This window comes from Eupeodes corollae, chromosome 1 (assembly GCF_945859685.1).
Source record: "Eupeodes corollae chromosome 1, idEupCoro1.1, whole genome shotgun sequence".
NCBI classification, from domain to species: domain Eukaryota; kingdom Metazoa; phylum Arthropoda; class Insecta; order Diptera; family Syrphidae; genus Eupeodes; species Eupeodes corollae.
Window position 1 is genome coordinate 305896436 of NC_079147.1, and position 144179 is coordinate 306040614.

Here is a 144179-nt window from a genome sequence, read left to right on the forward strand (position 1 = left end):
GCGCATCTTCGGCTGTTATCCGCTTGTCGGGATTTAGCTCAAGCATTTTATCGAGTAAATCTAACGCAGGTGTTGGCATAAATTCGAATTCTTCGCGTAACCGCCGGCGATGGAGTTTCTTTTGTTTGATCGCATGGAACAGAGGTAATTTGATTACGTTCGGCCAAACGGCGGGTGTTGGAGAGCCACATAGTCGTGCTATTGTCTCTAGTTGGGGCATTTCCGAACTCGCCTGGAACAGCGGCCGTTTCATAAAAAGTTCACCCAATATACAGCCACAACTCCAGACGTCAATCGATGGACCGTAACGTTCTTCGCCGAGTAGCAGTTCCGGCGATCGATACCATAATGTTATCACTTTATTGGTATACGGACGCTCTCGATCTTCGGCATTGTAAAGACGAGCTAGACCAAAGTCCGCCAACTTGACTTCACCCCTGAGAAGTGAATAATAATTTTATTGTTATGATCACTCATAATCTAATCTTATTTTCTTTAAGAAGCATTTTTAGAAAAGGAATCGCTGAAACAAAGAATGCAAAGATATAATCTGTAAGTCTATCTAAATAAACTGAGGAAGGGAATCTTTTGTCATTAGTACGTGTCTCTTATCTTGATTAGTTTGGTTTCGACGGATAAGTCTAGCTTTATGACTGTACGGTAAAGGCATAGTATGTTTGACGTTTCAAAGGGTTAGTATAAATGGACACCTTTTCTAGGAGAAAGTAAGAGTCAGTGGTCCCAGTATACGAATAAAAATATACGAAAAAAGAGGACATAAGCAACTTGGCGGCGTTTTTGAAAGATTTGCAAGTTAATAAGTTTTCAAAGATATTCATAAGGTAATAAGACTACATTAACATGCTAAGGAAAAAAACTGTGCTGTATAAGTTTATTTCTTTGAGAGTGAAAGTTCTGAAGGAGAGACTAGACTTGCTTAGCGTTTTTAAGATTAAAGATGGTAGTCTATAAGGATTTAGTGATAAAGAGATTCTAGAAATTTTTAGATCAATGTTTTACAAATCCAAGGGATGAGTTGGCCTTGTTAATAATATGATCAAAATAGACTCTCACTGGGTGTCGCAAATAACTTATAGATCAAGAATAAAACAGAAAAATTGAATGGCATTATCGTAGATTCTTTAAGTTCGGGAGGAAAGATGTACTGATGAATGTTATGGCATAACATTGTGTTTAATTAGAAATTTGTATCGCCCCTGAAGTCTGAAATTAGTCAAGATCAAGAGGATAGGAGTAGTAGAAATCAGTTTTATTGTCAGCAAGGTCTTGCATATACCTGAGATTTAGGCAAACTAGCAATAAGCTAGTTTCCAGTAAATACGGTGGTGGTGTTCAATCAATCAAAGGCCAAGCAGATATTCACAAAGGTACTTGGCGGTCCCCTGATGATCGAACATGCAACCAAATCGATCATGTTGCTATTGACGGAAAACACTTCCCTAGCATACTAATCGTTCGTACGTACACATCAGCCAACATTGATTCCGACCACTACATAATTGGTGCTAAAATGCTCGTACGAATATCCATGGAAGCTCTTAGGTGAACAACAACCACGAGGAGAAGATTCAACTTTGGAAGACTGTTGCAGGAGGTTACCGCCAATACCTTTGCCGACCGAGTACCCCTAGAGCTTGCGAGAAACCCTACAACGGACGAGATGTGTCCAGAGACACATCATGGGAGCCTTGCAAACAATCCATCAGGAATGCTGCAGAAGAGGTGCTAGGTTTCTCACAGCCGCCACCAACGAACTCCTGGTTTGACTTCGAATGTGCTCAGGCAAACAAAGCCAAAACGGAGACATACAGATTGTGGCATACAGAAAGCGGCCGGTGATGACGGACTGCAGGTTGAGCTTCTTAAGTACGCTGGAGCAGATCTGGTAAGGAGCATGTACCAGCTAGTTACACAAATGTGGTCGGAAGAAAGCATGCCGACGAGTGGAACTTAAACACCATCTGCCCGAGCCATAAAAAGTTGACCTCCTTCTCTGCGCTAACTACAGCTGCATTAGCCTTTTAAACATCGCGTACCAAAATCCTGTCAAGCGTATTATGTGAACGCCTGGACCCATTTACTGACGAACTAAGTGGCCCTTACCAGTCTATTATCGACCAAATTTTCACTCTACGCCAAATTCTGGAAAAGACCCAAGAACATAACATCGAAACAAATCATCTCTTCGTCGATTTTAAAGCAGCTTATGACAGTGTAGACCGAAACGAAATAACAGTGCAATGTTGAGTTTTGGTATTTCTACCAAACTGATACGACTTATCAGGATGACGTTGGAAGATGCTCGTTGCTGCTATAAAGCTGGAAGAGACTCGAACGAAACCTTTGAAACCACACAGTATCTTGGATATGCAGGTGACATCGCCATTTTGGGAAGAACTAAACGAGCAGTGACAGGTGCCTTCTCTAACATCGAGTCTGAGGCGAATAAAATAGGTATTGTCATTAACGAAGAAAAAACGAAATATTTACTGTCATCAAATAGAGTCGATTCACACCATAGACTTGGTCAAAACGTGACAATTTACAATTATAACTTCGAGGTGGTAAACGAATTTGTTTATCTGGAAAATGCTGTTAATTCTGCAAATAACATCAGAACGAAGATCAAACGTTGAATCACCCTTGCTAATCGCTGTTTCTTTGGCCAAAGCAAGCAGTTGAGAAATAAGGCTCTATCGCGAAGTACCAAAGAGTCACTGTACAAAACCTTAACCATCGCAGTCTTGCTGTATGGTGCAGAAGCATGGACCCTCTCCCAGGCGGATGAAGGATCTCTTAGTATCTTCGAGAGCAAGGTTGTGACAGGCAAAGCAACATCTGGCCGAGAAGATATAATCATGAGCTATACGAGTTGTACAGCGACTTGCCACTCTGGTCAAAAAACTGAATGAACATCGAAGCTCCAGCGCGTAAGGTATCCAACGCCAAGTCTGAGGGAACAAGAAGTGAGGCAGGCCTCATCTTCGGTGGAGTGATCAAGTTGATGCCGATGCACTCAACTTGGTATTCGAAACTGGAGGCAGCAAGCTAGAGATCGAGTAAGCTGGCGAAAGTTAGTACTTGAGGCCAACAAAACAATGCCTTGTAGCGCCAACTAAAATAAGTAAAATAAAGTGCATCACCCAAAATTGTTGCCATGGCGTAGACTTTTTGGCCACATTAACTATGCGGATTTGGAGCAGTGGAAGGAATAGCTTTTAGCAAGACATCCATTTTGTGAAAAAGTGGGAGGTATGTCTTAAAAATAAGCAAACTTGTTTACCATTCAAACACACAGGCACAAGCACTAAGACCATGTTGGATCTTATTCATTCACATCTTTGTTGTTGTATGAAAAACAAAACTATTGGTTTTTCAAACCTTTATTAAAAACAGATTTTTTTTAAAGAATTCAAATAAATCTTAAAAAACAAAATATAACTCAACATAAAGGTGATTTGACAATGGAGCTGAATATGTTGGACAAAATTTGAATCTGTTTTAAAAAGCTATGTTAAATACCAGAGCACCAACGCAAAATAGGCTCGCAAAATAGCATAATCAAACCATTGTGACGAAGATGCTGGAGCAGATGGCTTGAATATCGGGCTTTTCAAAACAGGTGTATATAATTTGGTAAGGAGCATGTACCAACTTATTTGTAAAATATGGTCGAAAGAAAGCATACCCGATGAATGGTCCCTCAATATTGTTTGGCCGATACAGAAGAAAAAAAGAGACCCTCCAAGCTTCAGCTACTTTAGAGAAATCAGTCTCCTTTACATCGCTTGCAAAATTATCTCTGCCCTAATATGTAAACGTCTTAAGCAAATCGTCAACAACCAATCAAATCCACAGTCAATCAAATATTTATTGCAGATTCTGAGAAAAACACAAGAAAATCAAATCGAAACCCACCATCTCTTCTTCAGGATGACAATGGAGAATTCGCACTGCTCCATAAAGGCTCGAAACAACTTAACAGAATCTTCCGATGTCAAAAAAGGCTTTAGACGCCTGTCATGCGATTTTTCTCATGTAAACAGTAGAGCCACTATCTTTCAAAAGTCTGTCCAACTACTAGTATATGCTGATGACATTGACATAGTCGGATGAAACACAGCGTGATGTCAATGTCGCTTTTGTGAGTATTGAGGCAGAGGCGGCAAAAATGGGTTTAACGGTTAATGAGGGCAAAAAAAAGGACATGCTGTTATCAAGAAAGGACCTACAACACCGAAATCTCGGTCAAAGCGTCACCAACGACAGTCGGGACTCTGAGATAATTGAAGACTTTGTCTACCTAGGATCTGCTATGAACGCAGAAAACAACACCAGTGCTGAGATTAAACGAAGAATTACTCTTGTTAATCGCTGTTTCTTTAGGCTAAGAAAGCAATTGAGTAGTAAAGCCCTCTCTCGAACAACCAGAGAGTCGCTATATACGACCCATATCATCCCTATCCTGATAAAAGGGAATGCAGAGACCTTGAGTCAGTTCAAGAAAAGTTCTCCCCGTGATCTTCGGTGGAGAAGATGAAAGAATGAGCTGTAGAGCAACGTAAACGTAGCCAAAAGGATATAAGCCAAACGACTGAGTCACGTAGAGCTCATGGAAATGCTCCGGCTTGGAAAGTCTTCGAACCATGCCCTCAGGATAGAGGATCAGGTGACGCGAACAAGTGGAAAGTGACCTCATCCAACTTTGTCGCTGAGCTCGATAAATCATATTGGGCAGAGTCTGTTAATGATAATAATATATGATTATAAGGTCAGTAAACTCCGCAAGAAATTTGGACAGAATTAAAAATAGAATTGGATCCACGTTTCTAAGCAAAAAGAAGAATTTGTTGTACAGAAAATGTAAAGTGTACTGAAGAAATAGCCACTAACATAGATAAAGAAATGCTTAGTGCCAAATCTGAAGAACATGAATCTTTACAGAGCAACTCGGTTCATCACTAATAATAAATTCGTAAAAAGTTTTAATACCACGCAAGTTTGTTGACTATGTTACGTCTTTATCTTTCAGAAACGATTTGTATATTGACCTAATGACAATTGAAGAGACGCCATGAATTTAAATCTTTGAAAGATAATAATACATGGGCACCTGTTGATTTAACTAGAAGAAGAAAGGCAGCTAAATACAAGTAGGTGTTTAAAACTTAACAAGATGGTGAAGGGAAAACTATAACGCGCATGGCAAGAAACGATTTCCCCAAAGAAAGGATTAATAACACGCCAAAAATGGAAAATAGTAAAACCTATTTAATGAGATGTGCAAAGAATATGAAACCGGCAAAAGGACCGATTAAAAAGTCGTTAGTAGACTTTTGTATTTGGTGCAACGAAGAAGACCTGACATCCCAATTACTATCGATGATCTAAGTCGTTTTAACTTTTTATTTATTTTTTTTAAAAACCCTAACGGTTTTCCGGATTGTGAATCGAAACACATCGAAACCTGTACCGTTTTTCTGTCCTAATTATGTTGAGGTACGATATTGGAAGCAATGGCAATCAACCGTATTGTCAACACCTGTCTTTACGTGATAGTCTGCTTCATTTCATTTCCCTTCTCTAATTCTTGATATTAGTTGTATTAGACAAAATTGATCTATAATACAAACGGAGAGTGTCATAGACAATGCTTTCGATAAGCTTGGGAAATAAAGAAAGATCTTTAAGTTATCAACAAAAATATGATATCGATTTGGCAAGACGAAAAGTTGCATTGAGCTTGCTTTTCAAATGTAATAATGAATTTTTTTGACACGAAGGGTTCTTAGATCTTTTTTTTTATACCATGGAGGGAAACACATTTTTGCATAAAGTATATAATTCGGATTGAAAGCAACCTTCATAAATAGAAATATAGAAAAAATTCATGGATTTATCAAAACAGAGGTTTGTAATTCGTCATGAATAGAGAACGAGTAAAGACTGACTTCGAAAATGCTTTCTTTTTTATGATAAAAAAAGAGCTAAAGGAAATTTTATGTGTGATACAATTCAACTTTTTTTAAGGTTAAAATACTTTCCTCCAGATTATGGGTAACCTTAAAAAAATATGAAAATCTTACTTGTTATTCATTAGGATATTGGAACACTTTATATCTCGGTGCAGGAAATTCCGTTTGTGGCAGTAGTTCAACCCATCGAGTAATTGTTTCATAATGCTAGCATTATTTTCCTCACTAAACGCCACCATTCCGGATTCCAGCAATCCCATCAAATCATGGTCCATATACTCGAAAACCAAGTAAAACGAACCCTTGTCCTTGCGGAATTCCAAAGCATCTTGCTTATCCGTAACTATCTCGTGTAGATTCACAATGTTTCTGTGATTCAGTTGTCGCAGGATTTTTATCTCGCGCACAGCCGTGATGGGGAAACCTTCTTTTTCGTGTTCCAATCGCACTTTTTTCAGAGCAACCAACTCTGATGTGTGATTATCACGGGCTTTGTAGACCTTTTTGTTATAAGGATATAAGATATAAGAAACGATTTAGAAAATGTAAATTAAATTGAGATTTTTATAAAATTTACCTCCCCATATGTACCCTCACCAATTCTTGAAATAATTTCAAAAACATCGACACACCGTTCGCCCCAGTCTCTTACATTGCTTCGGGAATCTCGACGATTTAGGATCACTGGTCGTTTTCTCTTGATCGAACCGAAACTGGAATTGTTCGAGTTCTTCGCACTGCTACTCAAGTCCATGTCGTCTGGACTACCTATAACCTCATCGTCTCCACTGAGGTCTTCACTGCCGGGCACCATTGGAGGCATTGGTAGATTTAGAAGACTCTTGTTGGCAGCAGATGCAGGTGTTTTGGTTATTTTCTTCTCGGGCGTTGGTGTTGGAGTTGGCGTTGGCGTCGGTGATTTAGGTGAAGGCATTAGATCCTCCCGTGGAGGACTTGGCGTCGGAGCATTGACTAAATCAGCTACACTAACTCCCGGCGGCATTGGTAGTGCTGTAAGGCTTTTCGGTTTACTATTGACTTTGGTTTTGTTTAAGACATCATTCTCTTTGTCCGAAATGTTTTTGTTGTTGTTGTCGTTACTGCTACTGTGGCTATTGTTGTTACTAATTGGCGCCTCATCGCCAATATTGGGATGCTTGAGGAAGCCTACAGGTGGCGCCGAGCCATCTATGGCGTCCAAATTCGCTGTTTCGTCGCCTGTCGGCATAGGAATGTTAACTATATCTAAATTGTTATTGCCTAATTTAACACCATTCGCTACGCGCTGCTGCCCGGAAGAACCATCCGCCGCTTCCCCATCCTCCACAGGTTTTGCTAACGTTGTAGAATCGTTGGAGAGACTACTGTCGTTAACGTTGATTAAAGCTCCATTACTGTTGCTTTCTTCTTGCTTTTCAATAATTTCCTGTGAACAAAAGAAACAAAAACAGAACTCAATATAAATTTTATTTCTAGTGAATAAATAACAAGCTTGTTTAACCTTTAGAGCCTTCTCCCGCTTGTGCTTGTCTTTGACCAGCTCAGCGAATAGGCTTGTCTCACTAATCTTCTTGCTGTAGTCCAATCGCTTCTGTTTCATTTCGTCAATGGGCGAAAGGGAGTTGGACCGCGATCGAGAGTAGCGTCTCCTCGGCGATGGCGAATCGTATTGATGTGAGGAGGTTCGCGGCGATCTGCTGCGAGAGTAGCGATCTCTTCTCGGAGACCTTGATCGTACTGGCGATGGACTGGACACTGTGTATTTGTGTTTATGCGAACGGGATGACGATGAATGTCGACTGTATTGCGCATACTGTGGGCTGCTTGGACTGAAAAGGTAAAGCTGACAGTTAGCAAAGGAAGCCACAAACGGAAGCTAAAAAATAATAATCGTACCTTGTATACCGCTTGTGTACGTATTTGTTCTTATTGAACCGGTTGTAGTTGTAGAAATCTTGGCGGGAAACGTGATGCCTCGACTCATAAGGACGGCCGTCATTGGCTTTTCGGCGCTTGTGGGGTGGAGTGGCGGGTTGATGGTGATATCGTTCTGTAAGAAAAACAAAACCACGTTGTTTATAAATTCGTTCATATTTTTTTGATACCCAACTCTTACCTGGAGAAATTGTGGTAATTTTTCTGCTTTCCATCGGCGCTGTCGACTGCCTATGATGATGATGATGATGACTACTCAAGCTGCCACTACTCCTGTGATGGTGGTGATGATAGTGATCCATCCCTGAAACCTTGGGACTCCCGTACATGTCGTTCTTTGTCTTGTTGCTGTTGTAGAGTGGCGGCGTGTGGGGTGAGGCAGCATACCGTGTCTTTCCACTGCTGCCGGGTATGGGACGCATCGGGGGTGTCCTGTGCTTGGGATTGGGCGTTGTGCGCCTGTGAGAAGCTGTCACATGGATGCTAGTAGTGGCGGAGTTTATTGAATTCGGCACAGCAAGATGTTGAATACTGCTGCTGCCACCGCTTGCACCGGGCAAGTTCGAGGTTGACTCCGAGTAATAGCTGTTATTGCTGTTGGGGCGTAACGGTGGCGTTTCTACGGACAGCGGGCTGACTTCCTTCATGGGAGTATATGTGGTAGAATTGTTGTGAGCGCTACCGCCGCCTCGATTCCAACGCTCTGAGGGCGAGGCGCCAGTCTTGCTCGACATAGATTTCTTTCCGACGGGCGGTGGGGTGTAGTTTGGCCGCTCCAGCAGTTCTTCCAAATCGGACAGAGTCTCTATGCTCGATATTGACTTTTGTCGCTTCTTCTTGCGCTTCTTTGACTTCTTTGATTTTTTATGTTTTTTGTCTTTTTTGCTCTTTTTGCGCTTCCGTTTGTGCTCCAATTCAGAATCATCTTCGTCGTCATCCAGTAAAGAATTATCATCTGTCGACAGGTACTCCTCTATGTCATCTTCCTCGGCTGCCAATTCCATCTCGGCCAGACGCTTCTGCTCGCTACTCGTAGTTGACTTCTGCATCGACGATGAGTTCGAGGAGGAATTTATTGGCGAACCAATGATGATTCGCCGCAATTGACTTGGTGACATTTTGGCGACTTTTTCCTCAATCTCAAGGCTCTCTTTACGTTTGAGGCTATAGCCATCGTCGCTACTAGTCGAATCTATGTTGTTCCCCTTCGTTTTTAAGTCGTTTTTGGTGGCAGGCGCTATGTTCTTTTCTTTACTTTTATCGTTGACCTCGCCGCTGACTTCAGGATCGGAGAAATCCTCCGAACTCACGTCCGAGTACTCAACCAAGGCGCTTTGGCTTTTCAATGATTTATCCGCTTTGCTCGATGAGCCGTGATGGCGATGATGATTTGATGTTGATTCATCTGAGATCGATAGGGATTCAGTTCGAGAACGTTTACGTTTCTTGTCTTTTTTTGAACTTTTCTTTGATTGATGATTCTTACTTGACTTGTGACGTAACGATTGACGATCTTTGTCCATTTTTGTTTATATATTATATTGATTTTAATTATTAGAAAAAAGGATGTATCTATTTTCTTTTGTTGTGTATTTATTTGGATGAACTATGATGTCTTATTATTTTGAAACTATTGTTTTTTTTTGGTCGTCAAATTCAATGTTTTCAATCTCAGGGCCAACATAAAAATCAGCCACCGTTTTTGTTACACATTCTTTGTCTTTTTATAATAATTTCGCAAATGAGTAAAATGCCAATGGAACGACTAGCAATGATATTGTAAAGTCTAAAAATAAAATATGGAAGAAAATTAGTTAATTAGTGGTAATTAAAAAAGATTAAGATTGAATTAAATATTTTTAAACAACGTCTCTGGGTTGCCGAAAGAATGAGTGTGTAAATGTTTTTAATTTTGAGTTGATTTTGGTGGAGCCAACACCCTTAATTTTCGGCTTACTTCCAAAATGTTTTCTAAGATGTGGTGGGGTGGGACTTACGTCCGGTCAACCAGTAATTCAAATTATAAATGCCTGACAATCAAGAAAACCATGGTCCTGTATGCAGTAAGAACTTCTCTGACTGTGACGATTGGGCTATTGGAGCCTGCAAGATTGTGATGACCTCTGAAAAGAACGATGGCCAAATCCAATCAAGGACAAAATTAATAGAATAGTTAAACAGGCAAAGCGAAGAAAGAGGCTTGTTTCACACTACTCGGTTTTGACCGTACGGCAAAAAACCGGACGGCATAAACAGGATCAATGGCTAATTATACATTATACGGTTTTAACCGTACGGCAAAACACGATATATGCAGGGTTCCTTTGCTTAGCATACTTTTTCATCGTGTCTTAAAGTGGCTTATCGAACTCTGCCGCAGGAATAAAATCGTATGATGTGAAAACATGCATTTCGTCACGTACGCCACTAAGCTTATTGCGCCGTCCAGCTGCCGTATACTGTAATGGCAGTAGACGGTTGCTACACGGCGGCGCGTCGCCGGCATTTTGCCGTGATCGTATAATGCCCTTCTTCGCGCCTCTTACAAAAATCAGGATGTTTCAGGGAAGCGCAACCCCAACCAACAACTAACGACCTACTTTCTCTCAGCCATAACCCATCTAAATCGTGATCACTTCTTAGAGAGCACAATAGATCCATAGATATCCAATTGAGATTCTTGTCTGCCAATGCTGATGCATCCATCACCTTTTATCTTACAATGAATAAACTTAATTTAACTTCCAAAATAAGTAACTTAAAGCTGGAGAAAGGTTGGTTACAGGGAAAGTTTCGAAGACAGAGTTATGAACAATTTAAAAACATTTCTTAGCATGCAAGCTACAAACATTTTTTGAAACATAAGAGAAAAGTGGGTTAAAATATATAAAAGACCAATAATTCTCAAGTAACGTTGTTTCTTGTCAATTAATAAGTTTTAAAAATTGTTTTCAGTGTCTCAAAAGGAGTTCATGGTTTTCAGATTTGAATCCATCCAATACTTCTTGTATTGAACGATCCGAAAGGTAATTACTAATCCAATGAAGCAGGGATTCATGCAAACCGATAAGAGTGCTTATCGCAGTGGTTTTGCCAGCGTTGAAGAACACGTCTTCAGAACAGTAGCGGGGATACCATCCGAACCAACGGATTTATGTGTGTTTAGATCTCTAATGACTCTTGCCACAGTACGAGTGCGAAAATAGATTGGTCCCATAGAATAGACCTAACAAAAGGAGTGTCATTGACAACGAGCGTAGGAACCGATGAAGAGGATGAATTTTTGGTCATGTACAAATTTAGTCCGTCGAATATGGGCGTTGCAGGCCTTTCTGGCTTGTTTGAACTTTCTTTGGGATGAACCGGTTTATCCCAAACTAAATTGTTGTACACTAACTTCGTACCCCTTACTTACTATTAGCTATTTTGTATCTATAACTTTAATAAGCGAGACGCATTGTAAGCATTAGGAAAAAAAGGAAAGGGGTCAGAAAGAAGGTGTCCGTTTTGCACAGTGGTATTAAGTTCTTAAACATTGCAATGACATTGAAAGACAGAGTACGGGTTAAAAACGAATCAATTCGGCTCAAGTTAGGGAAACCTGATGGGCATTACTAGAAACGGAAGTAGGTATTAAGCTTTTCTTATACAAATAACGATAAAACAATGACAAGCATGAAATCTTGCGGGGGTGTTCAAGAAAAGCAAATGTCTCCGTAAGAGAACGATCGCCAATCATTTTTAGAGCTTTTTTTTCAATTCTATCCAGAAGACTCAAGTACGTAATTAGAGCACCAGCCCCAATATGAGAGTTATACTCAAGTTTTGGACGAACAAAAGCTCTGTAAATTATTGCCAGATCAGAAGGGGTAAAAAACTTCCTACATTCTGAGAAAACCTAAACACTAAGAAGCATTTTTAGCGATGTCAAATATGCGATCACTCCACAACGAGTGGTTTTTGATGCACATACCTAAGACTGATAGTTGTGCAGTTTCCTCGACGCAAGTACTACTCATGGAAAATGGCATTGGAGGAGATTTACGCTTTTGCTTTGAAATATCAAGTGCAATAATTTTACTTTTAAGATATTTCTCAACCTGAATATTGATCAGCCTTTCGATGACCTTGGAAAGAAAGGATTTAAGTGCAATTGGACGATAGTTAGAGGGGGATGAGGACTCGCCTTTTTTCGGGACAGGCTGGACAAATGCAGTTTTTCATCCACTCGGAAAGAGACCAGTAGAACACGACAGATGGAAAAGCTTACGCAGTGTTTTTGCCAGCGTTAAAGAACACCTCTTCAAAACAAAAGCGGAGATATTATCCGGGTCAGCGGATTTGTGAATGTCAAGATCTTTGAGTACCACTGTACGAGTGCGAAAGAAGATTTGTGCCATAGAAACGTTTATGCTTTCAATTACAGGAGGAATTATGTCACTCATTAGCAGCATCGATTTAACAGCAAACTGTGCTGCAAGCAAATTGGCTTTAACAATCGAGCTTACAAAAGGAGTATCATTGGCAACTAGCGTAGGAACTGACGATGACGTAGTGTTGCGCACATTTTTTACAAATGAACAGACATTTTTACTACCTTTGGGACTTTGTAGTATTTTTTGCCGTAATTTCTGCTCATGCAAAAATTGAATGTGTCGTATCCGTTACAAGTCTCTCTAACTAGTTTAAACATGTTCCGGTTTTCCTTAGTAGGGTTGGCTTTATAAATTCTGAAACTTACATCTTTGATCCTAATAACATCTTTACAGCTGAATCTCGCTTTGACGATGCAAGACAGAATTGGGTTTCGAAGCATTAAAATGTATACGGTTTAGGTCGGAATTTAATGAGCTGGTGATCTAATGTGAGTCCCGAAGAAAAAGTATGTCTCTAAACAAATATAAAAAAAACTAAGAAACAATTATTTGGATTAAAAGTTGCAAATGATCGTGCAGGAGATCGTTTATAGAAACGAGGAAAAGGGAACCCTGGGGCATTTATATTGTGGGTTTCATACTTGATTCTTCCTAAAACAACTTGTAGTCAACAGTTGGAAAGACAATTTTTAATCCAACGAATAAGGGATTTATTGATATTATTAAGCACGCATTTTCGATAAGGGAGCAATAAAACACACTTTTTCACACAAAACGATGTAAAGATAATGTTTTACTGCTTTATATTAAGAAACGTTTAGTATTCAAGATGTTTTTAAAGCTAATGATGATGGCTGATAATCATCATTTGACGTAAGTGCTTTTAAAATTCGAAATCCTTATTTCAGTTTTGACTTCTTGGAATTTAATCTATCAATACCTGAATTTTATCTCAATTCTTAAGAATAGGAATCCGACTTATATGTTTTTTGAAATAAGGGAATCCACAAAGTAAATTAGAAATATCTTTGGCTTACCCCGGTAGACCAGAAGTTTAATGCATTGGGTTATGCGGGTTATAAAATAAACCCATTGTGGACTTATACACCAAAATATTATCATACTTAACATGCGCTGTGCATGGATCAGGGGTGACATTTTTTTTAGGTACAAAAATGAACGTTTTCGCTCGTCCGATCGATTTGCTTCATGTAACTAAAAAAAAGAAGAAAAACACAAATTCGATCGCAAGCGTTACAGAATTCATTTATTCATTTTTTTTTTATTTTTTAGGTCCCGGACTAAATTTTTGGATATTCTGGATATCCTACACTGTGTATGTACTCTACCCAATATTTCTTTCTTTATATACGTATTCATTATTTTAATTTATTTACGAGCCGAAATTAAAGTCTAAAACGATACTTGCATTACGGACTAATTAAAAAGAAGTTTTTCTTTTAAAATTTAACTAGCTTTTTTTGGACTCCAAGCATTCCCAAGACCATTAAACTTCTCATAAATGTAATGCGGGTAGATGTGCAAATCACTTTCATTTGATAAAAGTACTAAAATCACATAAGATCAACAAGATATCTTCTTTATATCAAGAATGGAGCACAAAATTTAGCATACAAACTAAGATAAGTCACTTTCTGAACGAAAAAACTTATTTAAAACATTAAAAAAACTCACTTGATTTTTCATTTACACAAAATGTTTCCATCGTTTCACTATGCAAATGTTTTCCAGCACAAATAGAAAATCTGTGCTCATCCAATTCACTCAACAAAAACATATTCGAAATTTACATTTTCACAATTTGAAAACTTTGTAATTGCTATTTGCATAAATATTCCTTCAAATAAAGAATATATTTGAAATTCATTCCAAAAAAAGAATAATTCCAAAAACTATGCCAAAAACTCAACAGAAAAAATAATCCTAAAACAACATCGATGAACTGGAACCTGACATTTTAGGGTTATGTCGAACTTTCGACAGCTGTCAAAAAAATGACATTTGCGAAGAGAGCAAGAAGGACAAATATACACTTTATTGTTCCTTGGAGGTGATTCTTCATTTTTCTTGGTTTCTTTTAACCCAAAAATAAATCAAGTTTAAATTTTATCAAAAAAAAAATAAAATTAAATAAATAACTATCTGAAGAAATAAAACTCTCGGAGAAATGCAAAAAAAACAGATAACAACTCCAACTCACCTGAATTAAGAAAGTTGCACTCTCGCAATGTCAACCTGTCATGGGATGGTTTGTCTCGATCTCGGTCTCAATTAGAGCGACGAGGTCTTGTAGTCGGTCACAGCCTTAGCCTCAGCTGTGGTGCCTGCCTCCGCCGTGGCCAAAAAAAAAAAACACAAATCTCAAGCCCAAACCACTCGCGCGACGACCGCAAAGGAAACACAATTTTTCTTATAAAACTTTTCCTGGTATCAAGGCGAGGAGATTCTATGTTTTTATCACAATATCACTTGGGTTTTCACTCAAAAAAACTATTCCCAATTTTTAGCGAAGATTTCCATTTCTCACTGTTCACAGTGTCAAAATCACTATCACTTTTTTCTTTTTTGGAAATCACTTTCCTCGCTCACCAAGTTTTCTCAGCAGCGAATTTTTCTCCACTTTTGCAATTTGTTTATCACGTTCACGGTTCACGATTTTTTAACATTTAACCAAAAAGTTTATGATTTTCAGCTTTCGGGTTCAACCCAAAGGAATGAATTGAGATTGAATTTGAAAAAACAAAAATAAAATAAACTCAAACTCGGGAATATTTTTCAATTCATTTTGCGATGGCGAACAGAATTTTTATTTTCATTCATTTACGAGAAACGACGAGTGCGAATGGGATGGAAGTACTTTTTTGATTTGCAAAAAAGTTAAATCTAGGAAATTCGGATTCGTTTTCGTATTCGGAAAATAAGTGAATTCGAACTCGATTACTGGAAGATGAAAAGTTCATGTGAATTCAGAAACAGAATTTCATTTGCTCGAGTAAGGAAATGCTTTTGTGATTTGTGATAAATCACGAAAATTGCATATTATTTCATAAGAATTTGTTCTTTTTCTTTTGGTCGGGTGGTGGAAAGGAAAATTTCTTTTCTTTTTCGATTTTTGTGTCGTTTTTCTTTTTAGCAAGAGGTCTCTGTAATGCGTGTGTGATTACGACAGAAAAGATGGAAGAAGAATGTCGTGCGGTGCGAGTGTGAGCGAGGGCGAAGGCGAATGTCGAGGCGATGAAGATGGGCGAGCTGGCTGCGAGCGAGAGTGAAATGACAAATGATGATGGAAAACTGTTGCGAACGAAGCAGTTTTATTTGTTGTTGTTTGCGAAGAATTGTAGTAGATTCTTAATGGGATTATGTTGTCTCACTTTAGTTTGGTAAGCTATTGTGTGAGTTAGAAGAAGATGGAACTCTTTATATTTTCACATAACAAGAGCTTTACATGAAGATGGATAAAGATGACTTGTAGACCGCTTACATTAGTCATTTTTTATAACCAATAAACTAAAATAAAATATTTTTTGTAAAATTGTAATAAAACAAATAACTAATTTACTTTACAAATTTAAATTAAGAGAAAAATGGAACAACTTTCTTCCTTGAAGCAAGAGTTTTCATTCTTGCCTTTTTTAGAGATAAACGCAAATAAATAATTCTTATCATAGGACTTAGTGTCTTACAAATTTCAACCATTCCTGTGCGCGAGTACTTAATTATTCATGGAGGATTTGTCAATTCCTCGCAAGATGCAGTATCCGTGAAAAAATTTAGATGGCACAGGCAGGGTTTGAACCAAAGACCTCATTTTTATTTATTTATTCTTAAAAAAATATCTTAAAGCTGGACAAACATTCATAAAACTAGCCTTATTAAACATATCTTACAACTAACTTACTGGTCCCATACGGGCACTGTGTTAAGTCCAATGCACTTACCATCACACCACGGGTACTACTTATTTATCATTGTTTTGGGGCTAACAAGTATTTATTTATGTTTTTAATTTATTTATCAAATTTTTACATTTTCTTTAAGAGTGATTCTACCTCCTTAGCTTTGCTTGCCTTCTTGTAGATTTTGCGAAAAAAACGCCAAATGCGGTTTCTTTGTATCAAAAAGGTTTGGGTTGATCAAAGAAACTAAAGACATATCTATTACTTTAAAGTTTTTAAAAACAAGCAAAATACGAACCTACAAAAGAGTTAGTAGCGTTAAGAAATAGATGAGACCAGCGTGAAGTTGGCTAGGCTACTAGCAGTCTATATCTGTTAGGTAAATGACTTTTCATTTCTTTCCGATTTTTAGTTTCAATAATGCAACCCATAATTTCTTGAAAGGTATTGATTAATTTAAGGGAGATATTAGGAAATTTAAAATTTTAAAACAAACGACAAAACAATTTAAAAGAACCTTTTGCACTTTTTCTCCAATTGCAAAAATCACACCATAGAGGAAGATCTGTACAGCGAGGAATAAAATTTCAACTGAAGATTTCATATCTGACTTTAAAGATTGTAAAGATTTTTCGTATGGTTTGCTCGGCCAAGAAGTAGGTTTATTTCCAAAAAGTGGTCAACTTTACTGTAGTTAGATCTATATTCTATATGGTTCCACTTAATCAGTTAACTTATCGTACATTCTGTTTCCGATGTTCATCAACAAATTATCAAATTTGGAATAAAAGAAGAAAGGTTATCTTGAGTTGATATTGAAATAGTTGCTGAGCAATCGTTCGCTGGGAATTAATAATGCCTTGGAATCCTATTTTCTCCTGTCTCTATAATTCTTGCCACATAATTCAAATGTAATTTGAGAGAATTCAAGAAAAGGGGAGCTGTTCCTGTTTCTAAGTGCAGCATATAGGTGGGTATCGTACTCGGCAACATTAAGGTGCTTTAGATGAAACAACGGAGGAATGTATCCACTGCATCGAACGACAGGTATACCAACACTTGCGCTCCGTAAAAAAGAATTGCAGTTGCAGCTGCAGCTGCTCGAAAAAATTAGTATTTTTTAATATGTCACTTCTCAAATAACAGTTTCTCCACACTAAACACATTGTCTGCTATTACACAATGAATCTAGATGCATGCGACATCTTCGAATTCTTTTTTGTGATCCTATCCTGTTTCTCAAGTGCTATTACACGTTGAAACTAGATTCATTAATCTATTTTGACAGTTCTCTTTCATTTTTATTTCGCCATCGACTTGTTTGTTTGTCTGTTTACTTTTATTAATCTAGAAAATTTTGTTATTCTTTAAAATCAATAAAAAACATTTTGTTTTGTAAAATTTATGAGTTTTATTATATATAGAAAGGATTTATATTGACAACAATTGTGCGTAGTAAATAAAATGTAAACAAAATGAACTGTCCGTCGAAGTTTGCTTCTCGAACAACGAAATCATATGAAAGAGAATAGAGAATATAATAAGAGAATAGAGAAACGTCAAATTGTCGCAAGAAAAATTTTACCCGTGCGACACAGGTCGTATTTCCTGCGTCTTATGTTTTCGAATTTTTTTTCTCTTTTGCACTTATGTTGTTCGAAGTGTCGCATGCATATAGATTCATCGTGTAATAGCAAACATTGTACGCTTAGCTTCCGCTACTTTTGCTCGGAGGTTTCTATCGATACTTGTACTCCTTCTATCTAGATTCATCGTGTAATAGCAGACTTAACTATTTCTACTGTATCTTCTTGAATAGCCCCTTTGTCCATTCTAGAGTATCTCCCTCCACTGCTTCCAAATATCATTATTTTGGACCATGACAAATTAACTAATAGTTTCCATACTTTGCAATAGCACTAATGTTTAATCGTCAGCTGCATTCCGTCCATAAATTCAGCCAGGAAGACTATATCGACAGCCTACATGAGACCATAAATGGATTTTCCTCTAAGCACTATACCCCCTCTCACTAAATTTGTTATATCGTTCATGTACAGACTAAACAGTAGCGCGCTTAAAACGCATTCTTGCTTAGCTCCAATTGGGGTCTAAAACTCGTCGGAAAGTTGTTTTCCATCCCACACTTACGCCAACTTGTCATAGGGGTATAAGGCAAGTTACAAAAATTAGCAATAAGACAGTAAGAGTTGAAACAAAAGGATTTATACTTTTGTAAATGATTTATCAGGCTTTCCTCGCTTTATTATTTTAAACCTGTTCTATTCAAACCAACCCCTGATTGTAAAGACAAATCAAAAAGACCTGTAATTTCTGACTTTAAAAGAAACATTTTATAATAAAAATAAATAAAATCTTGAAGGAAAAAAATTGATTCCAAATAAGAAAAGTAATAAGTTAAACACAACATAACTATTCTTACATTTTGGAAATAGTTTTTTTAGGAATAGTGATGCAAACTTCAGTGAAACAAATTATATATTTCTCGTCGCTTGATAAATCTATAATACTCATTGTCTTAGAAGGTGGATTATTTCCAGGCTACAATCATAGAACGGGTTTGTTCACTAAAATCTTAATCTATGATTTCAATAGTTAGTTGGAGATTTCGTTAATCAGCCAATTTTGCATGGCTAGTTCTATTTAGTAAAAGATAATTTGGAATACAGTTTGTTCATTCATTTACGCAATGGCATGAAAGCTAGAAAAACGTATGCTGAAAAGTCAACAAAAACTTTATTCTTGATTAAGTTTTAACAATAACATGGACAGATAGGTAGGAATCGGTGATAATCAAATTGGCCCCAATAGTGACTTCCTAATTCAAAGTCATAAAAACTTTTATAGATTCAGTTTTGTTGTGAGAATCACAAACTATGAATATTTCTTTGGGCTTATACGGAATATGATGACCCCCACATTGGCACCAGCTTCAAGCTAACAGCTGCGAATCTTTTAAAAGTATTTTCGTAACACTCTGTAGGACATCTGGGCATAGTGCATGTATTTCTGCACGAATATTTTCGTTTATCGGAATAGTGGTGGGCTTACCCATTATCCACACATTTGTCTTACTTCGGGAAGTGCTAGAAATATCAACTACAGTTCCTTGACGACGAAATCCTGCAACCATTGCTGTAAATATGTACGCAAAAGGTGGATTTCCCACATTTAAACGACACAGATAAGCTATTCGGGTTAAAATAATTGATTTTAATTTTTTGAATAAAATTTAATAAGTTTGGTTTTCTCCAAAGCGCTGCAGTGGTTTTGAGTAAACCTCACAAGTTTGTTTTAATGTCTTAAAAAAGTAAAGAAGAGAACAGTTGTGCATCGATTTTCACTAACTTTTCAAGCATTAAATTCTAGATAACCATTTTAAGTCTCTTAGTTGAGAAACAAAAAGGAGCCTGATCAGCTAAGAAGCCAAGTGAACAGATAGCTTTAAAGTACGAACAGTCCATTAACTAGTTAAGTTTCTGAACACACTCAAAATTGTACTGAATTTATTTTCAATGAACGCTACAATAAACTACCTTATCGACACGCCACTTTGACGGTTGCCATTTCTATTTGATTTGAAAATTGTTTTTATTTACATTATGATTCCAAAAATGTATTAAATTTATTTAATTAATCCAATTGATTGCATTTGAACTAAACAAATAAAAATGTCTATACATTCTGCCAGCTTGGGTGAACAAATTGAAGTGAGTTTATTCCATTAAACAACAGAATTTCCTTAACAATCTTTTTTCGTTGACCAAAGGACTACGAAGTCTTGCAATTATTGGGAAAAGGAGGCTTTGCCAGCGTCTACAAAGCGAGATGTCTAAAAACAAATACCATGGTTGCTATAAAAATGGTAAATTCAAATAAATTTCAACTCAGTTAAGATGTTTAACAAGTGTTTTGTGTGTCATGATTTTAGATCGACAAAAAGCTCATTCAAGGTGCCGGAATGACCAACCGCGTCCGTCAAGAAGTCGAAATCCACTCACGACTGAAGCACCCATCTATCCTGGAACTGTACACCTTCTTTCAAGACCAAAATTATGTCTATCTCGTCCTGGAATTGGCGCACAACGGGGAACTGCATCGCTATCTGAAGCAAAGTATGCGTCCCATGAACGAATCCGAGGCTGCCAGCATCATGAGACAGGTTATATCAGGCCTGCAGTATCTGCACTCCCACCAGATCCTCCACCGTGACATCTCGCTGTCCAATCTTCTTCTAACCAAAGAAATGCATGTGAAAATTGGCGATTTTGGTTTGGCCACACAACTTAAGACTCCCCTTGAGAAACACATGACAATGTGTGGTAAGTTTACTTCGTATTTCAAATCCAGAATAAGTCTCTAGTTGAGGATTTCTTGAATTAGGAACTCCAAACTACATTTCTCCCGAAGTTGTGTCCAGACTGTCTCATGGCCTGCCAGCGGATGTGTGGGGCTTGGGCTGCATGTTCTATACGCTGCTCGTGGGACGACCGCCTTTCGATACCGATGCAGTGCAATCCACTCTAACAAAAGTCGTCATGTCCGACTTCGACATGCCCGATCATCTTTCCTACGAAGCCAAGGATTTGATTGACAAGTTCTTGCGGAAGAATCCCAATGAACGCATCTCTCTGGAACAAGTCCTCCGACACCCATTTATGACGAAGCATGCACTTGCTGAGAACAAGAGTTACAACAGCACCGTGTCCTCCGTGGACAGTGGAATCATAACATTCGCAAGTGGTAAGGGCATAGATTTCTGTACCAATTTGATGGAGGAATTCATGAAAAACTTTTGCAGGTTCCTCTGGAAATTCGAGACAACTGATGCGTTCAAGGTCGAACGAGAAGTTCACACCGACTGCTCTGGGACAAATTAAGGAAAATCATCCCTACATTCCCTCGAACTACTCATCGTTCCAGAATCAGAAGCCACAGCAGTTCGATAGCATGGAAACCGATGGAAGTCGATGGCCACCCCTCCAACAGGAGTCCCCAACATATCCTCAACATTTCAACCAATTTTCCCAGAAACCAGTGGATCCTGGCGGTGGGTACTTTTGTAATGAAAACCAACCGCCCGCTCTGCATTACGGCCAACTCGATTGCTTGCCACCGAAATCCTTCCGAGCTCCATCGCCTACACCACCGATGCTACCCGTTGTCGTAGCTGCAAAAGTCGAAGAAAAAATAAGCGTTCCTCCGCTCAATACCGAGAGACTCCTCCCCACGAGGCACAAAACCAAGAATGCCATCATGAGCATCCTCAAAAGCGGCGAAGTTGTAATCGAATTCGTGAAGTACAAGAGTCGAGTGCAGGAAGACCGAATCACTGATATTTGCTGGGTTTCTAAGGATGGCCATAGAGTGGTTATCTTTCAACCAGATCCTGCAAGGTGAGTGGTTGTTTTTCAACTCTGCACCTTCAAACTAACTTTATCGCTCTTCCAGAGGCCTTCAAATCCGTGACGAACCGCCGGAGGCTCCCACAAGTGCTGATGGGATCTTCAGCTATGAAAATCTACCATCCAAGCACTGGAAGAAGTACATTTACGCCTCTCGGTTTGTCAGCCTCGTCAAAGGTAAGACTCCAAAAATAACTTACTACAGTTCGATGGCAAAGTGCCAGCTGATGGAGAGCATGGTCGACTTTGAGGCTTTCTTCTACAACGGCGCCAAGATCACCAAATCGTCGAATACTCTCAAGGTCGTCGATCAGAATGGACGAACACTGACCGAGTCGGTGAACATGCTCCCAGTGGCTATGCAATGTCTACATCAACACTTCGAGGAGTGTATGAAGCATTGCCATGCGATTTCAAATGCCTTGCAGTTGGTCCAAGGCAATGGGACGGTGTGCTTCCCTGCAATTATAGGAAAGCGGCCAGTGCAGCAGGTGCCAGGACAAGTTACAAGCCTGAGGGACAACACTAACTTTGCATATTCAACTCCAAAGTCGCAACAGGTAAGAAGACAAAACAGAAAGACAAACACCTTTAAACTTATATCTCCTTTTTACTACCAAAAGGGTTCCTTTAACTTCTCAATCAGTACACTGTCCTCGGTTCGAGGAGGAGAGTCGCACAGCCATGCCTCCGCTGTCCAATCGAATATTCCAATTAAGAGGGTTAATGTTCCAGGAATTGGTATCGCGACTGAGGTAAATTCATTCATTTCTGTTTAACCACTTTTCAAATCATTAATTTGCTTCAACTTCAACATCCAGTTATCCCATGGAATTGTACAAATTCAATACCACGACGGATCGAACATCTCGGTGATTCCCCAAGAGCAAGGTGGTGGCATAACCTTCACCCAATCGTGTGGAACATCCACACACTTCGCCCACCATGACGATCTGCCTCATTTGGTGAGAGAGAAACTAAACGACTTGCCTCTGGTGATGAAGCATTTAAATAATGCCTCAGACGCACGAAGACTTCAGCGGGATTTCCACCCTTCCACGCCTCAAACTGCGAAGCTACAGCAGCCTTCTCATCTTCAACAAACAAATCATCAAATGAAATATTTTAGATAAAATGTTTTTATTTTCTTTTGTTATTTCATATTTTCCTTATTTTTATTTATATAGATATATATTTTTTTCTCTCAATATTTCTGATCTTAGCTTTTATTAGTGTTATTTTTATGCGTCTTATAAGTCTGTATATTATTTAAATGCATTTTTTGAATAAAAGTTATTTTTTGTAAAAATAGTTGTGAGTGAGACTGGGTTAAAAGATAACTGTTTATTGTTTATATGGAAATTTAAATTTTAGCCTTATTTGATTTTTTAATTAAACAAGAATTATAATCGAATCATTTTTAAAAAAAATATAAAATAAAAAAATATAGGATATGAATACATGGGTCTTTTCTTTTGCAAAAAATAAAAATTTGTTTGGTTTAAAGCCCATTTGAGAGATTAGGTGTTTTTGATGTTTTATCTCTTCTAATGTCACCTGTTGGAAAAAAAATTAACACCTTATTTGCCTAATCTAAGAGGCATAAGTCTTTTATGACCGAATGAATCCATTTACCAGATCTGGAATAGTTTCATACCTGGGGCCTGATTATGAGGTTCTCTGCGGATCGTTTTGAATTCGACCTTTCAAATTCGCGGCGAAGCGAAAATAGTTTCTACATATATTCCAGTGATTTGACAGCGTTCCACAAATTTTGTTATGTTTTGATTGAAGTTGTGAAATTTGCGGCGATTTATTCAATAAACAATATTAAATTTAAACAATAGAATCGATTATGGTGTATATTTATTCTGAAAGGGAGGAATTTGAGTTATCCCAGGAATCCTCAAGATTACGGGTGTCCACTGTCCAGGAGAATGAATGAATTTTAAAATATTATATTTTACTGTGGATAAATTATAAGAAAATTAATATAAAGCAAACTCACATTTTTATATAATTACAATCAAGAAAGAATCTACGAAATCAAACAGTGAATAATAATAAACACTTTCGTCTGTGAATCCGGCAAAAAAAGCCGTCGGATTTTAACTCGCCTACAAACATTATGACATTTCAAATTCGCTCTCGACTTCGTTAATTGTTTGAATTCAAATTGAAGAAGGCGAAAGCAATAATTAAATAATGGCAAACTCGCTAGCATCGATTAAATACTGGAGAACAACCAAGAGTTCAATATCGGTACGGGGAATATCTATCCCGTGTCATGTCGAGTTTTGTTATCGCTGTTAAACTGATACGTCTGATCAGGATGACATTGGAAATTGCTCAGTACTCCGTCAAAATTTTAAGGGACTAGTCCGAAACATTCAAACCTTCCGCGAACTACTGTTATGTAGTGTCGTCAATCTTATTCTTGAGAGAGTGGCACGAAGCTCTCGGGATAACAGAAATAGCACTGTCTTTCAAAATTATAGTCACTCTTTGGATACGCAGATGAGTTTAATAGCAATGGATGAAACAAGCGAACCAGATACTGCTTTTTCCAGAATAAAATAGCTCCAGCTGCAAACGAAATGCGTCTTATCAATGAATAGAATCCGAAGCCTACGTTGTCATCGAATTGAGTCGATTCCTGATCAAAACAAGACTATTGATATTGTATAACTTGGAGTTGGTCAGTGCATTTGTCTGCTTGGGAACTGGCAATGCTGTGAATTCTGTAAATGACATCACTGCTTATATGAAGAAGCATTGATACTTTTACAGGCAAATGAAAAAAATTTAGATCGAGAGTATGATACTATATACCCACGAAATGGTCCTGTTTTTATCGATTAGGGCTGATGCATGTGGGGCGAACTAACGTCGAGTAGTGGAGTCCTTCAAATAACTGGTGGAAATACTTGCTATTCAACGGAGCCTGCTAAAGTCTGTTCAAGGTATTCAAATCAATAAACCTAACCATAAAAAAGTACTCACACATGAAACCAAAGCCTGGATGCTTAGAAAAAGACTTAGGCTGGCGTCGTCGTCGTGTTCAAAAGAAAAACATTCTATCAACTATTTGAAGAATCGGTATTATGAGTATCGACTTTTAACTTTTGAACCGATTGTGAAAAGTTTATTGTGAATTAGTATATTTGATCTGGGGTGGAATCGGGTAAGGTGATTTGTGATAGGTGACAATCACAATCAACAAATTTGGTCTGTGTAAGGTGATAGTCACCGGTGACAATCACGATTTGGTGACTTTTTCTGGTGACAGCTCTTTAGTTGTCACTTTCATTGGAAATTGAATTTTATTTTAAGTTGCTGAAATTTCAAGACAAATATGAATGTTTTTGTGCCTTTGATTTTACATTCTGAAAATGCTGAAAATGAAAATATTAATCATAATAGAAATGTCCGGCTCTTGAGGATTAACCTCCGCAATAAAATAAACATTCTTGATGTTCCAAGTCCAAAGTAAGTACGCATATGTGTTATATATGCGGTCAACACACATTCCCCCTATTCTTCGATTAGCCGTGACTTTAAATTTTCTTGAAGCTGGTGGCTACCAAAGGCAAGTTGGCGCTGACAGGTCAGCTCCAATGGGCCAAAGTACTGTACCCATACTGTGAAATTGTACCCACTTACAATTAAATTTAATCAATGGGCTTCAGAAGCAACAAAAATGTTCTCCTACGAAAAATATCAAATTCCTGAAGGTAGGATTTTGTTTCTTAGTAAAAATAAACTAATTTTGTTACTTGATTTTTATTTTATTATTTGTTTTCTATTAATCGGCTGCATTGATGGGAGTCATATTATGATACCCGCCCGTCGGGAAATGAGCATATGTATATTTCAATAGAAAAGGAAGATATAGTGTAAACGCTGTGATCGTAAGCCAATTTTTTGATTCATTAGTTTTTGTTGCCTATATCTGCAACGAGAAATCTGGCAATAAATGCAAAATATGGCGGGAGTGCTCACGACAGCTTTGTATGGAGACAGAGTGCTCAACGAGAAAAGTTAAATGCTGACTATTGTGCAGGCAGAACATCATCGTGGCTACTTGGTACATCAAAACTTATAATTACATAATAATCGGGATAGCTTCAGATCGGTTTTTAAATACAACCACTGAAATTGTAACAAACGTCAGTGAATTTCTTTTAAAGTGATACCAAAGTCTTAACAAAATTTGGTGATCACCTTACACAGACGCAAAAATTAGTTTGATCACTTTTTATGATCACAAAGGTGACAATCAAAAATCACCTTAGCCGATTCCACCCCTGGTTTCACGTTTCAATTATTGTTTTAAAATGTTGTTATGTGGCTCGAGTTAAAATTGTTTTGCGAAAATGTAAGTTGTTCTAATAAATAAGATGCCATTTTTAAAACAAATATGTTTTTATTTAGGAACAGAATATTAAGTAACAGAAAACAATTAGAAAGAATGGTGGATTTAATGGACCAAAATCCTGAAGTGGCAAGGAGAATGTTGTCCAAAGCGGACCTAGCAAAAAAGTGTGTAGCTATCGCACTGCAGTTGAATAGCTTGGGGTCTCCACAACGCGACTCAAACAAGTGGTAAAGAGTGAGTTTAATTTGCACTGCACTATCGCACTGCAGTTGAATAGCTTGGGGTCTCCACAACGCGACTCAAACAAGTGGTAAAGAGTGAGTTTAATTTGCTTAAGTACATTCAATTTGTTAATTTTTGATTTTAATAGGTATCTAGGTATGGATTAATAAAAAAATAAAAAAAATTACCTACAAAAACTAAATTAGAAACAATTGCAACTGGCGGAGGACCTTATAACACAATCCGATTAACTTATTAGAAAGGATCAGTGAATCGTCTACTACATTTTATTGCCTGTGTTGATCCCCCGCGTGTTGCATTTGAGTTGGAATTACCAAATTTGACTGATGAAGGTTGAATGAATCTGCAATGAAGTTTCATCAGCCAATGCATGAATTAATGAAAAGTATTATATAACATGTGTTTGTTCAAATCTATTGGGTTTTAAGAATCTCTGCGTATTTTGAGTTGCTGACTTGCTTTAACTTCATCATAACTCCCTTCAAAAAACAATTCCGTTGAAGTCATAATTACTTCAATTTTTGTTTTGCCTTTGAAAATTCTGAAATATAAGTTTTTTGTTTGCACGCGAAAATATACCTATAGCAACCTACATAATTTAACATCGTCAATAAAAAGTATTTTTAAAAATAAAGTGCATAAAAATCGCGGCTTCTTAATATTTTATGCTATGAAAAGAATGAAAAAACGTACCTTTTATAATTATTTTTCAAAATTAAAATGTATTTGAGAGGTATCAACCAAGAATTTGTGGTTGATATGAAAATTTATGTGTATCTATTTTTTTGTCAAGTATGTCAAAAAATCATTCACAATAATTGTTTGCCCGGTATGTAAGGAATGACGATTCCTTAGACACCACAATCATGAACTTTGTGCAATCTCATTTTAATAAAATTCTGTGGTTAGAAAAGTTGCGCAGTTAAGGATAACAAGCTCATTAGACTGTACAACTTTGATATTGAAAACTACGCTCAAAGTAGAAATGACTCAAACATTTCTGGAAAATCAAATAATCCAACCAAGTTCTTCAAGTTGTAAGCATAAGTTAAAATTTAAAAGTACATAAGAAGACATACTAAAAAAATTGAATCGAGGTCAGAGAAGTGAAAAATCAAAAATCCTTTTTTTGTTTCTTAGTTTGCGAAAAACTAAACCATGCACGTAGCATGATTATCTGTATGTTCAGTTGGTTTTGAACAACTATTCCTACCCAACTTGGTCCATTAAAATAAGGCGACAAATTAGGTTAAAGGGGGGTGTACCCATTGTGTAAAACGTCTCATAAAATCTCGCGTCTGCTTCGTAAATTATGGACAAGAATTAAGTTAGGAAGAGAATGACGATGGCGATGGTGCAATTTTATTTGAATCCCAACTTAGTCTTCTAGAGTTGTTTTGTTTTTAATAAGACAATTATAGTTAAAGAAATTTGTTTTTAATGATGAGCCTCTTTCTACATACCAATAGGTTTAAAAAAATACGTATTCGCCACAGAGTATGTTTATAGTCATGCTCATGTGTACCTTGATAATTGCTTTCAACTTAGAACAGAGAATAGATCGAAAATAAAAATTGTAGTTAAAAAATCACCGTTTTACAAATTCTCCAAAAAAAAGTAATTCAACTTCCTATAATGTCCAAAGAGAAAACGTACATGGAATATATTTAAACGGAATCAATTGTCATTGATTCTTTAAATCTTGAATTTTCAGGAACGTTTACTATCATCATTTCTCTTGTGGCACTTATATGAAATTCTTTTAACTTGATAATTTTAATACTGGTGGAGAAAGTTTGGTAAGTGACAATGAAATTTAACTTTTATTTGAAAATCACCTGATTAGATATTTCCTTTTAAGATTGGAAGAAAACCATTATATTATAGGGTTTTCCATGGTTGAATTCAGATTTGCTTCAAATATTGCTTTTTTTCGTGGCGCATTGAACAATATTGGAATTGAGCCGGTTAAGCCGACCTCAGGGACTTGAAAATAAGACAAGTTTCTAGTATTTGATTGGTCACCTGTCAAAAAATGTCCTTCCAATTAAGCCAATTTTATTGGAAAGTTCACTGGAAATTTAGTCAACAAAAATCTCCCTTACTATTAAGTCAAGTCTATTTATGTCAAAATGACAACTGATCATTTTTTTTCAACTACTTTGTGTATGTAAAAAGGTTCCTTGTCAAAATGGAAAATATATAAGTAATATTTCTTTACTACACAAAATACAAATCGTGATGGATTTGTAGCTTGCCTGAAGAGTGTTTTGTAGACAATAATGTGTTTGCTGATTTACGTACGATGAACTAAAGGTATTAGTTAATAAAGTAAAGTTCCAAGATTGAAATTTATAACACTAGAAAAACAAAATAGCTGCCTAGGTCAAAATTAACATTTAAATAACGCTGTTGAGTGCAAAAGAAATCCCTTATACTCTCTTAACCTAGCGATTGTTTCGGTTGTCATTAGTGTAACTAGAAAATAATGAGAAAAGGTACAATAAAGCTCATTGATGTTCGCGTTTTTGCCTTCCAAACCTTACCTTTGATATCTATTCACAGATTTTCTATGAGATTTAGGCCGAGAGACTGAGCAGGCCACTCCAGAAGGTAAATGTTCTTATCTTGAAACCATTACCACTTTCATAAAACTGCATCCGAGTAATTTTAAGTCTTAAATTTTATGCGGTTAGATAATTCACATAAAAAAAAATATAAAAATTAAACGTGACACATGAGGTTTTACTCCCTGAAGATTTCGGTTTGATGATTTTAGGTTTGAGATGTTGAGAGCTTCAAAGGCAGGAATGAAGTTCGAAAGTTTTATGAACAGGTGAAACGAAATTCACAAGTACATAAACCTAGAACCGAAGGCTGCAAAAAAGAAAGTGGAAACATTATAGTGGAACCTCAGTCAATGCGGAGGATATGGAAGGACCACTTTTGCAGACTGTATAACGGCGACGACGAACCGAATTTCGCTGTCAGGCAGGATGATCCATTCAACATAGACGATGAAAGCCAACAATCCCGTCCTCTAGGCTTAGACGAAGTAAAGATTGCCATATCTAAGCTGAAGTATAATGAAGCCGCTGGAGCGGATGGCTTGAATGCCGAGCTCTTTAAAGCAGCTGGAGATAAGTTGGTTAGGAGCATCCACCAACTTATCTATAAGATATGGTCGGAAGAAAGCTGTATTGTTTGCCCGATCCTGAAAAAAGGAGACCCTCTAAACTGCACCAACTACAGAGGAATCAGTCTACTTAACATCGCTTACAAAATCTTCTCTGCCGTTATATGTGAACATCTAAAGCCCATGACAGCATCTACAGGGACGAGCTGTACAGAGCCATGTCTAGTTTTGGCATCCCTGCCAAACTCGTCCGTTTGTGCAGCATGACTATGGAGAATTCACGCTGCTCCATAAAGGTTGGAAACAACTTAACAGAACCTTTCGATGTCAAAAAAGGTTTTAGTCAAGGTGATGCGCTGTTGTTAAAAAGTCTGTCCAATTATTAGCATATGCTGATGACATTGCCATAATCAGAAGAACTCCGCGTAATGTGAGTATTGAAGCAGAGTCGGCAAGAATGGGTTTAACGGTTAATGAGGGCAAAACAAAGTACATGCTGTCGTCAAGAAAGGACCTGCAACACCATCGACAGACGTAACTTTGAGGTAGTCAAAGACTTCGTCTACCTAGGCTCCGCTTTAAACGCAGAAAACAACATCAGCGCTGAGATCAAACGCAGAATAACTCTTGCTAACCGCTGTTTCTTTGGACTAAGAAAGCAATTGAGTGGTAAAGTCCTCTCTCGAGGGACCAAAGTGTCGCTATATAAGATCCTCATCATCCCCGTCTTGCTATACGGTGCAGAAGCATGGACTTTGACAAAAGCGAAAGAAAGCACCTTGGGTCGGTTCGAGAGAAAATTTCTTCGTGTACAGCGACGTAGATTTAGCCAGAAGGGTAAAAATTCAACGACTAAGAGGGCTGGGTCACGTAGAGCGCATGGAAACCAACCCCCGGTAAGTCTTCGAATTCACATCCACAGGACACCGCGGCGGTGGCCGTAGAGGAAGACCGCGGATCAGGTGGGATCTCACCCAACTTAGAGCGCGAAACTGGAGACATCTAGCTAGGGCCCGAGCTAGATGGAGAAGTTTGTTGGGTGAGGCCCTAGTTCACACAGGACTGTAGCGCTACCTTAAGTAAGTAAGTAAGATTTTAGGTTTGGAGATTTTATACTCTCATTTTTGGTTACTAAGACTCTCTACAACTGTATAATATTTTAAAATTATATTTTTATTTAAAATTAATAATTTATACAGCTTAATTGTTTAATGTATTTAAATATGTTTTCATATTTTTTGTTTTCACTTTTATAAAGAAAATTTACTTATAGTTTAGTTTTTATATTTATCTAAGAAATCCATCGTTACAACCTTTTTATTTTTACTTTCAAAATATGTATTTATGATTTTAAAATTGAATTTTTATTCTTACATGAATGTTATGCTACGATGATTATTTATTTGTTCTTTCAATTTAAATTGATATTGTAAATTTATAAAAGATACAAAAGGACGTTTTCCTTACTATTTTCTTTAAGTCTTTTATTTTGATATTATGTTTTTGTGTGTAGAATATTTCTATGTTTATACTTTTTAAAATTATGACTTTGCCAAAGGACAGATTCGATTTGATTCGTTTGTTATAAATTCTTGTTTTTTTTATTTGAGTACTTATACACTTTTACAGTAAATTTGTATTTATTTAAATAATAAAAATTGCTTTTTACTTGATTGTATATTGTTAGGGGTTTTCTATTACTTTTATTCATATACATATATATTTTGTATTGTTTAAATAGATATTTTAAATTTCAGTTTAGTATTTTGTGTATATATATTTAATATGAATATGTATATATATATAGACTTTATTTTATAGAATGGCATTTTTATGTGATGTATGTATATAAACATTTTAATGGAAATTTTCAATTAACTAAGTTTGGTGCTTTAATTGATAAAAAGTGATACATTTATTTTTAATATTTCTTACAAATATTTATAGTTAATTTTGTTTATACATAGTTTTCTAATAATAATATTGCTTATATTTTAGTAGAAAAAGTCGAAAATTTCATCAGGTGGTTGTTTCGTTGAGTGAAGTTTATAAAAAAAGATACAAATAAATAAATTGAGGAAATAAAGAATAACGAAGAATGGTTTCTGTAATCTACTTATTGATTTTCTGTTAAAAAACTCAACTCTATTGGCAGAATAAATGTTTTTCTCTTGAGCTTTTATCGATTTTATCAAAGATAAGATAAGATTCGATTCTTCTATCGAAAGGAAAAATATAATTTTAGGACAGAATGCCCTTCGAAGTTTCACTCCGAATTGGACGAAGTTCCCTGTAAAAGTGGCAAAGAGACATAACTCAAATAAATACAAAACAAAATAAAACAATATGCAATTTTTTCAAAGTAAATTTTATTACAAAAAAAATATATTAAAAAATGAAAGATTTAAAATCTTTACAAGTTTATTGCAAACATTTATTTATAACTTAAAAAATAAACAATTGAAAAAAAAACTAAAATATTTCAACTAAAAGCTCAAAAATAATAAAAATTCAAAAATTGTATTGTAAAATTACTAAAAATTCACTTACATTTACTTATATTATTTTTATAAAGCTTAACTTTAAACATTTTTATTTATGGAATATGTTATATTTCATTGTTACTTATGTATGTTTAGAAATTGTGTACAAAGTAATAAAATAATTCATCTTAAATCTAACTTATAAATAATTCAAATTCAAATAAGATTTCATCCTTACTTCAGTGCGTACATTTGTTACAAATATATTTTCAATCTTAATTTGTTGATAACATTTAAATGATTACCGTTAATTCGATGGAAGATAAGAAAGGAAGGAAGGACATATTTTTTGAATTTATTATATTTTGTTTTACACATTTTGTTTATACATAAAATAGTTTTGTACATAAAATACAAATATATTCTGCAATAAATTTTTTTATAAATAGCAAATTACAGAAGAATCATTTTGAGCAAATTGTTCTGTTATTTTTTGTTTTTAATAAAAGAATTTTTTGAAAAATTGTCTTGAAAACTAAATATTGTTTTTGAATAATACAAAACCCAAACAAATTAAATTGGACGGAATGTACGGGAATTGTGTGGTAGAAGAAGAAAAATTGTAAAATTATTATTAAATAAACTATAACATAATAAAATAAGCAAAAATTATTATAATATAAAAAAAATATAACTAAAACTAACAGCTGCCTTGCATTTGTTGCACAATCTTAAATAAAATGTGATTTTGTTTATTTTTTTTTTGCGCTGTGATGTGTCGATGTTGTGTGAATGTTTTTTTGTTTTTAAATATATTACTTTCTAGTGATATGTTGATCTCTTGGTGGCTTGGCAATTAGTTTTGATTTTCTTCTTGTTTTAAACAAATAATAAAAGATAAAAAACAAACCAACTAAACTTAAGCCAAAGAAAAAGAAAATAACTAAATTAATCTTAAAATTATTGTAATATACAAAAAGGAATTACAAACGAAAACTAAAAATGAACGTAATGGTTTTATTTTTGTGGCAGGTTGGAATTTAGTTTAAATTTATTTAAGCTCAAAATGAATCTTCTGGAATATGTCCTAGAAACGATCTTTTGATTCGGCGCTGTACTCGAGTTCGTTAAGATTTTGAATTTCTTGAAGTTCTTGGAATTTCTCATGATCTCTTATGTGAGCGTAGTTTGCCGAAAGGCACATAAGATAATGTACCAAGCTTAGGATTACCAATAGAGTTGCCAGAGTTGCGAGGATGAACATTACTTCGGCATTTTCAACTCCATCCTTGCAGAATGCTTTGATTTCGTATTTGTCGCAGATTTTCATTTCTTCGATTTTCGTACTTGCCGGGAACATGAAATCTGTAAATAGAATAAGGTTTTTATTAAAAAAAATTAAAACTTAACCACAACTAAATTAAATATTTAAAAATATTAAATACTAGCTTTTTACCCGCGGCTTCGCCCGCAGTGGAGAAATTAAATAAGTATGAGAGATAAAGGGTAAGGGTATAATAATAGAAATGAGTCAATTTAATAACTAAATTTCATTGCTTGACTGAGAACAACAATTTTTAAAAATTACTACAGACAATGAAGTTTCAACACCTTAATATATGCTTATTGAAATGCAACAACAAATGTTAAAATATATTTCACCGTAACAAAAATAAATAATTCTGAATTCTAAAGAAAGAAGAGTCCACCACTGCCGGAGTCTATTTTACGTAAAACTTGATGGAAAACATTATTTTGCTCTGGAAGTAATTGAGGGACTAATTCTGCCACTTGATGTTGCAGTGCTATGAAATCATAATCTAGCTCTCGTGCAATTTCATTATCAAAATCATCCACATTGTATCTTCGAGGGCTGGACATTTCAAAATCATCTAATTTTTTTTCCAACCATCGTAAAAACCTTGTTTTCGATTATAATTAGCGTTTTATTGTAGTAATGTCTGTGTGTACTTGCTGCAGTGGATGTAAAATATCTTCAGCCATGTATTCTTTGTACTTATTCCAAAGAGTTTGAGGGTTAGAAAGACCGCAAGAAGATAAAAGCGTAGCGTAAAGTTCCCTGATTTTATCTGGCGATCGACATTGTACAGCTTCCTCCATAGTTTCATCCCAATGATTGTCATTTTCTAACAGTCGCCGAGCTTCACATGCTTCTCGGTAGGTTTGACATTCCTGACCATTGCCGATTTTAAGTTCTGTAAAGCTAATTGGACCTCTAAAATGATGCAACAACATGCGCAGACATTCGTAACATGTACGGTAAATATAGAAAAATTAGAAACAATTGAAACTATATTCAATTGAATTAGATATTGTCGTCACCGTCGGTAATACAGTGGGTTGGTATTAGAGTATTCAGGGTTGAAACTTCATTACTATGATGCTAGATGGCGTTGAAGTAGCTAAATTTGACGATATTTTGACAAACAATTTTCTTATTTTTCGTATATTTTTTGTATTTTTTTAAATAAAAAGTATCCTATGTCACTTCTAATACCTTCAAGAGTGTATGTGCAAAGTTTCATGATGATCGGTTAAGTAGTTTTTGCGTGAAAGCGTAACAAACAAACTTACATTTGCATTTATAATATTAGTATGAAGTATGATTTTAAAACAATTTCAAAACTCACAACTTTGAATTCAAGTGTCTTTAGTTTTTATGTAACAGAATAAATCTAAAAATTAACAAATTAATTTTATTTGTAAATATGTTGTTCATTTTCAGTCAATTATTTATTTTTGTTGTCGTTTTAACACACATTCAGAGCGATTTGTTCATTTGCCAGAGACACTTTGTAAGCACTAGAAAAAAAGGAAGAGCTAAGAAAAGAGGTATCTGAGCCAAAATTTTGTCTGAGTTCTTGAACTTTGCATGACATGGCAATAAAAGTCAGAGCATGGTAAGGGCATTCCACATTTGCCTTGTATAGCTAAAAAACTAATCTAGGTACTTCATAGTAAGACCCAATTCGGGTTCAAGGATAAAACGGATTGGCATTTTTAGAATAGTGTACATTACGGTTAAACCGTTAAGAAAAACGATACAAAAAGTGTAAAGCAGGAAATTTTACGACGATTTTCCAGTGGCGTAAATGAGTCAATGATATTATTACTACCAATCACATTAAAAGCTCTTCTTTGAATGTTTTACAAAAGGCAAGTTATTGGTGCATCAGCTCAGAGATGGAAGTTATACTCAAGTTTTGGACATACAAAGTGTCCCGAAAGGATGGTCCAAATTGAATACAGTGAAAGGCCAAGTCATTTTTAGTATACATTTCAAATACTTGGTCTAATAACTTATTAGGAACGACATCAATTTTGTAAATGATCTCTCGTTTGCAGTGAGTAATTATATTTGAAAAATTTTTAATTTGTCTTTTATATTAAAAATCTCCAGTATGCAAAATAGGTAAAAACAAAAATTGAAACTTATTATTATCCAAATTAAATAATCAAAGAAGATGGTACATAATGCTTAAAAGCTTAGCATCGATATGATTAATCCAAAGTATACATATTTGGATATAATGTCAAATGTTTTGTTGAACGTCCAATCAACCAGACTCTAAATCCAAAGTATACAATCAAGAAGGGGCGAAAATGTGACGGTTTGATAAGCATTTTTCTTGTGAGGTGTGGGGCCTATTGTACAAATTAAAGATAAATGGATCAACCGCATTACGAAAATACATCTGAAAATGTAAAGGAGCCGTATGGTTTTGAAAATTAGCAACAGGACAACGATCCAAAACAAACTTGGTTTGCTCAAAGTCCAGCCCTTAATCGAATAGAAAATGTTGGGGATGGGGGTGTAAAAGGAGTTTTAAATAAGATTAAATCCAAAAATGCATTTCAGTTTTTCATGTTGTTTGGACCGAGAGCCAAGTCTTCTTAGAATTTGTGCAGCCGTCATTAAAAATGAGAGTAATCCGACCAAGTACTAACTTTTCAAGCTGATATCAATGAATTATTTTATTCCTGTGAAAGTAAGTTCGATGCTTTTATGTATCGAATTCGATTTATTTTGCATGGACAGGCACGCTTGCAGAAACCCCGACGCTAAACCCAATTTTCGACAGTTTTCAAACATAAATTGGTACTGCTTCATTTCCACGTTCGTTCATGAGACTTCAGGTAGCCCCACAGGAAATAATATAACGGCGTCAAATCCCAAAACAGAGGCAAATCAAGCGACTGGACCATTTCGTGGGATAACATGTGCTTTAAACTTGGTTTTCAATAAATTGATTGTGACATTCGCTGTGTAGCTTGTGGCGCCGTCCTATTTGAACCACATGTCTTCCAAGTCATTATCATCCAATTGGGGGCCAAAAATATTCGGTTATCATTGAACGCTAGCTATCCCCATTCACAGAAACGTACCGATTTTGATCATCACAGAAGAAATACGTCCCAATGACGTCACCGCCCGTTATTTTTTCGGGATGCAAAGATGGTTCATGCGGATTGCTGCCTGACCAATACCGTATAGTTTGTTTTTTGACGATCCATTCAGCCAGAAATGAGCCTCATCGCTGTAATGATTTTCCGATGAAAATCCGAATATGATTAGATTAGATAGATTTTTATTTACTTGCAATTTTTTGTGCAATTTCATTAAAAATCTTTAAAGCATGGTTTTGCCGCCTGACTGATTGACAAAGTTTTAACTGTATTAAAGTTATGTAATTAATTAAGTTGCATTTGTGTTACCTAAACATGTTCATCTCTAATTCTGCTTCTATAAATAAGTGCTGTTTTGCAATATATAAGCATTTTAGACACATCTTCTTCATTTAAGAGAGCTAAAGTTTCGTTTTCTGATAAAAAGTCTCTACCAAGAAAATTTCTTTTAGTTTTTCTCAGGACTGGACACCTTACGACAAAATAAAAATATCCTCTCGTTCAGCCATGTTGCAAATATCACATAGCAGTGGAAGATCTTCGCGATGTGGAACGTAATTTATGTTTAGCAGTTCACCTCTTGGCCGAAACATGTTTGAGATTTGTTCTACAGTATTTATGTCCTGGAAGTAGTTTCTTTCATTAAGATTACAATTCAGCCTGTTATAGAACATCCGATGAAGTGAGCTGGATGCCTGTTCTGTGAACACATTTCTAAAATTTTCATCCAGACGCCTAATTACCTGGTAGAGTGACGATTTCCACCTATATCTTGTGCTTGCCTAATCCATTCTTTAATCCATCCTGTTTTGCTTTGTATCGCTTGTAAAGCTGCTTATTTGGTAAGCGATTGTTGGGGATATTCAGTACTTTCAGAATGTAATCGACTTGCAGCTTCAACGTTCTTATGAAGAGTGGGGATAAGCCTGTTTATATGTAGTTTGGGGTGCATGAAGGAAGGCGGAATGTTCGTTTTCAATAAAATCTCAGGAGTTTTTTCAAATTTTTTGCTCCCCACACTTGGACTGCATAAAACAGGATTGATTTGGATACTGCTTCGAAAACTTTATATTTACTGCTATGCGCAATGTTTTTGTTGTTGAAACATTCTTTCCATGCCACGTTAATCGCGGTTTTAGCCTTAAGAAGTTTTTCGTTGAGGTGTTTTTCCATACTTAAGTTTTGGGTAAAATATACTCCTAAGTATTTATATTCTTTCACTCTTTCTATGTTCTCATTGTTGAAGTACCATTGTCACTTGAGCTTAATCTTCCTCCACCTTTCTTGATAACCATCACTTTCGACTTTTTCAGGTTCACTACCAAGCTCCATCGTCTACAGTATTCCGAAAGTCGATTTATCATAAGCTAAAAGGATTGCTGTGAGTTTGCCAGGAAGACTATATCATCTGCGAAGAGTAAGGCTTTAATGACCTCTCCAGAATATCTAACACCTCCTGGTAATGCGTCAATGATGTCATTTATAAATAGAGTGAACAAGCTAGGACTGAGAGCACAGCCCTGTCTTACTCCCGACTGTTTCCGAATTTACAAGTTATTGCCAAGCCCAATTCACAAACATACAACGCTTCTGGTGGGCAACCTTAATTTAATCATGTAAGAATGTAGGCCAGGATCTTTTTGCAAAATTCGCTACATCGCACAGTGGGACCGTAGTAGGTCATAGGGTAAAAGTTTGATGTTATTATTATTGCCTCATATTTCCCTATAGTATTTACAAATAGCCATGCCACCTGATTACACACAAAAAAAATCAGATCCACAAACAGAACTTTTCATTCTGTGCTTCCGAAGTGGGACATACCAGACAAATATCGTTGTCATAGCAAGTGCTCTTTTTGCAATAAGCTTTAAAGTCCTTTTTTGTTAAGAATAGTTTTTTTTTTTATATTTGTTAGTAATGGATATTCAAACTGAAGGTATGTGCTATGTTTATAAAGTATGTTTTATTATTTTGATTACTTCATAACCAAGAGCAAGTTCCCACAAAGAAAGCCCAAAATTTGTTTTTTGTCTCTTTTTTTCCAATTCAACAAGACTTTTAATAAAATAGTCATAAAAAGTCATGCATGAATCATATACCAAAATATTCGTATATATATGTAGTTCCAAAAACAACAATATCTAGCTGCGTCTAGCTGCGATGGGCTGCGATTGACTCTGCATTCTCCTTCTAACTGAAGCATATTTCATATATTTTTTGTTTGTTTGAAAGGTGCTTGTCTGAAGTGTTCTATTAAACGCCTGGGGGTTCTGGATATGTGGCTGTCTTTGAAAAATATTAAAAATGAGGCTGAGAGGAATCGTAAGGTGTATGAGGCTTTGACGTTGTCCTTACCTGAAAACATTGAAATTGATCACTTGCAAAATCGGATTTTTTTACTGTGCAAGCGGTTTAAAATATATTGGAAGCATGTAACTCGGTCGAAAACAAGACTGTACGAAAAATACAGCCACTGGTTAAGCGAAACCGAGGTATGGACTCTTAAAAAGCAGGCAAGTGCAGATCAACCATCTGTGAAGCGAAAGCTGTTCAGAAAGAAGTTCGAAGACTGCGGGAAGAGGTCAAAACGTCGCAGGTTATCAATATTATCTGAATTGGATGATTCCGCTGTGAGTTCGTTACTTGAGAAAGCTGATCAATCCAATTCTTCTTTGGATTTTAACACGGACGAGGTGGTATCTTTGATAAACGAGGCAAAACTAACAGAACATCAATATTTATTACTGAAAGATTTTATTCACTCAAAACTTCCCAATGTTTTGCCTTCCTATCAGAAAGTTTTGAAAGCCAAGAAGCGATGTTATCCATCAGAAATTTCTGTAACGGAATCTTCGGCGGAAATTAATTTACAATCTTTGTTAGACCACACTTCCACAAGAATTGTTGAATCTCAAAAATCTATTTTAGATAATGTTACAAAGTCTGATAGCGAGCTAGTTTTAATAGGAAAATGGGGATTCGATGGGAGTACAGGGCATAGTGAATATAAGCAGACATTTTCAGACCCAACAACTTCCGATGGAAGTTTATTTGTCACATCCTATGTTCCTCTTCAACTTATTTGTAAGTCAAGCTCTCCTGACACAGAAATGGTTATCTGGAAAAATCCTCGCCCTTCCTCCACTAGGTTTTGCAGACCAATTCGTTTTCAGTTTGCAAAAGAAACAAAAGAGCTTTCTGTGCAAGAAGAAGCTTATTTCCGTCCTTAGTTAGTGTTGATAACCAAGAAATAAAAATTGCACATTCCTTACAATTAACTATGGTTGATGGTAAAGTTTGTTCTGCCTTAAGTGACTTGTCTACGAGTAGGTGTTATATATGTGGTGCAACACCAAAAGAGATGAATGATTTAAAACAATGTTTAACGAAATTGGTGGACCCGAGTAAGTTTGAGTTTGGGTTATCACCCCTCCATGCATACATTCGATTTTTCGAATATTTTATTAAGATTTCGTACAGAACTCCATTTAATAAATGGCAATGTCGTTCGGCCGAGGATAAGGCTCAACTTTCTGAAAGAAAAGCATTTATTCAAAAGCAGCTTAGGGAACGATTAGGATTAATTGTTGACAAACCACGAAGTGGAGGAAGTGGCACATCCAACGACGGCAATACTGCACGTACATTTTTTCATAATTCTACCATTTCAGCTGAGGTCACGGGAATAAATAAAGACCTAGTTGATAGATGTAATTATCTGCTGCAGTGCCTATCGTCTGGTTACAAAATAAACTCGGAAAAATGTAAGGTATACGCATTAGACACTGCAAAAATGCTTATTGAAGCTTATCCTTGGTACAACTTGCCTCCATCAATACATAAAGTATTAATACATGGCTCTGAAGTCATTGATTATGCTTTATTATCTATTGGTGAGCTATCTGAAGAGGCTGCTGAATCTTGCAATAAGCTAGTGAAGCAATTCAGACGCGAAAACACCAGAAAACATTCTCGGCTGGTCACCAACACGGATCTTTTGAATAGACTTCTTCTTAATTCTGATCCATTTATATCAAGTCTCAGGAAGTTACCTAGAAAAAAAAATTCTGAACTGCCAAAAGACGTGAACGATTTATTAAGTTTCCAATAAACTTATCTTTTAGTTAGGTAGGTATGTTGCAGTTTCTTACAATTTATTTATTTTACTTTGAACATAAAGAACTTATCCTTTTTTAAACATAAAAGAATAATTTGCCTTATAAGTGTTAATCCTTTGAATTTATTTTTTTTTGTTTCCTTGAAATACTTTGTATGATTATTTTAATGTAAACTTAAAAAAATTGTTTTATTTAAGTATTTAAAAACAGTGTGGTCTTTTTTTTTGTTTTATTATAAAAAATATTTTGTTATGTAATATTATGAAAATAAAAATTAAGAAAACCTCTAAAAGTGGTTCTAGTAAAACTTTTTTTGTATTATTTGATCGCAAAAATGTGTATACATTTTTCAAAGATGAAAACTCAAAACAGATAAGCTCAATATTATTACCTTTAAAATAAAACAAAATAAAAAAGTCTCTAAATAAAAAGTAAAAAGAAGTGGTAATTTTAATTTTTTAGAAAACTAGTATTTATAAAAACACATAGTTTTCAGTGTTTGATAAGAATTAATGTAGACAAAGCGAATTTAGCACCTGATCCAACAATTTAAAAAAAGAATGAGTATACGCTTGTTTTTATCATTTTTTTTGTGTAAATTAGAAATATTTTGTTTTTCACTTTTCTGTAGATTTTACCGTTATATATTTATATTTTTTTTTTCATTTGAAGCAATTTAAACACGTTTATAAAAAAAATAATGTGATTTTCCTACCTACACGAATTTTTATTATTTGAAGATTTGAAAAAGTGGGCGTGTTAGTGGGCGGATATTTTCCCTGATGATTTCTTATACAATAGTTTATCGACCCTGAAAATTTCATTGAAATCGGTGCAGTAGTTCAGATTCTATCAATCTATGACCGCCTCTCCATACAACTGGAACCACTGTGCATCGACGTCACAGAGATGCCCAACATTTGAAAACGACATGTGAGAGACACATTTGGACTTTCTCCAACTGAAGCCTCAACGGCAGTGATTTTCTCGAAACTACGGGCACTTCTTTGTTTCACTGGCACGGGATTCAAATTTTTCCACTAGACGCTCAATTGTTGATCTGCTAGGACGATTATGATGACTATAAATTGGACGTAGCACTCTTAACGTTGAGGCCACTGACTCCAAATTTCGGAAGTAAATTTCGACTCGTTGTTGGCTCGTATATCTTTCCATCATGAAATAGAAACCGGTACTGAAGAGAAATGTCAAAAGATCGGCAAAAGATCGTCAAAATATTGCGTCGTTCGTGTCCCTGTCGCTCTACTTTTGTAGTTTCCCTGTTGAAAAATCCTGTATATCTTATTAACTACTTTTTAAGAAACTCATTTTCTTGGAATTATATACATGAACAATTTTTTTTTATAATAAGCGCACACTTTAGAGGATATTATGTAAAGACACAGTGTGAGTTTTTGTTTGACCGCTATTTTTATAAACAATGATCTAGCGAAATAGCCAGTTGCATTCCTCTCCTTAAACAATTCGACCGTCATACCCGTACTGCTAGGAATGCCCATCAGTTTACCCTTGCGCCAAATTTTGGAAGTACTGTTACAGCTATACTTTCTTTAGCCGCACTACACGAATGTGAAATGCTTTACCAGGTTAAATATTTCCCACTCATTACAATGTGCAGACATTCAAATGCAATGTGCATCGGTTTCTTCTTTCTCATCCAATCCTCCCTTTCTAATTGCCCGCACTCGCACTGTGTCTTTTCATTATAAGGGTATTCATAACCCCTTTAGTGCGCGCACAATACATAAAAAAAAATGTAAAGGTGCCAATACAACCTGTTTTAAAAACTTAAAAAACGGTTTATAATTAATTTTCCACAGCTGTATATTCAAAATTTCGAAAACTTGAAAGAAAAGTGTTGGGTATTTTTTATGTAAACAAAACCAAACCAAAAACATAAAATGGTTAACTTTACTAATTGCTTTTAAATCTAAAAAACAAAACATTTTGAATGATTTAAACCAATGATAGATAGCAAAAAGATCTTACATATCCATCTTGTTGGAACCAGACTAGTAAACTGATTTAAGTTTGGTTGGAGGAAGGTCTCAATCATGTGACAGTAGCGATCCGCGTTAACTGTACCTTTTTGCCCATTTTCTTCGAACAAATACGGACCTAACACACTAAATTCAACAACAGCACACGAAACAGTCACATAAGGGCTGTGAAGTGGTCGTTGATAAATTTCTTGAGGGTTTTCTGTTGCCCAGTATCGGAAGTTTTGTTTATTTAAGGTACCCGATAGATGAAAATGGGCCTCGTAAGACGAAATTGAAACAGCACCAACGGAAATGTTTTGAAGAATGTCTTCTCAAACAGCTCTGCAGAACAACCATTACGGATATATTCCTCTACAACAAATGCGCGATGCTCACCGTGCCACGCCATTATGATTACTAAAAACGGCACGTAGACCTCTATCTATCTAAATCCGGGACACCATTTTATCTATAAATAGCTTTAAATATAAACGTCTAAAAATACGGGAGGTTTTTTGCCGGACTCTGTATAACTACTGGCCTTTAAGAATCCACTTTGAAGACATTCGTTTTCAATTTTATTTCATCTTTATTTCAAGAAATCGAAATACAGAATTTTCATTTCAATCTTATGTTTACTTTAATGAGATCAATTGCAGTAAATAAAATCATTTCCTTACAAATTTTCTGATTTATAAATTAATCAGAATTTGGATTGGTAATTAATCCCAATCCCAATTCCCAACTACTCTGAGGGCCTCCTCAAAACTCCTTACCTAGATAATTTCCATGAGTGCCGAAACAAGAGAAAGAAGGCAATTGCAAATATTCAATTGCTCTCTATTATAATAGAAGGTAAGGTACATGAATCATGAATGCTATAGAGACTCCTTTGGTTCATATATAAATTTGCTTTTATTTGCACTTCAAAGCACACAAGAGAGTCCTTGAAGAATCATTACTTTTGACTTCAATATGCATTTGGAATAAACTCCTATACTTGGTTCAAATACACAAGTTTCAAAAGTACAGTACATAATGTTACAAACATATTTGCTACTTACAGAATTGTGTCAAGTCAATGCAGCTAAACGACCTCTCAACGCTGGAGCACATATTCCAGAACATGGTGTAAATGAATGTTACAATCACAAGGAAGCATAAGATCAACGTCCATACGAAATTCAACAAATATGTCAGTCCCATTAACTAAACGAGAAGAAAACATATGAAAAGAAATAAGAAGCATAAAGTCACTGAGGGAATGGGAGTAAGAGCCCTATTTTTCCAGCTCCAGCTCCATCTCCACTCAAGAAATCATATCATACCACTGCACAAGAAATCCGTCCGCCCACTCGAGACCGCCACGCTCGATACACCTTGTAGCGCGTTGCACCAGTTGCCAGAAAGCCCACAAACAGAATCATAAATCCGAGAGCAGCCATCCCTGCCGCTATTATCGTGAATATCATCTGCACGGCCTCAATCCTGGAATAATAAATAAATATAGAATAATTTATTGCGGGCATATTTTATTGATGATGATGATGGTAAATATTATTCGGTTCCCAGAAACGAGTGACAGTTAAACACTTACCATATAAGCCGCAAGTGGAAAACTTGGTCCATCATGATTATCGTGAGTGAAGCACCACGATACATGGTTCCACAGAATATTCCCACCCCCAGTAAACACATGAGGGTGGCTATTAGAGTGGCATATGGTATTCGCGCCATGCATGATTGACAGCAGTCACCTAACGGTACAGAAAAGAAAATAATTAAAATCAATGTCAATTGAGTGTGTGCAAATATTAAAACGAGAACGAAGTGGAGAAGACCAGAAATAGAAAAGGCATCTCTCTGTGGATGACGGATACGGTTAAGGGATACCCTCGACGACGACGATGACGCGACCGACTCACCGCACCGTGGCAATGGCACCCCATTGGGCACCAATTAAAACCAAATCTGACTTCCAACACAGAAGGAAGACGTTCGACTTTACGACGAACGATGAGGCGCATTGGTGATGATGGAGTTCATGATGATTACACTCGTATATTTGCCAGGTTTAATGAGCCACAAGGTGGCACTTGTGATGATTATTTATGTTTAAGCAAAAGCTATTTGGCTTTGCCTCTCCCATCATCAGTTAGCCCTGACGACGATGATGATGCTGTTCATTTAAGTGAAACGGTAAACGCACGGTTAAGTGTACACAATAGACGAGCGAGTATATTATGAACTATAATAGAGCACTAGACATTGCACATTAAGCTCATACCATACGGCAGCTTCGGCGGCGGCGTCAAGTGCAGCATTATGTAGAGAGAACGACATTTATTAGACAAGCTTAAGAAACAAACAAAAACAACAACAAAACAGAAATAAGAAAACAAAAACAACAACAAAATATAAGATATGAAGTGAGTGGTGTAGATGGATAGATGGCGTTGATTGCGTGATGAGTGCATGTTAAATGGATGGAAAAAATAAATTATCAACGAGTGATTCCATTAAATGCTGTATTTGTTCAGTTATTGTCATCGGATATGTCAATTGGAGCGCAATAAAGGAATGTATTAATTAGTTGTAAATTAATTTAACCTAAAAGAGAAAGCAATAAATAAAAAAGTCAATGTACATAATTATCACCACGCACAAATTTAATTTGGAAAATTTTTGTTTTTCTCGCTGTTTGAACTGAAGATGCATCAAATAATTGAAGTTTTTACTTCATATCGTAAAAAAGTGTATATAAGATAATTGCAGTAATTTTTATTAAATGTTGCAAAGAGGTTGAAAAGGTTAATGTTAACGTTAGGTTAAATGGAGGCATTTTAAGTTACACACGTTTTGAGACACTGTTACGGCCGTAATAAAAGCTTATACGGTACTTGTGTTAGCGAATTCTAAAAATTACTAATGAAGTTTTTGTAAAAAATATTGTGGGAGTACTCCTGGGGTTTTTTAAAGCCCTTTTAATATTAAACACAGTGCGAGCAATTAGACAATTGAGAAAGGATTAGATTAACGCCCATAATATTGAGTTTCTTGAAAAATATTTTTATTCAAATACTGTTTTAAATTGATAAAATATAAATTAAATTTTTGAAAAACTTTAAATCAACTTTTTCCGTAGTTTTTGAAACTTAATAACTTAAGCGTAACAAATAAACGACAAAGCAAGACTTGTAACCTTTGCCGTTGCTTGTTTTTCTGCTCTTCAGAGTCATTTAGAACGATTTTTTTTGCCATTTTTGTATAAAGGACTTGTTTGTCGTCTTGAGACGAATACGTTTCCTATGATAATAATCATAATCGCATATGTTTGACTTATTAAGATCGACACATACTATCTTCCTCTTTTTATATAAAAATATAGTATTTTTTATTTAGTAATCAAAAAGAATAACAACTTTGTTAAAATGGAAATTGGAGCTAAACAATTCTTAATGCAAGGTTTATTTATTGGTTTCATTATGCTTCTAAAAGTAATTGTTGTATTGTAATTTGTTAACTTGCCAGTTAGTAGATATTTTTTGTGTTCAACTTGCATTTTTTTTTGGTTTGTAGTACATGAAAAATTTTAATTTATTTTGGATACAAATATTTTAAATTGTTTTGGGATGCAAAAGTACATTCGTGTACTCTAGAATATAAATATTAACACTCCATTTGTCTATTAAATAATTGTCCGAAATCTTACCTCCTTTAAGAGCCAGGCGTAATTTAGAAACAAAATTAAAAGTGAAAAAAATAAGTATTAAAATGCTAGAGAATACTTGAAAACCAGAAGCCAGCTCTTTAATCCTAAAAAAAGTCTAACGAATATTTTACGGAAAAATTTATTTACTATACAATGCAAGTTTACAGAAAAAAGTTATATTCAAAATGGCCAGCCTAAATTTTAATGCAGGCTTTTAAACGGCTTGGCCATTGTTCTATAATGGCACGCATTGTTTCGATAGGAATCGACTACGATGCTGTTTTTAGGGCTAGCTTCATTCTATCCAAGTTTCGATGGAATGTCTTGCAAGCCATGATCTCCAACTCTGACCACAAACTGTAATCCAACGGAATTAAATCTGGACTTCCTGATGGCCAATTCGAAATAACGATAAAATCAGGAATGTTGCTTCGAAGCTAATCTTGCGTTGTTTTGGCCTTGTGTTCCTGAGCAGAATCTTGTTGGAATACCCACCTTTCTCCGTTGAACAAAGTATTCGTTTAATCTTTTACAACACCTTCGAGCAAGTTTTAATGGTAGACTTTTACTCTTATTTTAACAACTTTTTCGCAAAAATATCTTTTGCTTACGAAGAAGATTTCTGCGAATTCATTCACGAACAGCTTTAACTTTTGTAGTTGTTCGAGCGACGCGTGGAGGACCATTTCTTGGTCTGTCGTCTATTTCCGATAGTTAATTAAAACGTTTTATAGCCCGATATATTCCGAGTGGTTCTCGCGCTTATGTAAAGCGATTACCGCAACATGATTTTCTTTGGGGCCCCACCAAATGTCTTGTCTTAGACAAAAAACTAAATTGGAAACGCAACGTACAGGAAAGAGTCAAAAAAGCTACTGTAGCTCTCTTTTCTTGCAAAAAAGCTATTGGTAATAAATGGGGTTTACAACCCAGAATCACGCATTGGCAATACACATCGGTAATCAGACCGATTTTAACGTACGGTGTGGCAGTATGGTGGACTGCTTTAGAGAAAGGTATAAACAGGGATAAGTTAAATAAAGTTCAACGTTCAGCCTGCCTATGTATAAGCGGATCGCTTCGCACGACCCCGTCTGCGGCACTGGACACCTTGCTCTACCTTACACCTCTTGACATACTAAGTAAATAAATAGCTGCAAGCTCTGCTATCCGCCTCAATGCTTCGTCGCAGTGGACTAATAACAACATTGGCCACTCCGTAATTCTAAGGTACTTAGAATCAATTCCAAAGCACACAGACTACACCATCCCCCAACTACAATTCGATAGGAATTTCCAGATTTCTATACCTACTAGATCTTTTTGGGAGGATAGGACATTCTTAGAAGATGAGTCAATCCACTTTTACACAGATGGCTCAAAAACCAAAGAAGGGGTTGGTGGTGGTGTGTACTCTGAACGACTGAAATTAAGTCTCTCATTCCGCCTTCCCAATCATTGTAGCGTGTTCCAGGCGGAACATTTGGCGATTAAGGAAGTCTTGTCTTGGCTCAAAGAAAACGTGATATCAACATCTGATATCCGTATTTTCTACGACAGCCAGGCCGCTATCAAATCTCTGGACTCAGTCTCTACAAACTCTATAACAGTCCATAACTGTCGATCATCTCTAATGGAGATGGCGCAACAGTTTAATATTCACCTTTGCTGGGTGCCGGGCCATAGAGACATTCCAGGTAACTGTAAGGCAGATGAACTCGCCAGGAACGGTACAGTACAACCCATCCTACCACGTTTGGCAAGTACTGGCATATACCAATCGCTACTTGTAAACTGCTACTAATGCAAGACGCTGTGAGGAAGGCAGGCACCAGGTGGAACAACATCACCACGTGTCAAGCCACAAAAAACATCTGGCCAACACTGGATTTAAAACGTTCAAGGTGCTTGCTCTCTCTAAGCAGATCGCATATAAGCTCGATAATAGGTGTCATAACCGGACACTGTCTAATAGGAAAGCACGCCATGAGACTAGGCGTATTCTCAAATGACTTTTGCAGAAGCTGTATGGACGAGGAAGAGGAAGAAACGGTTCTTCATCTTCTCTGCACATGCCCTGCTCTAGCTCGAAAACGCAAGAATTTCCTAGGAGAATTCTTCTTTAACGATCTAAACGATCTAAATCATATCGGGATAATCAGCCTCTCACGTTTCGTAAGAGACTCTAACTGGTTCCATTGAGCTTAGGAGGAAGCCTCAAGATTCATGTGGTATCACAATGGGCCATTAAACTGGCCTAAGTGTGTCCGTTCCATCTTGGACAGCCACTATCACCTAACCTAACCTAACCCACCAAATGTTAACTGATCGAAAGATTAAACCAAAATACATTGTAAGCTCATAAGTATATGTGCTACGAAAAAATGTTTAACGGAACTATTAGCTAGGGCATCTTGAAGGTCTGTAAGAGAACTTATGGCTAGACTAGGTAAATTATTTAAGTCAATCTGTTTTAAAACATTCACATAAACCACCCTAATTTTTTGGCGCACTCTATTTTATTATTGTGGCATTATCTTTTGTTAACTGTCTCCTAACTCTATTTAGAGTTTTGATCTTTTTTGATTATAAGACATTATTCAATTTTGTGAACATTTTGCTAAGTCAATTTCGGATTCATTTAATATTTGAAATAACTGAAAACGACTTTTTCTTTAAAATTATCATTTCACCAAAACGTGGAGATATTTTTAGCTTTCTTCCTCTCTTATTCAATTAGTATTTTATATTAAAGGCTTTGGAAATTTTCTTTTTTAAGCACCTAAAGGCATAAACCTCCTCTGTTCCTCATCTAGTCTTAACTTTTTCATCAATACGACTTCAATACTGCTACTTACAATTAATATTTATAAAATATTAAGAAAAGTATGCACCTATTATTTTAAATCTAAAGACTAATAAAATTATTATTAAAATAAAAAGAGACAGTCAAGGTTTGAGTATTTTTCGAAAATTTAAATTTTAATAGCAACAAACTGCTGCATCATTTTAAACAAATTGTTTTGGTGTCAATTTTGTAGCAGTGTAACTCGTTAATTTGTTTTAGAAAAAAAAGGTTTGAAATAATAACATAAATTACGGGAAGTAACATTTTTAAGTATTTTTTAGATATTTATTATCCTGTTTTGACTTTTTGTCCCATAAATGAACAAAATTTATATATGTATGTATATTTGATTAACAGAAAGAAAAACGGCATTTATTGAATCGGAAAATTGTATAAAAAACAAGGAAAATTGAATATTTAAATAAATAAATTGGGTGGCGCAACAGTCCGTTTGCGAACTAGGGCCTAGTGACTGACAACTCTCAACCATTCCTGTGTGGGAGTAATGTTGTCAGGGATGGAAGGGACCTACAGTTTTAAGCCGAATCCGAACGGCAAATTTGAGAAAGCACTTTTCATGACAAGAATTACTATTGGAGAATTTGTCAATTCCTATCGCAAGAGGCAGTACCCGTGAAAAAAACTTCAGATTACATAGACAGGGATCGAACCCAAGACCTCTCGCATGACAGTCCATCGAACCATCATGCCACGGGTACTACCCGTATCCATCCATCCAATAACATAAAAATAGATTTTACCTCAAGTTTCATATAAGTAAATGAGTCGAATCAAATTTGTGTAAACCCGATTACTCGACACCTCACCGATTTACCTAATATCCGACTAAACGGTAATACCCTTAAACTCCAGGTTCAGAAGTATTTGTGGTTTCAGGCATTTCCCAGGCGAAACGAAGTGCTCTTAAATTCCTTTTGCACAAACAAAGTGGATAAAGTAGATTTTTTTTGGAACTTTTTATAATAAGTATGTTATATTTTTTATAAATTATTTTCTTCGGTTCTATTGGAAAACTTTATAAATAGGCTGACTACTAAAGGCTCAACTAATTCGTGTACTACTACAGCTAAGGAGGCCGACTACACAAGATAAACGCTTTTGTTTCGGTTTTTGCAAATAGTTTTTTTGTTTATGACAAAGAAATTGGAAGAAATATTTTAAAAAGTATACATTGCAAATAATAAGATCAAATAGATTTTATAACCAAAACTCAAAAATAAATTAATTTTGAGGAAGGTTAATACATCACCTTATATCGTCAGTGCAAATTTGAAGCTTACCACAGTGATGGTAAAAATAAAAGAAACTAGTCAAAATTCTTCACTATCATTTCCTTGTATTTAAGATCGAATTTAGAGTTTCTTGATCGTCTGTTTAGAAAAACGAAGACAAATTTGTAGAGATAAGATGGAAAAATCATGTAGACGGTCAAGGAATTTTAAGTTCGATCCCCAATACACGGAGATGATAGTTAAGGATTTTAGTGGAAGCACTATTAGTTTTTGCTAGTTTTGTGCAACTTTTGAAACTAGACCAATTTTTTGAATTAAATGAAACATGTGCTGTGGATTAAATTCGGTCTCTGAGCTTTTTGCCAAAGAGTATATGTAAATTATTACGGATTCACGCACGATATTAAACCGCAGCACTTATAAATGTTGTAGAAAGAATATTATCTCAATAACACAATATACAAAATGGAAGGCCCATCAAAATTATTTACTTTTAAAATATTAGAAAATACCTGGGGAGAACTTGAAAGAAGGTCCAGGTCCAAAAATAACGACACATTAAGGTTAAAAATAAAACAAGTTGATGGTATTCCACACTTTTCAAAGTAGTTAATTCTACATTGAAAGATTAGATTATGCTATTTTAATGAAATGAGCAACGACCATGTATTTAAGAATAAGCTTCTAGCTTTATTTTAACCTTTGAAAAATTCTCTTACAAAAACACAATGCCATTCTAAATTCGTTTCTATTATTTTTTCCAGGGCAAATTAGTGGTAAATATACTTCAGGGATTGTTTATAATTATTTTGTTTTCTCTAATTTTAACAATTCAATGTGATATTATTTCCTTGAGGAATGGAGAGTTATTAGATATTTTTTGAAACTTGTTTATATTCTTTCTAATATGCTTTTTATTGCAATCGAATTTACGAGCTAAAATCGTTTCTATTACTTTTTCCATCACTGTAAGTAAGTGCAGTTAAAAATCATAAAGTGTATTTTGTCAGCTAATAATTTGATCTTTATCTTTAAGTAGGTTCAAGAATATTATAGATGCACTTCAATGATAATAACAAATTAACAATTTTCCAATCAAACAAAATGTTGGTTAAACATTATTTTTCCGGAGTCATTTTTGAGCTTCAACACAGCTTATGTATGATACCGTATTTTTTGAGCCTAAAAAACAACTGACATGTAAAATGTAACAATTGCCTCAGTAGTTACGAAGTACAGATAACCTAGATACATCTCCATGTCATACCTAAATAAGTCTAATAAGACACAAGTAGCACGCTCATATTTTTATTTACAATTTATGTAATCGCAGTAACCGTTTTTCAAATTACACAATTATTGTTTATTAAATTAATTTTGCACATGCCTACGTACCTACCTCACATTTTATCTGTGTTCTACTTAAAACCTAAAGATGGAGCATAAAAACAACGTCAAAACAAGGTGACTTGACTCATAAGCTGACTTTTTGATTTTTGTTTTGTTTATTCTCTTTCGGTTGTTGAATAATACTTTGGTAATATTTTTTCAGGCTCGAATACTTGAACTGCGATGAAATAATCACTTGCTATTAAATTGTCACTTTTGTTAATGAAAATGAAATACTACATATATCTGACATTTAAATGAATAGATACAAATGTATCTATTTGTGCATATTAAAAACAAAGATATGCATTAATCTATCTGTGAATAAGAAATATGAGAGTGCATTATAAAATTAGCGATACTTCTCATTTACGAATGAAAAATTAAAACAGAACACAAATACGAATTATGAAAACTTATGACGTGGTTGGTTAACGTCTTATTGACAGGAAGACAACAAAAAGATACAAAAGTACAAAGAATACAAAAATTGCACAATTAAATAAAAAGTAAATAAATAAATAATAGAAAAAAAAAAAAAACGGTTGTATAAATAGAATAGTGCACAATAACAAAACACAAAACGAATTAAAAGAAGAACACCAGTAGTAGCTGATGAATGTACAATAAACATGGTTAAGCTTTTAATAAGCGTTACTCTAAACTATAAACACATAACATAGAAGAAGGTGTGGCTTGAAGCTGAAGCAGAGTGTTCTTTGGATCTCCTAGCTTCTACTTTAAATTTAATTGTTCACCTCTATTGTTATTCCATCCACGATCTGAGTATCGATCCAGGGAGCGATCCGATCGGTTTGAACTTCGATGCCGATTAAGTTGATGTGTATTATAGGCGTGGGTTAGTACTCCGTCGTCTTCGAAATTTGTCTCCAAGAGAATATGTTCGCGGGGGTCTCGCACCCGATCGCGATTCATCTTTGACGTCATTATTATTATAATTTCTTTTAAATTAATTTATTGAAAATGTACACATAGTACATAATTCAATATTATTTTCTTTGGTCTTTGGTGTCGTTTAAATGACTTGACTAGGCACTCGTTTTTTTTCGTTTAATCGTTTTAACGGAGTCGTTGGAAGTTTAATTCTAAAATGAAATTTAAAAAATAAATACAAAATAAAGATCCACAAAAATATAAATTCACTTTCCGGTGCAAGAGCACGACTTAGACTGGACTGGCCTGGCCTGGTCTGGCACACTGGGTGCCTGACTGGGAGAAGAGAATGAGAGAGAATGCTCGTTGTTCATAACTTATGATGGCACGATTCATTGTAATAATTGTGAATTGTGATTCACCAAAGAGCTTGAGCAATGAATGCGATAGGAACCTCAAACCTCAACCTACCTACAAGCTACAACCTATGAACGATATCGAAGTATAGTTTTATTTTAACGAACTTACATACTTAATGGGTGACACATAATTTAATCTAATCTTTTGCTTGAACTCTCTTTTTATTTTACACGCGGACTCTCCGATAAAAATGAAAACAAGTGAAGCTCTGCATAAGGTGTGGGGGAGGTTAGGAGTAGTTGAACAACTATGGAGACTGGGGAGTCATTATTATGTTGCAGGTTAGGGCACTGGCTCTGGGGTTGGGAAATACATAATTAAATGATATCAGTTTTCATTTTCAGCAGCAGATAATTGTTTTATCTCTGGAATAACCCTGAGGGTGTAATATTATAGGAATATAGGAATTGATTGCGCAGACACAGGCGACGATAAAAGTGTTGAAATACCTATTTAGAGCATAAACTGAACTTGAATAGCCTTTTGAAATGTCAGTGATATAGAAGACTGATTTGTAATTTAGACAACATAACTACAGAAATAATAACAATCAATGGTTATCGCTCAGCTCAGTGGTCATGAATTGATAAAACAGTTGTTATGTTTTGAATCTGATAAAACAGTTGTGTTATTTTCTGAAATCTGAAGCTGAACAAAACGAAAAATTTGCTGGGCTATTTTCAGGGAATAGATTTAATTGCGAGCTTTGTGAGGGCGCTCGTGTGGAGGTTGAAATCACATCAGTGAGGTGATAGAAATAGAAAATAATTGGCAGTTCAAAGAAAACACATAAATAAAGAGAAGTATTATTTTTGGCGATTTGGTCTCTGATAATTTTAAAGGTTTAAGTTAAACTAAGTAAGCTCAAGCAACATCAAACACAGGTCGAACAATTGTGGAACCATGATTAAGGCAATAGGAACATTACCAGAACTCTATAAGGCTATAAGCATTTTACTAAAAGAATACAATATTTATTCGTCCCTTAATATGGCGGAAACTTTGTAGCGGAATGAACACGTATTTAATCTCCAAAAACTGTAGCTTATTAAATCGCACAGTATTGCCCAAAGAAACAATTTGTAGCTAGCATGGTGTTTGTGATTGAATTGAATTTCCTACTAAAAAATCTGAAGTTAAAGGAGATCATTTGGTCACCATTATAACTTGAAGGTTTGTAAATATTTTTAAGTTTCGTATAGTTTATTAACTTCCTAATAGGAAGATATTGTCCAATATTGTCGGTCCGAGTTGTCGAATTGAAAATTTTGCAATTTATTGATGTTTCAAGGTCACTATAATCTAAATCAAAAACTTTAGATATATGTCTGTTACTATTTTTCGTCATCCATATTTCAAGAGTAGAGATTTTTATTTCAAAACCAAGAAAGATGCAGAAAAAACTTTCAAAAAAAATGGAGTGGGCGATCTCAAGGCAACCTAGTCTGAGATCCAATTAGCGCTGTAGTGCTCCGTTTTGATACCAAAAACTCGTTTGACCTTTGATTGAAAGGGAAAGATTTAAAGAGAAGCTTCATAGCGATTATGTTAGAGCTATTTTGTCGCATTGGGAAAAAAGATTAGGTCTCTAATCTTTGTCTCAGATAGCTCATCAAGTTCTTGAAAGAATGCTTTTCCAAAGCATTTCATTCTCGTGTTTGCCAAAGCAGGACATTTGCAGAGAAAATGGATTATCGTTTCACTTTCTCTTTGGTCACTACAACTACGGCAAAAGTTGTTGTAAGAGATAGCCAACTTCTCTGCATGAACTCTTATAGGCCAATGTCCGGTACAAACCGCAACAATCCTGGCTATGTCTTGCCATGGCCTGCATAGAAGATCGTTTGTACGGGTTTTGGTATAGGTGGGCCATATCTTCCTAGATATAATGCAGTTGGTTAAATTGCTCCACCTTCGGTTTAATTCAGTTTGGTAGATAGACAAGTTTTTACCCTTCATAGCACCAAGAGGAATGTTAACCATTTCCGCAAGTGAGCTATGAAGGGCCGATCCTTGCCTGGCTAGCTCGTCAGCCCGTTCATTTCCCACGATACCACTATGGCCCTGAATCCAGATCAGGTTGAATGACACCGAGGTTAATCGCAAGCTCATCGCGACATTGCTGGACAAATTTAGATGAGGATATGGCCGAGTTAATGGCTTTGACAGCTGCCTGACTGTCTGTAAAGATAGCCGCATTTCGGTTTTGGTTTGGGTTTTGTTTAAGTATTTTACATGCCTCCCTTATGGCCAGCAGTTCAGCCTGAAAAACGCTAGCAAAGTCAGAAAGCCTAAAGGATTTGGCTACATTTAGGGACTCAGAAAAGATCCCAGAACCAACTCCGCACTTTATCTTTGAGTCGTCAGTAAAGATGATTGTGTCGAAACCTATCGACACGATGTCATCCTCTCAATCTTCTCTCGATGGGAAAATAACCTTAAAACCCTTACTAAGGTTCAAAGTAGGAGTGCAGTAGTCAGTGTCTACAGAGATAATATCTGAGGGAATCAATTTCGTAGTGTTGCTGTGACCATAAGGTTTTGACAACCAGCTATTTGATTCCTTCAGCTCAATAGCGCTGCAGCAAACTATGTATTTAATAAAAAGGTCGATTGGTAGAAGATCGAAAATAACGTTGGGCAAGTACGCATGGCCCCTGTGGTGCGCACGCAAGCTGTTCTCTGAACCTTCTTTAGCTTATTAATATTATAGGCTTTGCTAAGAGCAGGCCACCACACAATCGAACCATATGTTAAGGTAGGGCGTACTACGGCTGTGTACGTCCATAAAATCATCTTCGACTGAAGTCCCCACTTTTTGCCGAAACTTTTGCTGCAGGCGTAGAAGGCAACACAGGCCTTCTTAACCCGTACTTCAATATTTAGTTTCCAGTTTAGTTTAGGGTCGAGTATAACTCCCAAATATTTTGCACTGGAAGACAATGATAGGATTTGACCGTTGAGTCGAGGTAGCGTGAAGGGCGGTACTTTAGTTTTGGTGGTAAAGAGCAACAGTTCAGTTTCACTTTGGTTAACTCCTAGTCCACAACTCGTGGCCCAGTTGCTAAAAGCTGACTCCGTGATTTCACTAATCACAGAGGTGTACTTTCCTGAAACCAATAGCACCAAATCATCAGCATAAGCTACCGCCTTCACTCCACATCTCTCTAATTTTACGAGAATTGTATTCATGACCAGAAGCCATAGAAGAGGAAAGCACACCACCCTGGGTTGTTCCCCTACTCACGTCTTTTGTTGCGATTGTATCCATTCTCGAATGAAGTCTTCTACACCGAACTTAACGAGCGATTCTTCTATGGATTCTGTAAGCACCTTCTATGTCTAGGAAGGTGGCAAGAATAAATTCTTTATAATGGATTGTTTGTTTTACAGTACGCACTACCTCATTAAGGGGAGTCTCCGTAGATTTGCCCTTAAGATAAGCATGCTGACAGCTTTCGAGAGGTCGTCCAACTAGGATTTCTCTAATATGGTAATCAAGACTGCGCTCCAAGGTTTTAAGCACAAAAGATGTTAAGCTTATTGGTCTGAAATCCTTCGCGGATTCGTGACCTCGCCTACCCACTTTCGGGATAAAAACTACTTTGAACTGCACTCAGAGAAATAATTTTTTTATTTTCGTTTGTTGCTAAAGAATATCGTTTGAATTGAATGAAAATCGTTTGCAGGAAAGTTAAAATGTTTGCTGCAAAAGAATTTCATTTGTCACAACTGAATTTCATTTGATCCAAATTATAATTCGATAATAGCAAACATATTGCAAAACAACCCATTCGTTTGAAGCTCAATGTTGGTGAGTTCATTGCGGCGAACGTATACATTCCCCACATCTAAACTTCTTGTTGTTTGCTATCAACTGTTTTTGTTAACAGCAAACGAATGAATAGTTTGCAAAGAACCTTTCAGATTGTTGTTTGTTGCAAAAATGTTCTCTTTTAATGTAAATGTACAGATCAATTACAACAAATGAATGAAGACTTTATGATTAAGATTTGGAAAGAGCAAGGGAAAATATTTTTTTGCAAACGAATAAATGATTGCTGGTAATTCTTTTACTATTAAAATGGGAAAAAATTTTTCAAGTTTGAGACAAACACGTTAAGCCGTTCAGACAAATGAATTATTATGGATTTGAGTTTCTGCAGAAGAAATTGCAAAAATAATTTATTTTTAATTTTGAACTTAAATTGTGTAAAAATAATTTTTGCAAAAATACTAGAAAATAAACATTGCAATTCAATGTAAAAATTCATAATTTTTTTTTCAGATAGAAATTGTCTAGTTTAAAATGATAGGTTCTTATTATAAGTAGCTAGGTACTTAATTTCATTTGAAAAGATACATAATTATATTAAATGATAAAATAGAAAAGTTGTGTTCAACAAAGGAAAAGAATGTATATAAATATATGTACATATGTAGATATCTATCTCTTGTTTATTCTATGATTACAACAAATACCCATGTATGTATGTACATATGCATATATGTTTATATTAATTAAACACTAAAGAATTACTTTCATATTCAAATTTACAAGTAATATCTGCATACCTACCAAGGTTTCCTACGGGCTCAAGAAACACCCTCCACCTCTAATGTACCCATAATGCAAAACATAACATACCATCTTACGAAAATAAACGTTCAGTATTCTTAAAAGCAGAAATCAGCCATATTATATTTTGCTTCTGCCCATCAGTTTTCTCAAAAACAAAAACAAAGTTAACTTAACTCACCCAAGTAACAGTAAATCATCATCGCCGTCGTCGGATGGGTACACACACACACGTCGTCCTTACTATTTACCGTTCAACCGCCACATTTGGTTAGCAACGAAACGAAGCTAACAAACAACGCATATGCATACATGCAATAATTGAAATTATTTTGGGAGGGAAACCTTTATGATGGCTTCTTTCATCGTATGAAAAACAGTGATGCTACATAAATATTTAAAAACAATAAACAAATCCCACTTTATTAGTCGTAGGCACATACTATATGCGCAAGCAAAATTGGTTCAACAAAAACATAGAACTGTTTTTGATAAAAAATCTATCCCCACTGATTATTACAACTGACAAAAATTGTAGAAAAAACGGGTTAAATTTTGATCATGGTAAGAGTTATTGAAGAGATTTTGCTGTAAAATGTATCAAAAACAAATTGAATCACATTGTTTCAGATCAAAAAGGTTACTGTTAGAACCATATTTTATGTTACAATTTATCAATTACATTACCTATGCTTACAAAGAAAATTAGAATTTCGTTCAACTTATTTATTTTTTTCGATATATCATCACTGTTATATCATTTCTTCCTCGTGCATCCAAATAGAATTAAGTGTTACCTACCTTAGAGCTTAGAAGCAATTTGAGCAATATAAGATTTTGCAAAAAAGTGACCTTGCTTGGTTTTTATTATTTAATTAGGTAATATATTTTTCTGATTTTACAAGTTAGGATCAGAATGTTTGTATTCATTGTCCACTAACACTTTCAATGAACTATTTCACAAGTCCAACGAAAACGGGTTTGTGTTAAAGGGTTAATGCAAATTGATAACTAGAAAAAACAAGGTTGTTACTGCATTCAAAATCTAATCCTGTTGATAGGACATGAATTATAAAAATTCCTTATAATCCTTATTAGGTATATATAAATATAACAAAAATATAACATTGTATTACTCCTTTTTTTTCGTTCAAGACTTAAAAAAAAAGACTTCAAGTAATAGTTAATTTTTTGCTTTAATCGGAAATCTACAAAATAGAACGTATATCTTCTAAGAAGAGAGACAGTTTTTTATTAAAAATTTCTTGGAATTTCTTTTTATCGATCAAGGTATTAAGTTCATTTATAATAAAAGAATTATTTAATTTGTATTTGTTTTTTTATAAACATAAAAGATTAGAGAAAGTAGATATCAAACATTTTCATTTTCGTCGTTCGTTCAAAGTTCTAAATAAACTAAGAACTGTAAAATAATAATAGTTTTGTATATAATTTTTGATCATATGCAGTGTAAAAATGCAATACTTGTTACAGAGGGTAACACTGAACCATAACTAAAAGACAGAAGTATAAGTATATCGCGCATGCATACAATGCGTTGCTTTCGCGCCAAAAAGGTAAGTCCGCACTAGGTTTCTATAGATTTCGTATATGGAATTAATCACTTTTTGAATAATTCTTTTGAGGAAGATAATGCAATAAACTTGCGTGTATAAATATAAAAATATGATGAAACATCGACTTATGATTCAGATATAGGTAAATCAAAATGACACAATGGTATAAAGCAATTATGCCAAAAGCATAAAATTGGTTTTACATTCTTGGTTTTTTTATTTCATAAATCTTAAATTTAGTCGGAAAACCATACGAGTCAGCCCAAGAAATTTGTTCTTTCTGTGTGGTTTTCTTGTCAACCAAAAATACTTTCCGACTTTAGAAATGTATTCCAATACAATCAATTAAATTCCAAATCAATTTCAAATAATTTTAAAGCACTGCCTTAAGCCTAGTACATACTTGTGAACCATCTCGTGAACCCATACAAATTTCAGTTTTTGGTTCACCCGTGCTTTGCTCGTGAAGCTGAGTGGAGAACAAAGTGGGGTTTCGTTCAAGGGCAATTTACGTGCAAAATGTACGGGAACTGTTGGTGAAGCTTTGACATTTGGTTTCCACATGTTCACAACGTGTACTCACAAGTATTTACCAGTGAACAATGTCAAAATGTCACTGGCGAACGTTCACTCCACGAAGAAGTATGTACTAGGCTTTACAATAAAAATGAATCTCGGTTTTTGTTAGAGTAGATCTCAAAATTGAAAACAACCGCCGCAAATATCTTTTTTGAATAATACTTTTTGTTAATTTTAATAAAATAAGTTCTTATGCGATAAAATAACAAACAGACTCAAAAAAACTATATCAAATTGTATGTCACATATTAATATCGTCATACAGACTTTGAAAATTTTTGAAACATAATTAAAATGTTCTACATTAACTTATAATTTAAAAAAAAAATTATCAACTACCTACTCATTTTTTATCGTCTGAAAAACTATATATTGTGTGGACGGGGTGTTATGCCAAAAAAGACCGCGTTTAATTGTATGCCTTGCGTTGCTTCTATGGTTGCACATGCATCGTCAAACGAATGTAATATTAGTGTTACCTCTGTTCAAAAATAATGTGAAGAACAAAATTATATTTATTTTATACTTTTTAGAACAGAAATTAAATTTCAATTGTCTTTTACGATAAACTATGTAGGTACGTGCGTGAACACAAGTAATTATTAAATGTGGCAAAGAATAATGTAGTATCCATTTAAGTCTGATATATGTACATGATGCCAAATGTGCTATCAAATGGTTTATAAAAAAAATTATTTCAGAAGAGTGTATTTATAAGATTGTTTGGCCAATTAGTTAAAATGCAATTGAAATCTATAAGCAAAAACACTGATTTAATACAAATTTTAAAATTTGTATAGACAAAAGCAAAATTATATGTGAAGGTAATAATTGGATTTCGTTTATGAAAGTATGTACTTTGTTATGTATTCAATTTATACTTTGAGAAAAGTTAAAATGTATTCAAATGTATTTTTAAAAAAGTTTCCAATTCAAATTTTATTATTAAGCCTATGTGTGAAAATATTGATTAAGATGAGCATTGAATTTCCACACGGCAACACTTGTTGAAGTCTGTCTATCAGTTTGGAATACTTTTAAAACGGTAAAACCTTTATGTTGAGTCGTGTGCGTCTGCGCTGAAGCAAATAAGTTTCATTTCATGTCTGGCAGTGGTATGGTAATGAAAGAGTGAATTTTTGTTTTCAGTGAAATATTATTATTTCAATTTTCATTTTATCAATAAAATAAAATTGTTTTCAGTGAAATATTATTAAGAAATTTAAGAAGGTATACTTCTTTTTATTACCACCGTGTACTAAAGATTATCCTCGGTAGTGCGTATAAAAGGATCATCAAATTCAATAACGTTCTCTGAGTTAGTCAAATATGGTGAGTATTAATTACTTAAACAAGCATTATATTAAGCATTAAAGGCTAATTTCTAATATCTTTAGTCATAGATCAATTCAACATCGTTGGAAATATAAAATTTTACGATGCAAAAGCTTCCGCTTATATCTCTGACGAAGACGTCGTTGATTACATAATGCAGTTTAAATCTTCTCCAAACTGGACCTTAGGAGTGCTGGACCATAACGTTGATGAAATACCAGGTAAAATTTAGTTTAAGAATTTATGATCGATTTTTCTCCGTACATTTTGACGCCAATCCGTGTGTTAGTAGACTTCACAACAGAGCCATCTAGGCTTTTGTTTTTTTTTTGTCAGTAATATGATTTTTTAAGTTTTGTAGGTCCTTTTTCGAATGCTTTATCTCTAAAATCTTATTTAAACTCAGGTTGTATTAACTTTTTTATAACTTTTAGGACCAGTTAATTCTTTCGTTCAGAAATTGAAAAATAGCATAAATGTTTTAGATACCTGCATAATAAGAAATTCCGTCTAGTCCGAAATTTTAAAAGTATTTTAGAATAAAACAAAGGCAAAGGCAAAAACCTGTCGTATTTCACTAAGCTCTAACCTAGGTGCATTGAAAATCGACGACATTTATGTTTTATATATGTCGTTGTTAAAAAAAAGTAATTCGAAGTTTCCATGTCGAATTCCTATGCTTTGAATTTTACATAACGCTTTTGCTCAATCAAAATTGCATGATTTGAAGTTTTTACACTTTCACATTTACACATTAGTGTATATTTTTAAATATGTGCTTATTCTATTTAGTTAATGTTTGCGACGACAACTGCGAAGCTTTTAAATTTATCTAAGAGTATAACGAACCATTCGATGAAGTTCTTGAAAATTGGAAAAGAAGTTTTGCAGTAAGATGGAAAATTTTGGAGGACAATAAAGTTGAAACTGCTGATTACCTGGCTAAATTTTCAATATTTATACTCAACAACAGTAATATTTTCAAATTAGTGAGTGCATTTAAAATTGAAAGCATAGTTCGTTTTATTTGTTATTGAATTGAATGTCTATTTACACTTTTTAGAAGACTCACAAATTTTGCACCCGTACATTGCCTTAAATATAGATTGGCGAATCTGTAAGAAGGTTTTAGAAAATGGAAGCCATTTGAAGGATCCTACCGTTAAAAAGTGGATTACTGCAAGCCTAAACTGTTCCGAAGGTACAACCAAATACTATTGTCTATTATTTATTTGTTCTGTTTATAACATAACTTCCTTTTTAGAAAATAGAAACGCTATTGGGCTTCTAGTACTACCGTACTTATTTCCCTCAACAAAAATAAAGGCCAGGCAAGGAAAACAAAGTTTTAATTCGTCAAAACTATATTTCGAAGTGAGTATTTAAATGAATGGACATTCCTTAAAAAAAAATTAATTGAAAATATTTTGCTGCTAAAATTATTGTTACAGTTTGCAATAAATAAAGCCTATTCAGCCCTATCATGAATTCCATCGTAATCGGAAATTTGTACGAATCCCGAAAAACTGTATCATGAAATCCGTTCGTAATACAAAATTGTAAGCAATTTTCCACTACGAACGGATTTCATGATACAGTTTTTCGGGATTCGTAAGAATTTCCGATTACGATGGAATCCATGATAGGGCTGATTAACTCTAACAAACATTTTAATAGTAGATTTGAACATTCAATTCATAATATAGCCTTATAAGTATCGAATACAATATAAAAGCAATGTTTTATTTTAAATTTGTAGATTTGGGGAAAAGCTGATGATTTCGAAAGACAGTTATTAAATAGCAATGTCGCACTGCTACCACGAATTATATTTGTGGGAGAATTTAATTGTTTGAAGGCGTATGTAACGCTAACGAATAAAAAATATGCCTTTGAGAATCCTCTTGATGCTGTCCAACAATGTTTCTATATGTATCAGACATTACATATAAAATATCCTGCTGAAAGCACGTCTGTGTGGACTTTCATTCAAATTTACATCTTTAATGTCAAAATCAAATTTGACCAGCAGAAAGCCGATTTGGAGAAGTTTAAAAAAGTAAATATTATATTGAGATATCGTATGCATGACTTATTAGAAGGAGTTTGTCATTATGACATTAGTATTATTTTGAAGTACCTTATCTTAAAAAAAGAATAAATATACTTAAACATCAATTCAAAATTTCAAATTTATTATTAAATGAAAACGAGCTTTTTTTTAAATTTCTACGATCATGGCCCAACTTTCAGGTAAAATCATCTGAATATTTTAAATTCAATTTCAAATCATCGGAAAATATTTTGAAAGTTTAATTGATAATTCTTTAATACATATAGCTTTATATAAATGAAATTTAAATTGTTAACTTCAAATCTATACAAGTATGTGAAGTAAAATTTGATTGTTTTAATAAAAAAGGAGTTACAAAATAAACTTTTATTTATATATTTGAATCAATAGATATGTGGAATAGAAAATGTGTTTGTATTTAATTGGACTTTTTGTAACTTGAAATTAATGATTTCGCAATACTTGTAGTTGAATCTGTATAACCTCTATTTTAGTGTCATAAAATAAACTAAAGTTCTGAATAACGAATTGTGTTGCGAAAAAAATCTAAGAACGAATTATTGAATTGATAAACACTTATGCACTTGTTAGAGCCCAAAATACATAATTAATTTAGTAATTTAATGTTGAACAAATTTTAGCAAAACTAGAATCAGTCAACAGTAATTACCTGAAATAAAAATGTATCGAGGGCAATAGCAACTGAGTCGATCGTTTATTAGATAAATAACTAATATATAATTCATTTACACACCAACGCAATTCGTTTTCTGTGAAAGTTTAGTTTGTTTAGCACAAAGAGCAGATTTGCGAGAGGAGTGTAGGACAAACGCATACAATTCAAACGGAAACGAATGATTTATTTGATTTAAACGCATTATTTGTTTGCATCAAACTAATTCTATGTTCCACTCAAAAGGTCCTGTTCTTTGCCACAATCGTAAGATACGGTTGCAACAAATGTAAGTATACAGAATATTCCTTTGAACCTACTCCTTGATTCGTTTGCCTCAACCGCGAAAATTGGTAGCATCAAACGCACAATGTCTTAACAGCAAACGTGCAATTCGTTCACAACAAACTCTTGGTCGTGAGCCACAACTTGACATTTCGTTAGTCATAAATGAATAAATCGTTTGCTTCAAACGAGTAATCCGTCTGCCACAACTTGAAACTTCTTTTGTCATAAACGAGCCAAACGATCACTCCAAACGTTTGATTCATTTGCAACAAAGTAAAAACTTGTTCGCAAAACCTAATTATTTATTTGATACAAACATTCGATTTGTTTGCGACAAAAGATGAAATGTTTACTGCAAAAGAATTTAAGAATTTGCTGCAAACTAAAATGAAAAATTCTCCAGCAAACGAAAAAGTCGATTGGGCAATTTTTTCGTTTGCCGCAATCGATTCGTTCTCTCAGTGTGTCTCCACGACATGGGCACATGTTTGAGAAGGAGATATCCTTTGAAAATTTGTTCCAGCCATGGAGCTGCCGCATCATGCAACTTTTGAAGCATAACTGGCAGTATGCCATTCATGCCTGGGGGTTTATATGGAGAAAAAGTATTGATGGCCCACAAAATATTTTCTCTGGTTATAACGGAATTGACTTGCTCCACATGAGCTACGTTTAGCTCTGTGATTTCAAGCGATTCGGGGTTATCACTCTCGCAACCCGCGACTTCATCAGTAGCTCAAGAGATTCGGCTGGAGAGGCTGCCCAGGTTCCATCAGGCTTTTTAAGAAAAGAAGGATTACAATGTTCCTTCGATAAAAATTTTGCTGAGCAAAGAAAGAATCTTTAATTTGTACAGCTACTCCGGTCAATGCGACGATCTACAATGTCCCATAGATTCTCTATGAGATTGAGATCAGGGGACTAAGCTGGCCACTTCAAAACGTTTATTTTATTTTCCAAAAAACAATTTTGCACTATCTTAGCCGTGTGTTTTGAGATGCCCTTAAAGGGGAATATCCACTTTAAGGGCATCTCTTCTTCCGCGTGTGACAGCATGATGTTTTGAAGGATGTCTTTATACATAAAGCGATCCATTATGCCTTCTATATTATGAATTGGGCCGACTTCAGCACAGAAAAATATCCCCAGACCATAATATTTTCTTCTCAGTGTTTTATTGTTCCTCTTGTGAAACGTGGGTTTAATCATTGGTCTTTAGACCTGCGGACTATCTTTTTAAAATCGGAACCCTGCAGATTAAACTTGGACTCTTCCGAGATGAACACCGTCATACACTTAGCAACCGTCCAGCTTTCGTGCCTCTTTGCAAAGTCGAGTCTTATCCGTTGGTTTTTTTTATAGAGATCAATGGTTTCCTTAGAGTTCTATACCACCGTCCACTCTTCGTTAGACAGTCCTACTGGACACAGACAAGAATAGTTCACTTCTTATAGTTGTGGCAGATATAAAAGGGTCCTTTTTAACCACCCGGGCTATAGTCTTTTAATTTCGTAGTGTTTTTTTTGTTTGGTCTGTCACCACGATGTTTGGTTTCCAAGCAACTTGAATTGGAAATCAGCTTATTATTCGCGAAATGACGGAATAGTGAATTGCGTATTTTTTTGTTATACTGGTCACCGATTGACCTGAATTAAAATCCGCAATTATCTTCTTTTTAAAATCTGTGGGATATTTGTTACAAGCCATTTTCATACATTTTACACTAACTGAAGCATATCCTCGGAACCCAAAAAAACCTTTAAATCTATTAAATTTTAATAATTTTATTCAGCTATTGTTTTGTCCAACATTGTATATAATGCTAAGTGATACCAAATTAGTATAATTTTGAAAACAAAATCAATTAACGGCCTTTTTTTAAATCAAAAAACTTTGTCTAATCGAGAGAATAATTTTATGCAACGAAAAATAACGTTTTGAAATTTGCTAATAATTTTGACAAAAATGGAAGTAAAGGTTTTTTGTTTTCCGTAAAAAATTATGTTTGATTCAAATATTTTGACAATAATTATGTAAAAGTATTGCTTTCATAATGATTTTATTCTGTGCAAACAATTATTGTTAACGTAAAATAAAATTCTTCTCTTAAGAAATAAAAACGTTCAAAAATGTTACTTAAATTAATAAAAATTGTTTTTCGACTTAAAAATTTGGGAACAAGAACAGATTTCGACATCTAATTTATTAATTAAATCACTTAAAAAAGAAAAACCAATTGACAACATTTATACAAACATTAACTTTTAAAAGTCAACATTTTTATAAATGTGGAATTTTCAATTTTTTCTTTTTAAGGGACAAAAAACCCTCGCAGTAAATCTACTAAGTAAAACCTCATCTTTTTTCAGGATTCGTGAGATCGTTTTTTTTAGTAGGTATTTTAAATATATGTTTTTTGTGTTAAAAAAATCTGTTATTATTTTTAATAAAGTGCCAAAAGTTCTTAAACGGATTCATGTCCGGACCGTTTCCTGGCCATGGAAGCGACGAGATCCTGAGAGATTCCTTACTATTTTTTACTTGAACATAACATAAAGAACTCATCAAAACTTCAAAACTTTTGAAAAAAATGTATTATATTAAGTTTAACAACACCGATTTGGCTCGCAGGCATGGGATTGAGTCATCTTGGAAAATAAAATTTCCGGAATGCTTGGAATATTGCTCCAATTTTGATAAAACATCTTCATTTATAATGTTAATTTACAGTACCTTCCAGCACAATAATGGCAAAATGACATTATTGAACGTGGAGCTTTTAGATTAATTATGGTGATAATACCATCATAGAATCATTTACGTCGCTCGCTTTAACATCGTTGTAAAGTTTTTATATTTTCGGTTTTCTTGTAGTTTCTTGTATAGCCTTCCTCCCCTTAAAAAGTTCAAGCATAATTCTCGCGCTTCCAGGAATGCTCATCAGTATACATTTGAGCCCTACTTCGGTCATACTGTCAAGTACAGAGATTTGTTCTTTAGCTTTACTACGCGAATGCGAAATGCCTTAGCACACTCTGTCTTACCCAGTCATTGCATTATTCAGGAATTCAAAACTAATGTGCACCGATACCTTCTTTCAAACACTCTCTCCTTTTCCTAGAGCTCTCACTGTGTCTTTACATAATAGGGGTAGTAATATCCCCTTGAGTGCGCTTATAAAAAAAATAACTTGTCCCCATTCATTCAGTTGCTTTTGCATGTTTATATCACTTATATTTCTTCCAGCTTGCGACTGAAAAGTTTTATTGATGTCCCCAGCATGGTGAAATCTGGGGACATCAATAAATTAAAAGTCGGCAAATAAGACCCTCTTCTTTTGATGATATGTACATTTCCCAAAGTTAAACTATTAGACTGGTAATTTTTAGGGACATTACGCACACTTCATTCATTGATACCAACCATTTTGGAACCTTGGTCTTGCGTGATGATATAATTTGACCCTTTTCTACTAAAGCAAACACCATAGCGAAATAAAAGAAACAGACAAAACTATGATAACTCAAGTTAATGCTAGTTTTTAAATAAGGGTACTTCTCGAACTACAAAAAAAATACCAGTGGTGTTTAAAAAATGTAAAAGCTTCAATTTCAAAGCTATTTTTGGAATCTGTCTAGAAGACTTGTTTTATGGGCAGCTGCCTAAATATGAGTGTTGTAGTTAAGTTTTGGACGAATGAAAGCTTTCTAAATTCCAGCTCAATCAGAAGGGGTGATTGATATCTTGCAACTTCTTGCGGAGACCTAATAACCGAGCAATACATTTTCTACAGTGTCGAATATACGATCATATTATAAGAGGTTATCTGTGATACACACACTGAGTACTGAAAGCTGATTAGTTAGTTATGGCCACTCATGGAAAGCAACATTGTGGGTGGGTTATACTTTTACGGCAAGAGACAGCATCAAAATATTACGTTCTACATAGATGATATTTTCCCATTTCTGAATAAAATGAGCTTCTAATATGCTGCCGTTCCAAATCTTCATCGGAAGGACAAGGTTGTGAATCTTGAATCGAATATGAAAATATAAAAGTACTCTCATATGCGAAACAATCGAATGCAATTAAAGTTGCAAAAAACAGATCCTTCTCATCCTGTGGTACGGAAATATATATTTTGTCAGTTTCATGCCTTCCCATCAATTTTGGAAATATTTTTAGTACTTACATTTATCGTTGCCCATAAAAATTATATTAGGTATTTGGGAACATGATAAGATCTTTAATTGACATGTCAAGGCTGAACGTTGGATATTAATGAATCAATGAAATTGTTCAAACGGATTTGCGTTACATTATAAAGAATGAGTTGACGTCTCTAATTAGTTTTAGGGTTTTCATAAAATTTTTTGGATAAATAAATGCGTTCACTTTAAGTGATTTATGATATGAAGGCCACAAGTTTAGTTATGGCAAAAAAAACATTTATTTGGAAATGTTGCAAATTCGAAGATTTAGAATTTCTTTTGTTTTGATTAAAAACCCCATAAAGTCGACTTGCATATTTCTTTTGTATAGCATCTAATGTTTCTGGCACACCAATTGATTTTAGCAACCTTTATGAAACTTGTCGATAAGCAAATGGCTTTCAAGATTGAATTTGTTACACCACGATTAAAACAGTGCTATTAAATGGGACTTCATCAAGAACTGTGAAATTAATACGCTGGTCGAAGATTTTTGCCTTGATAAACCAAATTGAAAGTCTTAAAATATCATTGAATTCATACAATTTCTTATACAGCTGCGGTCAAAATAATAGCAGTAAGAAGGGAATACTGACAAAATTGAACCTAATAAATGCCTAATGATTTTTAATCGTTATAAATATTTATATTTATTAAGCCACATTAATTTTAATCCAGGTTATGACAAGAAAAGTTTGGATTTTATCAAATAAATAAAAATAAAAAAAAAATTACCTTCAAGGTAAAGATTTGCTCCGGTCAAAAAAATAGCAGTAGTCACAAAAATTAAGGAAATTAACAAAATGCTGATACAAATTTCAAGAAAATTTATTAATATTTGGTTGTAGACCCCTTATTGCTTATAACGGCCTCACATCGTCGCTTCATAGAATCAACCAAAGCCTGACATCTCTCCAATGGGATACTTTTCCATGCAGTCTCAACTGTTATCCAAAGCTGATTATTGTTAGTCGGTTTTGATACTGCAACCATTTTTTGAACATCTGCCCAAAGGTTCTCTATTGGGTTGAGGTCAGGTGATTGGGGAGGCCAATCTAAAACAGAAATATTATTGACCCGAAACCACTCCTTAGCTTTTTTGCTGGTGTGCTTCGGGTCATTGTCTTCTTGAAAGACCCATCTGATTGGCATTTCCTCCTCTGCGTAAGGCAGCATGGTTCCCTGAAGAATGTCAACGTAAACATGCTGATCCATCACACCATTTATTCGGTATATGGGACCTACACCGTGGTATGAGAAGGAACCTCATACCATAATGCTAGAGCCACCATGTTTAACGGTTTTACGCGTATACCTAGGCACGTATTCAGCATTTGGTGGGCGTTGCCCATATTCACGAGAACCAGGGCTGCCATACAAAACGATTTTGCTTTCATCCGTCCATAAGATATTTCGCCAATCCTGGAGGGGCCTATGAACATGGGTCTTGGCAAACTGAATTCTTTTGGCAATGTGTTTTTTTGTCAAAAGTGGAACTTTTCTCGGGCTTCTGGCCTTGAGATTATTTCTTCTTAAAATTCTTCTAAATGTTTCTACACTTGGATTCAAATTTAATTCTTTTTTTTATCTCAGTAGCAGGCAAGTGGGGTAAGGCTTTCGAACATTTTACAATTCTCCTTACCGATTTCGGAGACAAAACTTTTTTCCTGCCGCGGGTTTCAGGTTTTGCTTTATAATTTTTTGCATTCGAAATCATTTTTGCAGAGATTTGAAGAGAGTTTTGGATTTCCGTATAAGTGTTTCCTTCACAAAGAAGTTTGCGAATGATTCGGCGTTTCTCCGAAGTGCAGTGTTTACTACGGCCCATACTGTAAGTGTATCTGAGTATAAATATGATAATACAATGAGGCAATGAAAGCTTACCTTGAAACTTGAGATATTTATAATTTAAATGTGCACAGGATCAAAAAACAATATACAAATACCATAAGCTTGCTAAAACTGCTATTATTTTGACCGCTAAAAAAACCGTTATGTCATGGAATTTTTTTTCCGGAAGTGGAAGACAAAATGTTCTAGTACCAAAAAAGTAGTTAAAGAATGTAATGAATTGTTCATATATTGCATTGTACTAGAATATATTAATAGGGAGGTTACACTGTTATTATTTTGACTGGCACTGTATATGCAAAATTATTAACTTGCTGTAAGCAAAATAAATCACGCTGAAATATCAAAATAATGTGAGAATAGTTATTTTCAAAAGCGACAAGCTTTTTAACAGCAATGTCACTTCATTTTACAAAAAGCCTATTCTCCGGAAATCATATATATTAACCATAAAGGCAAATTTTAAAGCTGATAAATGTCTGAGGGTAGGACCGGAAACTTTTTTAAAATATAATTTGAATATTTTAATAAAGACGTCACTATCCTCCCAAAAAATATGCATGTAACTTGAATACTAATAAACAAAAATGAACAAGTAAAAATTGCCATTAAGTCATTCTTTTAAAACAACCGACAGAATAGGAAACCCTCACCCTATTGAAAAATTACTAAAATATTAAATACACTAAACTATTTCAACTTATCACAGCCCTTACATAATGAAAACTGCATGATTCGCAAAAATTCTACCATAGACACATTTATCCCTCATCAGAAAAAAAGACACATTTTTGTTTTTGAACTTTCATGCCTATTTACCAAAATTTCCACACAAAAATTCTTCATCCGACAGTTATTAGAATATTTGGTGAAACAGTATGTTCCTCTTCGACAATTCCAAAGTCTCTACGCTATAAGTATTAAAATGTTGCAATTTAAAATAAGCTATCTATGACACTCTTAAAAGTATAACATTCACTTACACTTACACTTAAATTGTACGCAATCAAAGCAGCTGCTTTAACGTCTTTAACAACTGTGACATTTTGGAGGAATTTAACTGCAGATTAATTCAGTTTTGAGGGGTGTTTTTTTTTTGTTGGTATTTGGTGCTTCTTTCTTTTATTTCTCGAAGGGATGAATTCTTTGAGCAAAAAGATTAGGACAAGTGATTTCAAAAAGGGATACAACAAAAGAAGATGGCCGAAAGTTTTGTCATTCAATTTGGTTTGTATTTGATGAGATGAGATTTTTAGAATCAAAAGAACTCGTTAGTTTAAATTAAAAATCCTTCTAGATAGTGAAATAGAATTCCATATGAGAAGAATGGTGAGAATAAAAGTTGCAAGTTTGAACATTTTTTTCACATCAAATTATGTTAAAATTTAGGAAACAACACCCACAGAAGAAGCCTTGAAAATTTGCATGAAAACAAAATCAATATGATAAAACTCCCGAATAATTTTTCATTTCCGGTTTGCATATTTATGTGCGTCTTAATAGAATTGTAAAGGGTGTTTTTTAGAGGTAAAGAATTGAAGAATTGAAATGAAGAATAAAAACAAAGATAGATTGTTTTAAATTGACATGATTATTTTCTGGCATTGTTATTTATAATCTGGGATATGGCCACGGTTTGTTTGAACATTGTCTTATCCAGCGGTCTATATTTCGATGGCTTTTTACAACATTTGTGGCCATATATCGGCGATAACGCGTGGAATGGAAAATCCATCGATTGGGGCTAATCGGCTGCGTGGAATAACGACTTCACATATCTCCATTAAAAATAGTCAAGCAGCGTAAAATCTCACTATCTTGAAGGCCAAGGGTCTGTAACTGTAACATAAAACAATGTTGTTACAAAATGAGACATGAGCTTGTTGAAATCATGGCTGTTTATTTCTTGAACGAAGAAGTCAGTAATCATGGCTTTATAGCGTTCACCATTCCACCAAACCATAAATCACACTAAACAATCAGTCTTAGTATATGCAATGGCGGTGTGGCGTCCTAAGTACACTTGAAGATTATCATTACTCCAAATACGGCAGTATTGTGACTGACTTTTCGATTTAACCAAAAGTGCTGATGCTACATGTATACGCTCCTATTTTAAACGAGAATTCTTGTAATATTTGAGAATGTCTTCAATTGTCTGGAAGAAGATTCAAGTTCCTTATTTCCTCTAAATACAACTGGATGTTTCATAACCAAAGAGGATATATATGACTTGGTCGAACAAACAAACTCAAACCTAATCAAAAACCTAATCTCAAAAAAAATATTGAAACCAACAAATCTTTCCAAACTTTTCTCTCTCTAACCAAATTTCGTCCCTTAAACAGAAAACTTCTCCTACCTCTATAAAGCCGTCATCCAAACAATTTTCTTTTAATCCGGGTCTTGGTTTTCGCCCTCCGATGGTTGATCCTCCTGTCAAAACATCCGCGTATCCAAATTGTATCCATTCTCACACCCTGCATCTTCTTCATCAGTTTCCCAAGAACCACAAGGATTCCTTAATTTAATGATCCCTCCAAATGTCATGTTAACGAAACATTTACCTTAATTAAATAAAATTAAATTAAGTGGCGCAAGAACGAGGTAGAGAACGAGGGCCTAGTGACTTACAACTCTGAACTATTCCAGGGATGGAGGGGACCTACAGTTTATATGCCGAATCCGAGCGGCACTTTTTCAAGACAGGAAATACTCTTGGAGAATTTGTCAATTCCTCGCAAGAGGCAGGGATCGAACCCAAGACCTCTCGCATGACACTCCAACGCACTAACCATCATGCCACGGGTACTACCTAAGACCAATATTAATGATCGGTATGTTATGTCCCGTCTTAGAGACCACAAAGTTTACAATAATGTCTTTACCAACCTTTTTTGCACGACAAACCAGATTCTGTTTGCTTTGAAGGTAAAAAAAATACAAACATAAAGGGGGTTTTAATCCCCCAAGAAGGCCTCCCTACCAAACGTGATGCACTTATGGAAATATTCTTGAGATTTCATGATGGTCTTGAAATTTCTCTTAAAAAATTGGGAGAAGACCTAACCTCTTTCCTTCATCTCTTCAAAACGATTATCTCATATCCAAAAATCCCGTGCAGATATGAAGAAATACTATCGCTCCTAACCTAAAGACCATGAAACCTAAATGTCTTAGCCTATACTATCAAAATGTAAGAGGATTAAGGTGCTTCGCAACTATGAGGCTTTTACGTGGCCAGGAAGTCACACCGACGGCGCAACCCCCAAGCTGGAGAGCCAGATCCTAAGTAAAATTCCAAGGATGGGGAGCCGGATAAAAGCGCTTCTTATAGGCCTGGGCTCAGAATAAGTCGAAGAAGCCCTATAAGGTGTTCACTAAGTAGTTCAACATTACTGGAACTGTAGACGCCACCGTTGATTCCATCTCGGGAATTCCTCCGCTGCCGTCTGGATCAAGAGAGGTGCCTTAGTGGAAACACCTTTGACTGCACGACAACACTTCCGACAACGGAATCAGGCTCATAGATTTTGCTGCGGGTCGAAACGTCATGGTAGCCAGTACGCGTTTTCCACACCTCAACATCCACAAAGGAATTAGGAGTTCTCTAGATCAGTCTACCGTCAACCAGATTGACCATATTGCGATCGACGCCAGACACGCTTCCAGCATCATGGATGTACGAACTTTCCGAGGAGCTAACATCGACTCGGACCAGTACCTCGTTTAAGCCAAGGTAGCACTTCGGATTTTAAGAACCAAGGCAAAACAGGGAGGTGCTGGGAGAAGGTGCAACGTCGAACGGCTACAATCGCCAGAGATCGCACAAATTATTTTCCGACCGAGTTACAAGGAACCTCTCTCCAAGTTCTCTGCCGCTGATGAAGGCAGGCAAATGCATCCAAACAACAGGCATACAAAGCGGCGCTGCATAAAAGGATGATAGCTGCTCATGAGCTCTTGAGCAGAAGAGGCGAGAGGAACACCGACTTCTCAGAAGGAAAAGAGAGGGCATGAGAAGCGTGCGGTCGAAGATGTTGAGAGGTTTAAAAGCAGCAATGAAGTTCGAAAGTGAAACGAAATTCATAGGTACATAAATCTAGAACCGAAGGCTGCAAAGACGAAAGTGGAAACATCATAGTGGACCCGCAGTCAATGCTGAGGATATGGAAGGGCCACTTCTGCAGTCTGCATAACGGCGACGACGAACTGAAAAAAACCCAAGAACACCAAATCGACACCCACCATCTTTTCATTGATTTCAAGGCCGCATATAGAGCCATGTCTAGTTTTGGCATCCCTGCCAAACTTATTCGTTTGTGCAGGATGAATTCACGTACATGCTGTCGTCAAGAAAGGACAAACAACACCGACGTCTTGGTCAAAACGTCACAATCGACAGACGTAAGTTTGAGGTTGTCAAGGACTTCGTCTACCTAGGCTCAGCTGTAAACGCAGAAAACAACACCAGCGCTGAGATCAAACGCAGAATAACTCTTGCTAACCGCTGTTTCTTTGGACTAAGTGGTAAATTGAGTGGTAAAGTCCTCTCTCGAGGGACCAAAGTGTTGCTATATAAGACCCTTATCATCCCCGTCCTGCTATACGGTGCAGAAGCATGGACTATGACAAAAGCGGATGAAAGCACCTTGGGTCGCTTCGAGAAAGAAGTTCTTCGTGTGATCTATGGTCCCGTATGCATCGATGGAGAGTGGAGGAGAAGATGAAACGTAGATGGACGTAGACTTAGCCAGAAGGGTAAAAGTCCAACGACTAAGAGGGCTGGGTCACGTAGAGCGCATGGAAACCAATGCTCCGGCGCGGAAAGTCTTCGAATCCACACCCACAGGACAGCGCAGTAGAGGAAGACCGCAGATCAGGTGGCGCGCACAAGTGGAAGGTGACCTTACCCAACTTGGAGCGCGGAAGTGGAGACATCTAGCTAGGGACCGAGCTAGATGGAGAAGTTTGTTGGGTGAGGCCCTAGTTCACACAGGACTGTAGCTTAAGTAAGTAAGTAATTAAGTAAGAGAATTAAGGTCTAAAACGTCTGCCGTCTTTAATAGCACTTAAAACCTTGCTTATGGCATCTTTGCCCTTACCGAAACCAACCTCACATTCTTTATCCTTAGTACGGAACTCTTCACTAACGACTATTCCATTTATCGAATGAATGTCGTGGAATGTGCGACTAATATACATGGTCGTGGTGTGCTTTTAGCTATAACTAGTAATTCTCAAAGTTCATTACTCCATACTCCTACTTCAATCGAATTCGAAGGTGTATCAGCCAAGCTTACACTCCCTAAGTTTTGTGTTTTAGTCCGCTGTTGTTATATTCGACCAGCCCAACAAAATAAAGCATAACAAGCTGCTGTTAATGACCTTGGTTATCTGCTTAAACAAGTGCAACCTAATGATTTAATTATCGTCCTTGGCGACTTTAATCTTCCAAATCTCAATTGGTCCACCCTTAGATGATCAGACATCCTTCTTTCCAACTAACATCTCCTCAGAATCTGAATCGCTTTTCATTGATCGTCTATCTGACTGTGGTCTTTTTCAACTAAATGGAGTAGCAAACTTTATGGGGAGACACCTTGATCCTATCTGATTGCGATAACCGTGTTGTCTCCGCGAGCCCTCACCTTCTCTCAACCCTGGATCGCTATCATCCTCCCCTTAATCTCTCCTTTCCTATTGAATTTGTAAACAACTTTTTTGAAATAGAGAATAACTGTTATGATTTTCGTAGGGCTGATTTCTCCAAACTCAACAATTTTTTTAGCGCAGCCGACTTTTGAATTAAGTTCCCTTCACTCAACAGTAAAGTCCTTTACAAATTGGTTTTATTTGATTTTCTCATACTGTATTAAAGAATCAGTGCCATTCTCTCGCAAAAAATATTTCACCTCTTTTCCCCCGTGGTACAACAGAGAGCTCCATAGCCTAAGAAATACCCGTAACAAGCTTGGGAAGATCTTTTTACAGTCCAAATCTGACACCGACCATAACTATCTTCTCACCTATAATTTTTTATCTGAATTAATTGAATGCCTTTTGCCCAATTTGAAAGCCCAGTTCAGGTGTTAGTCGATTTACGTTGAAATAAATCACAAATTTGACATCTGTCAAAATGGCCGCCACTTAAAATAGTGTTCCCAACTCAAAGTTCTAGACTTAAAAAAAAACACCCGTTATATAACATTATTTTTGATACACAAAAAAAAATCTAGATAAATATCTTTCATGTGTCACTGTCATCAAAACCATGGAAACTATAAATTACAAAGACGCGTTTACACGAAAACCCGTTTCTGCGTACATAGTATATACTATGTACTCGTAGATGCTGATAGGTACTGAGCTGAAGTTTTACGACATCCTTTGCGCCATAGGACAGAAAATTCTTGTTCTTCATCTTCCGCCTACTTCCTGTTCCTTTTCCCGATCCCGAACCAGAACCCAAACCAAAAAACTGCGACTGGCATTATCTCATTCACCAAGGATGTAATTATGAACTGGGGAGCAATGATTCCCTGCCATTCATCCCTCTAGACAATAATTATACTTACACACTGCCTGCCAGAAGAACAGAAAAGGTAGGGAACTGGGAACTCGAAAACTGGAGTGAGCCTACATTTACCTATCTGCTTCTGGTTCTATACTTATGCGCCACCCATTCAACCTAGATAGTTAGTTAAGAAGAAAAGACTGTGTAAAGCTTTTTGAAATTAATTTTATACTCTCAACTTTCAGTATATACTCGGTTTCGCGTACAGCTGAAGTCTCTTTTTTGTTTGCCTGCTAGCTTGCTTTTCGTCGTCGTCTGCTCATTGTCATCCAGCTACATAGTTCTTCTTTTTCTTAAATGAACAATTATCATTCAGACAAGAGTAGGCAGGTAGGAACCATGGAGCTCTACATTCTTGGGATAGAAGAAGGGACGGCGCGCGGCGGCGTCACAGCGAAAAAAAAAGAAGAACAACTATTATCTTCATCATTATTATTATATCACAAGGAAGAAGAACATTTTTGTTGCTGTAGAAGTGGAGACCATCGTATTTGCATTTTGGCTATGGAATTAAAATTCCAACCTAGCACTCCTGCTGCTCCTGGTTGTAAAAGTAGTAAAGCGCTAAGCGGTATCCTTCACCCTTCACCAGTTAATGGGTTTCCCACTGGTTTATCCGCCCCCTCTTGTTTAATTGTTTGAGCTTTGTTGTAAATTTTAACTAAAATGGAGATGGGTGGTTGGGTGGTTGATGATGGTGATGATGGCAAATTGTGGGATTTTTCTTCATTTTTGCTTTTTCAAGTAGTTTAAGTAGTTTTTCTATGGTTTTGTGTCTTCATCATCTCTAACTCTAAACTCTAACGAATGCCATAAAGAACCCTCAAATAGATGGTTTAAAATTAAAGTGTCATTTACACATGATGACAGATACGAGTATGATGATGAGTTTATGTCTGGGGGAAATATTATGGAACTGTCATTTTTATGCGAGTTAATTTTGAAATATTTTTGTTCTCATACGAGAACATAGTTGGCGCGCGGTTCGGTTAGGCTTTGTTGGTTTGTTGACATTTAAACGCCACGTTACATCTAGGAATGAGATAAAAGTCAACGGCCTTTTATAACATTTTTTGCAGAAGAAAATAAACAAGGATGATAAACAGTGGGAGGTATAAAAGCTATGTATTCTTTTTTGTTGTTGTAAATGTAGCAAACACTCGTTGGTTATAGTTTTCTTCTTTCATTTTCTTATCAAACACTTACTGAAGTGGGAGTCTTAAAGTAAACGAGGAAAGATAAAACCTTTCCTCTCGTAGGCACTTTATTTTAACGGTTGAGGACATGGAGAAGACACATTAGACATCAATTTGTACAGCGTACACAAAAACTTCAGCCATGTTGATGCTGAACTATGTGGCTTCAATTTTAAGTGATGATGGTTTTTGCAATTTAATCCAGGGGCATACTCTTTGTTTGCACATTTATCCAGCCGCAGTTCTCAAACCTAACACCGCCCCCCCTTCCCTACTTTCAACAGGAACACACTCGTTTAAGTTTGGGGCAAAAATTTGATACTTTGCAAAAACAACAAAAAAAAACATCCCAACAATGCAATGGATTTGGGGAGGAATCCTTGATTGAAGGATGGAACGATGGATATCGTAAAACTTTTTCGAACAAAGAAAACGAACCTCAAAACTGCGCTCCTATACTCGTTAACATGACATGTATAACAGCAAAAGTTTCTCGAAGTCAAATCGCGTAAGGAAGAAACTTTGTAGGAGCATTTTGCTCGTTCGGTTAGGAAGAGAAAAATAGGATTACAAATGTAAGACAAGATCTCAATCTGAGTAAAACAAAAGCAAAAACGAAACTTTGTAAGAGGTTTTTGTAATTTTTGTTGTTCTTTGTTTCAGGTGCCAATATATCGAATATTGAAGTTTGTTCGATTACCTACTTCTTCAAGTTCTGAAGTGTGTTAACTTTTTTTAACACTCATATCTTTACACGTATTTGTGGGGATAAGTTGAGTGTTTTCATTTCCTAATCGGTTGTTTGTGGGGTTGGATAAGGATTGTTGTTGTTTTTTTTTTTTTTTTGAAAGATTTCCAAAAGCAATACTTGAGCTGGGTATTTACAAATGTTTTTAATTAAAAGTGTTAAATCAGTTAACCTGTCAGTTAAGTTGCCAATTGAAGAAGAAAAATACAACTGTCATGCTTGACAAGCAAAATGTTACCTCTATCTCTAAAAGAAAGTTTAAAAAGTTAAAGATAATCCAAACATTAGCCATTATCTACACCACTATAGTTAAACTAAAGTTAAGGATTCTTATTGGTCAGGTTCAGGCACCGTAAGGCATGTCTTTTTTTTATGATAGCTTATGTTCGATTAACTGCAGGTAGAGGTTAGTAAAGTAAAGATTTAAATTTTTGACATTTGAAAACTAACCAGCTGACTTGGATAGAACGCAGTTGACTGCAAATGAAGTTCCTTATGTTTTCTGAATTGCCCACTCTGAAGTTGTGACTTTGATTTTCTGCAATGCTGTCAAATTTGACAGTTCAAAGTGCCGATTTTTAATTCTTCAGTTTACTATAAACTGGTTTTCTCAACTTCTAGAAGTTGGATTAGCTAACCAAGGAGTTTTTTTCAAATTTGCTTCTTCTGTCATTATTTTCAAAGAGAATCTTTAACGATTGAAAGTGGACAATATACAGGCCGGATTGGTAAAATAGCTCGTCCAAGGCAACTTTATTGGAAAGATGATTGGAAAGTTCGTCAAGAAAAATCTCCCTAACTATCAAGTCAAGCCAAACTTATGCATGTATGTCAAAATGACAACTGTCCATGTTTTTTCATTTAACTGAGAGCTGAAACTTTATTACTCCATAATTTATTTATTTTTTGCTTGATTCCATTTAATAGTATATATATAAGGGTCCCTTTTCTAATTGGAAAAGCGAAAGATTTTTTAACAATACAAATGACAAATTATTATGGAATTGTGTATTGCCTGAGCAGTGTTTTGTAGACAATGATGTTTTCGATAATTATTGTACGTTGAACTGAAGGTAGAAGTTAGCGAGGTTAAGTTTCATGTTTGAAATGTATAACACTGGAAAAACTTGACTTAGTCAAAATGTACGTTAAAAATGCAGTTGACTGCAAATGAAGTTCCTTATGTTGTCTGAACCTGCCCAGTGTAAAATACATTCATTTATGTGATTTTTGATTTTTCAAATCTTCCCACGCCTTTTTTTTTCTGTATTCGATAGTATGAACATATTGCAGAGCATTTGAAACAAGGAAGTAACTTTTTTGAAGTTGAAATAACCCTATGTGGTCTTGATAGTAATCAGGTCCGGATGGAATCAGCAATTGTCTTGAAATCTTATTTTGCTACTCTTTCAGAACCATAAATAATTTCATTCATAAATTCATAAATTAAATAATATTAACACTAAACATTGCATTTTGCATTAATGGCTCTGTTGAGCAGTCTGTTGCGATAAAATATCCTTGTTGTTGTTATTGTTGTTGTTTTTGTTGTTCTATCCATTATATTCTCTTATAAGTGCGTTTCGATATTTCAAAGCTAGAGAGAGGTATTTTACTAATGAAATCCAGTTTCCTTCGCCATTAAGGATGTTCACCAAGTTTTCAGTGGTGAGTGCTCTTGTCCCAAAATATAAAAGACGTAGATCTTTGAGTACAGTAACACAAGGAGCATTGAGTTCTTCTGTTGCCTGTTGAAAATGTACCGTTTAAATACAGAAGTCCTCCTCTTGCTTTAAAAATCCAACCTATTTCTGACGTGTTCCTTTCTTCCTGAAAATATCTACTACCTTCATTATAGTTAAGGGCATTGTACAGCCCAGGTGATGTTAACGCTTGCGCTCTTTGGAATGACACATCCGGTTCGCTTTCCATTATTTGCGTGTCAGCAAATCAATTGCATACTGAAATAATCTGTTGTTACCAACAACCTCATGGATATGTCTTCCTTCTAACACATTTGTCCACTGTGTAGCCCAGTACACAGTAAGTCATGCGACATTTCGTTGTGTAAATAAAAAGTGGTTTCAGTTTAAGTTCTAAGGTATGCATGTAGTCAGGAGATGATGTTGGTATCTTCATGGATTTTTTTAGAAAATATCGTTGGACCTTTTCCATTTCATCGTATTGATGTGTGCCCCAGGCTTGTGCTCCATACCCGAAGATTGATCGTGCTACTACGTTGAATAGCTCTAGCTTTGATGAACTACTGATGTTGTTTTTCGAAACCAATGTGTGCCAATTCAAATCATAGCTCATTTTGCCAGTTTTGTTCTTTCTTTGAAATGTTAGGTCATACTCAACCCTGGCATCAGCCATAAGCCCAAGTACCTACACTTGTTGACCACTTCAATCTCTTCCGTACCAAGAGTAAATTTTTCTAGATTACTAGTTCTGCCTCCATTTTTTCTGAATATAAAGATTTTTGACTTTTCCAGATTAATTTTGAGATTCAACATTTGGCAATATTCATAGACCTTGTTTACCATCAATTGTAAGTCCTTTGGAGTGTTTGCAAAAATTACAATGTCATCTACGTACAGTAACATTCGAATGACATGGTCATTTAGATGTATTCCTCCACCTATGAAGTCATACATGTCATTAATAAACAGTGCAAATAACATAGGACTTAGGAGACAACCCTGTTTCATGCCCATTTCTGTATCAAACCACTCTGATAGATTTTTGCCATCCCATACTGCGCTTGCTGTCCCTGCATAGAGGTCCTTTACAATGTTTAGGAATTTTGTTAAAATACCCATTCTTTTTAGCTTGACAAACAGTGCATTCCGACGAATACTGTCGAACGCTGCTTTGAAGTCTACAAAGAAACAGTATTTTTTTTACATTCATTCATCCTGATTCTTACAATGTTTAGTAGATTGAATATATTATCTGATGTGCTATATCCCTCTCTAAACCCTGCTTGATATTCGTTAAGAATACTGTTTCTTTTCCAATCCTGTAGCCTTTAGAGAAGTATGCCTGTATAGATTTTCACCATTGCATCCATTAAAGAAATTCCTCTTTAATTTTGTGCGAGGTTTATATCTCCCTTTTTGTATTTAGGAAAAATCAAAGACTTCTTAAAAGATGATTCCACGCTTTCTGTGAGTTGGATCGTGTTTTAGATTAAAAGCAGTCGATCTAAAAGTATCTGGGGTGCATGAATACAAAATTCATATGGGACACGGTCGTATCCGGCGGCTTTGTTTTTCTTTGCTTTGTTCAGTACTTCTCGAATTTCGAAGTTCGTGATCTTGCCATTAAGCTGTTCATCTCAAGAATCTTCTATCATGTCTTCCAGTGCCACAATAGCCCTAAGTGGTGGGTTCAAGAATCGTTGGAAATGCTCTCTAAAATCACAACTTTTCATGTTTGGCCCTAGTCTATGGTTCTTATTTCCATTTCGTACGTTTCTAAGACTGATACATAACGTTTGATAGTAGAGCTTTCTTTTCGTCTTATAAGTCAGTTTGTATTTTCGACTTTCTTCAAGGTATGGTTTTCTCAGTATTTCTCAAGGTTTCCTTCTCCACCTGTTAAGCCACTTAAAGCATTTTTCCTTGTAGTCATGCACGCTGCATCAAACGAACTTTCCTTAAGACTCTTTTTGTTTGAGTTATATCTTTGTTCACCCACTACTTTCTTGATGATTGATACTATCCCTTCTGCCGCCCAAATGTCCACTCCAAAATAATTCACTTCTTTTGTCAAAATCCCTTGTTGAATTTGACTTTTGTAATTATTTTCATTTTGATTCAACCATACTAGTTGGGGAAGGAGACTCAGTTCTTCGGAAGTCTGAAAGCCAGATAGTTGCAGCGTTAATCCGAGGGGCATATGGTCTAAATAGATCATCTCCTCTATTTGTAGTTCTTTTACTTGGCTAAGAACATTATATGAGGCTCAACATAAGTCATTGACTGAGGAACCATTTGAGTTTATGAAGGTGAAATTTCCTTCAAAATCACCCGGTGTACGTCCGTTTAAAATTACAATGCCCGCATCGTTCAAAACCATTAACGCGACTTTTTTAATGAATCCACGAAAACGGGCTAGTTTTTAACGATTGGAAAGTTTCTTACTTTTTACGCATTCCCAAATCGGGTCCCAAGCAAGATGTCACTAACTATCTTCTTATTAGTAAACTCTTAACCATTCTGAAGTTAATTGAATCGTATAAAATAAATTAACTTTTATAATCAAAGATCTTATTTCGCCGTTTCAACGTGGTTTGTCTCTGGAAGATCAACGGCAACTAATCTAACCATTCTATGTAATGAGTTCACAAGTAACCTTGAAGATGGTTTTCAATCTGATGTTATTTTCACTGATTTTTCTAAGGCTTTCGATAGAGTCAATAGTTTTAGGTAAATTCGTCACTATACATTTCTCTTTATCACTTCCAATATCTGTGACCTCTGGCGTTCCCCAAGGAAGCCACCTTGGACCTTTACTTTTTCTCAATGCTATTCCTCTCATCATTAAATCTCCTTTTTGTCTTATGTTTTCTGACGATACTAAATTGCTAAAATGTATTAAATTGGCGTATGATCGAATTCTTCTTCAAAACGATTTAAATAGTTAAGTTAGCTGATGTTGTACACACCAGCGAAAGCTAACTTCTTACTTGGTTTTATATCTCGTAATTTCGAAGAATTTTTTGACCCTTTTACACTCAAGGCGTTATATTCCTACCATTTTAGAAGAGTGCATGAGTATTACTGTGTCATATGGAACCTGTACTATTCTCTCCATTCTAATCGACGATTTATAAGAATATTCCAATGCTTCATACGGTACAAGATGTAATCTTCTTGACCTTCAACAAATAAAAACTCGAAGATGATACTTTGAGTTTTCAATCTTGATATTCTTGCTTATTGCTCCTTTTTTCTTTTTTCGTTGTTAAAATTTTGTTTTTGAAACATTTCATAGAGTAAACTACGTGCTCAATGAGCCGAAAACACGGTGCCTCTTAAAGCCTCTCTATACACTACGTTGGCTGTGGTACTTGTAGGTGGCAACAAAACGTTTTGATTTTTAGGAGATCCTATTCGAGAAAGTGCCAAATACAATTGCCGTGGAAGGGTTTACATTTTTAAAAGCATAACAGGCAAGCCAGCAGGGTTGAGGGAATTTAAAAATTCCTGTGGGTAGTGCACTGTGTCTTCGATGTTGCACACGGTGTCAACAGATTTGTAAGATTTAAAATCACCTGGTACTTTTTCAACAATAATTTTGTTTATCTCATTTACTGAGTCGTTTCTGGGTGAGAATATCGCTTTCGAACCACAGCTAATGGAAATTTCTTACTGGAAGATTGTTGAAGTCGGGATAGATTGAGTCTATAAGAATTTCTAGACTGTGAATATTTTCAATAATAGCCAATTCAATACCAAACAGTATTTGGGAGCTGTTTGCAATTGGAGTAGTAAATTTTCTGTCTTCTAATTTAAGCATATTTTCTGAGAAATTACCACCGTTTTTTTTTTATATTATACGCGCACTCAAGGGGATATGAATACCCTTATCATGATTAATCACAGTGCCAGCAATTAAGAAGGGAGGATAGGATTAGAAAGGAGATACCGATGCACATTGGTTTTGAATGTCTGCATATTGTAATGAGTGGTAAACATTGAGTCTGGTAAAGCATTCCACATTCGTGTGGTGCGACTGAAGAAAGAATCTCCGTACTTTACAGTACGTCCGAAATTGGGCTCAAGGGTAAACTGATGAGCATTCCTAGAGGAACGGGTATTACTGTTGAATTGTTTGAGGAGAGGAATGCAACTGGCTATTTCATTAGAGCATTGTTTATGAAAGTAGCGATAAAATAATGACAGGCATGAAACCTTGCGACGGTGCTCGAGAGATACAAAAGTTTCAGTTAGACAACGGTCACCTATCATCTTTAGAGCTTTTTTTGGAATTCTGTCTAGGAGACTCAAATAGGTTATAGGAGCACCTGTCCAGATATGGGAATTGTACTCGAGTTTCGGACGAATATGGGCTTTATAGATTATAGCCAGATCAGTAAGAGTACAAAACTTCTTGCACCTTCGAAGAAAACCTAAACACTTAGCACCATTTTTGGCGATGTCAAATATGTGATCACTCCACAACAAGTGGTCTGTAATGCACATACCTAAGACTGAAAGCTGTTCGGTCTCCTCCATGCAAGTACCACTCATGGATATTGGCATAGGGGAAAGGTTACGCTTTTGTGACAGTAGACAGCATTGAGTTTTCGAAGCATTAAATTCTACACGTTTTTTGATTCCCCATTGGACAATGCTGTCAAGATCAGAATTTAATGAGCTCATCATACGCTGCCGTTGGTAGTACACATCCGAAGAACAAGGATAAGAATCCAGAAACGAATATGCAAAGCTGACGGTACTGTCATCAGCGAAACAATTAAGTTGGTTAGAACAAAAGATCATTTATAAAAATAAGGAAAAGTGTCGGAGACAAAACGGAGCCCTGGGGCACACCAGCGTTTATTTTGTGGATATCAGATTTGAACGCGTCCAAGAGTCCAAAAGGTAATTTCTAACCCAACGAAGAAGGGATTCATCAATACCAAATGCACGCATTTTCGATAAGAGAGCTTGGTGCCAAAGTCTATCAAATGCCTTTGAAATATCAAGTGCAATAATCTTACTTTCTACAAAACGATGTAAAGATTTGTTCCACTGTTCGGTGAGATAAACCATGAGATCACCAGTGGATCTATTGCAACGAAAGCCATACTGCCGGTCATTAAGAAGCTTCTGTTCTTCAAGATATTTCTTAAGCTGGAAATTTATCAGTGTTTCCATGACCTTGGAAAGAAGAGACGTAAGTGCAATTGGACGATAGTTAGATGGTGAGGAGGATTCGCCTTTTTTAGGGACAGGCTGGACAAATGCAGTTTTCCATCCACTCGGAAAGAGACCTGTAGCGTAGGACAGATGGAAAGGCTTACGCAGTGGTTTTGCCAGCTTTGAAGAACACCTCTTCAGAACAATAGCGGGGATACTATCCGGGCCAGCGGATTTGTGAATGTCAAGATTTTTAAGTACTCTAGTGACTGAACGAGTGCGAAAGAAAATCCGTCCCATGGAATCGTTTACGCTTTGAAGTACAGGCGGAGTCATGTCACTCATTGGCAGCATCGAATTAACAGCAAACTGTGCTGCAAGCAAATTGGATTTATCAATCGCGCTTACGTAAGGAGTGTCATTGTTAACAAGCGTAGGAACTGACGATGACGTAGTGTTGCGCACATTTTTTACAAATGACCAGAAATTTGTACTACCATTGGGACATTGTAGGATTTTTTGCCGTAATTTCTGATCATGCAAAAATTTAATGCGTCGTATACGTCCTATACAGGTTTTTCTAGCTTGTTTAAACTTATTCCGGTTTTCCTCAGTTCGGTTGGCTTAGTAATTCCGGAAACTTACATTTTCGGTCCTAATAACCGCTTTACAGCTGGAATCAAACCATGAGTTTTCTTTGGATTTGATAGATTTTACCCTATTGGGGATAAAATTTCTCATTCCACAAAGAATCAAGTTTGTAATCATATCTGCACTGGAGTCTACGTCACTATCGAGGAAGCATAGTGACCAGTTAAAGTTCCTGAAGAATTCATTGAGACCGCCCCAATTAGCTTTCTCATATTGCCAAACGGTTCTCGTAGGTGTTTTAACTTTAACTGGGTTTTTTTGGCATGAAAAATTTGCAGATATGACACAATGGTCTGATGAGCCTAGAGGCGATAATACACTGACAGTATATTTATTAGGATTGGCGGATTGACCTGCAACGTCAGGAATCCGAGTTGGCTCGTCAACTAACTGAGTCAGGTGGTTTAACTCAGCAAAAATCTCGACATACTTTAATTCGGATGTTGTCAAACCAGAATATTGCAGCCACGAAGAATTATGTACATTGAAATCGCCCGTAACAACGATCTCACTGTGTGGAAAATGGGATACAATTCTCTGGATAGAGTCGGACAGCACATCAAATTCGTTAGAAGTCAAATTGCTATCCAGACTTGGGCTACGATAAATTAAACACGTGTGAATGATGCGCCTTTGGACGGTGAATTTAAACCACATATAATTAAAATTTGTGTTGGTGCACTGACCATATTGTGGTAGAAGTTGATAGGCAACATCATTCCGTACATATACGGCTAGACCATGGTGAGAAAAGAATAAAGGCACTAAACTCAAACCGAAGAGATTGAACTCAGAGTGATCGGTGGTTTCACCAACATGAGTTTCGCTTAGTGCCAAAACAGCTGGCCTGTTCAAGACAGTATGAACGTATGCAGTATTGAAATTTTTTCTAAGCCCACGAATGTTGCTATATTCAACACAAAACTTACCAGTCATGACAATACACAAAAACAAAAAAAAAAAAACAAAACAAGACAGTTATCTATATCATAAATGTGCTCTCATATTCGTGCGCAACTTAAGAGTTTTAATTGATAGCCAGAAATGTGATGATTTGAGGCACGCTTTAATAACGTCGGGACGTGTTACAAACTGAGTTTCTTATATCTTTTAATGTGCGGTACACTGCTTCTACATGAGCATATGGCTCATGGTGCACTCATCCCAAATAATCAGAGACGTGTCCTGTAAGAGATTTCCCAGTGGACCATTTTTACGGATTGAACATACAGACTGTTGATCTAAGGAAACATCCAACGGTAATTTAAACGTAGACTTAGCCGCTTTTCCCATTGTTTAATAGGGTTGCAGCAATTCCTCACGATGCCACTGCCAGTGTCTTTCCAAAATAAATAGTTGATCACTGTTAGCTGCAATTTTCAATTTTAGCATAATACACTATTTTTTGATCTGTCACTAATTTGGGTACATTTGAATTGACAAATTCTGACAACTCGTTAATATTATATGTACGCCACAGTTTTTTTAAAACCTTCGGTTGGTTTTAATAGGAATTTTTAAAGATTTTTATAGTAATCTAGTACTAAATATAGCCTATGTTACTCAGTGATAATGTAGCTTTCTAATGAAAACAGAATTATTAAAATCGGTCCAGTACTTTTAGAGTTTATTCGTTACATACAGAAATACAAATCTCTCCTCTACCAATATTAGTGTAGACTAACATTATGAATAGTCTGCTTGATAAATAAATAAAAAAGTATACTGCTTTTGGCAACTCTTTTTTTCTTATAAACATTTAATTTTCAAATAATCGCAAGGAAAAGTTTAAATTTAAAAAGAACATTTTTAAAAGTGTTAGGCTAAAACAATACCCAACATGTCTCTCAACTGTAAAATTTGCGACAGCTCCTGGCTTTAAGTGCACCACCGATATTTAATGTTCTACCCAAAAGTTTTTTCCAAGTCACTTACTCAGAAAAAGTTGAAAGCATTGACTAAAATTTATGAGTATTTTCAAAATTTAACTCTTAAATAAGAAACCAAACATTTCATTTGTAAATTAATAAAGTTAAATAATATTCTTTTAATGTCTTTTTGTTGTCAGTTCATATTTCCTTTTCTGCTTGATTGCCTGACAAAACAAAATGAGTATACTTTAACCTATTGTAGCGTTAAGAGTTCCCCCATACCTTATTTTCATTTTAAATTTGCATTCTTATTACATTTTTATAAGTTAGACCTTAGACTGGGTCTGGGTGGTTTTATTTTATATATTTAATTTATCCCTTTTTGAATTTTTGTCTTCCGAGTTCCGACCCTTTCTTTTTTTCTGCACACTTAGCCCCCTTTTTTATGGAGCCATTTTGACTTATATTTTTGCTATCCAATATATTTAGCTTTAATTGCTTCATAAAGCACACCAAACGTATACGAATAATCTCTTGACTTAAATGGCATGCCTTCATTATTGGAATGTCCCCTGCTGGCTGGTTGGTGGGCTTCCTTGCTTGCTATAACATAGTCTGTATTCTTTGCTATGTTATATTGTATGTAGTGGTTGGTTATGCCCTGAAGGACGAAATCATTTAATAAAACCAGAACAACAATATTCATGAGGGAAAATTGGAAAAGCATAATAACCACGCATAATTACTATGTGGAGGATTTCGTTTCGTTTTTTCGGTGCAAAGTTATGCTTATCTAGATAGTGTTTTTGTTTGTGCGTTTATTACGAAAATAATAATTGAACAAGGATATGGTCTACCATTTGTATAGAACAAAAAGGATGTGAGACTTTTATGGGTTTGTTTGTATTTAAATTTTACCCTGGAGGTATTTTCCTTCATTCGAATACCTTAATATTCAATTTTTAATTGAAAAAGATTTAATCTCATTAGTTTTGGGCTAACAAAAAATAAAGGATATGAAATGTTAATTTGTTTTTGGTATTACACATATGTGTCACCTTTGGGTATATTGTTTTTCTTTTCGGCTACGGGAACAGTCTCGCAATATTTTTTTCCAAGAGAAATTAATGAAATCTGGTCGAAATGTGATGGCTTGAAGTATTGTATATTGTTGAATTCGACACAAATCTCTTACATTGTAAATTCAAGAATTCATATTTTAAATCCATTAAAGTGTTTTTTTCTTGATATTCAATACAACTTAAAATACAAGATCAAGCCTCAATTTCACTCTAAAGATTTGTTATGGGAGAAAACCGCTGAGCTATGGTCACCTACAGTGTTCGGCAAAACATTAGCAACTATAAAACTACCTATATATTTAAATCATTTAAAAATTAATAACTTAAACAAATCGTGTTAATTTTTTTCTAAAATTTAATATATTATGAATTAACTGCTGAATAGACCACAAGAGAAAACAGTTTTCAAAACGTTGTTGGTCAAAGCAAAAGCAACCTTATATTGCACTCTCTCTTTTTCTAATTAATAGAGAAAAGTTAATCCGTTATTTAAAAACTCCATTGCACATATTAAAGGAGTTGAAAACCGAGTGCTGTTGAATCTATTTATAAGATGTTACTCAGTTCACGGGTAAACTAATCAGGGCTCGAAGCTAAATTTTGTAAAATGGCCGGAAACAAATACTCTAACGGAGTAAAAGAAACAACTCGACCTGAACGTAAGCCCAAAAACAAATCGGAGACGAACTAAGATTTTTCAAAACTGTAAAAAGGCTTTTTATTTCAACCAAAACAAGTTGGCGAGATTAAATTTTGCTTTGCTTTTCGGACGAGTACAAATTCAATTTGAAGCATTCGGATGATTTGCGTCGTGTTTGCAGACCAGCCAAAGAGGCACTAAAGAGGTAACGTAATAGTGTGGGTTTGTTTTTGGCATGTTTTGGCCTCTGAAACGGATGTTTTGGCAGGACAACGACCCAAACCAAATGTGCAATACGATTAAGACATGGTTACAAGAAAAACGGATTGACGTATTACAATGGCCAGCACATTTAAACTCATAGAAATTCTATTGGAAATCGTAGATCGACGTTTTGTAAGGACTAATTGATCAAATTAAATTGGCTTGGGAAAGTATCCCAGTATCCCAATAAGCATGATAAGCAATTTAATTGACTCCATGTCTTGAAGATGTGCTGAATTGATTAAAAACAAGCGCTTTGCCAACAAACACTACCAATATTTTGCTAAGAATAAATAATATATGTATTTTTAAAAGTTGCCTTTGTTTTGGCCAACACTGTAGATCAGGGTTGCATCTCAAATCCTTCATCTATACTGCCTAAAAATATAGATTTTGTTTTCCTTTTAATTATTCCTCGATAGTATAGTGGTCAGTACTCCAGCCAACATTTTACTAATTTTAAAATAATATTTCCTCGATAGTATAGTAGTCAGTATTCCCATTACCACTTTATATTTATTAAAAGATTACTTTATTTTTTTAGAAAATATTTATTTTGTATCTTAATGTATTTTCTTCATGTTTCCTTAAATCTTTTGCATTTAACTTGAGCTTTAAGGTTCTTACATAATTTGACTTTAACTTACCTTTTCTTTAACCCATGACCCTTCCAAAAAGATTAAACTATTCAAGTAATTCCTAGTTTCATTAAATAAACCGAAATCCATAAAAAAAGGATTTTCTTTTAAATTTTGTGTAATTTTATATTTTAAGAAAAGCCGCATAGGTACTAACAAACCGTATCAAAGTTTAATGATGATTTGAGAAAAGAGATTATTAGGACTTGATTTCCTCGAGTAAATAACAAAACAAATTTGAAGCAACCTTTTTCTGTCAACTTAATCCTAGGTAGCTAAGTATTTTTTCTTTAAGTTGATTGCATGAAGTAATCCCTAATCCCTTGAAAACATTTAACTTTTTTTATAAGTACCAACATATTTCACTCAGTACTCGTCTTTCTCGTAAGAAACTCATAAGAATGTCATGCCACAATTGATTTACGTCACATAACACCACCCCAAATCTAGCAAATTCACAAAAAGAACTAAATCTCGAGCAAAATAAATCCCCAAGCGAAGGAATCATGCAAAACTCATGCAAATGTCTTATTTTTTAACACAACAAGTCTACGTCTACATCTTGCCATCTTCTGAATCTTTGGGTGTCGGGGACCACATGTCGTTGCCTTGCCGTCTTCTCTTTGTAAATTGAAAAGTAACACCAAAACCGAACACAACACCAACAACTTCATTTTCGCCTACAAAAGAAGTCTTATTCTATTTCACAGAACGAGGGGGGGGGGGGATAAAATACAAAGTAAAAATATATATAAAAAGAAAAACAAAGAACCCAAGGGAAGGGGGGATAACTGAGAGATGCGTTGGCGTTAGGTATTCCCTTCACAGTAGTACCGTTGTTTGGTGTGGTGTGGGTGGTTTTGGATTTAGGTTTTGGGCAAATCCCCAAAAGGGTAATGATAACAAAGATAAACGAAAAAAGGATACTAAAATAAAAAACACAGAAGAAACTCAAAACAAAAAAGAAACCAACAAAAAATAACCGTAAAAACTGTTATCTTGGCCATTCGAGTAAATTGGTGTGGGGAATTGAGGTGGTAAACTGAAACTCCCCAAGCATAACGAGTAATGCGAGAAGACAGGAGACAACAGACAACAAACAAAAAGAAAAGAAAACAGGTTTTTATTGGTCAACCAACTTCAATTTCAACTCCAATTCATTTTTCATCTTCTCTATCGAAATTTCTTCAGTTTCATGTTTCATGATTGACGATTGACGAATGTAAATTTTAATTAGAGAAAGAAAAACTTCAACATCCCACTTATCACTTACCCATTGTGTTTGATGTTTGCTCTCAATTAATAAATTGCATCCAATAAACAAACTATGCAAGTAGGAACCACAATAAAATAAAAGGGAGATACGAAAAACAATAAATAAATCACTAAAAACTTTTTCAAGAGTTGGACACTGCACTTGTTTTTGTTTACGCACAATTGTGAATGGTAAGTTAGTGGGGAACGATGATGAATTAAAAAGGGGAGTGAGTGAGACAAAGGCTTAACTTGCTACGTAGAATTTATGGGCTGGGCACACTGCACTCTTGACCAAATGTGAAGATTTATTTGTTTCTCAAAATAGGTTTCAATGCCACAGAAAAGATAACTGCATAATTGTAACTTTAAATAAGTAAAACTAGTTTAATTTAATTCCACTTGCTAAGAGGAGTGAAATGCGAAACGAAAACACTTTAGCGCGAAATGAATTTGTCGGGCGAACGAATGCTAACAAAAACTATCGTACTTCCTCGCGGAACAGTTAAACAGAAACTGAAAAAAGAAACAGAGAGGAAAACATACAAAAATCCAATTAGGTTGAAATACTGGGAAATGCTAAAGGATGTGGTGAATTTAGTGATGGGTGTGTGTATAATAATCTAGTACAATTAGAGATGTGTTGCTTTTAAAATAATCGAATGAATCTAGACCCGATAACATATTAGACACCACATTTAATTTTGAATTTGGGAACTTAAATAACATCTTCAATACGGGAATGTTATTTAAATTATTTTTTTTTGTTTTTATATTCTGGTGGATAATAATTGACATTTATTGTTTCAAGTTACATAGTTCGATTAGTCCAATTTTTCAACATTTTCCTATACAAATTAAGAAGCCTTAGAGTTGAATAAACGTGAGGCCAAGTCAACCACAATTCATGGTTAAACACGCTGTTTGACAAGTTCCGGAATATTATTGGAAGACTCAATCATTCCTCGATTAGAAATTAATAAGAATTAATGGCAGACATTTTTGTTGAAGCCTCCTAGCACCTAAATGGCGCTGCGTTTACGAAAATTTAGTGTGGAACCTAAAAGAGGCAGGGAAAGATATATTTAAAGAAAAAATTAGAATGATAGGAGTATATTTGTTTCGCCTAGCTACTTACAGGGTTATCCATTTTTAAAAGTTAGCATAAGTTGATGTTTCTTTTTTATTTTAAAGTTTGAACGTTGACATTTATGTATGTGTAGGGAACTACATTATTCAAATAACCTCCAAGCGGATTGATGCAAGCATCGATTTTTTAGATAATTTTCGACCATAAAGAATTGACAGTGACAGTCGTTTCATCATTGCGTCGTTTTCGAAGAAGTTAGGTCCAATCACACCTTCGTACTAAACAATGGCTGTGCTGAGAGAGTGACCGACCGAAGCGAAGAATTTGTATCTTGTTGTTTAGGTTCCCTGTCTGTATTGATTGTAGGCTTCGTAACTTGAGTTCCATTGTTGAAGTTTTCCAGATGTGAGAGCATATTATACCTCTGATTGCATTTCGAACATCTTACCGAAATGCAGTTTTTGACCCCATGGCCAAACTTAAGAGAGTTAAGACATAATTTTAATTTATGTATTATAATTGGATGCTTTCTGGAGGTTATAATTGTAAGAACTTTTTACAAGTAAATATCGGATGAGTTCCGGATTGATGTCACTGATGCAGATGCTCGAAGAGTTGGATCCTTTCTTTTTTGTCCTATTGATTCTAGTGATTGAAATTGAAACGGCAAGAATTTTTTTATTGATTGTGGTTCCTTTGGTTTTGTAAGGGATTGTCCGTAGAGAATTCTAATACCTTGATCAAGTTTCCATACAAGTAAATGAAGTAGAATGGAATCCCAAGATGAAGTATCTACACCATTGTTGCATAACGCCATCAACGACTTGTGTGGTGTCGTGAATATTTTTGATAGCTGATGCCAATGGTTGTGACTGGCTAGGTTGCCCAATTATCTTTTGCAATAGTGTTGACGTAAGAACTCTTACTGTGTTGTACCGATCTTGAAAACTGGACCATTAATTAATTAAAAACAGTCCGTTGAGAACTAGGGCCGAGTGACTTACAACTCTCAACCATTCCTGTGTGCGAGTAATGTTGTCAGGAATGCAGGGGACCTACAGTTTATATGCCGAATCCGAACGGCTAAATTTTGCATCATTTTTTGTTCAAGATGACTTATGGAATCTTTGAAGCGAATTTGATACTGTCGTACTAATGCAGCGATCTCTTCAAAGTAATTCTTTGAAAAATAATCATGATTAGCGTCTATATTTGTAACCTCTGTCAGATAACCACCGAGTGAGAAATGTGCTTCGTTTTTAAAGAAAATTTAGTCCACCACCCGTTATTCAAGCACTACGACGTTGTGAATGGTCAGTTGGCTTCAGTTGTTGTGTCAGCTGGAATTTATATGAATGTAGGTGTAGATCCAAATGCAAAATAAGCAAAGATGTGCATAAGACAGTCCTAATTTCTGAGAACTACGAGAAATCGACACATTCGGGTCTTCGGCAAGACTATCACTTACAACAGTGATATTTTCATTGGTACGGGCGTAATGATGATGCACAGGCCTTACAATATCTGTAGCCAATGTAGTCTTTTTAAATGACTTCTCAATTTTGCCAATTGCTTGCGTAGTTGGTCGATTGTGTAAACCATATTAACCGCTGTGGCAGAATTACTATTTTTGTAGTAGGTTTTAACAATTTGTATGCTATAGTTAAGACATCAATTTTCGTAGATGCCAGCCCTATACTTTTAAAAGCGCAAATAGATAACCCGTTGTTACACCACAATAATAACGCTATTAAAACAAGTAGTAATTTTACTTTCCTAAGGTTCTAACGAAGATACTTCCTTATAATAAAGTGTTTGCCCAATTGTCGTGCTCAAAAAGCTAGTATCATTTACAGTAAAATTGGTGGTAGGCCCGATAGTATCAAGTTATATTCGGATATTACAAGTGCACTAGCCATTGCAATAACGGATATGGACTGCTGAAAATCCCCCTTAAAAGTGATTCCACCTCTTTAGATATGCTTGCCTTTTTGTAGGTTTTGTTGAAAAATATTAAAATTAAATTTTAAACGCCATCACTTATTTCTTCGCCTCATAGTCTTTTTTTCAAAGAAACTGAGGATGTACATTATGTTAAAAATGAACAAAATAAAGGAAATACAAAAATCAAGTTCAAAGGTTTCTATATGTGAAACTACAGAAGGGCTAGTAGTAATCCATATCTAGTAAGTCAATGGCAATAAGTTTTTATTTTCTGTTGCAAACAATTAAAATATTTTGCCTCTTTAGAGGCTATTGCATTAATATAGGGAACATATATTTGTTTGAACTATTAAATACAATAATAATTATTAAAAGAAAAACTTGAAGGCCTCGGGGTAACAAATCGGAACGAGTTGAAAACAAACAAGCATTCTTCCTGGTAATTTAAAATTTAAACTAGTTTCAAAATATCGGTTATGAAATAATTTTTCTTTTTTTAAATTTTGTCTTTTTAAATAAATGACAGAAAAACTGTTTAACAAAAATATTCCCTTTTGAAATTTAGAATTAGAAAAAAATCAGAATCGTGTTCAATTAAATTTGTAAACCAAATGTAAATCATGATTTTAATATCTTTAACAATATTATGCATATGTTTAAACAATGCTGATTCCGTTTTTAAAAGGTTATAGGTAAAAACTTCCCATACGACCCTTTACATGTTTCGTATTAAGTTCTTTTCAGTTTTCTTCAGGGTTAATAGAAGTGAATTTGGTTGAATAATTTTTATAAATCGGAACTAAAATCACAATCCAAATTATTTCTTCTCGCCAACCGTTTAAAAATTATCGTGCAGCCAGATTTTATGTCACACGAGTTTTTAAATATATATATTCGTTTAATAACCTGTTTCAGGCTTTTAAATAAAGGCCTTTTCTAATAGTCGAACACAGAGATTCTTAATGAAAGCTTTTTGTTTGCTTTTACCTCTAAAGCTTTTACAAATAAATTTTAAGAAGTCCAATTAAAGCATTAACGAAAATTTAAAAAATTAGCATGCATTCAATAAAATATTCAATGTAAAAAAAGAAAACTGACAACCCGGCTTAAAACACAAAACATTGAAGAAATAGGAGCACAAAGTTCCAAAAAAAAACCGTAATAAAGACTTATACACTTCGTAACTATTCTACCGTCCGAAAAGTGTATTAGCCAATTAAATAAATACGACAGTTAAGCAGCATTCACATGAGTGCGACCAAGAACGACGAATGAATTACAAAATGTAAGTTTATATACATTTGAAGATATATTTCCACACAAATTCTTAAAAATCGCTAGCAATATAGTTTCTATTTGATTGATGATGCATACTTTTACTTTTCAATATCATATATTAATACATTTAAGAAAACAAATTTATTTACGAACTGTCAAACTTAATTCACGTTCCACTTTATCCACACTCGCAAAGAATAAAATAATCACGCGTACTTAACCTTAAAAATCATTCTTGTTTTGGTTTCGATGGTGAATAGTGTTCGGCTGTGGCCGAAGTAACAACGTGCAAAGACAGATGGAAGAATTTGAGAGAAAGATTCTCAAAATATTACAAAAAAGAGAAGAATGTGCAGCGTGGGTCGCAGGAATATGTGAAGAAGCCATGGCTGTATTTTGAAATAATGAAGTTAGTTCCGAATATTGAAGTGCCAAGGTAATTTTAAAATAGTTTTTGTTGAATTTTTTAAATTAATGTTTGTGTGTCTTTGTTTTCTAGAACTGTCTGGAATATGGCACACGGAAAAGAAAATGAAAACTCATTCCAACTGCAGGATAATACAGAAGACTCATTCCCTACGGTTTCATGCTGGACTTCAGAAACACCATCACCAGCAGCAAAGAAGAGAAAAAGGAAGTCCGATACCGAAAAGGTTTTGGTGGCATTGACTAAAATCAATGATCCAGAGTCAACTCCGCTGGTGAATTTTTTTTGTCACCCGCACAACTGCAAGTTCTTGGACCCCTAGAAAGCACTCAAAACTTGAGACGCATACATTGGATGTCTTTCATCAAATTGAATTTGAAGACGACTGAAATTTTAAATGTGATTTTATTTTACTTTTGCTTGTTTTTTATTAGTTTTTAGTTTTAAGAAGTGTACATTTTTTGCTAGTGCAGGAAGCATGTTTCTATTTCTGTTTATTTTTATTCCAAATTAGTTGTAATGTTTATTTAAATTATGAAGTATATTTTTTTTTGTTTGTGCTTTGTAAATATAGAAAAGGCACAAGTTATTTAAATAAAAATAAATTCCTTTTGTTTAAATGAATAACGTCTTTCAATAAATATTATTTCATTAAACCCTATCGTATTGAAAGCTAATACTTCCTTCTTCCAAGCAACAGTTATCAAACTTTCCTTGAACATCATATCCTGAAGACCGTGTTGACACTGAAATGGAATCTTCTGAATCCTAGATAGGATTCTCTTGTTCAATCATATGTCTATCGTTTTTTTATCTGAGAATATTGTAAAGGATGCAACAGCTTAGAATTATGCGGTGACCTGATTCTTTGCCAACTTCAAAGCATTTCAGGAGGATTTTCCAAGTATGGGCCATGATGCCAAGCGCATTTTTAACAACTCTCCTAGCTCTGGATAACCTGTAAAAGAAAAATGTTAATCAAATAAATACATATTTACAAGTGTAAATATTTTAGTATTGCTTATAGTTAAAAATTTTTTCCCTACGTGAGATATTTCGGAAAAGTTCTCAAGATTGTCGATTTCAGTGCAAAGCCTTCATCTCCAATGATAACATAGTGTAATTTTGAGGTTTTTCCAGGAAGAGGTGAATCCTCTGGAATATTCAACTCTGTAGAATTATATTAACAACAATTACTGAGCCAAGCGTTGTCAAAAAGACTGCAACTGAAAACTGTCGAATCAGCGTTACTGCCATAGGCTCCGATGTCAACCATTAAAAATCGATATTTTGCATCCACAACTGCCAACAGGTTGTACGAAAATGTTTTTTTATAATTGAGATAAAAACTTCCACTTTTCTTTGGAGGAAAAGTTAAAACATGTTTGCCGTCTACAGCACAGGCAGTTCGGAAAGTTACAGCACTCAAAAAATTCGAATGAAATTTGTTTAAAATCGTCTTTTGAAATCGAACTGGGTATGATGATTTTTAAGCAATTGGCGTTGATATCGTCAAGGGTAGTATCTATTACTTTTTTTACGGTGGACACTCAATTTCAAAATCTGTAGGCAAGGTCGACAAAACTTGCACCAGTAGCAAGGAATCTAGAAAAATTAAATATAACCTTTAGCAAAATTGAAACAACTTTATATTGTATATGGACAAAAGCTCTTACCTCAAAGTAATTACTAATTTTTCCTTGGCGCAAATAATGTCGTTTCTGAAGCTAGTAACTTTCAAAACCAAGTTGTTCTTAACCAAGTTAAAAATGTAGTCAAATGTTTCCTTTGACATCCTAAAATATGTAAAAACCTTTCAGGATATTTTTCCATTAGTCTTATTAAGGAAATATATTCTCCTTCAATTTTCCGATTTGCATTAAATGGATGCACATAAAATCTTTTCCTTGTTTACTTTATTGAGAAGGACACCAATAATTTTTTTTTCAACAAATATAGCTTCGACCGCATTTTCTAATCGTTTGTTTTCAAAACAAAACACAATAATGATAAACACAAAAATAAACAATTGTAAAATTCACACTTCATTCGCAACGAATTAAAAACTCTCATGTGAAAGAAATGTCAAAATCGACGAATATTCGTTCATTCGTTGCCGGGTTTGTCGTTGGTCGAGCTCATGTGAATCATAGAGGAAATATTATACTATATTAATATATTTCCACTATGATGTGAATAATGCTTTAATATTATTGTAAGAAATAATATAAAATCCACCACATTGTAGTAGATTATCAATAATCCCTATTGACCATCTCTAGACATCCCCCTATTTTGATATTTTGACAGTATTTCCAAAATGACTTTCCAACAGCTGTTATCTTCAATCTGTGTGGTTGTTATTCAATTTTCTCTAATCTTCGTTTTATTTATATTTTTCCCAACAAATTTCACCATAAAACGTTCGAAACCATGTTACGACAGTGCGTTCCTAAATCTCCGGTAAAATCAGTAAGTAAATAAAATCCCATTCCAAATTATTTCCATTAAAATAATTATAAAATTCCAAAGCTTGTTTATCGCTGTCAACACACAAGTACTGAAAAAATCGAAGAAATCCGTGAAAGATTGGCCAAAGGACCAAAATTTCAGGATTTCGTTCAAAATCCCAACTACACCGCAGAAGAATGGAATGAATATGAGGGTAAACTACGTCGTGAAAAGGGAGAAAACGAGCGCCTCAGATTGCCTCCTTGGTTAAAGACAACCATTCCGACGGGCAAGAATTTCAATAAAATCAAGGAACAACTTAGAGATCTTAAATTGGCAACAGTCTGTGAAGAGGCTCGATGTCCTAACATTGGCGAGTGTTGGGGTGGTGGCGAACATGGCACACAAACTGCCACTATAATGGTGAGTGCGTGCAAACATCAACGTCATGGAATTATCGATGGTGACCTATTGATAACCTTTCGTTTGTTTATTTATTAGTTGATGGGGGATACTTGTACACGCGGCTGTCGGTTTTGTTCAGTGAAAACAGCCAGAAATCCACCTCCGCTGGACCCACAAGAGCCTGTGAACACAGCTACAGCTATTGCTTCATGGGGATTGGACTACATTGTCCTCACTTCAGTCGATAGAGATGGTTTGTATTGAAATTCAAGAGTGCAGAATCAAGACTGACGAAAATTATTATGAGATATTGTTATTTTTTTATATTGTCGTATTTTTAGTAACATCTTCAGGTCTTCCTTCAAAAACCCTTGATTACTCGAACTCAATTCCAAGAATCTTTCATTAATTCTCAATATCTTTGTATAGATTTGTCCGACGGAGGTGCAGCTCACATCGCTGAAACTGTTAAGGAAATCAAAGCAAGGAATCCCAATATCTTCGTCGAATGCCTGGTGCCTGATTTTCGAGGCAACCTAGATTCTGTAAAGAAAATCGCTCAGTCAGGACTCGATGTTTATGCCCATAACATCGAAACTGTCGAAAAACTCACACCCTTTGTCCGCGATCGCCGCGCCGAATACCGACAGACCTTGGCTGTTCTCAAGGAAGCCAAGCAATTCAACCCAAAACTCGTTACAAAGAGCTCCATAATGCTCGGTCTGGGAGAAACTGACGAACAAATCGAACAAACCCTCAATGACCTTCGTAAGGTTGGAGTGGAGTGTGTGACCCTCGGTCAGTACATGCAACCCACAAAGAAACATCTAAAAGTCATCGAATACGTGACACCGGAGAAGTTCAAGCATTGGGAAGAACGAGGTCAGCAACTGGGATTCCTTTACACAGCCAGTGGACCATTGGTTCGCAGTTCATACAAAGCTGGAGAGTTCTTTATCACAAGTATTTTAAAAACCAGACAGGAAAACACCGCCGAGAAGTTGTAAATACGATACACAAAATAGGAAAGGAAAAAAGCTTAACTAACCTAGTTATAGGCGTTGTAGTTGTTGTTGTATGTTGACATAAAAATATAAATAAAGAACACAAAAACAAAAACAAAGAAAAAGAAATATTATCTCGAAAAATGTTGTTTTTCACTCATTCATTCATTCATAATAATCAATCAATTCAACAAGTTGTCGTCAGCATCCTTGTTCATGGGCATGCGTCATGCAACGTCATCTAGTTTTACCTTTTCTTGACAGGCATTGACGTTCCTCTCGGTAACTGTACTGTGTGTGTTTTTCCATTCGTCTAACAAGTGAGGAAAGGTTTATTAATTGGATTTTCTCTGAAATCCTTTTTTCAACCTTTCAAAAACCTTTCTTCAAAAGTGAATTTCAAAAAATATAATAACCGCATAAATTAAAGTTCGAAATCATTAAAATTGATGCATCTAAAAGTATGCAATCAATAGATAAGTCGAACATATGTTGTGGAAAAAATAGCTTTGCATAACGTGTAGGCGGTCAAAGTACAAAGTCAAGGAAACCAACGAGAAAAACGAGTACAACGAGTGGTTTTTCAATTATTGAAGTGTTCTTATTCTTGTTTTTCGTCTTCCATAAATCGAAAAGGAAAATAAAAGAGAACTCAAAACACCATCTGGAATATTAACGAACAAAAGACAAATAATCTGAAAAACAATACGAACAAAAAGTTTAATAAAATATTAATTAGTATATCAACAAATGCCGGGCACACGTCGCATTATACTCGGACATGTCATGTCCGGGTTGTGCTCGAAAATGAATCGCACTAAACCAGTTCCAGCTGATGTCATGGAGACTCCACTAAATCGATGTTTGAATACATTCGATATAACTTTATTGGGTAAATATTATAAATGAATTTTAATATTCAATTACATTTTTTTATGCATTACACTTTAAATATCATTTTTATTCATTGCGATTAGCTTAGCTTAGCTTTGAGAAACTTTCATGTCTTTATTTTTGATGACTCTGGCGATGACGGGAATGTACCTACTTTTTGGTTTTAGATTATTATTTGCAGGAAGAGTTTGTTTTTACTTGATTGGTATAAAAATCGATATCGGAGCACGGGAGCATCTTCTTGGTTGTAATCTGATGCCACAATGTTCATATCCTCTTATTTTGTTCCCATCAGTCTATGAAATGTTTGCATATTTCTGTGTTATTTGTTTAAATCAAAGGAAATGTGACACTCTTTTGGAATCTTTATGGGGGATCACATTTTTCTGTCAGTCCACAAGCTTGCATTGATTAATGTTCTGGATTCAAACTAGAATAATTTGTAAATTCGATACTCTGTTTTAATTTGTGTTACTTCATCATAAGGGATTATTCTCTTTTTAGCTCTGAGTTTAATCAGAGCGCTATGATTAGTTACAAAATAAATAGTAAATATTTATAATTTGTTTAGGAACAACGATCTGCGTAGAAATCGGAGATCGCTGTAGTGCCCAGCCAAGTTCTCGCAATAATCCCTTTTAAAAGCAATACACTTAGCCGATATTTAACCTCCTCCAACTGTAGAACGAATCAATGCAGAATCTTAAAATTTGCCTAATAGTTACCAAATTTTAACGTCAGGTCCAAAAGAGTATCTGAGATATAGCACTCTACTTACTTACTTACTTAAGGTGGCCCTACAGTCCGGGGCGGACCTGGGCATCAACCAACATGCGTCTCCAGCCAGCTCGGTCCCTAGCTAGCTGTCTCCAACTTCGCAAGCCAATTTGGTTGAGGTCCTCTCCACCTGGGTGCGCCACCTGAGTCGCGGTCTACTTCTACTGCGCCCTCGGGATTGGATTCAAAGACCTTCCGGGCTGGAGCGTTGATGTCCATTCGCTCTACGTGACCTAGCCATCTAAGCCGTTGGACTTTAATTCTGCTAACTAGGATATATCACTCTAGATAGCTCAAAAAACAGACTGTCTGACTAAACGATCAACAAAATTATGATGAACTACCCAACATTGTAGAACTTGAAATTTCGGCTTTGTAGTAGAAAGGAAGGAAAAAGTCACAAAATTGTGGTTTTATATTTAGGGGACGTGATATCCATCCACAAGAATATGCAATGCTTAAGTTAAAAATACCAATCCACTGAACCGATTTTCATCAAATTTTCAAACAAGATTAGTAAAGACAAGTGGAATCGACTCTAGAAATTTGTACACACTGCCACGCCCACAAAAAGAGAAAATAGATTTAAACCAAAATTTAAACTTGTTTTTTTTTTTCTAACATTAAAAAAGGTAAACACAATAGAGTTTAAAATTATTCAAATTTAATTTGAAATCAATAAATTTGTATTCGGATTAAAAAAAAGTAGCAAACTGCGTGTTGCAATATCTGATCAAAAAAATTAAGGGGTATTCTATTTTTTATTGAATTGAAATCTTTAAGTATCTCTTAAATAATAGTATTTTTTTAGAATAGAAATTTATTTATATATAAAACTCATTAATACAATAAAAGATTACTTGAGTTTTTTAGGACCTAGTTTTAAAACCGTCGGTCAGATTGACAGAATATGAATTCTGATAGCGAAAACAAACATAACAATAAAGATAAAATGTGAGATTAAATGGATTAATAAAATTAAATTACTGGAAATTTTTTTAATTTTAAACAAGTTTATATACAAAAAAATTAAACTTCAATGAAAAGATGTAGCACCAAGAAAAAAACGTACAAATTTAAATGCACTGGACAAATTAAAAGCTTTCTCTAAGAATTCTTTTTCTGTAAGCCATTGCGCATTGGGGAATTTGTAAAGTCTATCCCAGCCTTTTGCTCCATTAACGGTTTGGACAGCATCTTCAGCTTCAAATTGGTTCTTCCGAAAAATGTCTCGACGAATTTCTTGGATAATTGGACAAAATCCTAAAAAGTGTCCGATATTCTCTCTCTCATGGGTGTTGCAGAGTTGGCACTCGATAGGGAGGTCTGGTCTGTGAGGTATATCTCACCTCTGGCTCGTAGAATTGAAGAAATCATTTCCTCTGAGTTCTTGTCGTCGAGGTAGTTGGATTCTCCAAGAATAAAATCCAACTTACTATAGAAATCTTAATTCTGCGATGCTTTGGCATGGTTGATGAAATTTTGCCGATATTTCTTATCCAATTTCGCAACAAGGGAGTAAAGACTTCCTTTAATAGTTGTTAGATTGTCCAAATCAAAATCGATCCATTCATCGATCTTATAGACTAGATACAAAAACAAAATATAAATAAATAAAAATGAAACCGGTGGCGTGTAGTTCTAGAGGGTGCATTTACACAGTTAACTAGTCTTCTTAGAGGAAGACAATTGATATGAAATGTTACAATGTCTCTTATAAACATTACTGAAAAATAAATCCTACGATCATAAAGAGATTGCATACCAAATAATAAGCATCGCGTATAATAAGAAGGCCTTACAATCCTCCAGTTTAGCTCATAAAATGCGAACCTTGTAAAATGTTTCTGAATTTTTTCAATTCTGTCTATTGAATTATTGTAATAAGGGTTCCAAATAATGCTACAGTATTCAAGAACTGACCTTACTAGTGAATTGTACAAAGATTTTAAGGTATATGAATCTGAGAATTCCTTGGTGTTTCTTTTTTAGGAAACCAATCATTTGATTTGCTCTGTTTATGATATAATCATAGTGCGGTAAGAAGGAAAGTTTAGTATCTAAGATTACTCCTAGATCCTTCTTTCTTGTTACACGCTCTAAACTTACATGGTTGATAGTATTATCAAACACTATGGGATTAGAACTACGGTCACACGACAAGACTTGACATTTAGAGGCATTTAACAGTAGGTGATTTAGCTTGCCCCAATTATCGAGCCTTAACAGATCTTCCTAAAGAAGCACACAGTCGGCTTGACAAGAAATCTCACGATAAAGTTTGAGATCATACGCGAAAAGAAGGCATTTTGAATTATGAAAAATATCAGGTATATCATTTACAAATAACAAGAATAATGATGGACCCAAATGGCTTCCTTGTGGAACACCAGATGGGACCGAGATATATTTCGAGAGCGAGCTATCAACTTTTACTATTTGAATTCTACCAGCTAGATATGATTCAAGCCACTTTAGTAGGGAAGAGTGAATACCTAGAGAAGTTAGTTTGTTTATTAAGATTTTATGGTTAACTCTGTCAAATGCCTTTGAAAAATCTGTAAAAATAACATAAGTAAGTAAGTAAGTTTGTTGCGGTTGATTTACCTGCTACAAACCCATGTTGAGAAACCGAAATATGGTTATGAAATAACACAGTTAACCTGTTGCAAACTAACTTTTCAAATACTTTTGGAACGCAAGAAATTTTACAAATGGGTCTGTAATTGGTTACTTCCTGCTTCGAGCCCAATTTGAAAATTGGCGATAAGAATGAAACCTTCCAGCAATCCAAGAATTGCCCCTTGGCTATGGATAGATTAAAAATCCACGAAAGTGGTGAGCTATTGCAATACCTCATTTTTTTTAACAAAATAGCAGGAATCCCATCAGGCCCTTCACTTTTATTAGCATCCAATTTAGATAAAACCTCTTCTACTTCAAAAGGACTAAAAACTAAAGAACCTATATTGACCAATCTACTCATATAAGGTAGTTTCTGGATATCGGGAGTATCTAAAGGGTAAACCGATTGAAAATAGTCCGCAAATAAATTACAAATTGTAGGTATATCACTAGTAATTGTATTTTGATACCTCATACAACTAGGTTATCCGCTCGATTTACGTCTTGAGTTTATAAAATTCTAAAAACGATTGAAATTTAATTTGATATCACATTCAATAGAGAAAATGTAATTTCGACATAAGAATTTATTGAGAATATCGAATTCTCGTTGAAGATTTAGATACATACATATGTATGTATGTATGTAGTTTGCGCGAAGCTCAGAATTATTTGTATCAGATTTATATAATTTGTATGCCTTATTTTTTCTGTTTTTGAGATGGGTCAAACTCCCATTATACCAGATAGGACAAGAATTATTTTTAGAATGTTTTTTAGGCACAAATCTATCAACTGCCCCCATCAAAACGCTTACAAAAAAAGAGGCTGTCAATTCGAATTTTTTTTAAATTTTACCAAATGTTGAAAACAATATTTCTTATAAGATAAAATTAATTTGTAGCCCATATTTGAAATTTTTGCAGAGATATTTGAGTCGAAAATCAATTTTTACCAACTTTTATACATTTTTTTTCAGGTTTTTATTTTTTGTAAAAAAAACTGTCAATTCGATTTTTCTCAAAATTTGTCCTAATGTTGAAAACAATATTTCTTATAAGAAAAAATTAGTAAGAACCTATTATCTCAAAGTTTTTAAAATATATTTGAGTCGAAAATCATTTTTTACGAACTTTTGTTAATTTTTTGTCGGTTTTTAATTTTTTGTACAAAAACTGTCAAATCGATTTTTTTCAAACTTTAACTGAATGTTGACAACAAGATGTTTTGAAAGATAAAAGTAAATTAAAGCCAATATCTCAAAGTTTTGAAAAGATATTTGAGTCGAAAATCAATTTTTACCAACTTTTATACATTTTTTTTAGGTTTGTATTTTTTGTATAAAAAACTGTCAATTAGATTTTTCTCAAAATTTTATCAGATGTCAAAAACATTATTTTTCGTTGCACAAAATTGTTTTAGAGATGAAATCATATTTCAGTCGTAAAATTTTGGAGTTGACAAATTTTTTTTTCAGTTTTATTGATTTATAAAAAAACCGTTATATTGATTTTTTTCAAAAAATATACCTGTTTGGTATCACGTTACAATATATTATATAAAATTTAATTCAAGTCTCTAGCGTTTTTGGTTCGTAAGATATTTAAGGTTAACCAAAATTTTATGGTAAAAAAACCACCCACCCAATTTTCTTGAGAGCCCTTTCTGCATCTTTCTGCCTTATTATCTGTATAACAAAATTTATTTGAAGTCGATATCTCTTCTGGTTCTTGAGCTATGGACGACGAACGTACGGACGTACGGACGTACAAACGTACGTACACACGCACGCAGAGACATCTTTCTAAAAATCTTTTATTTCGACTCTAGGGACCTTGACACGTCGAGAAATGTCAAAATTTTCAATTTGACAAATCGGACCCATTACAATAACTTCCTATGGGAAGTTAACTAGAGTACACGCTACATAATTCAGATGAACAAAAAAATGTCATTCCAAGAAAAAGACAAAAGATTTTCGAAAATCATATGAAATATTTTGATCGTTAGTTACTTTCTTTATATGTACATATATTGATAGAAATGAATATTTCCATCAATAGCTTGTTTCAAAAAAAAAACGTAATAATTTTTCCACTACCTCATATTCTTTGTAGCCCCACACTTTCGAGGAGTAAAGCATAATAGATTTTGCCACAGCTTGAAACAGTTTATATTTTGCTGAGTGGTGGATGGATTTATTTGCAATGCAGTTTTTCCAGGAAACGCAGGGGGCAGCCTTCGCCTCCTGAAAATTTAACTTGATACATTTTTTCATACAAAGGTTACTTGTTATAGTCAAACCGAGGTATTCAACTTCTTTCACAACTTGAACTTCCTGATCCCGATACTTCCATTTTTTATAACTATTTCTTATTTAATATTTCTAAATGATATTTTCTTGAAGTTTTCTTATTTTATTTTTGCTAACTGTGATCACATCATTCCTCAAAATTTTTAGTGGACCTTCGACCATGTCGAACATACAATTCAAGAGTATCACTTTCACTACTATTTTCACTTTAAAGAAACTATCTAACCAAGCACTAGTTCAATCATAAAAAAAAACATTTATTTTATAAACAACCACGGAACCCCCATCCATCTAAGTTTTGGTAAAAATTGTTTGTGATATTCGTTGATAATTTGTTTACTTTCGTTTTCAACCAAATTCGACAAAAACTATTCCAACAATTCTTCTATTTTCATGATTAATTCACCTTAAACTGATTGCGAAATTGAAAACAAAACAGACATTTTTATAAATCAATGTTCACGCTGAATTCAATTAAAAAATTGAATCATTATCATCGCTGACTAAAAAGTTAACAGATGATTTGCATCAACTTTAGCATGTTAAACAAACAACAAAGAAAAATCATTAAGACATAATAAAAGAGCGACAATTATATTAAAAATTAAACTAAATTCTATAAGTATAACTAGCTGACCCGACAAACGTTGCTTTGTCATATAAAAAATTTCTAAAGAATATTTTGCTAGCAATAAATAACTTATTTTAAATAATAAAATTAATTCTTTATCAATCCCTGAATACAACAAAGTGAACAATGTTTTTTATAATCCCATGTTTCGTTAATACAAACTAACTGGATCGTTTGCCCACTTGATACCACTCTACGCTTAATTGTCCGTGTGAAAAACATGAATGGCTCAAATTTAAGCCGCCGACAGACATCGTTTGGCCTTGATAGTCACTGCAAATTCCAATCTAATTGAAGGCTTTTGAATTGAATTGGCACATCTGTGCGTATAAAAAGTATTCGCGGTAATAATATATTTTCAACTCGGAATTTGCCATTTAGAATTATGGCTTCGATAACATTTTTCATTAATTTTTTAATTACTTATTACGTGCCGGTGCACAAAAATGTTGAGTTCAAATTACGAAGCAAAATTACCGGAGATCCAACCTTCAGTTGTATATTATGCGATGGCATGCCTGGTAAATCCAATATGTTCAAAAACTCAGTTGCATAATTTACAGCTTCACAAACTGTATCAATATTTGTAAGTCTCCTGGTAACAAATGTTGTATCTTGGGATTTAATTCGTTGATATCTACATTTTTGCTGATAAAATTGCTCTTTCTGCCAGTCACTCACGCTTTTTATATTGTCTGTGTACATCGGAAAATATCTGGTCAATAAGGGCATCTTGTGAATTAATAACGCGGAATAACGGGAAGTATTTATCTGAAATAACCTGAAAAGAGTGCTGCCAAATAGTCTGTCGTTGTTTTTTATATCTTTTAATGTCCTATTCAACGCCTCAAGCGAATGTTTGTGTGTCGTAGTGCATTCATCACTTTGGCCATTGATGACTGCTTTTTATATTGCACACCGCGTCTGGGTTATTTTGAATATTTAGTGGGAGTTTAAGTACTGAATGAGCTGTTCTGTCTCCATCCAATAAAGTTGCAATGCCAGAAGATGCAACAGCCAATGCGAAACCATTATTTTTGATCGTATTTTAGCAAGAATTAGCGAAATAAGGAATGTTTTGCCAGTTCCAACTTTTGCATCCAAAAAAAGAATCCATCTTGTCCTGCCGAAACTGCGAGCATGATGTGGTCATAAATGGTTCTTTGTTCTGCGTTCTAAGTGTTAAATTGGCAATGACAATGCAAAGATCCTCAATAGCAATCGATGCTTCATTCAACATAGCGTCACTGAATACTATCGTAAGATCGTTGCACAGTGTACGCTGTTGATGCAATTAAACCATATCACTTAGGAATATAAAAAATAGATAAAAACCTATTCTCAGACCTACCAAATATATATGCAAAATTTCATTGAATTTGGTTAAGCCGTTTCGTAGGAGTATGGCAACTAACACTGTGACAGAAATGTTTTATATATTAGATTTGCTAACCCCTCTGTTTCAAATAAATTTTCTGAAAATAAAATTTTCTTGCGAGCTTATTTTTATTTAAGACTTTGAGAAGGAAATTTAAGAAAAAATTTGTAGGTTTTACTTTTAGTCATATCATGAAAAAAATGTGGGTTTTAAAGAATTCTTTCCATTTTCTATTCTGAACTGCATTTTTAGAAAATACGTTTTTCACATAATGTTTAGCTTCGAATCGCTCCAAAATTAATTAGAACGTACTAGGATGAGATTTTTATTCAAAACTATGATATGATAGTATGTGAAGAATTACTCTAAGAAATACATCTTATATATAAAAATACAGCTTTCAAACGAATGCAGCAAGGGGGCTTGGTATCCTCCTTCTTTTCATGTATACTTCTGATTCTTGCAAAGTTTAACAAAGTGGACTTGGTTGATTTTTACTAAAAGGTGGAATTACTAAATTTGAGATTATACCCTCAGAAGGCGAAGGAACACTTCAGATTCTTGTGTAATGAAGACACTTAGCATAATGGAAAAGTTATATATATTAATGGGGCGTGGGAAATCAACCCACTTTTATTAGAATTGTTATCATTAAAGTGGAACGGTTGGGCTTGATGAACAAAAGCAAGAAGAAATTGGGACTTTTATTAGACTCATTTTGCTCAAGATTGAACATTCTGTTGTGTACATAAGACCTTAGTAAGAGTAAAATGTGTCGGGTTTTCTTAATTGGCTTACCGTTTCGGTACCGTTTTTAGAGCTTACAAGGGACAGTTTAATTATTTTGTAGATCGAATGTAGAAAATTTTGAGCTCTACAATTTGAGTCACAGAATTTTTCAAATTTATTTAAAAAGAAGAAAGGTATGTTACGTATAGAAAATCAAAAAACTCTTTGATGTTTTAAACTGAAAACCCTTTTAATGGACTTTAATCCCGCAAAGTTATTTTGTACATTTATATTATTTGATATCATGTGAGGCCATCAGTGACACAAGTATATTGGACAATACCTAATCTAATACAAGGAACTATCCTTTCTTAAAGTGTCCCAATTTTTGGAGGAATTCATGTGGAAGGTACACTGAAGTATGAGCGTTCTCATTCAGCTCATTAGAAGGAGAGGGCCCAATAGATCTAGATCATTTTATTAAGAATTACCAATTTACGCATACATGAAGCTATCAACTGGAATTTTTCGAAGTAGGCCCTTGTTTTAATCCAATTTTCAGACTAAGATTTTACTTAAAAGTATTGCATTCGTGAAAAACTTCTAACACAAGATTTGAACATGACATTTGATGGTAGGTTAGGTTAGGTTAAAGTGGCTGCGGATTCCACACACTTAGGCCAAAAGAAAAGGCCCATTGTGATACCACATGAATCTAGAGAGTTACTTCCCACTAGTCGAATCATTTTGAGCTTTTTATAAAGCGAAGGAGATGTTTAATATCCTTTTTAGCTAGTTCACTGGGATTATCGAATGAGTATTCTTCCAGATGAAGTTTGCGTCTTAGTGAAAGAGCAGGGCAAGTGCAGAGGAGGTGAGAGATTGTTTCCTCTTCTTCCTCGTCCATACAGCTCCTGATGCAGAAGTCATTTGAGGCTACACCAAATTGTATTGCGTGTCTGCCTATAAGACAGTGTCCCGCAAGGACACCTATTAGGGAGCTAATATGAAGTCTGCTTTGAGATAACAAGTCTTTAGAGAGCATATTGAGTGCGTTTTGAAGGGGGTCTCTCAGTGAATTAGGATGTTCCCCTGTGACGGCGATAGCAACATCATCGGCATGCCTCTACCGACAGACCTTTTCGTAAAAAAATGGCCCATCTTAGAGTTGATGATCCTGTCCCTTAGCATTAGATTAATCAACTCACAGAGGGAGTATTCGACGATTAGGGTTGTCATAGCAGAAGTGAAAGCTTTGGGAATGAAAACTACCTTTACTTCTCTCCATCGATGGTAGAGAAGTCGACAGTTCATTATAGTTTCTCTTCTTGATATTGAAGGGCTCTTATCAACTAACATCTCTAAACTTAGAATGTTTGCTTGGGGAGTTAATTCATTTAATGCTGACTAGCAGGATAATTAACTCAAAACTAAGCAACTCTTCTGCAAGAAGATTCTTTAGTAGAGGGACTCCGCAAGGTGGTGTTCTTTACCTTGTCCTTTGGAACCTAGTGGTAAATGAAATCCTAACTGGTCTAGATGCAGAGGGTTTGATGGTGATTGCTAAGCGAATGACGTTGCTATAGCGGTTTCAGGAAAGTATCTTAACACCCTAGAAGAACTCTTACAAAATGCCTTAGACAGACTAATCCTTTGGTCTGATCAGTGTAGACTGGTATTTAACCCACACAAAATGGAATTAGTTCTATTTTTGAGGAAATACAAAATTCCATTTGTTAATCTTCCCTATAAAACTGTATATAAGCGTATATTATATGTATAAGCGGATCACTTCACAATACCCCATATACAACACTGGACACTTTACCTAACACATCTTGATATATTTAGGAAACAAATAGCTGCAATCTCTGTTAATCGCCTGTTAATTCTTAAGTATTTAGAATCAATTCCAAATTACACAGACTGCATCATTATCCAGCTGCAATTCAACAGAGACTTCCAGATTTCTATACCTTTCAGATCTTTCTGGGAGGATAGGGAAGTGCTAGAAGACGAGTCATTCCACTTTTATACAAATTGATCAAAAGGTTGGTGGAGGTGTTTACTCTGAACGACTGAAATTAAGTCTCTCATTCCGCCTTCTTAGCGTGTTCCAGGCGGAACTTTTGGCGATAAAAGAAGTCTTGTCCTAGCTTAAAGAAAACGTGATATTAACATCTGATATCCGTATTTTCTCATACAGTCAGGCAGATATCTGGACTCTGTCTCTAAAAACTCTATAGCATTCCATAATTGTCGATCATCTCTAATGGAGATGGCACAACACTTATTCACCTTTGCTGGGTGCAGGGCCATAAAGACATTCCAGAAAATTGTGAGGCAGATGAACTTTCCACAAATGGTACAGTACAGCCCATTCTACCACACTTGGCTAACGCTGACATACCAACAGCTATATGTAAACTATTCCTAATGCAAGACGCACTACGTGTCAGGTCACAAAAAACATTGGGCATACACTAGACTTAAAGCTATTAAGTTGCTTGTTATCTCTAAGTAGATCGCAAATAAGCTCGATATTCGGTTTCATAACAACTCTACTGTACATCTCCTTCTCTAGAAGAAAGCTTCAAGATTCATGTGGTATCACAATGGGTCATTAAACTGGCCTAAGTGTGTCCTACTCCATCACGTAGTAGGACCTATAACCTAACCTAATCTAACCATTCCGTCCGCCTATCTTTCGGTCTGTTCTCTCCTCTACTCCCTAAATCATTGGGTTCATATAGTTCAAACTTGAAAATAAAGTTTTTCAATACAAGAGCAAGTTTGTGCGACACAGCCGAGCTTTTAAATAGTTTTGGTTTAAATTGTTTTGTAAAATACCACTCATACGCCCTTATCATAAGTTAAACGGTTAAAGCTAATTGTCTTTTTTTTCTTTGTTTCAGGAATTGGTCACATGGTGGGTGCGGGAATCTATGTCCTAACAGGCACTGTTGCCAAGGATATGGCTGGCCCTGGTATCATTTTGTCCTTCATCTTGGCTGGATTTGTGTCCATGTTGTCTGCCCTTTGCTATGCTGAATTTGGAACTCGAATACCAAAGGCTGGCTCGGCTTATGTCTATACTTACGTGTCCATTGGTGAATTCTGGGCTTTTGTCATTGGATGGAATATTTTGCTGGAACACATGTTGGGAGCTGCATCCGTTGCTCGTGCTTGGAGTGGCTACGTTGACTCAATGCTCGACGGTTGGATTGCAAACACCACTGTTTCGGTCACGGGAGAACTTCACGAACAGCTCTTTGCAAAGCATCCTGATATCATGGCATTCTCGGTTTGTTTGGTCTATGCCGCAGCCTTGGGTATGGGCGTCAAGGCCACTGCAGTCTTCAATGGAGCACTAACTGTAGTGAATATTTTGGTAATGTTGCTGGTTATTGGTGTGGGATTTTGGTACGCCAATCCCAAGAATTGGTCTGAAGCTGAGGGTGGATTTTTGCCATACGGATTTGGAGGGGTTGTTGCTGGGGCAGCGACTTGTTTTTATGCTTTTGTTGGTTTCGACAGTATTGCCACATCGAGTGAGGAGGCCAAGAACCCAACATCGTCCATTCCCATCGCTACTATTCTATCACTGTGTGCCGTGAGTGTAGGGTACATTTTGGTGAGTGCAGCTCTCACTCTGATGATTCCCATCAGGGACATTAATCCAGCTGCTTCTCTGCCCGAAGCTTTTGGTTCGATGAATCTTCCTTGGGCTAAGTACCTTATATCTATTGGTGCGATTTGTGGAATGACAACCACATTGCTTGGATCACTCTTCGCTCTGCCTAGATGTATGTACGCCATGGCATCCGATGGACTCCTGTTCTCCTGCTTCGGCAAGATCAATGCCAGGACTCAGGTTCCAGTTCTGAATTTAATAGTGTCGGGGGTATTGAGTGCCATCTTGGCCTTGCTCTTCGATCTGGAAAAGTTGGTCGAATTCATGTCTATTGGAACTTTGTTGGCTTATACGATTGTAAGTGCTAGTGTGATCATTCTTCGATATCGACCCCTTCCTTTGGAGGAAAGTGCAGTCTACGCACCTGACACTCCCGATGAGGACGAAGATAATTCTTCCCAATCAAGCATCGACACTGCATCCCCTACCAGTGATTTGATAGAAGTTGCTCTAGCTGGTCGATTGAAGACTCAATTCCGCTGGCTTGACCCAATTCTAGGCCGTTTCGAACCTGGTGCAGCTGTCTCTGCCTCGGTTCTTCTCTTCACAGTTCTTAGCTTTGCCATTTGTTTCCAATTGGAGGTTTCATGGTCGGAATTGTATTCAGGCACTTGGTGGGCACTGATTCTGTACGGTTTCTTGATTTTCTTTGCCGGAGCTTGTGTGGCGGTGATTGCAGTTCATCATCAAAATACCAGAGGTTTGAACTTCAAAGTACCCCTGGTGCCTTATGTACCGACTCTGAGCATATTCTGCAACGTGGTTCTAATGGTCCACCTCAGTGCATTAACCTGGCTGCGATTCTTCATTTGGGTGTCCATTGGAATGTTAGTTTATTTCCTCTACGGAATCCATCACAGCAAAGAGGGTGAAGCTTGTTCGACTTACTCCATGCTGATGACGTCTTCAGAGGCAGCCAAGAGTCATTGGGGCGCCACTGGCGGACGCATGATGGGAGGTGGTGGAAAGAAGTCGGTGTTCCATCGATTGATCGGAGCCAAAAAGGTCGATGACAAGAAACCCATCGTCGAGGAAGACGAAGAGGTGTCTTAAGTTGATTGCTTACGTAAAGTTCATATCATGTGGTATTTAGTTTCTTTCTTTTGTGTATCTGTCCGACATTAAAATTTTGTACATGTGAGCTAGAGCTCTATATGAAGCCATTGACCAAAACGATGGACATTTTTTCTTTACGTTTTGTTGTCGTAGTTTAAAGACCTCGATCTCGACGATCATCTTTTCCTTATTTGTTGTTTGCGGAGCTTACCTCATTTTTGGAGTGTCTCACATCCATTCGGCTTATTGTCTTGTTTGGCTTTGTTTCTGCGATTTTGTTATGTGTGCTCAGTTGGGGCGAGATCCGAATCCGAAAGAACAATGGGATCCTGAAACTTGCTCGATCGTGTCAAGACTTGCTGCCTCTGATCGTTGTATAAAATAAATTGTTATCATTCAGTTGAGTGAGCAATCGTGTGGATTTTATGGAAAAGGGGTACCAAGTGAATGAGGCTACATGAGTCTACCTATAGAGCTTATGAATTGCATGGCATAGATAAAGAAAATAAAACTTTGTGAAAGAAAGTCAAACGTGTTGAGACTTGGATGGGGTTTTAGTCATTAAAAGTCACTGAGACGGAAGCCCTTGGTAGAGTGTCGAGACTCCCACAACAAGTTCTGAGAAGATGAATGACTTGAAAAACTTTGAAACTTAACTGGAAGTGGTTTTCTAGCAAAAAACAAAAAAAAAAAAAAAAACGGGGATACCCCTGAGTAAACATTTCAGTAACAAGGTTTTCTTTGCTATTAAATACTTTTGTATTTTATTTTTTCCAAGCACTTTATTTAGGTAGAAGGTATGAAAAGTTGGCGTGAGTAGTGCTTATAGCGCTAAGCACATGTATCCACAGGCACACACAATGAGCTTGCAGAAGTTGAAGAAGGTAATAAAATGATTAAGCTTGATCAGGTGGTGATTAAACAATTATTATTATTGCTTAAGAGACCTTTGTGTTCTTAACTGTATGTTTAATCGTATGGAATTAAAGGTCAAGCTCTTTAACTTGACAATCTGTCGATGGATTGATGATCTTGTACAAGTAAATAATAGTTATTTAATGGAAATTTAAAAGGTTGAAACTGGTATTAAAGAATATAATATCTAGACAGGATTTCGAAAGACTTGCAATCTTTTTATAACTAGGAGAATTTACTTATGTTTTTTTATTTTCACGTAAGTAAAAAAGATTGGAATTCAAAAAGGCTATAGCTACGAATACGTTTTGATTGCTGAACTTGTGTTTGGGATTACTTTCAAGATCCCCGGACAGACTGTTATGTTTTTAAATGGCGAATATCCTCTTCTACAGGCCGGCTACGTTTTTCTCCTGGCATTTAAAGTGCACTTTTTAATGGTTTTTATTACAATCCGACTTCAAAATCACTGATATCACGTCAGGTTTTGGAAATATTTTAAATAAAAGACATGTAAAAGCTTTTTGGAGGCTATTTAAATTCCGTAGTTTTTTTTTCAATAAAATTCGTAATAGTTTTCCAAATCTATGATCCCTATTCAATTTTTATATTTTTAGATGATGCACTTTTCGAATTTATTGGTCGCGAAAAAAATTGTAGTTGATACGAACTGTCAAACTTTATTCGCGTTCCACATTATCCACACTCGCAACGAATAAAATAATCGATCGTCTTAACCTAAAAAAATCATTCTTGTTTTAGTCAATTGTCAAAGTCAAACTTTATTCGCGACGATTTAAAAACTCTCATGTGAAAGAAATGTCAAAATCGACGAATATTCGTTCATTCATTGGTCGTTGGTTGTGCTCATGTGAATAGTGCTTAAAGCAACTTTATTTAAAGATAAAATAATCTAATTAAGAACGTGATTGTTAATAAATACTTTGTGGCGAAACCGTTGTTTTCGATCACTGCTCTAGACCTTCTAGACATACTCTTCATAAGATTCGTGATAATAGCACTAGGGATACTATTCCAAGCCTCTTTGACTTGGGCAAAGAGGTCGTTTGGAATTTTACGCTTTTCGTGTACAATTCACCGATCTACAATCTTTCATAGATTCTTTATGGAGTTGAGATCAGGAGACTGTGCTGGCCAATCCATCACCTCGACTTAACGATCACGAAACCATTCCTTGACAACCTTGGTTAATTGGAAGAGAAACACGTCGACAATCGTCTGGCCCCTTAAAATTAAATTTGGATTCGTCCGAAAATAGTACTGTCTATCATTTGGCAACTCTCTAATTTTAATGCCTTTTATTTTTGAGTGAAATAAAAGGTTTTGCTTTTGGATTTAATAAAATTATAAACAACATAAGGGGCTAAAAAATTATGATTTCATGGTAAATACAACGTGCTTCATAGAGGGACATTCTTTGAAGCAAACTGTTGCTTTAGTTTTGGCCAACACTGTATATGTATTTAAAAAGTGTCAAACCCTTGTAAGTAATTAAAAAAAAGTAAGCAATAATGATTAATTTTTCCAGTGTAATCATCACACAAAAATTAATTTAAATTGTACTTTCATTATTTTACGTTTTACGAGATGATACTACAAAATAATTCCCTGAAATGCTAAGTTCTTTAATGTGTTTTGTTTTGAACCATTATATAAATAATGAAATCAATTAAATTAACTTTAAATAATTAAAAGTGCTTTCCTCCAAGAAGATGAATAAACTATTTATATTTTTCAATTCCATGTAAAAATGGAAAGTTCATATTTTCAATTACAATTGCAAGTAATTAAAATTTAAATGTCAACAAGAATTACTTGTAATTGTAATGAGATAAAAGTCAATTACTAATTACTTGTAATTGAAATGAAAGCCGAAATTACTTAGAAAAAGTATTATGATCATTATTTCCCAACTCTAGTCTGTGTCTATGAGACCGGATTTTTTTTTTTAGATCAAAAACTTTCTTCTTCATCGTAACTTTTGATCGAAGTCGTAAAAGGCTATTAAAAAAATACTGTTAAAAAGAGCCATTTTTAAAATTTGACGAGATATTTATGGTTGAATCACAAAGAGGCTTCGTCTACGTTACGTTAGGCCTCCTTCGAGGTAGCTTTAAATGACATTTGTATTATAACATCCCTCCAAAGAGCAAATATCTTGTTTGTTGACATTTTTTTTACAGCAGTTGACCTGTCAGACAAAGCAAATGTTCAGCAAATTTGAATTAGAGCTTCTGTTTGGAGTCACATTACGTAACATTACGTTATTTCCTCACGATTTTCAAATGAAGCGTGAGGTTGAAGCTTCATTGTGATAGCATGCATTGAATCCCTATGGTTGAACTCGTAAACGTCAGGCGAAGCCGAAGCTGAAGTGTATGTGTTTCAGCCATTAAAACCAAAGGTACGATTCGAAATAAGCCCTAAAAATTAACTCCAATTAAGTTTTCAAAACCTCGAGAGCGTTCAATTCAAAGTTTCTTAAAACTTTATATAAAGTCAAATGGAGCCTCATAACTAATGAGCATTTACCCTTAACTTAAAAAAAATAGAAAAAAATTTTAATTGTCTTCCTACAATGTTAAGAACTATGTCGGTTTTAACTTAGCCTTTAAAAGACCATTTTTTGTTGTGTTTGAAGCAGGGCCAGATTTAGGGGTCCAGAGGCCTCGGGGCAATAAAGGAGTGGAGGCCCCAACGCCCAAATTTCAATTTTAAAAATAAAGTAAACCATTTTTTTTACTCTAGTTTTTCAAGGAATAATTTATTTTGAAACCAACTCGATTCCTTTAGTATTGAACAAAAATATATAAATTTAAACGGAAAAAAGAATTATCTGAAATTACATTTTAGGGTTAACGAAAGGAACCTTTCAAGCTTTTTTCGCCGAAAAATCGTTGATGATTTCGTTGAAATCCAGTTCTCGAAGTAAATCGCTTTCAATGCTCAGGAGAGAAAGCTACGATAGACGGTTTTGTCCCCTCGTGGTTCAAAGCCTATTTTTTATAATTTTCATTTTTGAAAAGGAACCAAATACATTCTCTATGCAATTTTGAGGTTTGGGTTCTGAAATTTTGATTTTCGAGAATTTGGTAGTAAAATAGCTCCGGTGATTGATATGTTCCATAGCCCTTTTCCTTTTTGTATGAGTCAATCAAAGACACAAATTGAAGCAACTCATTACCAAGAGACTAGGGTCTAAATCATCCGGATACCCTTTCACCAATGCCTCTGTTGCAGCGTGCAAATTTTCAGCATCCATCTTCTCGATGTGATTCAGGAATCCAAATCTCGAACGTTCAGCTTCGTGGCATGTAATTTTTCAGTAAGAGAAACGGAAAAAAAGGAGAAGTGATTGACCACTGGGATGAAGGCGGATACTTTGTATTTTCCCTTGAGTGACAAATTTGCGTCTTGTGCTTTCCCGTAATCGAGCGGTTTCATCCTCACATTTCTCGTTTTGGTGCGGGTGCTTGATTGTACGGATTCATTAGTATGGGATTTTTTTGGCTTGTTCTTCATATTTATCAAAATCATTTCGTTTGGATTTCACGAATGATTTCAATGCTTCTAGTGCACGCATTGCCGATTCAAGAATAATTTTCGGGCCTTGCAACATCCTGTTTGTAGCGTTGGATCGCTCCAAGATATCGTTCCAAAATATTGCAAACAAAGCGTTTTAGGGGCCACTCATCTCCTGTAGAAGGTGCGTTGGTTCATTCCTCTCGATGTTTTTTTGCTCTTTATTGGAAGATGTGCTGGTTAGAGCTTCTTTGATTTCTGAATAGCCGTTGACTTAGGGTTTCGTAGCTTCCGCTCGACAACGCCGACTCAAGATGGGTACTGAATTGGAAGTGCTTCTTATCAGCGCCGGGGCTTCTGCCCCGGTTGCCCTGCCCTCAATCCGGCCCTGGTTTAAAGACGCATATTTTAAAAACCTAGTGTGATTGAAAAATTAAAAGGTGAAATTTGAATGCAGGACACCATAATCCTTTTAAAAGGTATTGTTTTATTTGTGGGACAGCAAACCGACCAGAGGAATTTAGATTTTAGAACCACATTTTAAAAGAAACAAGAGTCATTTTGTGCGGGCTAATTTTGAGTATTAAAAAGATTGGAAAAAAATTATAACCAAACACAAGTTTAGTAAATGACGATTTTTTTTACTAAAACTAAAACTTCTTGGCATACCAATATTATTAAGTTTGTTTTTCTCTGATGAAATGTTAAATTCGATAGAATTTTGGAACTTTCATTGATCCTTCAACGAATGTCGAAACAATTCTCTATTGAAGTTATGACAAAGTTTAATTTATTTGTCAATCCTGATATTCACGTTGATTTGGAAAATATCCTTGAAAAACTGTTTGTTTTTGAATAATTTTAGTCTAATATACATATATCATATTTTAGACTGCAAATTTAAATAAAATAATAATGTTATTATATCCAGGTTTCAGTTCAAAGCTCTCTTGCATAAAAAATAGGGTCCAAAAATGTTTGACCATAATATTTATACAAAGTTTTAACATACAAATTATATAAAGTTCATTTACAAAAACTATATTTAATTTCAATGAGCTCCAAATTTCGAGATCTTATGTGTCTTCTCCTTCTTTCAGAACCAAAATGTTTTATTTACTTATCCCAAAACCACAATTTATCTTTAATTATTTTAACTTTCAACAGTCAAAAGCTAACGAGATACCAGCCATATCCTCCTAAGCCTTGATTATTAATTACAATTTTGTCTATCAATAAAAATAAGTTATAAGCACAAAGTTTTATCAATTTTTTAAAAAGTTTATTTTTTTTTTTAATTTAAGGCACATGTTAAACGAAACACACAAATAAGTTTTTTAAAAAATGTTTGTAATTTAATATTTGTTAAAAATAAAAACAAAAGAGAATATTTATAAATTGGTAACTAAAAGGGAATATTTTATCTATACAAACAAAACAAAACTATATCTAGTCAAAAATATTTGGTGTTTTTGAATTTATTTGAAAAATGATAAAAACTATTGAATTTATTACAAATAAACACAACAAACTATACCAAAAATATTTATTAAAGAGTATTTAAAGATAAAAAGTCTATTAAAAAATAGATAGAATAAATAAATAAGTGTTACAATGAAAATGTCTATTAAATAAAATATAATTTATAAAAATTAAAGATATTTATAAATCACTTATACAAAAAATAAAATTAAAAAACTTAATTATAAAACAAAAATTCTTACCCAAGTACCTAGTTGTGAAAATATTCAAATATATCCACTCTATATACTTGCATCTATTTATATATATGTATAAATGTACAAACAAATTATATTATTATCTGATTCATGAACAATAAATCATTTGACGAATATCAAAAAGGCTTTAATCTTTATTTTATGTATAGGTTTATAACTGTGTAGTAGGCTTAATTGTCAAGCTTATAAATCCGTAGATTAAAACAAAATCTTATCATCACAAATATTTTTCAGGGTTCGTTCTTAATCTAGAAAGAAAAAAATTACAACTCATATCTCAATGTCATGGACTCATTGTTTAAATAACAATCAAAAGATATAATCTCAATGACACAGAATAATGAAATTCGAATTTTGGGTATTAACCGCATTCTTAAGGGCCCATCTACATGATGTCATTTTGTTTTTTTTCCGTTGTAAATAAATAAGGTTCAGACGATAAAAGAAGCTTGAAGGTGAGAGAAGTTTCTAGTCTGTCAGTCAGTTAGTTAAGGCAATTGTACATGGTACAATTTAATTTTCATAAATTTTCCATACAAAAATAATTTGAATTAAGTAATTGACATTTCAACTGTCAGCATTAGAAATTAAACTCAGCTGACATATATACAAATTTAAATTTTTAGTTACTTACTTACTTAAGGTGGCGCTACAGTCCGGGGCGGACCTGGGCCTCAACCAACATGCGTCTCCAGCCCTAGCTAGCTGTCTCCAGTTTCGCACGCCAAGTTAGTTGAGGTCTTCTCCCACCTGGGTGCGCCACCTGAGTCGCGGTCTTCCTCTACTGCGCCGTCCCTCTAAATTGGATTCGAAGACCTTCCGGGCTATAGCGTTGATGTCCATCCGCTCTACATGACCTAGCCATCTAAACCGTTGGACTTTAATACTGCTAACTAGGTCAGTGTCGCTGTACAGCCCGTACAGTTCGTCGTTATATCCTCTCCTCCATTCTCCATCTATGCGTACGGGACCAAAAATCACCCGAATTTTTCTCTCGAAGCATCTTAAGATGCTCTCATCTTTCTTTCACAGGGTCCAGGCCTCAGCGCCATAAATGGGGACCCGGATGATGAGTGTCTTATAGATGGTGATTTTACATGCTCGAGAGAGGACTTAACTTCTCAATTGCCTTCTAAGTCCAAAGAAGCAGCGATTTGCAAAAGTTATTTTTCGTTTGATTTCAGCGCTGGTGTCGTTGTCTGCATTAATAGCGGTGCCTAGGTAGACAAATTCCTTAACTACCTCAAAGTTATAGCTGTCCGTGGTGACGTTTTGTCCAAGACGTCGTCGTTCAGTGTCCTTTTTTGATGACAGCATATACTTGGTCTTGCTCTCATTGACCACTAAACCCATCTTCTTCGCTTCCGTCGCAATGCTCAAAAACGCTCCACTGACATCACGCTTTGATCTTCCAATTATGTCAATATCATCTGCGTATCCGAGTAATTGGATGGACCATTGGAAGATTGTGCCTCTAGTGTTGACGGTACAATTCTTTCCAGAACGATGTTGAAGAAGTCGCATGACAGTGCATCGCCTTGTCTAAAACCTTTTTTTGACATCAAATGCATCGGTAAGATCTTTTCCGACCTTGATAGAGCAGCATGCATTCTCCATCGTCATTCTGCACAAACGGATAAGTTTGACAGGGATGCCAAAACTAGACATTGCTCGGTAGAGCTCTTCCCTATAGACGCTGTCATACGCGGCTTTAAAATCGATAAAGCGATGGTGGGTATCGATTTGAAGCTCCTGGGTTTTTTCCAAGATCTGCCGCAGTGTGAATATTTGGTCGATAGTGGACTTTCCTGGTCTGAAGCCACACTGATAAGGACCAATCAGGTTGTTGACGAATGGCTTCACATAATACGGCAGAGAGGATCTTATACGCAATGTTAAGGAGACTGATGCCTCTGTAGTTGGCGCAGTTTAGAGGGTCTCCTTTCTTATGTATCGGGCACACTATGCTGAGATTCCACTCATCGGACATGACATATTTTGCAGATGAGTTGGTGCATGCTCCGTACGAAGTCATCGCCTGCTGATTTGAATAGTTCGGCAGCGATGCCGTCGGCTCCAGCAGCTTTGTTTGACTTAAGCTAAGATAAAGCTATCTTCACTTCGTCAAGGTCGGGTAGGCGGAATTGTTGATCTGCGTCGCCGAGATTGATTGGTTCTATCTCCCTTACAGCGGAATTCGGTTCGTCATCGCCGTTATATAATTTGGAGAAGTGATCTTTCCATATTCTCAGCATCGACTGCGGTTCTACTACGATGTTCCCTGATCGTCTTTACAGGCTTCGGTTCGGGGCTGGTACCCTTGGGAGGTTTTTTTTACCTTTTGGTAAAATTTACGAACCTCATTCCTGTTGTGACATCCCTCTATCTCCTCGATCGCGCGCTTCTCATGCTCTCTTTTTTTCCATCTAAGAAGCCGGTGTTCATCTCTCCTCTTCTGCTCGTAGAGCTCGAGAGCAGCTCTAGTCCTTTTGTGCAGCGCCGTTTTGTATGCCTCTTGTTTCGCTGCGTGCGCTTGCCGCCATTCGTCGTCAAACCAGGGGTTTCGCTGTGGTGGCCGTGTGAAACCTAGCACTTCAGAGGCGGCATCTCTGATGGCTGCAAGGCAATGTTGCCACTGGTTTTCAATTCAATGAGGTTATTAGAGACTCGATCGGAAAAGGACATGGCAGTCTCTTGCGATTGTAGCCGTCTAACGTCGAATCTTCTCACAGCACTTCCTTGTTTTGGCTTGGATCGGGATATCCGTAGCCGTACCTTGGCTACAACGAGGTAGTGGACCGAGTCAATGTTGGCCTCTCGGAATGTTCGGATATCCTGGATACTGGAGAAGTGTCGTGCGTCGATCGCAATGTGGTTAATCTGGTTGACGGTTGATTGATCAGGAGATTTCCATGTCCCCTTGTGGATATTAAGATGCGTGAACTGCATACTAGCTACCAGAACGTCTCGCCCCGCAGCGAAATCGACTAGCCTGAATCCGTTGTCGGAGGTAGTGTCGTGCAGGCTGTATCTCCCGATTATGCCACCAAAGATGTCTTCTCTTCCTAGCTTTTAGTTTGCGTTTGCCCGGTCCATCCCATCGCACTTCTTGGATGGCTGTAATATCTGCCTTGCAGCAGTTTAGGGCTTCCGCTAATTGTTCGGCTGCACGTGGTCTGTTAAGGGACCTAACATTCCACGTACATATCCGAAGTTCGTTGTCCTTATTTCGTTTGCGTGGGTTGTCAACAGTGAATCCGTCCGTATCCGAGGCTTGTTGGTGCTTCGAAACTTAAGGTATTTTAACGTGGCCAGTAAGTCACCCCGACGGCACAACCCCCAACCTGGAGGGCCAGATCCTTAGTATAAGAAGGAAGGGGAGCCGGATAAACCGCTCCTTACAGGCCTGGGCTCCGAATATGTCGAAGAAGCCCTATAAGGTGTTCACTAAGTAGTTCAACCTTACTGAAACTGTAGACGTCACCATTGATTCCATCTTGAGAATTCGTCCGCCGCCGCCTGGATAAGGAGAGGTGCCTTAGTGGAAACACCTCTCCCCCCCTCTCTCGTTTGCTGCCTCCAACAACTTTCCACTGGGGTTGGAACCCAATCTCCAGTTGAGGTACTAGGCACCCGATGTTCACCGCGGGGAGGTGAGAGTAGGAGTTGATAGACAGAGGTGGGGTTTGAGAAAAACCTGTGGACGCTTGTGTCCTCTTGAATGCACATGTCTACCATTTGAACATCAAAATTTTTAGTTACATGATCCTTATTTGGCGTTTTTCTTTTTTAGTTCAGAGCAGAGCTCGAACAATCAAACAAATAAATTAGCCTTATTGTGAGTTTCGCCCGCAAAATCATGCACCCGAAATATTTTTGTTCGCCCGGAATTTAAAAAATATTGCGAGTTTCGAACTGACAGTTCGAATAATTGTCGTGTTCAGCAAACTGAGTTCGCAATAAATTTAACCATCTCTGATTAAAACAGGGAATGAAGTCTGAACCTACATTTCTTGTTGAACATAAAAACGCAATGAAATTTATGTAGTGCCGCAGTTTCCTGTTAAACTTCTGAACTCTGCGTACGACAAGACACTCTTAAAACCACCCAAAATAAATTTCTCACCACTAAAAAAATCTATTTGCCCAAGTGGACAAATGTCAAGGATCGATAGATTTATAATTTACAATAAAAAGGAACAAATAATGATAAGCATTGCACTCGGAATGGTCTTGGAGGAAGAAGAAAGGATGGAAGAACAAGCCATTCGAAGGCACCTAAGGGATCATTCTTATCCTTTGGAGTTGCGAGAACCATAGTGAGAACGAAATGTATACATTTCTAATTTGGTGTTTGTTAAAGGTGCACTATTGCCGTGTTTCAACAGTATTATAGGTTCAACAAACCAACTTTTAGGTTTTTGCTAGATGCCCTTACAAATGCCCTGCCTCCAACGAAACACAAATTTTCTTATACAAGCCATTGTTAAGCCTGCTGCTTGCTTGCGATTTTTTTGCAGAAGGTGGCTATCAAAAAGGAGTTGGTAAGGACTGTAAAATTGTGTTATCGCAAAGCACTTTTAGTCTGTTACTATCAGAAGTTCTCGACATATTTGAAGAGACGCTTTGCCTCAGTGGATTACTTGGTCCAGATGAATAGCGTGAAATTCCCCAAATATTTTATGGAAAACTCAACCTACCAGGTGTTATTGGAGGTATTGATGGGACCCATGTTAACATCATTTCACCGGTAGTCAATAAACAGATGGAGATGTCTTCTTGCACTATGCACCTGCAAAAGCTATCAAAATCATCAACGTTTGTGCAGCGCTCCATAATATCTGCATCCAGATTAGGTTAAACACATTGCGAGTATTAGGAAAATAGGGAAGGATGAAAGAGGAGATACCGGTGCACATTGGTCTTAAAATTTTGAATATTGAAATGGAAGGGAAAACAGAGTTGGGTAAAGCATTCCACATTCTCGATGAGTGGTTAAAAAAAGGATCTCTATACTTAACAATACGTCTAAAATTGAGCTCGAGGGTAAACTGATGGATGAGCATTCCTGGAAGTGCGAATATTAAGGCGGAATTGTTTGAGGAATGAAACTGGATAATTCGACAGAACACTGTTTGTTGAAGTATCTGTAAAACAACGAAAGGCATGAAACATTGCACCGGTGATCGAGGGATGTACATAAATGTTTATCATTTTCAAAGCCCTTTTTTGTATCATATCTAAAGGCTCAAACTTGTTTTACGCGCTCCTAATATGCTAGTTTTATTCAAGTTTTGGACGAATGAAGGTTTGTGAATTAGCGACAGATCAGAAGGGGTGACAAATTTCTTGCAACGTCGGAGAAATCCTAAGCACCTCGCAGCATTTTTGGCAATATCAAATATTTGATCGTTCCATAAAAGGTGATCTGTGATACACATACCGAGTACTGACAGTTGAATAGTTTCCTGGATGCAAGTGCCACTCATAGATAGCGGCATCGGGGGTATGTTACGCTTTAACGACAGGAGACAGCTTTGAGTTTTCGAGGCATTAAATTCTACACTGTTTTTGATTCCCCATTGGGCAATGCTGTCAAGATCAGAATTGAATGAGCTTCTCATACTGTGCCGTTGAAGTTCCACATCCGAAGGACAAGGATGTGAATCTAGAAACGAATATATATATATAAAAACTGTCGTCGGCGACACAGTGGCTTAAAAAGTGGCAGACAAAAGATCATTTATGAATATAAGGAAGAGAGTCGGAGACAAAACGGAGCCCTCGGGGACACCAGCATTCATTTTATGAAAATCAGATTTAACACCGTCCAACATTACTTGAATTGAACGGTCCGAAAGGCATTTTTTACCCAACGAAGAAGGGATTCATCTATACCAAAAGCACGCATTTTTGATAAGAGAGCTTGGTGCCAAACTCTATCAAATGCCTTTGAAATATCAAGTGCAATAATCTTACTTTCTCCAAAACGATGTAAAGATCTGTTCCACTATTCGGTGAGATGAACCATGAGATCACCAGTGGACCTATTGCTACGAAAGCCATACTGCCGGTCATTAAGAAGCTTCCGTTCTTCAAGATATTTCTTAAGCTGATAATTAATCAGCGTTTGCATTACTTTGGAAAGAAGGGACGTGATTGCTTTTGGACGATAGTTAGAGAGGGGGGATGATTCTCCTTTTTTAGGGACAGGCTGTACAAAAGCTGTTTTCCATCTTTTAATGTGGTTTTGCCAGCGTTGAAGAACATCTCTTCAGAACAATAGGGGGAAGACTATCCGGGGCAGATAGTCAAGGTCTTTCAGTACTCTTGCAACTGCACGAGTGCGAAAAAAGATTTCTCCCATAGAATCGTTTACGCTCTCAAGAACAGGAGGACTCATGACACTCTCCGGTAGCGTCGAACTAACAGCAAACTGTGCTTCAAGCAAATTGGCCTTATCGATCGGGCTCACATAGGGAGTGTCATTGTGGACAAGCGTTGGAACAGAGGACGACGTGATGTTCCGTAGGCTTTTTACAAATGACCAGAAGATTTTACTATCTTTGGGACATTGTAATATTTGTTGCCTTAATTTTTGGCTTTATAACAACGGAAACTTACATCTCTGAACCTAATAACCTCTTTATAGTTTTGCAGATAGAGTTCACCCTATTCGAGATAAAATATCTCATTCCACAAAGAATTAAATTTGTAACCATCTGCGCTGGAATCGACGTCACTATCGAGGAAGCATAGTGACCGATTTAAGTTTCTGAAGAATTCATTGAGATCGTCCCAGTTGGCTTTCTCGTAATGCCAAACAGTTCTACAGTTTGTGTTCCAAAAAGGGTTAGGTAGAGAGAGATAGTCACAATCACCCCTTAACTGCGTGACTCAATTAGCGCTGAAAAGCGTAGTTTTGGTTAAATAAACTCGTTGGACCTATGTAACGAAAAATACAAATATAAAAATATAATATTAGGACGGATTTGTAAAGACGAAACTAGCGACCTTAGAGGCATTTCGTCGCATTTAGAAAGGAAATCAGATCTTTGAATTTGAATTTCATTTCGAAAAGTTCAATAAGATTTTTAAGGAATGTCTTTACGAACATTCTAGAACTGGTCAAGGCAAGGAAATTTACAGAAGAAGTGAAACACAGTTTCCCTGTCATGTTGGTCTCCGCAGCCATGGCAGTGATTATTGTGAGAGATTCCCAGAATTTACTGCATGCTCTCCTATAGGCCAATATCCGATACATATTGCAGTGACCCTGACTTTATTATGCCTGAGTATACATGAACGGTTTTTTATTAAAGGTAGACCATATCTCCTATATATATGGTACAGTCCGTTAGATTGTTCCATCTGCGGCGGTTGGATTCTATCAGAACAATTGAGAAAATTTTGCCCTTCATATCTCCAAGAGGAATATTTACCATTTTCGCAAGAGAGCTATGAAGGACCGATCCTTGCCGGGCCAACTCATCAGTCCGTTCATATCTACCAATGCCACTATGACCTAGAACCCAAATAAAAGTGACACGGAGGTTGATGTTGTGACTGGATAGTACGAGTACATCCCGACATTGTTGGACTGATTAATTAGCAACTTTCTGTGAGTGCTGACTGTTTTTCTTTTTGGTTGCAAATTATTCCGATTGAAATAAACTGGCACAATAAGTTAGTCGAAGAGACATTTAACAATTCAGAGAAGATTCACGACTAAACTATACACACCGTCTTTGACCAGTCAGAAAAGATAGTGGTATCGAAGTCTTCCGTAACTATCCTTTCTGTACTGAGGTTTAAGGCAGGGATGCAGTAGTCGGTGTCTGTCGCAAAAATGTCTGCTGAAAATAATTTGTTAGTCTTGCCATGCCCATAGGTTTTGATTCTTTAAGCCTTAGTGCGTTGCATGATACTAAATATTTAATGCGTAGGTCTACTGGTAGGAGGCAGAATAACATTTAAGACACCTATTTGGTAAGATGGAAGGGCTCCTGTAGTGCTGACACTAGCTATTCATTGAACCTTCCTCGATACTGTATTTCTTGTAAGGCGCAGGCTACCGCACAATCGATCCATAAATAAAAATAGGACGTATTTTCACAGGCGTAAAAGGCAATGTAGTCCTTTTTAACCCGTTCTTCAATGTTTACTTTAAAAAATAAAATCAAGGGTTAACGGTGTTTTTTTTTACTTTTTTTTGCAATTTTAAGTTTTACAAGCGAACTCACGGTTAACAGAAGCCAGTGGAGAGAATTTTGAAATTCAGCTTTTTGAAGCAAAACTAGTTGTGCAAACCCTTATAATTTATCCAGAACGTTTTGGAAAGATTTGGTTGAAAATTTGGCTTAAAAGTGAGCTTCTTAAACCTAAAAAAAAATAATAAAACTCATTGGGTTGTTTCGAGAAAAGAGTTTTTCACGTGACCTCTACGGTTCTGTATTCATAGAAGGTGAGTGAAGAAGAAGATGGAACGGCTAGGGACCGAGCTAGATGGAAAAATTTGTTGGGTTGGGCCGTAGTTCACACAGGACTGTAGCGCCTTAATTAAGTAAGTGAGTATTGAAGCGTCTAGATAAAGAAAGGGGTAAGTGACATTTACTTGTCACTTACTATTGTCATTGTCAAAACATGCTGTCGATTTTTAGCTAATTAATTTTTTTTGACAAACAAACAGTCAGCATGGTTCAATTTTAATTAATGTAGATAATGGTGTTTTGATTAATGGATTAAAGATTGTCTACGCAACTTTACGCCAACCTTGCTCATTGAGGATTACATTTAACCAGAAAAGAGCTTCGTCACTAAACAAATTCAAATTGTCAAATCCTACTATTCATAAATACCAATAGAGATTGACATTCTCAACTGTCAAACTATAGAAAAGAATCATTGAAACTTCTTATACAACTAAAAAACACCCTTTAAAGCAAAGCCTCTTTGGAATACAAAATTATATCATACTTATTTTATGAAAAAAATTAAGCAAATAATCGCTCTCATATCACTTAATCTTTAAGCCATCAAAAGAAGTTTCGTATGAAAACAAAATTCTCCCATGCAATTTATTTAGCATTTAACAAGCCGCATATAAGCACCAATGTAAGTAAGGTACTTGTACAACAGGTAAATAATATAATGTTAAAATATCCCACGAACCACGAACCCATTAACACCAAGTTTTTCATTCAAAATCTTATACGATGCCATTTTCGGTTCGGAAATCCGAAAATTAAAGTGTAAAAGTCAAGAATGGCGCAACTTACGACTTAAAGTCAATTCACTTGTGACTTGTGTAAAACTTGTAAAATCGATTGGGTCACATTTAAAATTACTGCAAATTCTGTCAGTATATGGTTCGGATGGATTATTTTTTGTTTTTTTTTTTTATTTTGAAAATATTCAACACCAGTTTACCTTGATGCTATAATGTTGCTGAGCAAGTCACTGGCGACAAAGTGAACAACTGCTGATGGTTGCAGTGTCGTTTTTTTGTTTATTTGTTTCCCCCTGACGACGTGACGTGTGATGTTGCAACCATCATCAGCCAGATGCATAATATCACCTTACAGATGGTCAACACTGATTGACCAGGTCAAGCTGAGAGGCACTGTAATAAATCAAATTATAATCGATTATCCCTGGATGACGTTTAAAATGTTCTTCCTTTTTTTTCACTTTCATTGAGTGAACATCAGAGACCAGTGTCCAGTCCAGTGCAGTGAGTTGTGCCATATCCTGCTGAAAATTCAAGGTGAAATTCCTTTCAGGTTCATGAAAAAGTAAGGTACATACATATTTACCTTCAAAAACACAAAAGTGTAGCTTTGTGTGTTTATTTTTAGAAAGGTACCAAATGGACAATGGCAGTTAAAGTCTTGACCAGTCCGAGTCCACTTGCTTGTAGGTCCAATGGTTGATTCAATTGTAAGACTAATCGTAACAATAGCTTGAATATATGTGTGACGAACAACCAGAGTTTGATTTACTGTTTCTTGCATTGTGTAAATAAAACAAATAAACATTTAAAAAAAAATGTGGGCATAAATAATGAAGCTCGAACCACTACTGTGTTTTTGTTCAAAGTTTAAAAAAAAATCTGCTATAGCAAAACGTAAAGGTCAGTTCGCATTTAGCACAGTTTTTTTAAATTACCATAAGAGCAAAATTTCTAGTTTAAATTGAGTGCCCCGAAATTGGCATTTATATATTTACATGTATTGGTATATAATAAATTTTGTTTGAAAAACATTGAATTTCAAAAAGTATGTTTAATTCACACGATTGACATCTGTCATTTTAAAGCAACATACTGGGCAAAAAGGCGGGCAAATGCTCGCATGTCAACCCTAAGGACCTAAGACCTATTAGCCTATCAACTTTTATTCTCAAAACTCTGGAACGATTGATCGATATCCGTAACGTAACAACATTGAGAAGAGACTATCAATGTCTCAGCATTATTACTGCAAAGGGAAATCGGTAGAAACAGCCTTGCACACTCTGGTAAGAACTATCGAATACTCCCTAGAGAAAAAGGAATACACTATGGTGGCCTTCTTGGATATTGAGGGCGCTTTCAACAACGTTGACACATCCGCTATCACTTCTGCTATGACGACCTTATACGTCGAATACTCAATCTGTGAGTTGATTAATCTAATGCTAAAAAGCAGGAACATCAACTCTAGTTTGGGAGATTTTTGCACAAAAAGGTCTGTCAGTAGAGGCACTCCGCAAGGTGGTGTTCTGTCCCCTCTCCTGTGGAACATAGTGGTTAAAGAACCACTAACATCCCTTGAGAGGGAAGGCTACAGAGTGGTTGCGTATGCCGATGATGTTGCTATCGCCGTCACAGGGGAACATCCTAATACACTGAGAGACCTCCTCCAAAATGCACTCAATATGCTCACTAGATGGGCTGATCACTGCCTTCAATAAAAGGTATACCACTAATTTTTACCAATGAAGCCAAACTCAGCAGAGTCCAGCGCACTGCATGTCTCTGCATAAGCGGGTCATTGAGAACCACACCCTCAGTACAGCTATAAAACTCAACGCCTCATCTCAATAAACCAAAAACAATGTGGGGTACTCCATCATTTTGAACCTCTTTGGTTCTATACCAAAGTACATAGACTACACTATTCCTAAACCCCTATTTGGAAAAAACTTGCAGGTATCCATTCCATCCAGAGATGAATGGGAAGACAAAAAACTCCTGGATAACAAAAGTATTCATTTTTATACAGATGGATCCAAGACAAATGCGGGAGTTGGTAGTGGTGTGTACTCAGAAAAGCTTAATCTAAGCATCTCATTATGCCTCTCTAATCATTGTAGCGTCTTTCAAGCGAAAATTTTAGCGATCAAAGAGGTTCGCTCCTGGCTAAGAGAAAACGTGATATCAACTTCTGATATCCGCATCTTCTCTGACAGACAAGCTGCTATCAAATCCCTTGACGGTGTCTCAACCAAATCTTTAACGGCCCTCGATTGTCGATCGTCTCTTATGGAGATGGCGCAGCAATTAAACATTCACCTCTGTGGGGTGCCGGGCCACAGAGACATCACAGGTAATTGTAGAGCCGATGAACTTGCTAAAAATGAAACCGTCATACCTATTTCACCTGAAAGGGAGAAGATATTTATACCGATAGCTACATGTAAACTTATGCTAAAAGAAACAGCTTAAGCGATAGCAAACTCTAGGTGGCACAATTTACCAACATGCACAGCCACAAAACTCATATGGCCTTCACTGGACCTTAAGCGCTCTAAAGACTTGTTATCTCAAAGCAGGCTTCATATTACCTCCCTAATAGGTGTCCTTAGGGAGATGTCTTATAAGTAGACGCGCAATACGTCTTGGCGTAGCCTCAAATGACTTCTGCAGGAGCTGTACGGACGAGGAAGAAGAGGAAACAATCTCTCACCTTCTCTGCCTTTGGCCTGCTCTTTCACCAAGACGCAAATTTCATCTGGGAGACTAATCTTTTGATAATCCCAGTGAACTAGCTAAAAAGGATATCAAATATCTTCTTCGCTTTATAAAAAGCTCAAAAGACTAGTAAGAAGTAATTCTCTAGATTCATGTGGTATTACAATGGGCCTTTTTCTTGGCCTAAGTGTGTGCATTTTTAATCCGCAGCCACGTTAACCTAACCTAACCTAACCTGGGCACATTCATATATCTAGTGACTACCGTAGTTAAAATGGACAAATGGAAATATGTTTATAAATTAAGAAACATTTGTGTTTTGAGAACTATAAATATTTAATTTTGCTTGTTTTCTGTGGAGATTAAAATATCGTTTAGAATTTAATGCTTCGAAATTTCAATGCTAGCTACAGTCTCAAAAGTGTAATCCTCTCCTAATGCCACTATCAATGGGTGCTACTCGCATTGACGAGACTGAACAGCTTTCAGTTCTAGGTATGTGCTTCACACACCACTTGTTGTCCAGTGATCACATATTCGTCATCGCTAAAAATGCTGCTAATTGTTTAGGTTTTCTTAGACGATGCATGTAAGAATTGTTTAACCCCTTCTTGTCTGGTATAATATTTTAAGCTTTTATTCGTCCAAAATTGGAGAATAATTCTCATATTTGGGCTGGTGCCCCAAAAATCTGAGACAATTGCTTCTCTTGAACATTATCTCATGTCTGTCATTGTTTAATCTTAGTTTTTATAAACAACTAGCGGACCCAACATACTTCGTCCTGTCATTAAGATTTGTAAAGTGGCAGTTTTTGTTCCTACGTATTTTATAGTCGTGGCTTAACATTCTCATGAACAGACCGGTCACCCTGGTGATAGGGCGTTGTGAATAAAAAATAATAATAAGTAAGTAATCGCTTTATTATTAATCATGTGAATCATAATTATCAACAGAAATCATTTTAATTATCATTGTAGAGTTTTTTGATATACGAAGTTTTTTGTTTAATTACTTGGCACATAGACAAACAAATCTGATGGTTTTCCAACACGGGATTATGCAACATACAATGTGGGAAACATGGGTTTTCTAGATTAATACCACAAACACTTAATGATTGTCCCTGGGACTTGTTTATGGTCATATCAAAAGCAAGCCGCACTGTAACTGTAGTCGTTTAAACTCAAATGGCACAGCACACGAAATCTTTGGGATAAGTGGTATAAGAACATCTTCCCCTTTATACTTTCCTTTGAGTATAGTTGCTTCTATCACGTTGTTTAGTAATTTTTGTATCGCTAACCGTGTACCGTTGCAAAGACGTGGTTGGTTGATATTTCGCAACACTATAACTTTTGATCCATCCTTTAATTGAAGATTGTGAGGTGGCAATCCTGTCAAATCCAGCGACTTTAAAAATACCGGCGGATAATTGACTCATCTTGGTTAGTAGCCGAATCAACTGATTTATATATCCTCGGTTCGCCTGTTATTTGTTCTTGAATTCTGAAATTGAATTCACTTACATCAATGTTTCTTGCAGCCAAAAAAGCTCGTTCGCTCAACCAATCATGGTTTCTGTAATTTTGATGTTCTGTCTAAAGCCTCCAAAATTTTTTTGTGTGACATCGTACATTCATCCAAAACAATCAATTCACATTTCTGCAAAACCTTTGCCATTGCAGAGTTCTTCGAAATGTTGCAGGTTGGAGTTTCATTGCTTTGCATATTTAATGACAATTTTAGTGCTCAATGGGCAAAGTTGCTGCTATTCCTGACGAAGCGAGGGCAAAGTGCAATTTTATTTTGTGAACGAATTGTTGCTAATATAATTAAAATCAAAAATGTTTTTCCTGTACCACCAGGTGCATCTAGCCATCTAAGAGATCAGTAGATAAGGTAACAGAAGATCCAAGAAAAACAACAGCAAATCAACATCAAATCATTTTCTTTTTTAATTTGATATGACTTGAAGTAAAATTCTTTAAGTCGACTACGTTTTAGTTAGAAAACATTTTTATGGGAAAAAGAAAAGGGCTATTTTTATGGTTTTCCGGCAATTATTTGAATTATTCTCGCCATCCTCGAACTTCTACTTACTTACTTAAGGTGGCGCTACAGTCCGGGACGGACCTGGGCCTCAATCAACAAGCGTCTCCAGCCAGCTCGGTCCCTAGCTAGCTGTCTCCAGTTTCGCACGCCAAGTTGGTTGAGGTCCTCTCCCACCTGGGTGCGCCACCTGAGTCGCGGTCTTCCTCTACTGCGCCGTCCCTCGGGATTGGATTCGAAGACCTTCCGGGCTGGAGCGTTGATGTCCATCCGCTCTACATGACCTAGCCATCTAAGCCGTTGGACTTTAATTCTGTTAACTAGGTCAGTGTCGCTGTACAGCCCGTACAGTTCGTCGTTATATCTTCTCCTCCATTCTCCATCTATGCGTACGGGACCAAAAATCACCGAAGAATTTTTCTCTCGAAGCATCCTAAGACGCTCTCCTCGAACTTCAACGAACATTTAAAAAAAAGAATTGGCCAAATTGGTCCAGGCGTTGTTGAGTTATGCGTTAACCATTAACGATTTATGTATTTCATTTTGAGCAGCCAATTGTGAAACTTTTGCACTACGTCAGAGGGGAAATGTCAAATTATTTTGCAGTTGCATTTAGCCGATCAGAATGCCAATAGCCAAATAAGTAGCCGCTAGTTTAGTGAATGCCCCTATTATAATAAATGTAGTTGGTAATACAAATAATGTCATTTTTTCAATTGTCGTCAGTGTTCAGATTAATGGCGGATTTCAGATGCGATTATAAAGAAAAGTAGAGAGGATAGATGTGTGCCAAGAAACCGATTGTGTAAAAGAGTGACTTCAAAAAGATGAAAATAATTTGCATTTATGAAGACCTTTGTAAAGGGTGATTTTTTTGAGGTTAGGATTTTCATGCATTAGTATTTGACAGATCACGCGGGATTTCAGACATGGTGTCAAAGAGAAAGATGCTTTGTATGCTTTGACATTTCATCATGAAAAGACTTACTAACGAGCAACGCTTGCAAATCATTGAATTTTATTACCAAAATCAGTGTTCGGTTCGAAATGTGTTTCGCGCCTTACGTCCGATTTATGGTCTACATAATCGACCAAGTGAGCAAACAATTAATGCGATTGTGACCAAGTTTCGCACTCAGTTTACTTTATTGGACATTAAACCAACCACACGAATGCGTACAGTGCGTACAGAAGAGAATATTGCGTCTGTTTCTAAGAGTGTTGCTGAAGACCGTGAAATGTCGATTCGTCGCCGTTCGCAGCAATTGGGTTTGTGTTATTCGACCACATGGAAGATTTTACGCAAAGATCTTGGTGTAAAACCGTATAAAATACAGCACGTGCAAGAACTGAAGCCGAACGATCTGCCACAACGTCGAATTTTCAGTGAATGGGCCCTAGAAAAGTTGGCAGAAAATCCGCTTTTTTATCGACAAATTTTGTTCAGCGATGAGGCTCATTTCTGGTTGAATGGCTACGTAAATAAGCAAAATTGCCGCATTTGGAGTGAAGAGCAACCAGAAGCCGTTCAAGAACTGCCCATGCATCCCGAAAAATGCACTGTTTGGTGTGGTTTGTACGCTGGTGGAATCATTGGACCGTATTTTTTCAAATATGCTGTTGGACGCAACGTTACGGTGAATGGCGATCGCTATCGTTCAATGCTAACAAACTTTTTGTTGCCAAAAATGGAAGAACTGAACTTGGTTGACATGTGGTTTCAACAAGATGGCGCTACATGCCACACAGCTCGCGATTCTATGGCCATTTTGAGGGAAAACTTCAGAGAACAATTTATCTCAAGAATGGACCGGTAAGTTGGCCACCAAGATCATGCGATTTGACGCCTTTAGACTATTTTTTGTGGGGCTACGTCAAGTCTAAAGTCTACACAAATAAGCCAGCAACTATTCCAGCTTTGGAAGACAACATTTCCGAAGAAATTCGGGCTATTCCGGCCGAAATGCTCGAAAAAGTTACCCAAAATTGGACTTTCCGAATGGACCACTTAAGACGCAGCCGCGGTCAACATTTAAATGAAATTATCTTCAAAAAATAAATGTCATGGACTAATCTAACGTTTCAAATAAAGTATCGATGAGATTTTGCAAATTTTATGCGTTTTTTTTTTTAAAAAAGTTCTCAAGCTCTTAAAAAATCACCGTTTATTTTTGGTCTACTATCTCTGTTAAACTACTTACTTATTTTAGTTGGTGCTACCACGCATTGTGAACCTGTGCTTCAAGTAATAGATCTGCCTCTGATTCCCTCAGGCTAAGTGTTTAATACCTTACGGGCTGGAGCTTCGATGTTCATTCGCTCAACAAGTTCTAGCCGTCTTAATAATTAAAGACCCTGATGTATAGCTCGATATACAGTGATTGTAAATCTTCTTCGCCAGATTTTATTAGGTTTCGATACAAACCGGTCCTTATATAGTGCTAGGCACCTTCATCTGGAAGATACCAATGGATCCTTCTTTTACCCTGGGAAAGAGTTCATTGTTCTGCACCATATACAGAAACACTGGGATGATTCAGGTTTTGTACTTGGTACTTGGCGATAAGGTCTTATTCCTCAATTGCTTACTTAGGCCAAAGAAACAACGATTAGCAATAGTAATTCTACGATTAATTTCAGCGCTGATGTCATTTGCAGAGGTCACAGCAGTACCCAGATAAATACATTCAATTACCACCTCGAAGTTATACCTATCAATGGTCACGTTCTGACCGAGTATACGATGGGAATGGACTCTGTTCGATGACAGTAAATATTTCGTTTTGTCTTTGTTAATTTCAAGACCCATACTGAAAAAAGGCACCCTTAACTGCTCGTTTAGTTCTTTCCATAATGTCAAAGTCATCTGCATATTCCAGATATTGTGTGGATTTTTGAAAGATGGTGCCATTGGTGTAGACGTTGGTGTTTCGCACCAATCGCTCAAGAACAATATTGAAGCAGCTATACGACACCGCATCACCTTGTCAAAGTTCTCTGGTGGATTCGAAGATTTCGGTTGAGTCTCTACCAATTTTGACGCAACGTCTCACACGTCATCCTGATAAGTCGTTTTAGTTTGGCAGGGATACCAAAACTTGACATGGCACGGTATAGTTCGTTCCTGTTGACACTTTCATTGGCTATATATTCCTTGATGTTATATTTTAAGGTCTTCTCCAGGATCTGGCGTAGAGTGAAAATTTGGTCGATGGTAGATTTTCCAGGCCTGAAACCACACTGATAATATCCAAGCAGTTCATCTGTGTTTACATAATACGCTAGACAAGATCTTATAGGCGATGTTTAAAAGGCTGATGTCTCTTTTAAACTAATGTAATTTAAAATTGTGCATCCCTTTTTTTGAGCAAATTTGAATTTAAATATACCATTAACCCATTCGGAGTGAATTGTTACCCGAGGCTTTTAATAGAAAAATGGTTTTTCTGCTTTGTCATTAATGAACACACCAATTTTGCAGAAAGTGCGTAGACCTACTTCAGAACAATTTCAAGTTTTCACTAAGTGTTCATTAACTTAAAATGTTTGATATCAATCAGAATATCATTTTTTCAATGATACAAAATTTCACAGATCGCTATAACTACCCTTTCAAAGATTTAATGATTGGATTCAATGATAAGGACTAACAATACCAAAATTGACACCTCGCTTTTTGACACACCAAGATCTACTCCAATGCTCGGAATTTCGTTTTAATATTATTTAAAAACTTTTTACCTTTTTTGGACCAAAGAACAATCCAGTAGTAAAGAGTCCTAAAATCCAATACCTACCCTTTAAATCTGGAACGTTTGATCTCAACAAATTGGAGTTCCTTTGTGCCTTATACTCGTAAAGTCGAAAGTGCTATAAAGTTAAAGCTGCACCATTGTACCCAATCCACTCGTACTTTTATTTTGATAAGAATTCAAAACTATAACAAATGTCCGATATGTTAAGCAGCGTGCCTATGCGTCCATGCCTATTTGAGATATTTTAAGAAACCAAACACTAGACACTTAATATCCCCGGCAGGTGGCAACATAAACACATAAAACAACTAAGCGACACCACGCACCGCCTGCCATAGCATGCTATGTCATGCCACCAATACCATAAGTAAATCAAAGACCGACTTCTAATGACAAAAAAGGAAACACTTTCATCATACATTTTTAACCTACTTCTGCGTCCCAACTTGACCCACTCAAGGCACCATCAGCGACACCAGCGCAGCGGCACCAGCAGCCATGCAGCAGATGTTGACACACTATACACCAAAAATCATTTTTCTATCGTTTTTAATTTTTTTGTTGGTCCTCTCCTAGATTTAAATGAACATGATCCTTTTTCTAGTTAAGCGTGCCACATGCCACAGTGTGTCCTTTTTTCCACCATAGGTAGGTATAAATACCTAAATCCAAAGTCTCTTCTAACTATCATTAAAGTTCTTCAATAAAATCTATGAACAACAAAAACAAGAAAAAAGAAAAGAGATTTCCCTCCTTTTTTTTAAATCAAATTTTCACCTGGACGTTTTTTCTTCAAAAATCATCATCTCCAAGGAATAAAAAATGATTCCATTAAGCAGCGAATGTGAAGGCGAACAACGAAAATCCAAATCTGAATCCAAATACGAATTCGAATCAAGGTGCAATTCACTTTGACCAAAAATAAAAAATTAATGGTTGCATCTGCTCTGGTTGTAACTTGTTTTTGTTTTTGATTATTTTTGGGTCTTATTTTTACTGCTCTCCTCCTTGATCTTCTCTGGTTCTTGTCAATATTTCAAATTCATCACTGGAAATTCCTTTTAAAGGCAAACATAAAAAAGAAATCCTACTCTGGGTCTTGGTTGCATCACCTTGGTGGAATCACGATATCTCTGTATGTCTGCCGGGTGGTGTTTATCATCGTCATCATCATCATCATCGTCACTGGCTTGGTTTGGTTGCTAAAGAAGAAGACGAAGAAGAAGAGTCCTGTGTATATTATGTCCTGGATGGATACATCTGCTGTTCGGTTGAAAAGAAGAAAAAAAAAAACAAGAAGATCGAAAACAGCCTGTGGCTTTGTAACCACTACAAAAATTAAGGTTCTTCTTGGATGCAGCATCAGGAGTCAGGTAAAACCAAAAAGCATCGGCACAGAACTGCAGCACCTTCAAGGAAAAAGAAGAGAGTAGTCTTTTAATATGGTAGCATCATTTTAATCATCACCAGAACGTGGAGTATATTTGATTATATTTTGAATTATTTGGCGAATTTTAAGGTGTTTTTATTTCTGTGGTGCAGACGAACATGACCCTACTTAAATTTTTAAAGTTATTATGCAACTTTACATTTAACATACACTCTGCGAAATAATGATAAGGTTAACACTGCTGTTCCGCCTGTCTTTATGAAAATTTAATATCAAGGAATGGCAACCCTTTGTTTGGTCTTATATTTTTATAAATGTTAAACTAAATTTTGTACCAATTGTCTAACAATAATGTATTGGTCTTTATTCCGGTACGAAAAATTTATAAGGCTAATAGGCTTTTCACACCTAGTATAAAACGCGGTTTTCCCGAAATTATCGGTTTAGGCCGAAGACCTACATCGAAAACTAAAGTTTTCTCATACATTTTTGTAAAACCAAAAGTTTTCGTAACCACAAGTTTTATATAAAACCTCTCCTCGAAAACTAGAAGCAATTCAAAATTCAATTAAACAAACAAACCTTTTGAAACATTCAGGATGATTGTGGTTTTGGCACGAATCTGGAACTAGGAATTGACCCTGCTCCGGGTAAAAGGACCTAAACGAAATCGTTCAGAATCTAATCAACCCTGTCTATAAGTTGTTCGGACCGGTTGAAGTAAACAAAGAGGATAGCTGCAGCCAAGAGAGTTTGCAGTTCTTGTTGGTTAATGTTGTGAGCCTATTCCACCCGTCCCCAGAACATCAGTTGAAACTCTTCTTCGAGACGAGCTAGTGTTACGTTAAAATCAATTTGAATTGGTTAGAATATATTTTATTTTCATAAATAATTTGAGAAGAACAAAACTTTCTACTCACAAATATTTTCATCAGTACAAAATTTGACAACCGGTGTTAAATAAATTTAAATGTCAAATGAAAACGTGCAAATGTTCGATGTGAACGATTTTCGGGTTTTGCTTCGGGACCTGGGCCTACACCCGTGCAAGATCTAAGTGACCCATAAGCTCAAAGTTCATGACCATAGACAACGCCGTTTGTTCGCTGACTGGGCTTCGAATCGTTTAAAAGAGGACTCCAATTTTGGCCGAAAAATCATCTTTAGTGACGAGGTGCATTTTTTGATGAATTGCTGTGTTAACAAGCAAAATTGTTGTTACAGGATGACACCAACCCACTCAAGGCTTACCAGGTGATAATTTATCCTCAAAAAGTTACCGTTTGGTGTGGATTTTTAGCCGGTGGCGTAATTATTCCGTACTTTTTTGAAAACGACGTTCTTCAATCTGTGTTTAAATTATGGAGTTAAACATAAATTAACGCCAAGGGAGAAATCAAACGATAAGCCCAGCGAAAATTGTTACCACTTTAAACTTCAATGTGTCACCAAGGCGGGTGCAACACATTTTAAAAGGATATACAAATTTTTAATATGTGAAACCATTACGTCAAAAAGTGAGAACAGATTGACTTTCGCTGAAAAGTATCAATTTTTTCGAATTAGAAAAACAACGGTTGCCAACAAATTCAGCAAGATAAACGAACCGAAAAGCAGCATAGAAATGCTCGTAATTTTGAAGGTGATACATTAATGGTTTAGGTGCCATAAGCTACTGCTTCTACCAAAATAAATCCCTAAAATTATACGGATGAAATATTTGCTGCGGAATATATTTTTCACGATGATAACGATACGATCCTATTTATGTTTCGAAATTTACAAAAGAGTTTTTAAATAAGCAAAATATTAAAGTACTGGCCTCCATGCATCAAGCGCCAAGTATTATACGCTTTTTAAAAAAAACTTTAAGTTTTACTAAGAATTACTATATCAAAATTATAAAGAAAACTCAAATTTTTCATATTTTTGTTTTTCCTAAAGATTAGTACGCTCCTGATGCGAAACGAAATTTCCTATACAAAAATAACATGACGAAATCTTAAACGAAATATTTCGATGTGCTTTTCGTTTTTCAGTACGCTGCTGAACGACGAAATGTGTCATTTTAGTGGATAGCTGTACTAGATTTCTCAGTACAATTCTCCAATTTTTTCGTTCTCAATTTAATTGCCCGGTATATCAATTGCTTGCGAAATTTTGACGTTTAATTTATTTATTGAAAAAATTGTTTATAAATCAAAATTGAAAAAAAAATTGTTTACTCCTGACTTTCGGTGTTTTGATTTGGATTTATCTTTGATTTAAAATTTAATAAAAAGGATTTTTCTAATGTGTTCCAACATTACATTTCTGAATCGGAAACTCAGGATGTTATTGGTGATGTGCAAGAAGTGATGAAGACAAGTAGTGAACTTCAACTTCCAAAAAATATGTAAGCCGAAGAAAAAAAAATGATTTCTCTTCCGAGGAAAAAAAGAAACTGGCCTCGTTGGTCGAAGCCGGTGAAGCTATATATAAGTTGGAGCATAGGCTTCACAAAAATAATTCAGCCGTTGCGAGACTCTGGAGTAATATAGCTGCAGAAATGAAAAAACCAGGTACTAACTGCTCAATAAAATGTTAATAAATAGAATTCCGTATGTAAGGTTTTTTTTATTCTAGTTGAGGATTGCAGATCAATGTGGCGTTCCTTACGTGATAGCTGCGCTACCACGTCACAGGCAGGAACAAGAGGAAGTCGGATAGTGAGGCCCATCTTGGCGTTTCAGATCAAGGCGAGACATTACAGGAAGAATCCCAGGAGAATGGCTGGGAATTCAATTGTTTTTGACAGCTGACAGAGCTGTCCACAAATATTTTTCCGCTGTGGTTTTCGTTTTCATTTTGCTCTGCACTTGGAGACCGTTTCACTTCAGCTACTAGGCTTTATACACAATTTTAGTTTTTAATATACTAAAATTGAAATTAGTTTATTAAAATAAAAAAATGCTATTTTGTGTTTGTCCCTATCATTATTTTGTAGAGTGTACATAAAATGATGAAATATTTGTATATGTCACATAAACGTCAAAAATACTGAGGAATAATGAAGGATCGGATCACAAATTTTAATTAGACAGAAATTGGAACACTTTTTAATGTTTGAATTCGAAATCTGATCCAATATTGAAATTTTGGCTTCAGCAAGTTTTTGTTTTCTTTTTTGGCCAAGTAAATTATGAAAGCAAGAAAAACAAAGAAAAAAAATTTGTAAAACTATTTCTGAAAAATTTTAAACGACTAAGTTAAATATTTTAACATAGCAAAAAAGATATTTTCATAATATATCCTTTTTTGACATTTTGCTTAACTGTCAAAATAAGTAAATGGATTCTTTAACTGTTAGTATTTTGCTAAATCCATATCAAAGTTAATTGTCTGACATTTGATATAAAAAGGTACATTTTTTTACGAACTGTCCTTGTTAACATGTGTTCAGATGCATCGTTTTTAATAAAAGAAAATTTGTATTTCTACGTAGGCATACTGCAAAAGATACAAATTTTGGATTACTTAATAAATTGACTCATATTTAGAAAATTAATAACAAGTTAAATGTCACGCAATTAAAAATAGGCTGCTTAAAATTTTACACCTCTGAATTAATTTGTCTTTATCAAATTGAAAGGTTTTTCCTATAGAAAGCTGCTTAACATCTTCTACCAAAATGGAAATGATTTTCTTCTTAAAAAATATTATAACCCATATTATCGAAGTAAAATAAAGAAGTAAATTAATTCAATCAAAACTATAATCAAAACTCTGCTTTCTTTGATATCAACGCATGAAGATGAATCCATTGGACTTGCCTTCTGCTTCTTCATATCCTTTTTGTACCGACAAAAAATAGTGCATCAAATCATTATTCAACAACGAGTGCGTTCCCTCCAACGCAATTTTGATAAACCTTACCTAGCTAAAGGTTTACATTCTCTTATGCAAACAAAAACATACTGGAAAACTAGCATATATTTTTTTATGACAAATTATTAACTTCCCATAGGAAGTTATTGTAATGGGTCCGATTTGTCAAATTGAAAATTTTGACATTTCTCGACGTTTCAAGGTCCCTAGAGTCGAAATAAAAGATTTTTAGAAAGATGTCTGTGCGTGCGTGTGTACGTACGTTCGTACGTCCGTACGTCCGTATGTCCGTACGTCCGTACGTTCGCGACGTTTTTTTCGTCCTCCATAGCTCAAGAACCAGAAAA

The 144179-nt window shown here is 35.7% G+C and overlaps 5 protein-coding genes across 7 annotated transcripts in view; 3 read left to right on the top strand and 2 right to left on the bottom strand.

Moving 5' to 3' along the window:
* Window positions 1–15602, bottom strand: part of LOC129942394 (cyclin-dependent kinase 12) — a 16995-nt gene extending 1393 nt beyond the window's left edge. The window contains exons 1-7 of one of the 2 annotated variants that reach the window (XM_056051304.1): window positions 14529–15602; window positions 8113–9717; window positions 7893–8046; window positions 7498–7825; window positions 6574–7422; window positions 6108–6496; window positions 1–437 (exon numbers count right to left, since the gene is read on the bottom strand). The exon at window positions 1–437 is cut by the window's left edge and continues 37 nt beyond it. In XM_056051304.1, coding sequence (XP_055907279.1) covers window positions 1–437; window positions 6108–6496; window positions 6574–7422; window positions 7498–7825; window positions 7893–8046; window positions 8113–9454 — 3499 coding nt within the window. In that variant the 5' untranslated portion in view covers window positions 9455–9717; window positions 14529–15602. Of the gene's footprint in view, window positions 438–6107; window positions 6497–6573; window positions 7423–7497; window positions 7826–7892; window positions 8047–8112; window positions 9718–14002; window positions 14169–14528 lie in introns of those variants that run through there. The other variant, XM_056051305.1, reaches the window with a different exon arrangement.
* Window positions 15603–19823: 4221 nt separating this feature from the next.
* On the top strand, window positions 19824–23014 carry LOC129939799 (serine/threonine-protein kinase PLK4). The gene is made up of 8 exons (XM_056047954.1): window positions 19824–19955; window positions 20015–20110; window positions 20177–20567; window positions 20629–20988; window positions 21047–21641; window positions 21697–22210; window positions 22274–22405; window positions 22472–23014. Exons 1-8 carry the CDS (start codon window positions 19917–19919, stop codon window positions 22781–22783), a joined length of 2439 nt encoding a protein of 812 aa, XP_055903929.1. The 5' UTR covers window positions 19824–19916; the 3' UTR covers window positions 22784–23014.
* A 9056-nt stretch (window positions 23015–32070) lies between these two features.
* Window positions 32071–92426, bottom strand: LOC129942397 (neuronal membrane glycoprotein M6-a). 2 transcript variants are annotated; one of them, XM_056051307.1, is made up of 6 exons: window positions 91941–92426; window positions 52403–52750; window positions 44040–44199; window positions 43771–43930; window positions 43507–43651; window positions 32071–33255 (listed from the first exon to the last, which is right to left on the bottom strand). In XM_056051307.1, exons 2-6 carry the CDS (start codon window positions 52590–52592, stop codon window positions 32978–32980), a joined length of 933 nt encoding a protein of 310 aa, XP_055907282.1. In that variant the 5' UTR covers window positions 52593–52750; window positions 91941–92426; the 3' UTR covers window positions 32071–32977. The 2 variants fall into 2 exon arrangements, with proteins under 2 accessions (XP_055907282.1, XP_055907283.1); XM_056051308.1 differs by lacking the exon at window positions 52403–52750.
* Window positions 92427–98998: 6572 nt separating this feature from the next.
* On the top strand, window positions 98999–100653 carry LOC129938705 (lipoyl synthase, mitochondrial). The gene is made up of 4 exons (XM_056046401.1): window positions 98999–99132; window positions 99193–99534; window positions 99613–99769; window positions 99946–100653. The coding sequence occupies exons 1-4, from the start codon at window positions 99094–99096 to the stop codon at window positions 100521–100523; spliced, it is 1116 nt and encodes a 371-aa protein (XP_055902376.1). The 5' UTR covers window positions 98999–99093; the 3' UTR covers window positions 100524–100653.
* Window positions 100654–100811: 158 nt separating this feature from the next.
* Window positions 100812–119853, top strand: LOC129942399 (cationic amino acid transporter 4). Its single transcript, XM_056051311.1, has 2 exons — window positions 100812–101412; window positions 112784–119853. The coding sequence occupies exons 1-2, from the start codon at window positions 101271–101273 to the stop codon at window positions 114613–114615; spliced, it is 1974 nt and encodes a 657-aa protein (XP_055907286.1). The 5' UTR covers window positions 100812–101270; the 3' UTR covers window positions 114616–119853.
* The last annotated feature ends 24326 nt before the right edge of the window (window positions 119854–144179 follow it).

Coding starts and splice junctions, on each gene's coding strand:
- LOC129939799 (XM_056047954.1), top strand. CDS start 19,917: ATGTCTATACATTCTGCCAGCTTGGGTGAACAAATTGAA. Junction 19,956..20,014: donor GCTTGGGTGAACAAATTGAA/GTGAGTTTATTC, acceptor CGTTGACCAAAG/GACTACGAAGTCTTGCAATT. Junction 20,111..20,176: donor CCATGGTTGCTATAAAAATG/GTAAATTCAAAT, acceptor TCATGATTTTAG/ATCGACAAAAAGCTCATTCA.
- LOC129942397 (XM_056051307.1), bottom strand. CDS start 52,592: ATGACGTCAAAGATGAATCGCGATCGGGTGCGAGACCCCCGCGAACAT. Junction 44,200..52,402: donor TGGATGGAATAACAATAGAG/GTGAACAATTAA, acceptor CTGTACCGTTAG/GTGACTGCTGTCAATCATGC. Junction 33,256..43,506: donor CATTGACTTGACACAATTCT/GTAAGTAGCAAA, acceptor TTCTATTTACAG/ATTTCATGTTCCCGGCAAGT.
- LOC129938705 (XM_056046401.1), top strand. CDS start 99,094: ATGTTACGACAGTGCGTTCCTAAATCTCCGGTAAAATCA. Junction 99,133..99,192: donor CTAAATCTCCGGTAAAATCA/GTAAGTAAATAA, acceptor AAAATTCCAAAG/CTTGTTTATCGCTGTCAACA. Junction 99,770..99,945: donor CACTTCAGTCGATAGAGATG/GTTTGTATTGAA, acceptor ATCTTTGTATAG/ATTTGTCCGACGGAGGTGCA.
- LOC129942399 (XM_056051311.1), top strand. CDS start 101,271: ATGCCGGGCACACGTCGCATTATACTCGGACATGTCATGTCCGGGTTG. Junction 101,413..112,783: donor ATTCGATATAACTTTATTGG/GTAAATATTATA, acceptor TCTTTGTTTCAG/GAATTGGTCACATGGTGGGT.